This window comes from Megascapheus bottae, chromosome Y, assembly GCF_031878675.1.
Source record: "Megascapheus bottae isolate mThoBot1 chromosome Y, mThoBot2.hap1, whole genome shotgun sequence".
Lineage (NCBI taxonomy): Eukaryota > Metazoa > Chordata > Mammalia > Rodentia > Geomyidae > Megascapheus > Megascapheus bottae.
In genome coordinates, this window is record NC_143548.1 from 6,217,912 (window position 1) to 6,362,090 (window position 144,179).

Genomic DNA, 144,179 nt, shown 5'->3' on the forward strand with positions numbered 1-144,179 from the left:
TATTATGTCCTCCTTTATGGCTTCTTCTTTTTCACTTATCACCTGGTTTATGGTTTCCTTTTGTTCAGCTATGGCTTCCTCCCTTATCTCTTTCTTTATATTTTCACATTTTTCATTCATGATGTTTATAAATTGCATTTGTACAGCACTTGGAAGACTCTCCTCTAGGTTTGCCAGTGACTGTTCCATTGGCTGTTTACATTGGGGGGTGGGGGAGGTTGTTTCTTGACTTGACATTTTTCTTGAGTTTCTTTTCTGCCCATTTGAAAATGGGAGCAAGATTAATACTAAACACGATTATAGTTTTTCAGATATAACCAACCTAGACCTCTGTAGCTGGCAGACTCTAGATGTTCACAAGTTTTGATTGGTGTTATCACTCTTTCTTTTTGTGCAGTAACCGACCAGTCTAATAATCCACTGATAAGCGATTTATACCCAAAACAATAAGCCTCTCAATCCAATCTCTGTTGTCTTTAAGTCCCTCTGAGCCTAGAGAATAATTAAACACCTAGATATACAGTGTTGCTCAACAGCCATCAAGTGTAGATCCATGCAGTATAAGGGTTGAAAGACGAGCAGAGGTCCAGAGATAGAAAAATAGAATGAGAGAGGTCAGGGGTAAGTAGGTAGCGTATTTGAGTACAAAGTTTGGAAAGTATTAGAATAAAACTTATGTGTTGCTGCGCGACTAGCTCTTAGCCCAACCAGTGGCCTCCCATTGGACCATGGGATGGATCTGCGAGCTTCCGTCTGAGCGTGGTTGGGGGACGTTTTCCTGTGCTGCTTCCAGGGTCAGCCCCAAGCCAAGGGTCTGGGGATTGAGAGTTTCAGGGGCTCTCAGCAGGACCAGCAGGAGACCCCTCTGTTCCCAGGGGCGGGGCCCAGCTGGGGATGTGGGCTCCAAGGCTGGAGCCGCACCTTTTTGGTTCCCAGAAGGGGAGCTTGGCTGCTGGTTGGCCCTTCAGATCCCTGCTATGTTTCCACTGCTTTGTCAGAGTCTGTGACTGTGGGGTGGGGGGGCCCTTGGTGGTGTCTTGCTCAGGATTCCCAGCTGGAGGATGCCCCGCTCAAGAATTGAGGGGGGGACAGATGCAGGCTCCTATTTACCCGCACCCCCCTACCCACTGTTGTAAGGCAGGGTCCCAACGCCCTCCACTCTCCAGATCCAGTGTCCTGGGAGAGGAGCCTGGTGGGCGGGTGGGAGCTGGGACAGCTCCGCCTCCCCTGGTGGGGTGCTGAGTCTTAGGGTCTGCCTGCTTGTCAGTCTCCGGTCAGAGGGCTGGGGGTTGAGCCCATTGGGCAGGTGGGAATTGGGACAGCCCACCTCCCTTGGTGGGGTGCTGGGTCTTATGGGTGGCCCGCCTGTCAATCTCCAGTCAATGGCCTGAGGGAGGGGGCTGTTGAGGGAAGGGACAGGATTCTAAATTCCTTGCCCCCCTGCTCCCGCCAGTCTTTCTCGGGCGGGGTGTTGGGGGTCTGAGTTAAGTTCTATTGCTTGGGACCCGCTCGGCTTTCCTAATGTGTTTGGGGATGCGCTGTATTACTCACACCTCTGGTTCCGTCTGCGGGTGCTCCACGGTGGTGTGGAGTCTTTCACTCCCCTCGGGTCTCTGCCGCCGCCTGTGTTCTGTGTCTGGATTCCGCTTCTTGCTGTTCTGGTTCCGTGTCTGGGTTCCGCTGCTTCCGCCGTTCGCTGGCCTGGTTCTGTGCTGGTTTCTGCAGCCGTTGGGTTCCCAGCCTGGCGCCCTCCACTGCCGCCACTTTCCATGGATTAGAGCCAGTGCCGCTTTCCCAGCGTGGAGCCGGCACCCGCTCAAGCCGCTTTTCGCAGCTTGGTCCAGGGCCAGCTGCCACTTTCCGCGGATTTCCGCCGCTTTCCTTGGCTTTCTGCGGGTTTCAGGGCTTGGACCCAGCGGGGATAGGTGGGGGAGGGGTCCTCGCCTTCCGAATTCTTTGAGAAAGTTGGATGTGACCTTTATCTGGATTTCTTTTCTGGTTTGAGTCCTTTTCCGTTGCTTTTTGAGTTTGTTGTTGTGGATTGCTTTAGGTAGTTGGCTCGTGGGACCCCCTGGTTCTCTCTTTTTCTCAGAGATAGCTAGGCAGCGTCCCTATTGTCTTGGCGCCATCTTCCTTCCCCAGCATTCTACTTCTTGAGCCCCAAAAAACAATCATCTTTTGAAAGTGAGAGTTGGAATAAACTCTATCAAGCTAATGGCCCCCATAAACAGGCTGGAGTTGCCATCCTCATATCAGATAAAATAGACTTCAAGCCAAAATTAGTAAGAAAAGCCAAAGAAGGTTACTACATACTACTAAAGGGATCTTTCCTCCAGGAAGACATTACGATCCTAAATATTTATACACCCAATCCCGGAGCTCCAAACTTCATCAAGCAAACTTTACTGACACTGAAACCATACATAGATCGAAATACAGTGATTGTCGGTGACTTTAACGCACCACTCTCACCTAAGGACAGATCAACAAGGCAAAAACTCAACAGATAAACCTTAGAACTGAACAACTATATAGACCAAATAGATCTAACAGACATCTGCAGAATTTTCTACCCAGCAACAACACAATATACGTTTTTCTCAGCAGCACATGGAACATTTTCCAAAATAGATCACATCTTAGCCCATAAAACAACACTGGACAGATTCAGAAACACTGAAATTATTCCATGCACACTCTCAGACCACCAAGGCATCAAACTGGAACTGAACACACATCTCCACCAACGAAAACCCTGTAACTCATGGAGACTGAACAACACATTGTTGAATCACCAATGGGTCATCGAAGAGATCAGAACAGAAATCCAACAGTTGATGAAATTTAACAGTAAGGAGCACACAAAATACCAACTCCTTTGGGACATAGCAAAGGCAGTACTCAGAGGAAAATTTATAGCGCTGAGTGCCTACAACAACAAGTTGGAAAAATTGCAAACCAACAAGTTAATGACTCACCTTAAGCTCCTGGAAAAAGAGCAACAAACCAACCCTAATCCAAGTAGAAGAAAGCAAATTATTAAAAGCAAAGCAGAATTAAATGATTTGGAATCCAAAAAAAACTATAGAAAGAATCAACAAAACAAGGAGTTGGTTCTTTGAAAGAATTAACAAAGTTGACAAGCCCTTAGCAAATCTTACCAAAAAAAGAAGAGAGCATATCGAAATAAACAAAATCGCAGATGAAAATGGTAATATCACGACAGAAATTACCAAAATCCAGAATATCATGAGGGAATACTTCTGAAACCTTTATGCCAACAAATTTGAGAATCTAGATGAAATGGATAAATTCCTAGCCAATATTAACATAGCCACCCTGAACCAAGAAGAACTAAGCCCACTCAACAGGCCTACTTCAAGCTCTGAAATAGAAATGGCAATTAGAGAACTTCCACCTAAGAAAAGCCCAGGGCCAGATGGATTCACAGCTGAATTTTATCAGGTCTTCAAAGCAGAGCTCACACCAATACTCCTCAAGCTCTTCAACGAAATTGAAAATGAAGGTTCCTTACCAAACTCATTCTATGAAATCAGTGTAACCCTCATCCCCAAACCAGACAGAGATTCATCAAAGAAAGAGAACTATAGACCAATATCATTGATGAACATCGATGCAAAACTTCTCAACAAAATACTGGCCAACCGTCTACAACAACTCATCAAAAAATTATACACTATGATCAAACTGGATTCATCACAGGGAGACAAAGCTGGTTCAACATACGCAAATCAGTTAATATAATTCAACACATCAACTGGAGCAAGGACAAAAATCACATGATTGTCTCAATAGACGCGGAAAAGGCATTTGACAAGATCCAACACCCCTTTATGTTAAAAGCTCTGGAGAAACTAGGAATCCATGGAACATTCCTCAATGTAACAAAGGTTGTGTATGAGAAACCTACTGCTAGTATTACACTTAATGGTGAAAATCTAAAGCCATTCCCTCTAAAATCAGGAACGAGACAAGGATGCCCACTCTCTCCACTCCTCGTTAACATAGTACTAGAATTCCTAGCCAATGCAATAAGGCAAGAAGCAAGCATAAAGGGGATGCAAGTAGGGAAAGAGTAAATAAAACTATTCCTCTTTGCAGATGACATGATTCTGTATTTAAAGAATCCTATAGACTCTACTCCCAAGCTCCTTTAGTTGATTCAAAGCTTTGGAAATGTAGCAGGCTATAAAATCAACCCTCAAAAATCAACTGCCTTCCTTTACGCCAACAGTGAGAGGAACAAGGCAATAATCAGGAAAGAAACTCCTTTCACAATAGCCTCAAAGAAAATAAAGTACCTAGGAATTACTTTAACTAAGAATGTAAAGGACCTTTTTGATGAAAACTTTAAAACCCTAAAAAAAGGAAATTAAAGCAGAACTAAGGAAATGGAAAAACCTCCCATGCTCCTGGATTGGAAGAATCAACATTGTGAAAATGACAATTTTGCCAAGAGCTATCTACAAATTCAATGCAATACCCATCAACATCCCAATGTCATTCTTTAAAGAAATAGAAGAGGCAATCCAAAATTTCATATGGAATAATAAAAGACCCCGTATAGCAAAAACATTTATTAGCAGAAAGAATAGAGCTGGAGGAATTTCAATTCCTAACGTTAGACTCTATTACAGAGCTATAATTCTCAACAGCTGGGTACTGGCACAGGAAAAGGCCTGAAGACCAATGAAATAGAACTGAGGACCCAGATATTAAACCACAGACATATGGCCACCTAATCTTTGACAAGGGAGCCAAAAATAGAATGGAAGAAAGAGAGCCTCTTCAACATGTTGTGCTGGCAAAACTGGTTAAGCACTTGCAGAAAACTAAAGTTGGATCCTTCTTTGTCACCTTGCACTAGAATTAACTCCAAATGGATCAAAGACCTGAAGGTAAAAGCTGACACACTGAAAACTTTACAGGAAGGAATAGGAGATACACTAGGCCTCCTTGGCACAGGTTGAAACTTTCTTAGTAAGGACCAAGAATCACAACAAATCAGAGAAAGGCTGGATAAGTGGGACTGCATTAAACTGCAGAGCTTTTGTATGGCAAAGGACATAGCTAGTAAACTAATCAGGAAGCCTATAGAGTGGGAGAAGATCTTCGCCAACCAAACAACGGACAAAGGCCTCATATGTAAAATATATCAACAACTCAAAAAATTGAATCACTCTAAAACTAATCTCCAAAGTAACAACCATCCCATTAAAAAAATGGGCCAAAGACTTAAAGAGAGTCTTCTCTGAAGAAGAAACAAAAATGGCCTATAGACACATGAAGAAATGCTCAACATCTCTGGTCATAAAAGAAATGCAAATCAAAACAACTCTAAGCTTCCACCTCACTCCAGTTAGAATGGCCAGGATCAGGAAAACGAATAACAAGAGGTGCTGGAAGGGATGTGGCCAGGAGGGATCACTACTACACTGTTGGTGGGAGTGCAAACTCGTTCAACCACTATGGAAAGCAGTGTGGCAGTGCCTCAAAAGGCTAAACATAGAACTCCCCTATGACCCAGCAATTCCACTACTTGGCATTTACCCAACCATCCAGAAACAAGGACATACTAAACCAACTAGCACAACAATGTTCATTGCAGCACTATTCACCATAGCAAAGATAGGGAACCAACCCAGATGTCCCTCAGTTGATGAGTGGATCAACAAGTTGTGGTATTTGTACACAATGGAATTCTATGCTGCTGTCAGAAAGAATGACATCGCCCCATTTGTTAGGAAATGGAAAGACTTAGAAAAAATCATATTAAATGAAGTAAGCCAGACTCAAAGGAACTTAGGCTCAATGGTTTCCCTCATTAGTCATAATCAGTAGAAACCTTGGGCTCTACTAGCAGATATCTGCAATAGAACAAAATCTTGATACATAAGGCCATATAGTATGAAGCTAATTGAAAGGACCTCCAGGATATTGAAACAAAAGCCATATAATGAATTATTGTTGTCCTTAATGTACTATGTTATCTCTCATCTCCTTTGCTGTCCTTTGGTTATCTCATATTGTTATAGTATCTCACTTTGTTATCTGATATATTGGATTTATTTGTATTTGGTTATTTGAAATTTGATAGGGAAGGGGGAAAACGGGTAGGGGGTGTGGGGGGGAGGGTAATGGGTACCAAGACATGTGAAAGGGTATCAATGTATGTGAATGAATGCACCTTCTATCTGGCAAATATCATGTAACACTTTTACTAATTACAATAAAAAAAGAAAAAAAAGAAAAAAAAGAAAAACACAGGACCTGATGGACCTGAATTCTATAAGGACTTCAAAGCAGAGCTCACACCAAAACTCTTCCAACTCTTCAATGAAATTGAAAGTGAAGGTTCTTTGCCCAACTCATTCTACAAAGCCAGTGTTAGACTCCCACTGCCCAAAACCAGACAGGGACTCATCAAAGAAAGAGAACTGTAGACCCATTTGTTTGATGAACATTGATGTAAAACTTTTCAACAAAATACTGGCCAACCGTCTTCAGCAACTCATCCAAAAAAATTATACACTATGATCAAACAAGATTGATGACAGCATGCAAAGCTAGTTCAATATATGCAACTTAATTACAATAATTCATCGGCAGAAGCAAGGACAAGAATTACATGATTATCTCAATAGATGCAGAAAAAAACATTTGACAAGCTCCAACAGAACTTCAGGCTCTGTAGAAACTAGGGATCCATGGAACATTTCTCAGTATAATAAAGGCTGTGTATGAAAAATCACTTAATCGCCAAAACTAAAGTCATTTCCTCTAAAATCAGGCACATGACAGGAATGCCTACTCACTGCACTCCTCTTTAATGTAGTGAGTAATAAGGCTAGAAGGAAACATAAAGGGGATCCAAACAGGGAAACTTTTTCTCTTTGCAAATGACATGACTGTATATTTAAAGAACCTTACAGAGCCCACACTCCCAAGTAGCTTGAGCTGATTCAAAACTTTGGCGAAGTAGCAGGGTAAAAACTTAACCCTCAAAAATGAACTGCTTTCCAGTATGCCAACAATGAGAAGAGTGAGGAGGAAATGAGGAAAGCAACTGCCTTTTCAGTAGCCTCAAAGAAAATAAAATACTTATGAATTAACTAAGGAGTATAAATGACCTTTATGATGAAAACTTAAAACCTGAAAAAGGAATCAAGGCATATGGAATAATAAAAGAACCTGTATAGCAAAAACAATCCTTAGCCGAAAGAACAGTGCTGGAGAAATATCAATACCAAACTTTAGACAGAGCTATAGTAACCAAAACAGCTTGGCATGCAAACAGGCCTGAGGAACAATGGAGTAGAAATGAAGACCCAGAAATCCACCCACAGCCCTATGGCCACCTAATCTTTGACAACAGAGCAAAAAGAACAGGATGGAAGAAAGACAGCCTCTTCAACAAATGGTGCTGGCAGAATTGGTTACGGCACGGGTAGAAAACTAACGGTGGATCCTTCTATGTCAACCAGTACCAGAATTAATTCCAAATGGGTCAAAGACTCTTGAAGCAAAAGCAGATACTATAAAAAACAAACAAAAAAAATTCAGGGATCCCGGTTCGCTGCTGGCTGCCCTCGGCAAGTGGCGATGGAACAGAGACCTGACAACCTAGGACGACGGTAGAGGACCCCACTGTGGTGAGGTCTAAAGAGAGTGAGAGAGTGGGAGAAAGTATATTCGGGAGTAAAAATAATGGGACAAGATAATGGCCACAGGCCCTTAGAAGGACACTCCAAGCCCGTGGATTGCGGGAAGGGCAGGGGCAGCTTGAATGCGTCCTACAGTTTATTGAGGAAGTGTGCCCGTGGTTTCCAGAGGAGGGAACCCTAAATTTGGAAACCTTGCTAAAGGTAGAGAAAAAGCTTGAACAATTTTTTGAAACTGTTCTGTCCATCTGCCCATGGATTCTTGCAGGATGGGATAAGTCCACTTGGGAGAGGGTAGCCTGGCAGCATCATAAAGGCAAGCATACTAGGAGCCCCCTGGGAGAGTTCTCTGCTGCCACTGTAGATAAAGTCATAAGTAAGCAAATTCATCCATCACTGATTGATCTCAAACTCCAGAATGAAAGCTGACCTCCCCCTCATCCTGGTGGCTTCTCTAAGGTGTTTCCCTTGTGCCCCTCAGGAATCTCATGGGATGGGAAGTCCATCCCTCAGTAATTCCCCCCTTTTTTGTACAACAAATGTTTAGAACAATGCTTACCACCTTGAAGACCCCCCTTAAACTGGAAATAAATCATGTGGGCAATACTTTCGGGAGACAGTTTTTTACAGTGCAAAGTGGGCAGTTATAATGAAGCTGAGGCCAGGGGCAACAACAATGCCTAGCCTGGAATTTTGATCTCCTCCCAGGCCTAAGTTCCCACCTCCTAGAAACTCTGCAGCAGGTCCCCTCTCCAAGGCTTAGGCAGCCTAGCAGCTCATACCCGCTGCCCTGGTGAGAGCTGTTCAGCCTCTGTTCTTAAAGAGAACCTGCCCAATGATCTCTAGGGAGAGACAAGATATGGTTGTTGTGTCATTCTATGATGACTGCATTATTTATGAGAAAATTGGCATAAAACTGCTCCCCCAATTTTAGGGACCACAGTTAACTTGGAAATCACATGACCCTGTATGGATGGATCAGTGGCCTATTGGCAGAAAAAAACAATTGGAGCCACTAAAATTAATACAGGAATAACTTCAGAATTCCCCATTTTTTTATCAAAAAGGGTCAGGCAAATACAGGTTTATGCAGCGCATCGGGGCCACCCAACCAGGGCTCAGAAGTCTTGCATCAATTCCTAATAATTTATAATGCTACTGAGATAAAGGATTGTTTTGTTTTGTTTTTCTATTCTGCTTCATCCATTGGATAAGCAGTAGTTTACCTTTACTCCCCTCCTATTAACAACCTTTTTTGGGAAATACGTCCAGGTGAAAAGCAAAGGCCTCAGGACGTAAGTAGAAGTCAGCCAACCCCCTGTATGTCTGCATGGTTTTTTTCTTTTTCTTTTTTTCCTTTTTTTAAGGAAGTGCACTGTGGGCCTAAAACAGAGAAGAAAAAGCTAGACACAGCAAGCTCTCTTAGGCCTGGGTGTCAAAGGCCAACCTTGATCTCCTTCTGGGTTTCTTGTTGATAACAGGGCATGCCTGGGAGTCCCACCAGCAAGCCATGTGTAAATCGAAATGAGCTGTTTGGTGAAAATATTCATCTGAGTTCTAATTTTTGTGTTAAATGTATCTGATTGAGTCCAATTTTCTTGTTATGAGTTAATGTCTGGTTTTGTTTGACAGCCTTTTGTAGGTAGGTTAGGATGGCCTCCACCTGCTGGCTATCAGGGAATGGAAATCTCCATAGGGGAGGTGCCCCCTGAGTTCAGGGCCCCATGGTTTTTCCATTACTCTGATAGTTTAAGGCCAGGCATGCCATCAGAAGCTTAGGAGTTATTTAAAAGTCTTTGCTTCTATGTCTTGTTCTTGTTAAGTTTTTCCTTGGGTGTCCTTGTGGTGTGTGTGTGTGTGTGTGTGTGTGTGTGTGTGTGCTTGCACGCACATCTTCGTTGTCTATTTAAATATATCTGGGAAGTAAAAGTTTTGGTCACCCCTGGGGAAGGTATTGAGCCTGGTATGTCCCCCTCCCACTCAGATGCAGTTCAGGCAAGCTGATATCAGACAGAGCAGCTGCAGGCTTAGTCTAGTTTTCCTTTTCCTAACAACCTGCTCAAGTGAGAGTCTGGAGACAATTGGTGGCAGGACACAGACTACAGTCTTAGTTCCCCTACGTTTAAGACTCCCACTCAGCTTTCATCTGCAAAAGAAAAAAAAGTGTGACATCAGGAACAAGCTCTGGAAAAATAAATTTCAGCTATGTTGCCTTGTTAGAAAGTTTGGTTTTAAGAGACCTATGGCCACCTAATCTTTGACAAGGGAGCCAAAAATAGAATGGAAACAAGACAGCCTCTTCAACAAGTTGTGCTGGCAGAACTGGTTAAGCACCTGCAGAAAACTAAAGTTGGATCCTTCTTTGTCACATTGCACTACAATTAACTCCAAATAGATCAAAGACCTGGAGGTAAAAGCTGACACACTGAAAACTTTACAGGAAGGAATAGGAGATACACTAGGCCTCCTTGGTGCAGGTCGAAACTTTCTTAGTAAGGACCAAGAATCACAACAAATCAGAGAAAGGCTGGATAAGTGGGACTGCATTAAACTGCAGAGCTTTTGTATGGCAAAGGACATAGCTAGTAAACTAATCAGGAAGCCTACAGAGTGGGAGAAGATTTTCACCAACCAAACAACGGACAAAGGCCTCATATCTAAAATATATCAACAACTCAAAAAATTGAATCACTCCAAAACTAACCTCCAAAGTAACAACCATCCCATTAAAAAATGGGCCAAAGACTTAAAGAGAGTCTTCTCTGAAGAAGAAACAAAAATGGCCTATAGACACATGAAGAAATGGTCAACATTTCTGGTCATAAAAGAAATACAAATCAAAACAACTCTAAGATTCCACCTCACTCCAGTTAGAATGGCCAGGATCAGAAAAACGAATAACAAGAGGTGCTGGAAGGGATGTGGCCAGGAGGGATCACTACTACACTGTTGGTGGGAGTGCAAACTCGTTCAACCACTATGGAAAGCAGTGTGGCAGTGCCTCAAAAGGCTAAACATAGAACTCCCCTATGACCCAGCAATTCCACTACTTGGCATTTACCCAACCATCCAGAAACAAGGACATACTAAATCCGCTAGCACAACAATGTTCATTGCAGCACTATTCACCATAGCAAAGATAGGGAACCAACCCAGATGTCCCTCAGTTGATGAGTGGATCAACAAGTTGTGGTATTTGTACACAATGGAATTCTATGCTGCTGTCAGAAAGAGTGACATCGCCCCATGTGTTAGGAAATGGAAAGACTTAGAAAAAAATCATATTAAGTGAAGTAAGCCAGACTCAAAGGAACTTAGGCTCAATGGTTTCCCTCATTAGTCATAATCAGTAGAAACCTTGGGCTCTACTTGCAGAGATCTGCAATAGAGCAAAATCTTGATACATAAGGCCAGATAATGTGAAGCTAATTGAAAGGACCTCCAGGATATTGAAACAAAAGCCATATAATGAATGATCGTTGTCCTTAATGTACTATGTTGTCTCCCATCCCCTTTGCTGTCCCTTTGGTTATCTCATATTGGTATAGTATCTCACTTTGTTATCTGATATATTGAATTTATTTGTATTTGGATATTTGAAATTTGATAGGGAAGGGGGGAAAACCAAGAAGGGTGGGGGGTGTGGGGGTGGAGGGAAATGGGTACCAAGACATGTGAAAGGGTATCAATGTATGTGAATGAATGCACCTTCTATCTGGCAAATATCATGTAACCTTTACTAATGACAATAAAAAAAATAAAAAAAGAAAGTTTGGTTTTAAAATTGGTTGTCACCTGGAAGAGTAAGATTGGCAAAAAAATTTTCTTGACACTAAAATTTATGGCTGAAATTGATTTTGTGTGCTTTAAGATCTTTAGTATGAATGGGTGTGAGTGGGTGTGAGTGAACATGTTAAATTGTCAGTATGCTGTATAAAACAATGGATGAATTGATACTTGAAACACAAAGGCAATTGGGTAAATCTAAGTTTAAGCTTCAACAAAAGTATTAGTTTTGAATGCTTCTAATGTCTCAAAGGATTATTGCATTACTTTAAAGAGGAACTGGTTAAGAGCATTTTTCTAAAGATCCTGAAATCTGCATTTTAAAAATCTGGTATTGTAATTCATAGAGCTGTTTACATTGTAAACATGGTATCCTGTTTAGCACAGCGGAGTTAAGTTTGGAATTTGGAATTTATTACCTTGAGTTAAAGTTCAGAGACAAGTATCAGAAATTTAAATGTGAATTTGGGTATCAATATCAGAAACTTTGCCTGTCTGTCTTTTAAAATTATTTAGGTAAACAAATCCAAAAGAAAGGACCTGAAATCTTAGGATAGTCCTGTGAGCCTATATTTGGGGGTTAGAGGTGAACTGGCAAAAGTGAAGCTCTGGGTTCCCCATGGTGGGACAGGTCCTAGGGAGGGTCCATGCATGGTGAAAAAGTAAGCTGGCAGAAAGGCTGTTCATCTAAACCTGGTCAGATGGGAACAGTGGACCATTTTCATCCTGTCTCTTTTTCCTTACAGACTGACACTAGAAATCTGATGGTAAATGTGGGTAATGTGATTAACATTTCTTAAACTGCCCCTTAAAGTATATTAAATTGGGAAAAGGGTTTTAAAAGAAATGTATAAACATTTATGTTCTCATGATTGGGTTTTATGCTACTTTACAATTAAATGTATTTTAGAAAAAGAAGAAAACTCAAGTCTGGACTTTTGGTGCACTGATGTTTGTAATTCTTGCATTAGGGACAAACTGTTATTTGAGTTTAAATTGTTATTGGAATTCTAAGCAGTAACTAACCAATACAAAGGGAAAGTAGGACGATCAAAATGATTGCTCCATTGCTATTTCAGTTTGGTCTTTTAAGTTTATAACAATTTCCAGCAGGCCCATGGAGGAGGACAGCTGATCCTTATTCAAATGTAATTTTGGCCCGAGTTCCAAGTAAGATCATGCTTAGAGACTATTTCTGTGTTGACCACCTTGTTGCTTTAATTGGAATAAAGTGGCCTTATAAGGACTCATTGATCTAAAAACTGCAGTTCTGAGTCAGCCTGGACAGAGCAAAGTCCCTGTGAAACTGTGGCGTCTAATCTAGCAGCAGAGTGCTAGTGAGGCAGAGTTACATTGGAGCTTATAGTGGCAGAGTGCTAGCCTTGAGCTGGAGAGCTGAAGGACAGCACCCAGGCTCTGAATTCAAGTCTAGCAACCAACGAAGTGAAAAGCAATTCCTGTTTGACACATTCCTTGGAAAAAAGGAATGAAGCATCCACATGCAGAAAGCCTCTGCTTGGATTTAAGAGATGGTGTCAGATCCTAGAGCCAGTCGTGCTTTGTCACTCAAAATTACTCAGAGCTGGGAGACTTTTTTTCCATCCCAATCAAGCAAACTGATCAGAAAAACTGCAGAGCCAAATTGAAAGAGAAAAGATGTTTTGAAAGGTTTGGATCCCGAATTTAGTGGAGACACAAGATTCCAATCCTTCCCCAACCTCCCCGAGAAAAAAACTAAAAAATACCCCTTTGTACTTTCTTTTCTTCCTTTTTTTTCATTTTCTACCCTTTTTCATTTGCATTTTTTTAATGTTACGATTCTTTCCTTCCCCCGCCCCCATTCCTTCTGTCATTGTGATCCTTCCTAGAAACATAATGACAGCACTGGGTACAGACTGTATACAAAGGCATTTATATTGATAGTCATCTCCTTTTTTTATCTCTTGGTTCCCAACCTTTGTATTTCTTGTCTAAGAACTCATAATTGTGTGGGATCTCCCCCCACCCATTTTTCTTGTTTTTCTTTTTCTTTTTTTTATTTTTACTCTTTAAAATTTTTATTATTGAATTCTCCTATATATACCTTCCTCTTTTCTCTATATATCCTCCTTATAACTTTTCTTATTTTCATAAATTTTATCTTATTTTTTCTAAATTTTTTACTCAACTATTTTACCTTTCACCCTAAATCTGGTTTAGTATTACTCTTGCTCCCATTTTCAAATCGGCAGGACAAGAATCTCAATAAAAATGGCAAACCAAAGAATAGCATCTCCCACCCAATATAAACAGGCAATGGAAAAGTAGAGGAAAGTCCTTTAAATGCTATACAAATGCAATTGATAAACATGATTAATGAAAAGGGTGAAAACATACAGAAAGAGATACAGAAGGAAGCCATACTTAAACAAGATGAAACCATAAACAAGGTGATATGTGAATGAGAGGAAGCCATAAAGGAGGCCATAATAAAGGATTTATAAAGAAAAATGGATGAATTCATAGAATCCACAAACAGAAAGTTGACCAAACGCCAACAAATGTCCAAAGAGAACAATGCTGCTGTGCTAACCACTCAAATGGAAATCAAGGAGTTAAAGAAGTCAGTACATGATCGAAAACAAGAGATGGAAGGCATCAAAAATGAGCAATTAGAAGCAAGGGAGATGAAGAATAAAGTAGAAAGCGTTGATAGCAGGTTAGACAATGTAGAAGACAGAATTTCCAGGGTTGAAAATAACTTAACTATTATAGAGAAAGAACAGAAAATGAGTCAAACAAAATCTAGGAAATATGAGAGAATGCTTCAGGAGGTCCAAGATACAATTAGGAAGCCTAATTTAAGCCTAATTGAGAATGAGGTCAAAGGTACTGGAAATATACTTCAGGGATTCATCTCAGAGAACTTCCCAAATATCCAGAAGGGCAGGCCCATCCAGATACAAGAAGCATTTAGAACCCCAAACACACCCTACCAGAAAAGGACATCCCACGGCCACATTATAATCCAACCTGGATCAATAGAGACCAAACAAAGGATCCTAAAAGGAGCCGGGGAGAAGACAACAATCACTTACAAGGGAAAACCAATCCAAACAATCACAGATTTCTCATCAGAGACGATGCAAGCAAAAAGAGATTGGAAGGATATATGTCATGCCCTTAAGACAAATAACTACCATTCAAGAATACTGTACCCCAGCTAAGCTCCCATTCATAACTGAGGGAACAATAAAAACCTTCCATTCCAAGGAAAAGTTGCAACATTACGTAGCAACCAAACCAGCATTACAGGAAATTCTCAAAGATGTTCTACACACTGAAAACCAACACAAACGTGATACTGACAAAGGAACGGCACCTAAAAATAATACCAGCTAGTAAGTACTGAAAGAACTGTCAAGCCACAGGCCCTAATGAAAGCTTTTAAAAATGGCAGGAACTAGTTAATATTTTTCAATCCTAACCTTCAATATCAATCGACCTAACTCTCCAATTAAATGGCATAGACTGTCTAGTTGCATCAAAAAGCAAGATCCATCATCCTGCTGCCTTCGAGACACATCTTGCCCTCCCCAAAACAAATATTTTTTGAAAGTGAGAGGTTGGAATAAAGTTTATCAAGCTAACAGTCCCCATAATCAGGCTGGCGTTGTCATCTGCATATCAGATAAAATAGACTTCAAACGAAAATTAGTGAGAAAAGACAAAGAAGGTTATTACATACTAAGAGAGGGTTATCTCCTCCAGGAGCACTTAACCATCTTAAATATCTACACACCTAATCCCGGAGCTCGGAACTTCATCAAGCAAACTTTACTTTCACTATCCACACATAGACAGAAACACAGTGATTGCTGGTGACTTTAACATACCACTGTCACCTATGGACAGATCAACCAGGCAAAAACTCAACAGAGAAAGCTCAGAATTGAACAGCTGCATAGACCAACTAGACCTAACGGACATCTACAGGTTATTTCACCCACCATCATCACAATATACCTTTTTTTTTCAGCAGCAGCACATGGAACATTTTCCAAAATAGACCACATTTTAGGGCATAAAACAAACCTGGGCAGGTTCAGAAAGACTGAAATTATTCCCTGCTTTCACTCAGACCGTCAACAAGGGCATCAAATTGGAACTGAATACCAATCTCCACCAAGGAAAGCCTGGTAACTCAAGGAAATTGAACAGCAAATTGTTCAATCACCAATGGGTCATTGAAGAGATCAGAACAGAAATTCAACAGTTTATATTCAAGAGTCATATAATAGAACAAAACCTAAATACTTAAGGCCATATAGAATGACCCTAAATGAAAGGACCTCTAAGATATAGAAACAAAACCCATATAATGCGTGATTGTTGTTTTTAATGTACTATGTTATCTCTCACCTCTTTTGCACTCTTGCTTATCTCATATTGTTACAATATTTCACCTTGTTATCTGATATATTTTTATGTGCTTAATTGGTTATTTGAAATAAGAGAGGGGAGCAAGGAAATCAAGATGAGTGGGAGGAGGGAAATGGGGACCATGACATGAGAAAGGGTATTAATATTTGTGAAGTAGTGTATCTTCTATCTGGCTAATATAATATAACCGTTCTATTAATTACGATAAAATTATATGAGAAAGATATGTGAGTAAAAAAAGAAACAACCATCCCAATAAAACATGGGTCAAAGACTTTTTTCTTTTTACCATTAATATTTTTCATATTTTTATTATTATTAATAGAAGGGTTACATGATATTTGCCAGGTAGGAGGTGCATTAATTCACATACATTGACACCCTTTCACATGTCTTGATCCCCATTTTCCTTCATCAGAAAGAACATTGCCCCATTCGTAAGGAAATGGAAAGACATAGAAAAAAATCATAGTAAGTGAAGTAAGCCAGATCCAAAGACACATAGGCTCCATGGTTTTCCTCCTTTGCAACAATCAGGACACATAAGTATACATCTAGTATACAGGGGATCACAATAGCACAAAAGCTAAGTACACATGGCCACATGGAATGAGGCTAAGTTTAATGTACTCCAGGATAAGGAAACAGGAGGCTTATCTTAGTGACTGTTGTTTTCAATCAGTAAGTAAATTGTTGCATCATGTGAAGTTATTTCTTTTCTCTTTTGTTTCCCCTGATGCTTTATCTCATGTTGTTACTGTATCCAATTTTGGTACTTGCTATCTTGTATATAAGTGTATTTGTTTATTTGAAAAAGGGAAGATAAGAGATGAATGGGAGGGGTTGCAGGGAGGGAAAGCGGGAGAAAAACACGGGAAGGGGTAACAATGTTCAAGAAGTAATGTACCCACTACCTGATGAATATAACTGTAACCCCTCTATATATCACAATAAAATAAAATAAAAACAAAAAATGAACTATTGTCTTAATAGTAAATATTTCACTTTTATTTGTAAATTCCACTTGACCTCAAGACAGTTAACATGTTAATTAAAATAACTCAGCATCTTCCTTCTTCACAGCAACACTGAAACTGGTTTTTGAAAACAGAACAACCAACTCTCTACTCATGCAAATGAAACTGCCCTTTGCAGATGATGGTCAAGATCACAACTGTAGAACAATCCTTGAAGACTGGAATAACGTTTGTTGAGTTCAGCCTAGTTCTGTAAGTAAAAGAAATGACAGATCCAGTGACTAAAGATCACTACAATGTAATACTGTACAGAAGGATCTCTGTAAAGTTATCTGTATAATGCTATACGGTAATATTCATTCATCCAATTTTCCCCTTTTTCTGCCTGTTGCCAATGTGTCTTTCTTTGTTTCTATATAGGCAAATTTAGATTGCAGCATACATACTGATGGTGTGTAAATGGATTTTTACTTGAGTAAAATTTTCACAGACACTTTTCTATTCATCTCATTACTACTTCATATTTTGACTTGTTACCAAACACACTGATGCATCAAATTAATGTAATTACTACCTCCATTTTTGATCAGTATATATGCTTATACAGAATATATATGTAACATATACTATACATAACTATATAGCATATGTTCATAATACATTAATTTGTATTCTGTAAATATTGTATGATGTACAGTCTAGGATAAATGTATAGTATAGGATATATAAAATACTATATATTCTACAGGTATTTTACCTGGCATGAAACATATATAAGAATACATCCTATCCTACATAGGACATGACATGTACTCTATATTTACACAGTGTATTATATACACACGTCACATACACATTTATGTCTAATCACATACTAGCTAACTTTATGTAGACATTCTTGCATTCTTTTAACCGTCTGAAATAGTCCTAGATGGATCTAACAAATTAGCATTTTTGAGATGATATGGATGAATGATTCTCAGAGAAGTCTCAACATCAGGATCATGGTACAGTAATCTAACTTTGTCAAGACTACCCTATACAATTTTTGAAACCTCTGGCAACCATGTTGAACGTAAGAGTTTTTCAAAACTATCAGGCACAGTTTCATCTCAGCAATCAGTCAAACTGTCAATATAAGGGAATTTTGTTCCAGAACTGAGATATCAAAACCTATTACTGGGTCAATTTTCTTCAAAACCATTTACGTAAGTTGATTTCCAATAGAGGTATATTTAAAAAGAGGCTGATAAAATTGCAGAAGCTACACTATAATCCCAATTGCTTCTATGAATTCATATACTGATACATGTAACATATATACTATACGTAGTGTGGTGTTAAGAATAAAAAAGAATTTTGCTTGTAATATTTTACAGCTATGGCCATGAAGGGTAAAGTGTAGTTATGTGCCGAGTGCTGTTTGCTTACCATTATAATGGATTTATTTTCTGAATGGACCTTACATATATGGCTGTATATTGTGTCTCTATCTATATAAACACACCCATATATGTACACAAATGTACATACAAATATCTATGTATACATGCAAATCCAGGATTTATTCTGACCAATGAAATGATGGAATCTCCATGCTTGTCCCTAACAACGCTTTAGAGTACACTGCAATTTCACTAATACCTTTAGTAACTCTAAGTCTAATAGCCCTAAAGGAAGGTATGGTTTCAAAGCTGCTATGCTTTTCTCTCTCTCGCTCCCTTTTTCTCTCCCTCTCTCTCTCTGTCTCGGTCTCTCTGTCTCTCTGCCTTTCTCTCTCTTCATTCCTTTCTTCCTTCCTTTCTAAGCCATCTCTAGGTTCTCTAGGTATTGTTTTGTTTGCATGAGTCAGTTGGGGGGCTTGAACTCAAGATGTAGGCACTTTCCCTGAGATGTTTTGCCCACAGCTCTACTTCTGGCATTTTGGGGGGACAAATGGAAATAAGTTTCTCCATGCCATGACCCTCAGATCTTAGCTCCTGAACAGCTAGCATTACAGATATGTGCCCACCCCTCTAGATGCTCTTACTTAAACAAGTTAAGCTTATAGAAATGCCTTGTACCAAAAGCCATATATGTTGCTACAAAAAGAAAGCATCCAAATGTGTTTCAAACATAAACAAATTGAGTAACTAATTCTGAACAATCCCAAATTTACAATTTATGAACAAGTATCAAAACATGCCCTTAACTTTAAACAGAGGACATTCTTTTGTTAAAAATTGTTGTGTTGGTGGACGCTGGTGGCTCATGCCTGAAATCCTAGGTATTCATGAGGCTGAGACCTGAGATTGGTTCAAAACCAGGCTGGACAGGAATTCAATAAGACTGTTATCTGCTATTAACCACCAGAAATTGGAACTTGAGTTGTGACTCAACATGGCCGAGAACTAGCCTTGATCAAAAGTGCTCCATAATCAAATATACACGTATGTATGTATGTATGTATGTATGTATGAATGTGATCCAGGAAAATGTTTTTCTTATAGATAAAATTGTATAAATGTCTACTTACATCATCTAGGTCTTCATCATCATCACCAATATCATCAAACTGGACTTCATCATCCTCTCCAGGACCAAATGTGTCAGATTCATTGATTTTAGCTAAAAGTAACAATACATTCTTCATATAAGCAAAGTATTTTTAAAACTGCCCACTTTAGAAAATGGATCTGTATGCATATATATACATAATTCTGCGTATATATATATATATATCTGTACACACACACATACACACAAGTGTGTATATATTTATACTGGTTTTCCCTACAGAAATATCCATGAGGGAAGTAAAGTGTTAAATCAGTAGAGGAATACAAAGCAGCTCAAAATTGTTTACCATTCTAGGTGCCATCTCCAGCAGGGCAAAACCCAACAAGTACCTCAAAAACACTCCTATATAGAACAATGTCAAGACCATATGAACTTCATTTCCTACAAAAATAAGCACTCATCTAGGGGATGCTGCCTCATACCTGTAATCCTGGAATACTCAGAAGACTGAGATCTGAGGATCACAGTTCAGTGTCAGCCAGAAAGTCTCTCACTCTCTTATCTTTAGTTAACCACACAAAATAGCAGGCAGTCAAGTGGTAGAGTTCAAGGGGTAGAGTATTAGCCCTGAGCACAACAACCAGCTCTGAGTTCAAGCCCTTAGGTCAGGCAGGAAGAGAGACAGTAAGACACATGACATATACACAGAAATGTACACATGCAAAAATATTAAGATCCTATTTCAAAAGAAAAGTTGGAGTTCTGATACTAGGGGTTCATTCTTGTATTCCTAGGCTGGGAGATTACAGTGGATAGCAGCTCAAGACCAACTCAAGCAAAAGAAGTTCATAACACTACAGTTCCAATGAACTAGTAAAACAAGGCTAGACAGGCAAGACTTAAATAGCAGAGCACCAGCTGTGAGCAAGCAAGCTCATTATGAGGCACCAAAATTTGTGGCTCAACTGCTAGCCACAAGAAACCACCCAGATGCATGGATCACCCCTACAATCTATTTGCTATTTGCGGACAGAAAGTTATTTAGTTATTTAGGCTCATATATATAATCTCAGTTATTTGTTGATAGAAAGAATCATGGTTCAAATCCAACCTAGGGAAATAGTTGGCAAATCTCAATTTAACTAACAAACCGGATGTAGTTGTGCATGCCTTTGGTCTCATCTTACAAGAGAATCAACAGGTAGAAGGATCTCGGTATTAGTTTAGTCTCTTAAAAAATGTTAACAGCTTCCCTGAAAAAAAATACCCACTGGAGATTTCACTCAAGTGGTAGAGTACCTTTCTAGGAACCTAGAGGTACTAGGTAAGCAAATCCCAATAGTACCAACTGGAACAGAAGAGGAAAAGCCTTCTCTCTGCATATTTGCAACACAACACACAGTCAGACAGCCAGACACATATACACATGTACATATTTATATACTATATACCTATTTTATTACAATTATGTATATGTATTACATACATATTATATACACTAATATATTGTCATGTATATATGATTCCCTAGATATTATAATGTATGTATGTTAACATGTATATCATAGAGTATGTATATGTATATTATTCCCTTGATACATAAACATTAGGAGCTTACAAACTCACAAATTCCTCCACAAATATTGTTTCTGAGGGCTGTGGAGTAGTGCCACATGCCTATAAGTCTACTCAGGAGACAAGAGATCTGAGAATCACAGTTTGAAGACAGCCCAGGCAGGGATGTTCATCTGATCCCTGATCCTATAAACTACTCAATAAATGGAAATGAATCTGTGGCTCAATGGGTAGAATGCTAGTCTGGAGAAAAAAAGCTCATTGGCAGAGTCCAAACTTTGAACTCAAAGCCCAGGACTGGCTCGAAACGAACAAAAACGAAAAGCAAAAAAAAAAAAAGTTTGCAGGCAAGCCCTACTATTTCTTTCTAATATACTGGCAATGTAAACAGACATAATTTTATGACAACTTGTTCACCTAAACCCTTACACACAATAACAACACATAACATTGTAAAAGAAGAATGGAAAATTACCATGTTCTGGAAGTTCTCCATATGCCTTCAGATTTCTAGCTTCATCAGCATTATACTTTAAAATCACATCAGCTTTGTTATCCTTAGGAATAAACAAACAGCCTTGAAAGTTCTTATAACAAATATTATCAGTTGTTTCTTCAATGACAGGCCTTAATATAAAGCTCAGCTGGCCAGGCTAGATAGCTAACCAGCCTAATCCTAGCTACTCAGGAAGCTGAGATCTGAGGATTGCCAGCGCAGGCACTGAAGCCCCATAAGACTTATCACCAATTAACCACTGGAAAACTGGAAGTGGCCCTGTGGCTCAAGGGATAGGACCGGAGGCTTGAGCGGAAGAGCGGAAGGACAGTGGCCAGGACCAGAGTTCAAGCCCCATGACTGAAAAAATATTCTCTGGGATTAAATTCTCTGGAAAGAAGTATGTTACATACTTATGGTAAGTCATAACATGCAAAGGATTACTGCACTTTCAATCTTCATAAAAACAAAACAGAAAAAGCTTCACATTTTATTTATTATTTAACGCTGTTTGTTGACCGGAAGACTGCAAAACAGCAGTGTTGTTTTTTGGTCAAACCAACCATTGAAAACTGACTGGAGACAACTCAATCAGTGCACAACACCAAGTTCAAGGGTGTTTTACTGCTTCCTTATTTGCTTTGAAGTCTGAGAGTATAAGTGTGTTTTTGCCCTGACCCCTGCTTTGAATCCAGCAAACAGCTATAGAATGGTCTTAAAATGCATTGGTCTTTTGCCCTATGTTCTGTCATTCTCAGGATATGGAAAGGGTCACAAAAAAGGAAAGTTGTTAGGAAAGTGGAAGAGTCACTTTGGGAATTACGGACAACAACAGGAAAAATTTCAGCCACTAGAAGGAGTAAGACACTGGATCTACCACGTTTTAATAAAGTTAAAATTTTAAAAACTAGGGGCCGGGAGTTTGGCCTAGTGGTACAGTGCTTGCCTAGCATGCACAAGACCTGGGTTCGATTCCGTGGTACCACATACATAGATTAAAAACCCAGACGTGGTGCTGGGTCTGAAGTGGTAGACCTCTAGGCTTGGGAAAGTCCAAGGACAGTGCACAGGCCCTGAGCTTGAGCCCAGGACTGGCAAAAACTTCAGAAAGAATTAGAGTAAATGTATTAAAAAAATGTTAAGAAATGTTAAGATGTTGATGAGACTGCTGTGTCCATAAGTGGAAAGTACCAACGAAATATATTTCTATTGTGTTTTTTTAAACGGGTGGAATTGTAGGGTCAGGAGTTTAGCCTAGTGGTAGAATGCTTGCCTAGCATGCACCAAGACCCAGGATCAATTCCACAGTACACAGAAAAATGCCAGAAATGGTGCTGTGGCTCCAGTGCGCAGGCCCTGAGATTAAGCCAAAAGACTGGCAAAAACAAAACAAACAAACAAAAGAAAACATGGGGGCTGGGGATGAGTTGTACAGTTAAAAAATTCTGGGGGGATACTGATTTGAATATTTTGTTTTCAATGACAATTATAATTGGACAAATGATCAAAAGAAATAAAGGAATTGGGCATTAAAACCAAGAGGAGATAACAAACATCTACAGAGTATTCTACTGAGCAATAGCAAAACAAAACTACTACTTCTAGTAGTGATACTTTCTTACATAGTTGTATTTCTTTTAAACTGGTGAAAATCAAATAATCAAATACACTTTTTTTTGCCAGTCCTGGGCTTGAGCTCAGGGCCTGAGCACTGTCCTTGGACTTTCTCAAGGCTAGCACTCCACCACTTGAGCCTCTGCACCACTTCTGTCCTTTTTCTATGTATGTGATACTGAGGAATCCAACCCGGGTCTTTGCATGCTAGGCAAGCAATCTACCACTAGGCCAAACTCCCAGCCTCAAATATACTTCTTAAGTTTGAAACTTATAGAGGACTCTGCCATTTATTTTAGTAGACATTTTCAATTTATAGCAAACAGTTAATAGTTTGCATGATGTCTCAATGTTCATGAAAACACTGTAACATTTTTATAATTTTACTGCTTTGTGTAGTCATGAACCATGTTCCCAGCCCCAAACTTGTGATTTCCTCAACTGTGTAAAGTTCCCAGATTTGGATTTCTAAGCCCAGTAAATAATGAGCCTGAGCCAGTGAAATGCTCTCTGTGTATAGCAGCAGTTACTCAGGAGATTGAAGCAAGAGGATCAGTATAGTCTACAAGTCAAAGCACACAGGGGGCCAAATCCTGAGATCCCCATTAAACCCAACAGTTTGTTCATATCCTAGGACTGGCACCCAAAGAAAAAAAATGGATAGAACATGACTTGGGCCTCTAGTGAAACAGAGGTTTAAGGTGTGTATGTATTCAAAGATCAATAAAAATTCATTTTTAAAACACTGCAAAGAAAGAAGACAAAAAGCTCATGTAATAAAGAGAAAGTAGGGAGGTGAATATGATCAGCATACATAGTATGTACAAATGGAAATGTCCCAATGAAACCTCCCACATATAATCAATATGCACTAATAACATTGCAAAGCTGTGAGAAAGACCAACTTGTCTGTAAAATTAATCCACTCATTGGAAATATCACCATAAACTGCCAATTTCTATTTAGAGAAGGTAATTTAAACAGCAGTAAAGACAACAGATATGATAACAGCAATGGGAAATTCAGCCAACACCAGTCTTTTATCACTGACTGATGCTTAACACAGAACTTTCAAATAAATGATGATATTTATCTAGACCTACTAGGATTATTAACTGCATGTACTATTTAAAAGAAACAAAAAACATTTTCCCACAAAAACACGCGTGTCTGAATAGCCACTTTGGAAACCCTTGTGGATAAAAATAATCCTGTGTCTTCAAATTCAACTAGCTCTTAATAAATATCAGCATGAGGAGAAGGGACAGGGCCTGGAATTGATCACAGATGCTAATTCTGTTACTAAGTAATAAAGACACAGGAATTTTTACCTGATAGTCTCGCAGACCAACCAGTATAATGTCTGAGGCATTTATCCAAACCTGTAAAAGGCAATTTATTGCATATTAACACAAATAATAAATAGCAGTGTTGGATATACCAGTCATTATTATTCGTCTATTTTGGGCAAAGTACACATCAACAACTGGAAGATGAAAAGGTGCTGCAGAAAGCCAACACAACCAGGACCACAAGTTCAAGTCCACCTTTGGTCATACAGCACTTTCCTGTTACAATGAGACATTGTCTTTCACACAGTATATAACTGCTTTAAAAAAGAATTAACCCACTAAAATTAGAGGTGTAGCTCATTGTGCAAACATAACTTTCCTCCTATGCACAGTCCCTGGGCTCAAACCTCATCGCAGAAAATAAAGGGGGAAGACATAATAAAGCAAAAAATGTAAGATGTCCTGATAGTCATACGTGAAGCCTCGCATGACATATGCCAAATTTACTTCAAATCCTTGGCAGAAAAATTATTCTTTAACAAAAAATGAGACCAAGTACCACAACTGTTAGTGATGATAGTTTGTTATCCAAATAAACAAGAATTACCCATTGAAACCAAACCTCTACCCTCCATCTTACAGAAATGTAGGTCCTGTCATTGGCAGAACAGTGTGTTGCAAAATGCTTACATTAACAATCCTTACCTCGACCTAAGGTCAGTGACTCGTGACTGCAATCCCAGCTACTTAGGAGGACTGAAGTTCAAAGCCAGCATGGGTAGGAAAGTCCATGATGCTTTTAGCTCCAATTTACCACCACAAAGCTAGAAACAGATCTGTCACTCAAGGGGTAGAATGCTAAGCCTTCAGCAAAGCCCTGGGTTCAAGTCCCACTACTGGCACCAAAATTAAATTAAAAATAAATAAATACATAATGGGGAGGAGTTTAATTCTGGTGAATCATGATGAATCAAAATTTGTGCCCATACCAAAAAAAAAAAGGTCCAGAAAACACTTTGGTCATTTCAACATGTCATCACTCAACTAAGATTCAGTTAGCAAGTCTTCACCATACATGCTCCACCACCAATGGTAATAGTCTCATACACTATAATAAATACTGCTTTTCTTTAAAAGCCACCCACACAGGCTTATTCTCCTATAGTACAGCAATTCAAATAAAGTAAGATAGCTCCTACAAATAAGTGCCAGTAAGTTGGAGAAGAAGGAACTCACAGACTCAAGTGTGTGTATCACATATGTATGTCAGATAGATGATTAGACATAAAGCGTCTATCATGTGGCATATATATATATACATGTAGTCCATCCTAGGATATATAGGGCTGATATGTACATATGTTTCACATATATATATGCATCTCCTACACATAATGTAATTTATAAACCAGTCTAATGTTGCAATCTATTTTTTAATATATCTGATTCAGAATTGTCTAATACCACATTCATTTCCAGGAACTGAAAAAATGAACACTGACTTCTTTAGTACACCCTGTAGTCTCTTTCCATCTGAAATAATTCCTACATTTTTTTATTCCTTACTACAACCAACAGTTAATTCAATCGAGACCGCTTGTTTTATAGATTCATTTTATTTGTTTCCTCAGTGTTATATGCATAATGAATCTTTCTAGCCAAATACAATAGAGGTGGGGAAAATGAGAGTGATCAAGGATCTTATTTTACTTTCTATATCATAATGCACATCACTCTTTTTCCAGAGAGTTTTGAGAGTTCCACAAAAAAAATCTCTTCTTACTTTAAAAGAAATTACTTTTGTGTTATTTTGTTGTTAATATGAAGGTGCTATACAGAGAGGTTACCACTGTATAAGTCAGGTATTGAATACATTTCCCTTTTTGGACAATATCACCCCTTACTTAGCTTTTAAAACCAATTATTTTTATAGCAAACCCATATTACAGCACAACAAGGGGATGGGCTAGAGAACCTGAGTTCAAAGGCCAGTACTACCACCACCCTCAACAACAAAACGAATCCATGAAGTAAAGAAAAATCCATACCGTACCTTTTTCCTCAACTTTCCTCTGATATGACATAGCCTCCTTATGCCATCAAAACACATTGCTTCTAATCGTCCGTTTCCCAACATTTTGAGAACTTGTGCATACTCTGAAGTTGGGATAAAATTCAACATTGGTCTGAGTTCAAGACCCAGGACCGGTGTAATACATATATATGTACATACATTTATACATACTAGTATCACTCCCTTGCCTCAGAGAAAGCTAAAACAAACGGCTTCATTATTAGTAAGTCCTACATTTACACTATCAAATAATCTATAAGATAAAAACACTGTTCAGAGGTAAAATGTCAGATGTTGAGTTCAAGTATTCCTCAAACCATCCCAATGTTCTTACGAAGGATACTGTTAAGAACAGAAGCCATGGACATCTTGTGGGAAAAGAATAAAAGTGGGGTAGGAGGGGCTAAGTGTCTGGCCTAGGGGTCGAGTGCTTGCACACTCAAAGACCCGGGTTTGAGTCCTTGGTACCACATACATAGGAAAAACACAGAAGTGGAGCAGTGGCTCAAGTGGTAGAGATTTAGCCTTGAGAAACCCCAAGTGCTCAGGGCTTTAGGTCAAAGCCCTGGACTGGCAAAAAAAAAAAGGAGAGTAGGAAAGGGAAATAAAATGTAAGAGAACCTACACAACACTCCATAGCAGAGTTAATCTAGAGAAAATCTGACACACGAAAAGGCTGTCTACACAGCAGTGAGATTCTTTTCTGATAGCTACTGAATATACATGTGCTCCAAACATTTCCAGCATTTGGCAACAAAAAAGGAAAGTATGAAAGTTTGCTCTTAAGTTCCACATCTTACACAAATAAGAAATTCAAAGGCAAATATAGAAAGGCCTTCGGTGATAGAAAAGCATGTTTCATGTGATTGAAAAACGTGAACATTTCAGAAGATGGTGGTCACAGTGAGAACTTTGCAGGAACAGCTAGAAAAGGCCAAAGAGAGCCTAAACAATGTAGATGAAAACATCCGCAAGCTCACGGGGTGAGATCCAAATGACGTGAGACCCATGCAAGCCGAACAGCTGGCCCTTTCTGGAGGTAGAGGACGTGGTAGTTTATTGCTGAAGCGTGGATTCTCTGATAGTGGAGGAGGACCCCTAGCCAAACAGAGAGACTTGAAGGGGCAGTCGGTAGGCTGGGTGGGGAGCGTTGGACAGGAAGAGAATCATACCAAGAGAGCAACCCAGAGGAGGAGGATGTCAATAAGCTGGCACTACAGTCTTCAGCTGTAGCTACCTCCGAAGAACACACACACAGAGACCTCCTTATCCAGGATCAAAATATGGATGTAAAGGGAAAGCAGAGGTATCGATGAATATTTGGCTTGTTGTTGGGTACTCTTCAGAAATTTAAACAAGAATCTACTGTTACTACTGAAAGGCAAAACAGACGTCAGGAAATTGAACAAAAACTTAAAGTTCAGGCAGAAGAAGAGAGAAAGCACGTTGAAAATGAGAGGAGAGAACTATTTGAAGAGAGATGTGTAAAACAGACAGAACGGTGGCTTTTGGAAGGTTGGGCTTCCGCAGCTGCAAGAAGAATGCAATGAACATAATGCCAAGGTAATTAAGTATGTTCTATATTCCTGGAAGAATGTGTCCAGATACCCCGAATCTAATAGAAGAATCACAGAGACAAATGAATGCGTTATTTGAAGGTAGATGCTCAAATCTGCAGAACAAATAGGCCTAGAAGGCACACCATGAAAGAAAAAGAGCATCAGCTGCTACATAATGAAGAACAGAAGCGGGAACAAGAAGAAGGTAAGGTGGCACAGCCAGAGGAAGAGTTGGAGGAGACAGGTAATCAGCACAATGATGTAGAAATAAAGGAGGCAGAAGAGGCAAAGAAAGTAGGCATAGTGCATAGTGATGCAGAGAAAGAACAGGAGGAGGAGGAGCAAAAACAGGAAATGAAGATTAAGTTGGAGGAGGAAGCAGAGGCAAAGGAAAGTGACAAACAACAGGATAGTCAGCCTGAAGAAGTTATGGATGTGCTAGAGATGGTTGAGAATGTCCAAAGTGTAATTGCTGAGCAGAAAGTGATGGAAACTAATCAAGTTGAAAGCATAGAGCCTTCAGAAAATAAAGCTAGCAAAGAATTGGAGCCAGAGATGGAATCTGAAGTTGAGCCAGATAAAGAATATAAGTGTCTTTCTCCTGCAAAAGACAATGTTAGTGTTATAGAAGTGGAGAAGGAACCTGAGGAAAAAGCATTTGAAAAAGAATCTGAACCCGAGCCTGAGCCTGTGGCTCAGCCTTAGGCCCTCCCTCTAACCCAGGCGCAGTCTCAGCCCCATCAAGTTCATCAACCCCAGCCTCTTTCTCAGCCTGAGACTTTGCCATTAGCTGTTTCAGCTCAGGTTATTCAGGAACAAAAGAATCAACTACCTGAGAGGAAAGAGTTTGCTGTTGAGCCCGTACAGCTCTCTGAAGTGCCAGTAGTGGAACCAGTTTAAGAGCGCACTCCAGAGTACAAGCTGAAGCAACAGCAGTAGTAGCAGTTCTAGTAGCAGTTCAACCAGTAGCAGCAGCGGAAGCAGTTCTAGCAGTGGCAGCGTAGTAGTCGAAGCAGTTCTGGTAGTAGCTCCAGCACAAGTGATAGTAGCCAAGATAGGAGCAGCAGTACTACTAGTAGTAATGAGAATAGAAGTCAAACTAGGGGCCAGGGACACAATAGAGACAGAAAGCATTGTAGGAGCATGGATCCAAAGCGAATGGATACGTCAGGATTAGAGAGAAGTCACAAATCTTCCAAAGGTGGTAGTGGCATAGGCACAAGAAGATTGAAGGATAAGAATTCCAGGTCTGACAGAAAGAGATCTATATCAGAGGGTAGTCGACCGGGCAAAAGATCTTCAAGAAGTGAGAGAGACCGAAAATCAGACGGGAAGGACAAAAGGTGTTAATGGAAGAAGCCAGGCTTTCCTAGCCTATTCTTTGCAGCAGAAGATTTCTTGAGTTAAAGGATTACCTTTCCTTGTAAGGAGGATGCTGCCTTGAGAATTGCAGGTTGTAAAAAATCTTTTTGGAAAACACAGACTGTTTGTTTACCAGACATTCTTGTACTTTTTGCATAATTTTGTAGGAGTTATTTATCAAAATTATGCGATGTTCCGGAATATGTAAAAATAATAATAAAAAGATTAACATCTCTTGTCATCTTTTCTAAATATCCTATAGGCTTCAGTAAGAATCTGTATATCTTAATAGGTAAATCTTTTAAGTCTGTTCCCTTCTAATTCTGTATCATACAATGCTTTTTAGGAATAAATGTTCATTTCATTACTTTTGAGATGCCTTTTTGACCCTTGTATAATCATTTTCAGTTTTTACCTCTAGATACTGAATAGGCTTAGGATGTTTCTGGAGACTTCCTCACTTACTTGGCTTTAGCTCTCAGGTCTTTGCAGCTTTATAATCATTTACTATTTTTCTGATCTCCCTTGTTCATCTAAGCATTTTCCTATTTTGGTTGTCATTTTCCTGATGATGGGAGCATTGTACTTCTGTCTTTGATGTTACCTCTGTGCTAACAGTATATGCAATCTGTCACTTCTTTCTAAGAAATCTTCTAAACTTGGATTTTGAATTTGTGGTCTTGTCTTAACATTTCTGTTGGCTCTAAATGAAACATGCCAATATGTGTTTTAGAGAAGTTTTGTTCAAGGAACCACTGTATGGAAGCCTTGACTATGTAAGTAAGCAAAATAACACGCAAGCGTACCAAGTGATAACTTTGGAGTTTCATAAATCTGTATGGAGTATTTGTTGCCATTACAATACATGTGCAAATAAATGTGGCTTAAGTCTTGTGTGACTGCTTAGGATTAGTACTTGTGTTTTGATACGGGCATACATTGCAAAATGGCCTGTTTTTAGTTCATAAGAACACTATAGCTTTGTATATTCAAGTTAATGGTTTCCAGACTTAGTTTTTTTGTTCTCCGTGCAACTTGTATAAATGTGAGTATGTTAAACCAACTCTTAAAAACATACTTTCAGAAATAGAAGAGGCAATCCAAAATTTCATATGGAATAATAAAAGACCCCGTATAGCAAAAATGCTTCTTAGCAGAAAGAACAGCGCAGGAGGAATTTCCATACCAAACTTTACACTCCGTACCGAAGTTTTATATAAAATTTCTGGATGAATACTGAAAAAATACAAAATGTAAACATGGACAACTGATCAGAAATTGGGATTAATATCTGTTTCGTGCCTGGTGTGGTAAGAATTTCCCCATAAACAAGCCAGCAAAGAGACAGAGATTAGTTGGAGCAGAGAATGGTGAAGTGTCAGCAAGCCTCCCTTCCATCTGAAGAAAAATGGGTACTTCTCCTTACGACCCAGTTTCACAGGAGGCAATAAGAAGAAGGAGGAGCCTTGACAACTATAATAGTAATATAATGACAATGATAGTAATAAGAGAAAAACAACAAATGAGAGAGAAAAAATTACAGAAAGATTCTACCTTACTGAAAGTAAAGGACTAGGGATATGGCTCCCAGTTGTACAGTGCCTCTCATCAAGCACAGTCACTCAATTCAGATCTCATCTACATTCGGTTTGTAAACAGTTTCATACTGGGCTGCGGTAGGAATTTGTCCATAAATCAGCTGCCAAAGAGGTGGATATCAGGAGGATCACCCATGTACAGTTTTGAGACCAGCCTGGACAAAAAAAAGTTAACGAGCCCTTTCCAGCTCAAGACAAACGTGTGCCTCTCCATTACACAGGAGGCAATAAGGAGGAGGAGCACGTGATAATCATGGTGCTGCTGCAGATGATACAAATTAAACAAAAATACAGTAAGATTCCTTCCATCTCAAGAAAAAAACACTGTGTTGCTACTCCTTACTACCCTAGTATCCAGGAAATAGAGGATCACTAATGAAAAGATTCCCACCTGCCTGAACAAAGGACTATCACGCAGTTCGAATGTCACTACTCCAAGTTTGCTATGTTTTAAAGAAGATCCTTTGAGGCTAAACATCTACAAAGGTATCATTAATAAGAGAAGCCTAACTCTAAAAGACTTACTTACCTTGTCCAGCCTCTTTAAAGACCAACTCTCTTTTCTGAGATTCATTCTCATTCTTACCTCTGCGCCTGTTTTTACCTCCTTTACCTGATTAGTAAAAGTAAATGAGAGAATTAACGGTCGCACTTTATCTACTTTTTAAGCATCGTTACAACTACTCCGGATGGCTGTACATACAGAGAGGAAAAGGGAAGGGATGTGGAACGGGTACACAATGGCTCCGGTGTAATTTATCCTTTTCTGTGATTGGGAGTTCCAGGAGTTCCTTTTATTGCATGCATGTTTTTAGTGTACCTTAAATAAAAACCTAATATGTGATCTGCCCACTGGTTTGGAAACAGCAGAGTGGCAATGGCATGCCTTTGGGATACCGCACTGAACCAGGACGCATAGGACTGGGGGCCTTATTTGGAAGTGGTGGAACACGGCACGTCTTAACAGGTCTAGGGAGAAATGAAGTGGCATTTCTGCAGCCAGCTGTCAAACATCAAGAGCGTACAGAGCTCTGGGCTCAAGAGCATGAACATGGAAGACTTGTTCAGGGTTATGAAGGATGGATCTGTCCCGTTAAAAATAAACACACACATAAAAAATCACCCTTTTTGGTATTTAAATGTTCACGAAACGATCGGGATAATTCACAGGACCGCACGCGTTAGGTCTGTCTACAAGAGGAAGTTCAGTCGATGCCCACGTGTTGGCAGTGCTTAAATCGAATCTGTGGGCTTTTCGGTGGAGAAAACAAAGGACCCTGCTGGTCTTAGTCGCACACTATCCAGTGCTGGGAAAGGCAGGAAAAACCTGGCTAAGTATGCCACAGTGCTCCGAATGTGAAAATCTTACTGTACTGTATGAAGGGCTGACCTCAGAAAACTTTGCTAGAGATAAACCCACACAGGATGGGTGTCGGGCGAGGGTGGGTCAAGGCCCCACCCAGGGCTCGGCTGGAAGTTTCCTGCCATATTGCTAACCATCTATGCGTCTGAGGCACAGACGCCAAGCAGGCCTTCAGGTTGAGAACGACTTCCAGAGAGTTCCCGGAAGGCCCGGCGCCCCACGGGCCAGGCCCGGACGGCTCCCAGCGGGCCTGAGGTGCAGTCCGCCCTCAGTCGGAGGCAAAATCCTGCATTCTTGCCCAGGAGACCTACACAGGAGGACGCCGGCTGCACCCAAACGACCACACTCGGAAATGGGCCAATCGTCCCGGGGCCTCCGCCCAAGCCCAGTCAGAAGCAGCAGTCAAGCCGGAAGGAGAACTGGCTGTCTCGGGCCTAAGGAGGTTCAAGGCCCGCACACGAGACGGACGAGCCGGCCCGGAACTAGCCGCATTACCTTTATTTTTCGGCATGGTGGGTGGGGGAGACTGGAAGCGCTCTCGGCAGGTGGCCACGAGCTCCCAACACGAACACCGGTTCCTGGAACTGTGTGGTGGGCGGCAAGCTTAAGAGACACGGGAGCAACAGTGGCAGTTGGCCTGGCTTCCGCTGCCTGGGGGTCATGACCCTGCTCCTGCGCATGCGCAGGTCAGGCCTCAGGTCAGGCCCACAAGGCCCCGCCCCTCCCCAGCCCACCTTTCCCACCCCCCTTGCCCAGGCCCTCCTGTGCCCATCCCCGCCCCGCCCCCTCTCCGGCCTCCACAGCCAGTCCTGCTCCAGGGAAAGTCCCAGACCCGCAGACAAAGGGCCCTCACCACCCGTGCCAAAGAACCGGGCCACACTCCACACATCAGCTCTTCCTCCCGGGACACCTCCACGTTTAACCGCTCCGCACCAGGATTTCCACCTTTGCTGCCTTCTACCAGCCCCACAGGGGAGGGAAGGGCCCCGGGCTCCCCTGTCAGCCCCTCCCTTCCCAAGGTGGCTCCCGGGTTCCTCCTCTCCTCCCCTCCCTTCCCAGGATAACACACAGCCCTCTCCTTCCCCTTCCCCTGCTCACTTACCCATCCAAGCTGGCTCAGAACTTGCACCTCTCCTCCCCTCCCTTCCCACGGTGGTTTCCAGCTTTCTTCTCTTCTCCCGTCGTCCTTCCCCGGGTGGCCCCTAGCCTCCCCTGCCCTCCCCACCCAAGGTGGCTCTGAGCTTCCACTTCCTCTCCCCTCCCTTCCCCCTGTGCCTCCCAGCGCCTCCCCTTCTCCACCCTTCTTCTACCGTCCCAAGATGGGGCCGACTTCCCGCTTCCCCAACCCCCTCTTTCTCCCGCTGCCAACCCTGAAGGCATTCCGCTTGCACGCTGTGCCTGTGGGGCCTACATCCAAGCCTCCCTCCCTTTCAGAGTCCTGTGGTCACTTAGGTCCTCTTCTTCCCTTCCGGCCTGAGCCCTCCATCTCAGGCGAAGCTGAATGATCAGACTTGCAGCAGACAAGACCCTGGGGTGCGAACCCTATAGCCTCATGGGAACTAGGACTGGGTGCAAGAAGGACGAGGGTACACAGACAGCGTTCCTGTGACCATTGAGGTCAGACGGAAACTGATGGTTTTGTTACTGCTTTTCCTCACACGGACTAAACACATGGGATACTGCTTGGCTTTCCGAGTAATTCTGCAGGGTGAAGTAATAGTGCAGGATAAAGGAGGATAGAGGCCTGCTTGTCCAAAGGTGGTCAGGAAAGAACCCTAGAAGGTATTTCTGAAACCCTGCACAGTTCAGCCAACAGAGAAGAAACAGAGCTGTCTGGCAACCTGTTCTAGCCAACCCCAGGAGCCCGTCCTGCAGAAAGCAGGTACTTACACAAACTTCCTGCAAATGACCAGGAATGTTACATTTCAAGGGGTCCCTCAGATTCTGCTGCTATGCCTTGCCCAGCCTGATTTCCTCCTTCCCAGAAGGGAAGGCAATCCTTTGCAAGAGTGGTTTCTAGCTCCACTGTTTCAGATCTTTCTCAAAATTGTCAAAGGAATGCCAGTCTTTCAAATTCTCCTAGCTTTTGGGGCTGCACACTTTGGACCCCTCTCCTTGAGTATTTGCTTTTAAAAACAGTAATGTATCACTCTCTTTAAAGTGTGTTCTTGGTATCAATGACTGCTTTATATTTTAAAGGACCTTACCAAAAATACCTCTGTTCTGTTGTTCATTACTTGCTTTTTTATACATTTAAATTCCTCACCTGGTTTCTCTTACCTTGATTGTTATCTTTTATTTGCAGGAACACAATTCGAACACTGCTTGCCAGCAGAGCCACATCCTCAGCTACAATTTGCTTTAGATAAATCAAGGGACTTCGGTCTGTGGTTTCCTAGGAGATCCTGGAGCTTTGCTGACCTAAAGTTTAATACTGCTTATTCACACTCGATCTTATTTTATGCTATTTATCTCAAATGCTGAAAATGTCTGATTGCCTTTTTCCCATACATTGTCCAACTTCTGGTATAGACATGCAGTCTTGCAACAGACTTGCTTGATTCATTTGTACTGCTAAGCACAGTGTGAGCTCTTTTTCACTTGGGAAGATTAATGTAACTTCTCCCTTGCCATTTGCTTCAAGGGGGCCATGTTTTTTCACAATATTAAGAGCAGGGAAACAATTGATCACACAACAAGTTGACAATAATTAACTGTAAATATCTAATAAAATTAATTACTACCAATAATTAAGGACTATGCTTGCCTTAGGAACAGCCGAACTGTGCAATTTGTCCTCCCCCACACCACTTGACTAAAACCATGAGAAAGGAGGGCTTTCTGTTTCCTTTTATTTTGTTTCTGCAAGGTTGTGGGGTTTATTTCTTCCTGGCTTTGGTTTGTTTTGTTACATGTGCGTGCTGGTTCTCTTAAGAGAAAATTTTCAGCAGAGCTCTTAAGGTTCCTTTCTCTTCTTATTCTCTGGTGATGTGTCCTGGACTCCAGCTGTTACATGCAATGTTTGAATGCTTAGACTCAGGCCTTGTACTCAGCTTTCAAGTCCTTTTTCTTATGCGCCTCAACAATAATCAGAATGTTTTACAGAACTCACTCCAGTTGTTAACCTTCTTTCAGGCCTGCTTGTCACTTGCTTTGTTTAGTGTCTTAGTTTTGCTCAGAAAGAAAGATACATGTGATCAAATGCAGAAGTTCTGAATCAAGCTTCTTCCTGTTTGAAGTAAACTATGAATTTATTTTATTGTCACAATATGTCTTTTTGGTGTTTCGAGTTTTTTTCACAGTCCTGAGACCTATCCTTGAGCTTTCTTCAGGGTAGCACTATACCACTTCAGCCACAGCATCACTTCTGGCTTTTTCTATCTATGTGGTACAGAGGAATCAAACCCAGGGCTTCATTCACCTTAGGCCAGCACCCTACTAGTAGACCAGTCTCCTAGCTCACAGTATGGTCTTATGTGAGTGAGCTTATGTAGGGATTTAAACGTTGGGATTAGGGTTGAGGTTAGACTGGGGATTCTGGGGACTGGACCACACTAGGATAGGGGTTTGAGGGAACAGATGTTGATAAAAGATATGAGTTTATGTCTTTAAAAGCTGGGTTGGAAATGAAACAAGTGATGGGTCTCAGAAATTTGTTGTCCTTGTTACTGCTAGACTTGCGAATGTCTGTGTTTTGCATTGAAATGTGGCATTACTCTGAAGTGTCCATAGTTCATATCTTCCATTTGCTCAGTCTCAGTAGCTGATCCTTGGGAGAAAAATTAGATCCTATTCTTCTGGCCAGAGGAATATACCTTGCTCACAATTCTAGCGGGTTATACAAGTGAGTTAGAAAGGGAAGGTGCTCCATTTAACAGAGTGGGTCCCTATTAAGGTTAAAGTAGGTCCATGCAAAAGAGAGATGGATGGTTTCTTTTTCTTTTCTTGGACATAGGACCTCACTGCATATAGCCAGCTGTGCTTAAACTCCAGAATCCTTATTGACTATAAGTGTGGGAGATGATTTCTCATGTCTGAGCAGAGGTTAGTCCAAAGGGCTGCAGTGTCTGAGCTAGGACCATCTGACTTTTAATTCTCATTTTGAATTTTGGAGGTTAGGAGCGATACTATATGAGTTGACAGGTTCCTCTCCATATTATTTTTATTGATATGTTTGTTTAATTATCTAAGACCCCTGCCATTTTAATATCTGTGGTACCTCCAGCTCACTTCTCTGTGAAGGCATCACCATTCAAGTCAAAGTATCTCAGGAGATAAAGTCTTTTGAGTTTAAGGAACTGGAGATGATGGAACAGGGTGTGAGGACAGGAAATTAGGCTGGTATTTCAGGCATTTCTTTTTTTGTTTACACATAACACTGGTCTGGATACCTCACTTTCCACAGAAATCCATAGAAGCCTCACTGGCAAATCCAGTTTGTGGTAACCAACTTTGCTAAGTATTCTCACCCTGCTCAGCTGCACATTGGCTTCCAGGCTGTCCATCAGTTCTGTGCTCAAAACAGCAGGGCACCTCGGCCCCACAATGAGGTAGGCAGGTGGGTAGGTGAGCCATTCAGGCTCCCTGGCTTGAAGCTCTGTCATGCTTTGCTTCTGTCTGTACTTCCTCACTACTGCGACTGCCATGGTAATATGAGGGGGTCTCTGTTGGTCTTCCTGACCCACCAGGAGGATGCAGCAGAACTGGTGGCCCTAGCACAAGCTGTGAATGTTCAAGCTGCACTGGCAATCCATTAGGGAAATCTGGACAAAATTGCCCTATGTAGCCATTAGGGACTTGGCAGAAATATTTACTGACATATGTAGGACGTAGTTAATCTCTTCTGACCTCTTCTGACCTCTGGCAACCCTTTCTTTCTAGGGTTTGGTCCTGATTCTTGTGTGTTTATTGCACCCTAGTTACATCTCTCTTCCATTTTCTGCACATGGAGGAAAAGACCAATACATCCCCTTAATTTCTCCCTAACGTACCCCTCTCATGGTGACCATGAGTTACCATGATTGGTCTAGACTATAATGAGAATGAACAATTCACAATAAGCATCATTGAGAAGTCCAGATTGAAGCCGGTAGTTTCTCTACCATCCCACGATGTTACAATGAGTGAGTACAGGATGGAGTTCTCACTATTATCATGTCTTTCCCTTGTTTCTGATCATTTTGCCTTTCTTTCTTATTTTGTTTAGTTTTTAGTTTCCGCTCTTACCTCATTTCTTTTTCTCAGCCTTTCAGTTCTTTTATTGAACAGTCTTATTATAATCTTCTATTTTACAATCGTTCCTTTTTTCCCCTTTTATTTCACTTTTTGTGTCTTTCCTTTTTCTTTTTCCTTTACTTTTTGTCTTTACTTGCTTTTTTATACATTTAAATTCCTCACCTAGTTTCTCTTACCTTGATTGTTACCTTTTATTTCCAGGAATGCAATTCGAAGAGTGCTTACCAGCAGAGCCATGTCCTCAGCTACAATTTGCTTTATATAAATCAAGGGACTTCGGTGTGTGGTTTCCTAGGAGATCCTGGAGCTTTGCTGACCTAAAGTTTAATACTGCTTATTCACACTCAGCCTTATTTTATGCTATTTATCAGAAATTCTGAAAATGTCTGATTGCCTTTTTCCCATACATTGTCCAACTTCTGGTATAGACATGCAGTCTTGAACAGCCCTCCAAACGTTGCTTGATTCATTTGTACTGCTAAGCACAGTGTGAGCTCTTTTTCACTTGGGAAGATTAATGGAACTTCTCCCTTGCCATTTGCTACAAGGGGGGGCATGTTTTTTCACAATATTAAGAGCAGGGAAGCAATTGATCACACAACTAGTTGACAATAATTAACTGTAACTATCTAATAAAATTAATTACTAACAATAATTAAGGACTGTGCTTGCCTTTGGAACAGCCGAACTGTGCAATTTGTCCTGCCCCACACCATTGACTAAAACCAAGAGAAAGGAGGGCTTTCTGTATCCTTTTAGTTTGTTTCTGCAGGGTTGTGGGGCTTATTTCTTCCTGGCATTGGATTGTTTTGTTACATGTGTATGCTGGTTCTCTTAAGAGAAAATCTTCAGCAGAGCTCTTAAGGTTCCTTTCTCTTTTTATTCTCTGGTGATGTGTCCTGGACTCCAGCTGTTACATACAATGCCTGAATGCTTAGACTCAGCCTTGTACTCAGCTTTCAAGTCCTTCTTTTTTTTATGCACCTCAACAATAATCAGAATGTATTACAGAACTCATTCCAGTGGTTAATCTTCTTTCAGGCCTGCTTGTCAATTGCTTGGTTTTAAACTAGCATCATTTGTTTAGTGTCTTAGTTTTGCTCAGAAAGAAAGATACATGTGACCAAATACAGAAGTTCTGAATCAAGCTTGGACCTGCTTCTTGTGTTTATTGTACCCTAGTTACATCTCTCTTCCATTTTCTGCACATGGAGGAAAAGACCAATACATCCCCTTAATTTCTCCCTAATGTACCCCTCTCTGGTGACCACGAGTTACCATGATTGGTCTAGACTATAATGAGGATGAACAATTCACTATAAGCAGACATGGCATCATTGAGAAGTCCAGATTGAAGCCGGTAGTTTCTCTACCATCCCACGATGTTACAATGAGTGAGTACAGGATGGAGTTCTCACTATTGTCATGTCTTTCTCTTGTTTCTGATCATTTTGCCTTTATTTTTTAGTTTGTTTAGTTTATAGTTCCCGCTCTTGCCTCATTTCTTTTTCTTAGCCTTTCAGTTCTTTGATTGAACAGTCTTATTATAATCTTCTATTTTACAATCTTTCCTTTTTCCCCTTTTATTTCCCTTTTGTATCTTTTCTTTTTTTTCCTTTACCTTTTGTCTTTTTTGCAGCTATTGGATGTTACTCTCTCATCTAGCTCCACTTTAGCACCTGTATCGTGCCTGAAGGCTTAAGTATGATTTGTCTTAAACCACTGCAAATGTGAGAACATGAGGCAATGTTGCAAGTATGAGAAGTCTTCTCTAAAGATCAGTATTACGTTGTTTGTATAGGAGCTGTCATAATGTTTATGTTTTTTTAAAGTGTAATCTGGAACTGGTGAACCTAGAATTAGGTTCTGGTCTCTTAGAGTATGTAGTGCAATAGCTATTAATATGCTGTAGTGCTAGGCACAGTGGTTCACATCTGGGAAATAGAGCAAGGAAGATTGAGTCAAAAAGTGAGACCCTGGAAGGTACTTGGGACCAGACAGAAGAACTTTCCAAACAAGAGATAAGGCCCACCCATTGCTCACACCCCAGAATGGTGGGCACAGTGCTTGGATTGTACACAAAATACAATTGGTACCAGCCAAAAGACACCCTCTGGGTGACTCAGGAATCCAGTGGAACACCAACTCCAGACTCGTGAGTAACCCAAATTCCCCAGACCAGAGCTCCCACCATGTAGGAGAGGAGTGAAACCAAGGGGAGCGCTGGCCCAGATGCTCTTCCTAGATTTTCGAGGGCCTGGGAAAACACAAGTTCGCAGCTCACCCCTCGCTAAAGTAACTACAGACCTCAACTCCCAAGTTTCCCTTGCCATCAGGCCCAATGGCAGAGTCCAAACTGGGGAATGCAGCCCAGTACACGAGAGTGTGCTTACCCTGCCGAGAATCCACACACTTGCTTAGCAACAGCATGCCACCTGAGCATCACAATGAAATCAGAGGTTCCACTAAGAGATTGGATACTGGACACAGGGGACACTGAAGATCAAGACCCTCCCAATAAACTGAAGAATTCTTTTTTTCTAATTGCAGTTCTCAATTTTTACTATTTTCCCGTTAATTTTATTTCAATTTTTTATCCATTTTTTTCCTTTACTACTACATCCCCATTCAGGTCAATCCTAGAAAAATACCCAAAAGTAACTACTAGATTTTCTCCATTATTGGGTACATAATTAACTCAAGCTATTATTTTGAATCCCTAGTCCCATATATTTTAATCTTTATGTTTTTATTTTTATTTATGTACTTTTTGTCAGTCCTGGGCTTCAGCTCAGGGTCTGAGCACTATCCTTGGACTTTCTCAAGGCTAGAGCTCTACCACTTGAGCCTCAGCACCACTTCCGGCTTTTTCTATATATGTGGTATCAAGGATTCGAACCCAGGTCTTCATGCATGCTAGGCAAGCACTTTATCCACTAGGCCAAACTCCTGGCACCCTCTTTATGTTTTTAATGTCTTTTAATCTTAATGATTTTAAGTTTAAGATTACTTCTTTATTTGCATAATTTTTATGATTTTATTATTGATTTCTGTATATTTTTCTTTTTATTATTGTTCATTTTTTTCCTTTAACTGATTTAAGGTTTGGTTTATCTTCCCTCTACTATTTTCCTTCTATAAGTTCCTCCTCTCTATTCTTCTGTTACTTTTCATTACACTTATTTCTGGCCCTTATTCTAATTCCTTAGCTTGTTGATTTACAGTTATTTGTTGTTGACACAGACTATACCTTTCTGTCTAGATTGACTCAATACCACAAGTATCAGGTTGGTTTTTGTCTTAAAACTGTGGTGGCATTGGATCTGTTTTTGAATTGACCAAAGGAGAGAGAGGGGGGTTGAAAATACAAGTCTAAGATTGCAGCCTTGTAAAGTTTGTGTGACTATACAGCTCTGGATTGGTTCTTATCTTAAAATTATTACCTGGTGTAGTTTTAGCCTTGCTCTCACTTCCAAATGGGAAGAACAAGAAATAGGAACTCAAGAAAAAGGGCAAGTCAAGGAACCTCATCTCCTGCTCAACAGATGATAATCCTAGAGGTTTGAACCCTCAAAATGAATGGAAAGATGGAAAGCATGAAGAAGACCATATGTGAGGAATTCCAAAATGGTATAGAATATGAGAGTGCTCAAACACAAATAAAACAGATAAAGAAGTTCATACAAGGCATAAAGCAAGCCATTAAAAAATGACCAACTACAAGGAAGGGAGATTTAAAACAAAGGAGAAAGTCTTGAAAGCAGAATATGTGATGCAGAAGAGGGACAATCCAGAAAGAAAGATTATGTAAATGGAGATCATGTAAATATATATGTCTAGATTATATAAAGACCAGAAAATTATTCAAAACAAATCCAAGAAATATGACAGAACCCTTTGGTAGCTCCAAGATACAATTGGGAAGCCTAATCAGTATTGAGAAAAGCCTGGAAAAAGGAAGAAAATGTAGTCATATATACATTAAACAGAATCATCACTAACAATTTCCCAAATATCCAAAAGGACAGACCCATCCAGATATAAGAAGCTTTTAGAACCCCAAACATCAGAACCAAGCATCCCTTCACTACATTCTGATCCATATAGAATCAGTAGAGACTAAGGGATCCTGAAAAGCAGCCTATAAAGGCAAACCAATCAATATAACCACAAATTTCCTGTCCTATTTGAAATAAACAAATGAGGGTATATACAATATGCCAGGTAACAAAGTCAGATACTGTAAAAATATGAGGTTAGCCAAAGGGCAACAAAAAAGAAGAGAACACAAGCGGGGCAAACATGTTTGGGAGGGACTTGGGGAGAGAAATGGGGACAAAAACATGAGCGAAGCTATCCATGTGTGAGAAGTAATGCATCTGCTATCTGGTGAATATAGCTGTAACCCTTCTATACATTACAATGAAAAAAATCCCACAGATTCCCCAGCAGGGATCATGCAAACAAAACTAGCCTGAAATGATGAATGTCAGGGCCTAAAGATACATAACTACCAAACAAGAATAGTGTGACCAGTCAGCTTTCTCAGCTATGGGAAAAATAAAAATTTTCCACACCAAAGAAAAATTGAAACACTACATTTTGACCATACCAGCATTATAGAAAATTCTCAAAGATGTTCTACACAATGAAAACCAACAGGAATAAGCAACTTTCAATTCTAACCTTCAACATAGAAACAAATGAAAGGCTATATGAAACATAGCACACAAATGGACCCCCATGACTAGAGTCGCCATGCTGCTATGAAATAAAGACTTCAAACTAATATTAGTGAGAAGAGACAAAGAAGGATATTACATATTAATAAAGGGATCTCCCCTTCAGGAGGATATAACCATTCTAAATGTCTACACACATAATGCGGGAGCACCCAACTTCATCAAACAAACTGTATTCACACTAAAACACACACATAGATCCAAACACAGTGATTGTTGGTGACTACCAGACTGGTGTCACCTCTGGACAAGGCAAACAACTGATCAGAGAAACCTTAGAACTGAACAACTGAATAGACCAACTAGACACAACAGATATATCTGCAGATTATTCCACGCCAAAACACCAGAATATGCCTTCTATGCAGCATCACATACAACATTTTCCAATGTAGATCACATTTTAGGGCATGAAGAAATTTGTGCAAAGTTTAAAAATACTGAAATTATTCCCTGCATTTTCTCAGACCACAATGAAAAAGCCCAGAATCTAATGGATTTACAGCTAAAATCTATAAGAGCTTCAAAACAAATCTCACTCTAATACTCTTCAAACACTTCAATGACATTGAAAATGGAAGTTCTCTACCAGACTCAGAATGCAAGCATAACCCCCATTTAAGAGCCAGACAGGGACTCATCAAAGAAAGAGAACTATAGACCCATTTCTTTGATGAACACTGATGCAAAAATTTTCAACAAAATACTCGACAATTCATTCAAAAAATCATACACCACGATCAAAGCTGTGAGAAACTAGGAATCAACAGGACATCTCTCAACATAAGAATGAATGTGATAAACAGACAGCTAGCGTTATATTTTAACGGGAAAATGTTAAAACCATTTCCTCTTAAATTAGGAATGAGCCAAGGATTCCCACTCTCTCCACTCCTCTTCAATATAGTATTAGAATTCCTAGCTAGGGCAATGAGGCAAGAAGCAAGCATAAATGGGATCCACAGGGAAAGATGAACTAATGTTTTCCCTCTTTGCAGATGACAAGATTATGTATTGAACGAATCTTATAGTCCCCACTCCTAGGTAATGCAATCTGACAAAGTAGCAGGCTATAAAATTAACTCAAAAATCAACTGCTTTTCTGTATGCCAACTATGAGCAGAGTGAGTCTAAAATCAGGAAAGCAACTCCATTGTAATAGCCTCTACGATTTAAATAAAATGAAATAAACACTATTCAGGAGGCTGAGATCTAAATGTTGTGCTTCAAAACCTGTCTACGCATAGAAGACCTATTTCAAGCACTATTTCAAGAAATGGCAATAAGAGATCTCTCATCCAAGAAAAGCCCAGAGCCAGATGGATTCACAGCTGAATTCTATAAGGTCTTCAGAGTTCACATCAATATTCCTCAAGATCTTCAATGAAACTGAAAGTAAAGGCTATTTGCCACTCATCCCAAAACCAGACTCATTAAAAAAAGAGGACTATAGACCCATTTCTTTGGTGAATATTGATGCAAAACTACTCAACAAAATACTAGCCAAACATCTTCAGCAACTCATCAAAAAATTATGCACTATGATCAAACAGGATTCATCACATGGATGCAAAACTGGTTCAATATATGCAAGTCAATTAATACATTTTATCACATCAACAGTAGCAAGAACAAGAACCACGTGATTGTTTCAATAGATGTAGAAAAGTCATTTGACAATATCCAACACCCCTTTATGCTAAAAGCTCCGGAGAAACTGGGAATCCATGGAACATGCCTCAATATAATAAAGGCTGTGTATGACAGAACCCATACCTAGCATTATACTTAATGGCCAAAAGCTAAAGCCACTTCCTCTAAAATCAGGAATGAGACAAGGATGCCCACACTCTCCTCTCTCCACTCCTCTTTAACATAGTACTAGAATTCCTAGGCAGACCAATAAAGCAAGAAGGAAGCATAAAGGGGATCCCAATTGGGAAAGAGGAAGTAAAACTTTCCCTCTGCGCAGATGACATGATTCTGTATTTATAGAACCCTACAGACACCAGTCCTAAATTGCTTGAGCTGATTCGAAACTTTGGCAAGGTAGCAGGGTATAAAATTAGGCTGCAAAAGAAAACCACTTTCCTATATATGCCAACAATGAGAGGAATGAGGCAAAAAATAGGAAAGCAAATCCTTTGGCAAAAGCCTCAAATACAATAAAGTACCTAGGAATTAACTTCACTAAAACTGTTCCTGGTTGGGAGACTTAACATTGTGAAAATGTCGATATTGCCACAGCAACATTCTTTAGTGAAACAGAAAGCAATCCAAAAATTCAAATGGAATAATAAGAGACACCTAATAGTAAGAACAATCCTTAGAAGGAAAATAGCACTGGAGGAATATAAATACCAATCCTCAAACTCTATTACACAGCTATAGACATAAAAACAGCTTAGCAGTGACACAAGAACCAGCCTGAAGACCAATGGAATTGAGCCAGAGACCCAGAAAATAAACAGCAGACCTATGGCCACCAAATGTTTGATAAGGAAGCCAAAAACTAGGATGGAAGAAAGGCAGCCTGTTCAGCTAATGGTGCTGGCAGAATTGGTTACCACCTGTAGGAAACTAAACTTGGATCCTTCTTTGTCTCCCTGCACCAGAATCAACTCTAGATGGATCAAAAACCTCGAGGCAAAAGCAGATGTCCTGAAATGTTTATAGCAAGGGTAAGAGATACAATGGTGATCCTTGGCATGGATCAATTCCAGAAACAACCATCTGATTTGAACGTGGAGTAAAGGCTTAAAGAGAGTTCTCTGAAGAGGAAATCAGACTGACCAATAAACATATAAAAAATGCTCAGCAACGCTTGGCATAAGAGAAATGCAAGTCAAAAAAACTTTAGGATTCCACCTCAATCCAGTTTGAATGGTCATTATCAAGAAATCTAATAGCAACATATGCTGGTGGGGATGTCACTAAAAGATATCCAAATTTCTTCAGTCACTTTGGGAGAGCTCCCCTATGACCCAGCAATTCCACTCCTGGGCATCTACTCAAATATCCAGGAACAAGGGCATACTACACCTACAGTACAGCTATGTTCATTATGGCACAATGCAATTCTATACTGCCATCAGAAAGAACGACATTGCCCCATTCGTAAGAAAATGGAAAGGACTTAGAAAAAAAAATCACAGTAAGTGAAGTAAGCGAGGCCCAAAGATACACTTGCTCCATGGTTTTCTTCATTTTTAATAATTAGCATGTGTCTAGGATTTTCTTAGCAGAGAAATTGTTCAAAAGCTATAGGTATGTATTCAAAAGCTATGGGTATATGACCATATAGGATTAGGCAAACCCAAAAGAACTTCTCAAATAGTTTTGTGGTTTTTAATGTTTTAAATTTGGGTTTTATTGGCTGTCTTGGGACTTGAACTCAGGGCCTGGGCACTGTCCTTGGATACAAGCCTAGTGCCCTGCTACTTGAGCCACAACACCACTTCCGGCTTTTTCTGTGTATGTGGTACTGAGGAATCGAACCCAGTGCATGCTAGGCAACCACTTTAACACAACTTATTTTTCTTTTTTTCCTCCTTATAATTTATCTTCTGTTGTTGCTGCAACTGACTTTGATCCCTGGTGTATTGTACATGTATTCATTTGTTCATTTAAGTCAGGGAATTGAAGGAGAAAAAGAGATGATGAAACAAAGGACAAGGGATGAACTAGTGAAACAGAGATGTTTACAAGATATGATGGAAATGAACTTCACAACTTGGGATGGTTGGGGGAAGGGAAAGTGGAAGAAAAATATGGGAAGGTGTAACAATGTTCACAAAGTAATATACTCACCACCTTATGAACGTACCTCTAACCCCTCTCCACATCATGCTGACAGGAAAAAAAAAATGTAAGATCCTATCTTGATAAAAGCCTAAATATTGTGGGGGTGCAAGCTGGAGGCATAGCTGTGGCATTGTAATATGCCAGCTGGAATGAAAACATAGACCAATTGTTTATTTGTTTATTTGTTTGTTTATTTATTTTGTTGGTCATGAGGCTTGAACTCGGCCTGGGTGCTGTGCCAGCACAAGGCTATTACCCTCCCCCATCTAGGAATTCAACCACTGAATTGATAATAACATTTGTTTATTCTCGAGATTAGAAGAAATGTTTTTATTTCCTTGATTAGCATGATATTGGCTTTGGGTTTGCCATGCATACCTTTTATTATGTTTAAGTGTATTTCCTCTAGCCCTACTTTCCTCCAAACAGTTATTGTGAAGGGATGTTTGAATTTTTTTGCCAGTCTGGGGCCTGAGCACTGTCCTTGGACTTTCTCAAGGCTAGAGCTCTACCACTTGAGCCACAGCACCACTTTTGGCTTTTTTCTATATATGTGACACCAAAGAATTGAATTTCCGGTCTCTGTGCATGCTAGGCAAGCACTTTAACCACAACGCCAAACTCCCGTTCCCGTTGTTTTGTTTTGCAAGCATTCTTTTCGCTTCTTTTTTTTTAAATATTTTTTTATTGTAATTAATAGAAGGGTTACATGGTATTTGCCAGATAAATGGTGCCTTAATTCCCACACACTGATATCCTTTCACATGTCGTGGTCCCCATTTCCCTTCCCCCCTCCTCCACCTCATCTTGTCTTCCCCTCTTTGACACAGCCGTGTCAAAGGAAAGGCTGCTGGGTCCGGTGGGTTGCAGCAGGGGCATGCTGGGCTCCAGGGACCCCTCCGCAGAGGCCTTCAGGCTCTGGTGTCGCTTGCTCACATATAGCCAGTGCCCATCATGGAGAACCTGCCTCGGCTCTTCACACAGATGGGGCACCTCAGGGGCTGCACGGGGCCACTTCGGGGAACAGCAGGTGGGGAACACACCCATTCCTCTTTTGGGAGGCTGCTCTTATCTTCATGAGACCAGGGTGGGATGCTACGGGGTCTGGAGAGGTGACCTACTTCCCGACAAGAGCCCTGGAGTGTCCTGTCGCTGGGATTCCTCACAGGTGTGTTCAGGATCCTGTAGTGTTGGGGAGACAACAGTTCTATGTGGTCGTCGCGATTGACAGCCTCAAAGAAGCGAACCCTGTGGAGTGGGGGTCTACCTCGGGAAGGATGCCAGCCCTGCCGGGCCCTAGCTGCTGGGGCTGTGCTTTCTTCATCTCCTGGGAGGTGAGACGGGGATGAACTCCACGGAAGATGGTGCCACCCAACTAGAATCTCCATTATTGGGTACATAATTAACTCAAGCTATCATTTTGAATCCCCAGTCCCATATATTTTAATCATTATGTTTTAATGTCTTTTAATCTTAGTGATTTTAAGTTTAAGATTAATCATTTTATTTGCATAATTTCTAAGGTTTTATTATTGATTTCTCTATATTTTCTTTTTATTATTGTTCTTTTTTCCCCTTTAACTGATTTAATGTTTTATTTATCTTCCCTCTACTATTTTCCTTCCCTAAGTTCCTCCTATCTCTTCTTCTTACTTTGCATTACACTTATTTCTGGCCCTTATTCTAATTCCTTAGCTTGTTGATTTACAATTATTTGTTGTTGAAACAGACTGTACCTTTCTGTCTAGATTGACTCAATACCACAGAATCAGGATGGTTTTTGTCTTAAAACTGTGGTGGCATTGGATGTGTTTTGAAATTGACCAAAGGAGAGAGGGAGGGGGTAAAAATACAAGTCTAAGATTGCAAAATTGTAAAGTTTGTGTGAGTATAGAGCGTTGGGTTGGTTCTTATCTTAAAATTATTACCTGGTGTAGTTTTAGCCTTGCTCTCACTTCCAAATGGGAAGAACAAGATGTAGGAACTCAAGAAAATGGGCAAGTCAAGGAACCTCATCTCCCACTCAAAATAAATAGGCAACAGATAAAACCATAGAGGTTTGAACCCTCAAAGTGAATGGAAAGATGGAAAGCATGAATAAGACCATGTGTGAGGAATTCCAAAATGGTATAGAATTTGAGAGTGCTCAAACCCAAATAAACCAGATAAAGAATCCATACAAGGCATAAAGCAAAAGATGCAAGCCATCAAAAAATGACTAACTACGAGGAAGGGAGATTTAAAACAAAGGAGAAAGTGTTGAAAGTAGGGTAGGTGATGCAGAAGAGGCACTGTCCAGAAAGGAAGATTATGTAAATGGAGGTTATGTAAATATATATGTTTATATTATATAAAGACCAGAAAATTATTCAAAACAAATCCAAGAAATATGACAGAACCTTTTGGTAGCTCCAAGGTACAATTGGGAAGCCTAATCAGTATTGAGAAAAGCCTGCAAAAGGAACAAAATGGAGTAGTATATACATTCAACAGAATCATCACTAACAGTTTCGCAAATATCCAAAAGAACAGACCCAAACATCAGAACCAAGCATCCCTTCACTACATTCTGATCCGTATAGAATCAATAGAGACTAAGGGATCCTGAAAAGCAGCCCATAAAGGCAAACCAATCAATATAACCACAAATTCATTATCCTGCTCGAAATAAACAAATGAAGGTATATACAATATTCCAGGTAACAAAGTCAGATACTGTAACAATATAAGGTTAGCCAAAGGGCAACAAAAAAGAAGAGAACACAAGTGGGGCAAACATGTTTGCGAGGGACTTGGGGAGAGAAATGGGGACAAAAACATGAGTGAAGCTATCCATGTGTGAGAAGTAATGCATCTGCTATCTGGTGAATATAGCTGTAACCCTTCTATACATTACAATTAAAGAATCCCACAGATTACCCAGCAGGGATCATGCAAGCAAAACTAGCCTGAAATGATGAATGTCAGGGCCTAAAGATACATAACTACCAAAGAAAATTAGTGTGCCCAGTCAGCTTTCTCAGCTATGGGAAAAATAAAAATTTTCCACACCAAGAAAAATTGAAACAGTATATTTTGACCACACCAGCATTATAGAAAATTCTCAAAGATGTTCTACACAATGAAAACCAACAAGAATAAGCAACATCCAATTCTAACCTTAAAACATAGACACAAATGAAAGGCTATAGGAAAACATATCACACAAATGGCCCGCCATGGCTAGAGTTGCCATGCTGCTATGAAATAAAGACTTCAAACTAATTATTAGTGAGAAGAGACAAAGAAGAAAATTACATTTTAATAAAGGGATCTCTCCTTCAGGAGGATATAACCATTCTAAATGTCTACACACATAATGTGAGAGCACCCAAGTTCATCAAAGAAACTGTATTCACACTGAAACACACACGTAGATCCAAACACAGTGATTGTTGGTGACTAACAAACTGGTGTCACCTCTGGACAAGGCAAACACTGATCAGAAAATCTTAGAACTGCACAACTGAATAGACCAACTAGACACAACAGATATATCTGCAGATTATTCCACCCCAAAACACCAGAATATGCCTGATATGCAGCATCACATAGAACATTTTCCAATATAGATCACATTTTAGGGCACGAAGAAATTTGCACAAAGTTTAAAAATACTGAAATTATTCCCTGCATTTTCTCAGACCACAATGAAAAAGCCCAGGAACTGATGGATTTACAGCTGAATTCTATAAGAGTTTCAAAACAGACCTCACTCTAATACTCTTCAAACCCTTCAATGACATTGAAAATGGAAGTTCTCTACTGAGAATGCCAGCATAACCCCCATTCAAAAGCCAGACAGGGATGCATCAAAGAAAGAGAACTATAGACCCATTTCTTTGATGAACATTGATGCAAAAATTTTCAATGCAATACTTAACAATTCATCCAAAAAAATCATACACCACGATCAAACAGGATGCAACGCAGTGACGGCACAGAGCTGGTTCAATATGCACAAGTCAAATAATATAATTCATCACATAAACAGGAGCAAGGACAAGAAAACACACAATCATCTCAACAGATGCAGAAAAAGCATTTGATTAAGATCCAACATCCCCTTATGATAAAATGTGTGGAGAAACTAGGAATCCATGGGACATTTCTCAACACAAGAATGACTGTGATAAACCTACAGCTAGCATTATATTTTAATGGCAAAATGTTAAAACCATTTCCTCTAAAATTAGAAATGAGCCAAGGTTCCCACTCTCTCCACTCCTCTTCAATATAGTATTAGAATTGCTAGCTAGGGCAATAAGGCAAGAAGCAAGCATAAATGGGATCCATAGGGAAAGATGAACTAACGTTTTCCCTCTTTGCAGATGACAAGATTATGTATTTAAAGAACCTTGTAGACCCCACTCCTAAGTAACTCAATCTGATACAAAGCTTTCAAAGTAGCAGGCTATAAAAATAACTCAAAAATCAACTGCTTTTCTGTATGCCAACCATGAGCAGAGTGAGACTAAAATCAAGAAAGCAACTCCATTGTAATAGCCACTAAAAATTAAATAAAATGAAATAAACACTATTCAGGAGGCTAAGATCTAAATGTTGTGCTTCAAAACCTGTCCAGGCATAGAAGTCCATGAGACTCTTCCTTCCAAATAACAACTGGAAATCCAAAAGTGGAGCTGTGGCTCAATGTAGTATAGTGCTAGATCCTTGAGCTGATGAGCCCAGGGACAGCTCCCAGGCCCAGAGTCTAAGCCCCATGATGAAAAAAATAAATAAATAAAATGTAAAAACTTAGGAATTAGCTTAAGAAAAGAAGGCAGAAAGTGGCAGTGGTTCAGGTCTTTCTGAGCTCTTACCAAGAGCATCCTAGCGGAACGTTCATATCTAAAAATCAATTCTAAGAATCCTTTAGCATCACAGAGATCTCAGCCAGAGAGGAAAAAAATCAGGCAGCTAGCTCAACAAGGAAGTTTGGAGTGAATGGCTCCTCTCCCCCAAACAAATAGCCGTGGAAACAAAGCCTCCCACTGGAACCTGAGCGGACAGCACTTCTCGGCAGTGTGGACCTGCCAGCTACAGACAGAGCCTGACTGAGCTGTGAGCCATCACCCATCCACAATGCGCACCTGCCAATTTCATGGACTCAGACAAACAAGGGAGTTTTTATTTTTATTGATACAGTCCCTGCTTTTTAATCTGTCAGTTCTTAACCTTAGTATTTCTTGTTTAAGAACTCACAATTGTGAGATGACACCCCTTTCTTTTCTTTTTTAATTTTTAAAAGTTTTATCATTGATCTCTCACGTATGTACTTTCCTCTTTAATTATATATTCTTTTATCCCTCTTTTTTAGTAGTAAGTTTTATCTTATTTTGTTCTAAATTTTGTATTCAATTATTATACCTTTCTATCTCTTTCGGTCAGTTATTCTCACTCTATTCCTTTCCTTCATACTAAATTATTCTTGCACTTTTACATTACTCTCTACTTATCTCCCCTCCTGTCCTTCTTACTATTTTTCTATCTCTGGTCCTTTGTTACTTCTTCAACTTTTATAATGCATGTATCTACAGTAGAGTGTTTGTTGACCAAAACTGTATATGCATGTATTCAATTACACTGCAGATCCTGAGTCACTTAAATATCAAAGAGATTGGACTGTGGTTTTTTGGTCATAAAACTGTGTTCTGTGGGGGTGTCAGATTTGTGCATCAGGGCACAGAGAAAGACAGAGAGAGAGAGAGAGAGAGAGAGAGAGAGAGAGAGAGAGAGAGAGAGAGAGAGAGAGAGAGAGAGAGAGAGAGAGAGAGAGAGAGAGAGAGAAGAAGAAGAAGAAGAAGAAGAAGAAGAAGAAGAAGAAGAAGAAGAAGAAGAAGAAGAAGAAGAAGAAGAAGAAGAAGAAGAAGAAGAAGAAGAAGAAGAAGAAGAAGAAGAAGAAGAAGAAGAAGACGACCAGCCTAAAATTGTGAACTTTTATTGTCTGGAAGGTAAAGAGCTCTAGGTTGGTTATATCTTAAAACTGTAATTGTGTGTGTGGTCTTAGTCTTGCTCCCATTTTCAAATGGGCAGAACAAGAAACTCAAGAAAAATGGCAAATCAAGGAATAACATCTTCTCACCCAATATAAACAGACAATAGAGCAGTCAATGGCAAACCTAGGGGAGCAGTTGGTAAACATGATGAATGAAAAGTATGAAAACATACAGAAAGATATACATGAACGAGTGGTTTGAATCACCAGTGGTTCACTGAAGACATCAGAACAGAAAATCAACAGTTTATGAAAATTAACAAAAAGAAACACAAAATAACAACTCTTTTGGGACACAGCAAAGGCAGTTCTCAGAGGAAAAATGTAAAGCTCTGAGTGTTTACATTAGCAAAATTAAAAAATTGCAATCCAATAATTTAATGGTGCACCTTAAATTCTTTGGAAAGGGCAACAAACCACCCCCATCCCAGTAGAAGAAGGCACATTATTAAAATTCAAAGCAGAATTAAATGAATTGGGGTCCATAGAAACTATAGAAAAAAGTTAACAACATTGAGAGAACTTTAGCAAATCTTACCCCCCAAAAAAGAAGAGAACACACCCCAATAAACAAAATCACAGAATGGAAATATCAGACAGAAATTAACAAGATACATGGAAGCATAAGGGAATACTTTTCAAACATTTATTCCAATGAATTTGAGAATCTAGAAGAGATGGAGGAATTTCTAGCTAAGATTAATATTCTGACACTGAACCAAGAAGACTTAATCCAACTAAACAGACCTATTTCAAGCACTATTTCAAGAAATGGCAATAAAAGATTGCTCATCCAAGAAAAGCCCAGAGGCAGATGGAGTCACAGCTGAATTCTATAACGTCTTCAGAGTTCACATCAATATTCCTCAAGATCTTCAATGAAACTGAAAGTGAAGGCTATTTGCCAAACTTGATCTTTACATCCACTCATCCCAAAACCAGACTCATTAAAAAAAGAGGACTATAGACTCATTTCTTTGGTGAATATTGATGCAAAACTGCTCAACAAAATACTGGCCAAACATCTTCAGCAATACATCAAAAATTTATGCACTATGATCAAACAGGATCTCATGGATGCAAAACTGGTTCAATATATGCAAGTCAATTAATACACTTTATCACATCAACAGTAGCAAGGACACAAGGACAAGAAACACATGATTGTCTCAATAGATGTAGAAAAGACATTTGACAATATCCAACACCCCTTTAGGCTAAAAGCTCCGGAGAAACTGGGAATCTATGGAACATGCCTCAATATAATAAAGGCTGTGTATGACAAAACACATAGCTAGCATTATACTTAATGGCCAAAAGCTAAAGCCACTTCCTCTAAAATCAGGAACAAGACAAGGATGCCCATTCTCTCCTCTCTCCACTCCTCTTTAATATAGTACTAGAATTCCTAGCCAGAGCAATAAAGCAAGAAGCAGGCATAAAGGGCATCCAAATCGGGAAAGAGGAAGTAAAATTTTCCCTCTGCGCAGATGATCTGATTCTGTATTTAAAGAACCCTACAGACTCCAGTCCCAAATTGCTTGAGCTGATTCGAAACTTTGGCAAGGTAGCAGGGTATAAAATTAGCCTGCAAAAAACAACTGCTTTCCTATATATTCTAACAATGAGAGGAATGAGGCAAAAAATAGGAAAGCAAGTTCTTTTGCAATAGCCTCAAATAAAATAAAGTACCTAAGAATTAACTTAACTAAACCTGTAAAGGATCTTTATGATGAAAAGTTTAAGATCCTGGAAAAAGAAATTAAAGCAGAGCTGAGGAAAGGGAAAAACTCTCATACCCTGGATTGGAAGAATTAACATAAAAATGGCAATTGTGCCAATAGCTATCTACAAATTCAATGCAATACCCATCAATATCCCAATGTTATTCTTGAAAGACATAGAAGAGGCAATCCAAAATTTCATATGGAATAATAAAAGACACTATGTAGCAAAAACAATTCTTAGCAGAAAGAACAATGCAGGGGGAAATTCAATACCAAACATTAGACTCTAGAACAGAGCTATAATAACCAAAACAGTTTGGTAGTGGCACAAGAACAGACTTGAGGACCAATGGAATAGAACTGAAGACCCAGAAAACAACCCACAAACCTACGGCCACCTGACCTTTGAAAATTGAGCCAAAATTAAAAAAAATTGCTGGCAGAACTAGTTAAGCACCTGCAGAAAACTAAAGTTCGATGCCTTTTTGTCACCCTGCACCAGGATTAACTCCACATTTGGAGGTGATCCATTGATCAAAGACCTAGAGATAAAAGCACATACACTGAAAACTTTACAAGAAGGAATAGAAGATACACTAGCTCTCCTTGGCACAGGTCGACATTTTCTTAATAAAGGCCCAGAAACACAAGTGAAAGAAAGGCCATATAAATAGGATTGCATTAAGCTGCAGAGATTCTGTATGTCAAAGAGGATAACTAGCAAGCTAAATAGAAAGCTCAGAGAGGGAAAGATGATCTTCGCTTACCACACAATAGACAAAGGCCTCATATCTAAAATATATCAACAGCTCAAAAAATTGAAACAATCCAAAACTAATCTCCAACAAACAACCATCCCATTAAAAGATGGGCCAAAGATTTAAAGAGAGTCTTCTCTGAAGAAGAAAGAAGAATGGCCTGTAGACACAGACATGAAGAAGTAATAGACATGTCTGGCCATAAAAGAAATGCAAATCTAAACAACTCTGAGATTCCAACTCATTCCAATTAGAATGGCCATGATCAAGAAATCTAATTAAAAAAACGGATTCTGGAGGGATCACTACTACTCTGTGGGTGGGGTTGTAAACATAGTACTCCCCTATGACCCAGCAATTTCACTACTTGGCATTCAACCAATTGTCCGGAAACAAGGACATTAAATCCACCAACACAACGATGTTCATTGCAGCACTATTTATCATAGCAAAGATATGGAAACAACCCAGATGTCCCTAAGTGCATCAACAAGATGTGGTCTTTATACACCATGGAATTCTATGTGGCCATCAGAAAGAACAACATTGCCCATTTGCAAGGAAATGGAAATACTTGGAAAAAACCATACGAAGGGAAGTAAGCCAGAATCAAAAAACATAGATGCAGTGGTTTCCCTCATTTGTAATAGTTAATATAAACCTCAGACTCTCCCAGCAGAGGATTACAATAGGGCAAAATCTGGATTCATAAGGCCATATAGGATTAGACTACATAAAAGGACCTCCAGGATATGGAAATGAGAGCCATATAGTGTACTATGTTATTTCTCCTCTCTTGTGTTGTCCCTTGGTTTTCTCATATTGTTACAGTATCTTACCTTTCATCTGATATACTGTGTATATGTTTATCTATTTATTTGAAATAGGACAGAGAAGGGGGTAAAGAAGATGAGGGGAGTGGTCTGGGGGAGAGAAATAGGACAAAAACATGAGAAAGTGCAACAATGTTTTCAAGTATTGAATATAATATACCCTCTATTAATTGCAATTTCAAAAGAAATGAAGGCCCTTTATGATGAAAACTTTAAAAACCTAAAAAGGGAAATTAAAGTGGAACCAAGGGAGTGGACCAAACCTCCCATATTCCTGGTTAGGAGAATTAACATTGTGAAAATGTCGATATTGCCACAGCAACATTCTTTTGTGAAACAGAAAGCAATCCAAAAATTCAAATGGAATAATAAGAGACACCTAATAGTAAGAACAATCCTTAGAAGGAAAATAGCACTGGAGGAATATGAATACCAATCTTCAAACTCTATTACAGAGCTATGGAAATAAAAACAGCTTAGCAGTGACACAAGAACCAGCCTGACAAGACCAATGGAATTGAGCCAGAGACCCAGAAAATAAGCAGCAGACCTATGGTACCTACTGTTTGATAAGAAGCCAAAAAACTAGGATGGAAGAAAGGCAGCCTGTTCAACTAATGGTGCTGGCAGAATTGGTTAGCACATGTAGGAAACCAGACTTGGATCCTTCTTTGTCTCCCTGCACCAGAATCAACTCTAGATGGATCAAAAACCTCGAGGCAAAAGCAGATGTCCTGAAATGTTTATAGGAAGTAATAAGAGATACAATTGGCATGGATCAATTCCAGAAACAACCATCTGATTTGAACGTGGAGTAAAGGCTTAAAGAGAGTTCTCTGAAGAGGAAATCACACTGACCAATAAACATATAAAGAAATGCTCAGCAACCGTTGGCATAAAAGAAATGCAAGTCAAAAAAACTTTGGGATTCCACCTCAATTCAGTTTGTATGGCCATTATCAAGAAATCTAATAGCAACATATGCTGGTGGGGATGTCACTAAAAGGGATCCAAAGTTCTTCAGCCACTTTAGGAGTGCTCCCCTATGACCCAGCAATTCCACTCCTGGGCATCTACTCAAATATCCAGAAACAAGGGCATACTAAACCTACAGTACAGCTATGTTCATTATGGCACAATGAAATTCTATACTGCCATTAGAAAGAACGACATTGCCCCATTTGTAAGAAAATGGAAAAGACTTAGAAAAAATCACAGTAAGTGAAGTAAGCGAGGCCCAAAGATACACTTGCTCCATGGTTTTCTTCATTTTTAATAATTAGTATGTGTCTAGGATTTTCTTAGCAGAGAAATTGTTCAAAAGCTATAGGTATGTATTCAAAAGCTATGGGTATATGACCATATAGGATTAGGCAAACCCAAAAGAACTTCCCAAATAGTTTTGTGGTTTTTAATGTTTTAAATTTGGGGTTTTTTGGCAGTCTTGGGACTTGAACTCAGAGCCTGGGCACTGTCCTTGGATACAAGCCTAGTGCCCTGCTACTTGAGCCACAACATCACTTCTGGCTTTTTCTGTATATGTTGTACTGAGGAATCGAACCCAGTGCACGCTAGGCAAGCACTCTAACACAAGTTATTTCTCTTTTTTTCCTCCTTATCATTTATCTTCTGTTGTTGCTGCCACTGACTTTATCCCTGGTGTATTGTACATATATTCATTTGTTCATTTAAGTCAGGGAATTGAAGGAGAAAAAGAGATGATGAAACAAAGCACAAGGGATGGATGAACCAGTGAAACAGAGATGGTTACAAGATATGATAGAAATGAACTTCACAACTTGGGAGGGTTGGGGGAAGGGAAAGTGGAAGGAAAATATGGGAAGGTGTAACAATGTTCACAAAGTAATGTACTCACCACCTTACGAACATACCTCTAACCCCTCTACCCATCATGCTGACAGGAAAAAAAATGTAAGATCCTATCTTGATAAAAGCCTAGATATTGTGGGGATGCAAGCTGGAGACATAGCTGTCACATTGTAATGTGCCAGCTGGAATGAAAACATAGACCAATTGTTAGAAGCTATTAGTCCAAGAAAGCTTGAGATCTAAGGCACTCCCCAGTGGAAAGGCAGGAAAGACCCAGTATCAAACAGCACTCAGGTGGTAGAGCTCTTGAAGACACCAATTTCAAACATCAGTACTACCAAGTGGAAAAAAAACTGGCAGTTGATTTTTCAACCTCAAATTCCAAATTTCAGCCCTAGATAATGATGCTTTCTATAATATGAATATAACTTTTGTCGGATGTCAGGGAATGCATATATAAAAATTATATTTTATCTATCCCAGGCAAATTGGTTTATGCTTTTAACTTTAGCACTTAGATCACACATTTGAGGACAGCGTGAGTACTGTCTCACACTTTCTGTCAAAAAAAAATCCTAGAATTAGACATTACCTAAAATTCCATTAAAATACAGTGCAAAGCAGGGAATATTCATAGTCCTAGGGATTCACATCTATCTATCTATCTATTTGTTTGTTTATTTATTTTGTTGGTCATGAGGCTTGAACTCAGCCTGGTTGCTATGCCAATGGAGTAGACATCGAATTGGGGGTCATATTTCTTCCTGGCCAGCAGTTTGGGCGCAGCACAGGCAGGACCCCCACACTGGGTGCTGAAGGGGTCCGAATAATGCAGAATCGCTGCACCGTTGGTCAATCCGACGTCAATGAGCTTGATATTGTCTTCATCCAGTACCAAATTCTGTATTTTCAGGTCTCCGTGCACCACCCCAGCCACGCGCGGACATTCCGCTACGGAGACGAGCTGCCAGATGCATCTTGGGGCTTGCGACTCCTCCAGCCTCTTGTCACAAGTCACTTGTTTGGTGTTAAGTTGCCACCGGACACAGCTCCAACACGAGATAATACCCAGCAGCTGTGTGATGTTGGCGTGGCGGATCATCTGTTAGATCTGCTCCTCTCCCCTCAGATTTTGGATGACATAAGTGTCCTTCTTGGCTCCCTTCTTATTCATGACTTTTATTGTTACCATCTCTTCGGTCAGTCCATGCAGCCCCTTGCTCTCGCCCAGCTTTCTGCTGCCATGAGATAGTTACCCACTTGCTTGTGGTGCTGGACGCTGCAGAGCAGCTCACAGAGCACACCACTACCCAGGCTGGCAAGAAACTTCCCTTGCAAGCCCTTGGAAGGCCACTTCCTGCCGGGCCCGCGTCCTCCGAGCTCAGGCTGCCCCGGGCGCTGCCGACTCGCCCAGGAGCCGGTCCCCAACTTCGCTGTCATGGCACTCGCAGCTCTTAAGCTCCTCGGGGTCCAGTGCCCCAACTGCGGATATTGCTTTTGTGGGTTGATTTTATGACCTGCTACTTTGCCAAACTTCCAAACCAACTCAGGTAGCTAGGATGAAGAAATCTTTGAGTTCTTTAAAAACAGGTTCATGTTGTGTACAAAAAGGAATAGAGTTTCTTCTCTTCCTATTTGGATACCCTTTATATGTTTCTCTTGTCTTACTGCTCTCACTAGGAATTCCAGCACTATGGTTGAAGATGAGTGGGGAGCCAGTAGAAACCATGGGAAACAATAAGAGTTCCTTCGTTAGAAGTAAAAGGTCCTGAGTTCAACCCCAGTACCACCATTGGGGCAGGAGGGTTGGGGTAATACAAACAGTTTTTGTTGTTGTTGGTTTTGTTTGTTTGTTTTTTGCCAGGAGTGGGCCTTGAGCTCAGGGCCTGAGCACTGTCCTTGGACTTTCTCAAAGCTAGAGCTCTACCACTTGAGCCGCAGCAGCCCTTCCACTTTTTCTGTGTATGTCGTACTGGAGAAATGGACCCCGGTCTTTGTGCATCCTAGTCAAGCACTCTACCACTATGCCAAACTGCAGGCCCTGTAAGCTTGTTTTTAAGGACATTTTTTGCCTCTGTGTTCATGGAAGAAATTAATGTATAAAAATTCTGTTTTTCATTGTGCCCTGGACTGCTTTTGGAATTGGGATAACACAGGATTCAGTAGTTGTGGTTTGGTTTCTAGTGTTCCTTCCTTTTCTCAGTTTTGCAAGAAATCATGAAGTGCCAACAAAAAACTCAAAGCAAATTAGATTGCATTACTGGTCAAATTCTTTATTTTTAGTTTTTCAGTTGTTGGATGGGCAAGTAATTAAAGTAGAGCCATGTTATTGCAAACCGTATTATGCCAGTCATGGTAGAGAGAAAGGACCACCTGTTTCAAGAACTAGAGTGACTCAAAGAAGTCTGATCTATGGAAGAGGAGGAAACTGTGGCCATTCTTCGGCTGAAGGCAACTTTGGTAATGTTTTAAAAGAGAAACATACACACATAGGATTGAAAGCCAGGAAGTTTGTAGAGACAGAATTAATTCTCACTCACTTCCTCATGAGCAGAACTTAAATTTACTGCTAATAAGAAAGCTAGTTCTTGGTGTTTAATTGGAGGTAAGAGTTTCACTGACTTTCCTCTCTGGGCTCTCTTTGATCAATAATTTTCAGATCTTAGCCTTCTGAGTAGCTAGGATTACAGGTCTCAGCCATCAGTGCTTGGCTTGCCTGCCTCCCTTGCCTGCCTGACTGCCTCCCACTTTTCCCTTCCTCCCTTCTTTCCCTCTTTCCTTTCCTTTCTCCTTCCTTCCTTCCTTCCTTCTTTGGTTTTCTTTTTCTTTCTTCTTTTTCCTAATCCTATGGCTTCAATTCAGGGCCTGGGCACAGTCCTTGAGCTTCTTTTGCTCAAGGCTACCACTCTACCACTTGAGCTGCAGTGCCACTTCTGGCTTTTTTGTTTTCCATAGTACTAAGGAATCGAACTCAGGATTTCATGCATGTTAGGCAAGCACTCTACCACTAAGGCACATTCCCAGCTCCATGATTGTTCCTTTTTAAAAACATACTGCCCAAGTCTTTAGTGCCGGGATGGCTCTCTAATTAACTACCAGAAAACTGAAGTGGAGCTGTAGCTCAAGGGGTAGGCCAGTAGCCTTGAGCTGAAGAGCTCAGGGACAATGCCGAGGCCCAGAGTTCAAGCCCCATGACTGACAAAAATAAACAAATAACAACAACAACAACACAAAACTGTATTGCAGGACATGGAATACTGTCTCCTTAGGGGCTGGAGGTAGGAGGTTTGAGGCATTCCAGGAAAAGTCAGTGTGAGATCCTATCTGAAAACCAGAATGAAAAGGCTAGGGGAGAGGCTCTAGTATTTACACAGCAAGTCCAAACCCCAGTACTACACAAAGACTAAAGTGCCTGCCTTGTTACTTGTGTTATGATATGCAAACTTAAATTAATGTCATTTGTTATACCTTTAAAATGTACTGAATATTTATGAAAGCACCAAAATCTAAATTATAGAAAATAAGATATTTATTTTGTAATAAAACAAAAAAACATAAAATTAAAAAGAAAAAGAAAACTAGTTCTAAGCATTTTAATAAGTAAGATTGACTTCATAAAATACTTTTAAATTCACTATGGTGTTGCCAGACCATTATAGAAATAGCACAAAAAGTAAAATTTTGCCTTTACTCATTCAACAAGTTTTCTCTCTTAAAAGTCATCATGTGCTGGGAGCTTAGGCTAGTGGTAGAAGTGCTTGCTTAGCATGCACAAAGGCCCTGCTTCCATTCCTGGGTATCTCATACATAGAAAAAAGCTGGAAGTGGAGCTGTGGCTCACGTGGTAGAGCTGTAGCCTTGAGAAAAGTTCAGGGTCATTGATCAGGCTCTGAGTTCAAGTCCCAGGACTGGCAAAAGTAAAAGTCATTTATAATGCCCCCACACTGAAGCAGTGTTGTAGCTTAAGTTATAGAGTTGTAGAGGTCTGGAGCAGCAACTAGGCATAGAGCTTAAGTCCCACAATTCCCCTCTCCCCCGACCCTGAAATGAAGGCATTGGTGGGGAGAGAGGGGGGGGAGGGAGAGAGAGAAAGACAGAGAGGGGTGGGGAGGATCTCTATTCTCTGATGAATATATAAAGTTGAAGGGTTAGTCATAAAATTGGTTTGCATTTGTTAAAAGTCATATAAATGTGCTCTTTTGTGATTCTGTCTACAGCTTGAGCAACAGCCTGAAATTTCAATTTACTTTATGACCTAACTAGAGCCTTCCATTCTCAAATGTGCCTTTGGTTTGTGAAAGACATAGAAAACTCATGTTGTATGTCTTTGTTGTGTTGTATGACCAGAAGAGAATGAGCCATAAAAAAGATGTCACATAAGATTTCCAGGTATTTCTTTTTCTTGTATTTGGAAAAGTGTGTCCTTACTATTTCACTTTTTCTAGTCCTGGCTTTGATCTCAGGGCCTGAGCCCTGTCCTTGGACTTTCTCAAGGATAAGTTTACTATTTGAGCCTCTGAACAACTTTCAACTTTTTTCCCCATGTATGTGGTACCGAGGAACGGAACAGAGACCTTCATGCAGTGTAGACAAGCACAACACCACTAGGTCAAATTCCCAGCCCCACTATTTCACTTTTAAAAGAATAGTTTGGCCTTAAAAAGGAAATTCTGAAGTATGTACTAAACATTTCATTTATTTATTTCATGAAGGTACCAAGAATATAGCTGTTAGTTCTAGTTATTAATTGCAGACACCTCTGTAAAGTATTACAGCATTTGTTGTGAGTTAAGATACATAGATTTAGATTTTTCTTCTCCATTAAATTAATCTTGAGAAGCAAATGTCAAATTTAATTTGAGGATCAGTGTATATACATTTGGTTTTTCTCAAAGAATTTTCCCCAGTCCTTATGTAAGGACACATTATGTCCAGTTACACAGGCAATAGAAGTGATAAAATTATTGTTATACTGTGTAGGATGTTCATTGTTTATACATTTATAATTGCATACTTTATTTTAAAACCTTGCACTTTTGCTTTCTGTGTGTTCTCACGTCTTCATTGAATGGTTTTTTGTGTATGATGACAAAAACCCAGGGTCTTCTCTTATTCAACAACTCAACCTTGAAACCACTGATCCTGAGCACCAGGGGCTTCCTAGACAGGTCATCTGTGAATGGAAACATTTTCATAGGAAGACTAGAGATTCCTGGTATTCTTTATGAACTACCTAGACAGTTGTAGTCTGATGCCAATTGGGTGTATTGTTCTGGTCCTTCAGAATGGGTCCAGGACATCAAGACTTGATGGCCAAATGCCTTCCACTGCCAGGCACAGCCATCAGAGCTCCTACTCTTTGGTAGGAATAGAGGAGGCAGCAGCTTGGTGTCTCACACAGGCTCACAATAGCACAGCAATAATATAGAGAAGCCATAGGTAAGCCATGGGTCTGAAGAGTGTTGAGCAGGGACAAATAGTTCTAGAAAATCTTACCAGATGAGGCCCAGGAGACTTTCATCCCAACAGTGAGAGATAGCAATAGAAACTTGGCCACTTGTGGACTGGGACGTCTCTCCCTCTAAGCCTGGAAAAGGTTTTGGATAGGGAGAGTCCAAACTCCTGAGCAGAGTGAGGCAAAGGGATTCCATCAGCAAGAACAGGTTCTCCTGAAGAATAGAACATGGGCACCCCTGGTTTTAGCTGGATGTTGTGGTTCGCAAATCATCTGTACAACCACCCTGGTTGGCTATGAGAGTGAACAGGATGACATAGCACAGATAGCTTCTGCCTTTTTTTTTGGAGCAGTGGCAAGGTATGTGCTCATGGAGCTTTGTGGGCAAAATTATTTATTTGATAACCATTCTTGTAGGCAATTATTAGTTTTCTGAGAATTATTAGAAATAGTGTGAACTACAGGAATCTGTTTTAATTGAGCATGAGTCCAAGCAAGGGTGGATTCACAGACCAAGATATCCTAGCATATGTTTCAGGCCAGGCTATCATGTGATTTTCCTGCTGGGATACAGAGTATCCCATTTAAGGCCGTCTCTAGGACTCTGGGAGCTGAGTCCAGACAGAAGCCTATGAAACCAGAATGCTGTGCTTGAGAGATCCACAACTCCCTATCTTGGACTCAAGTACCCAATAATGCAGGCCGTGCAGGAGAGAACCAGCCCTCAGGAGTGAGGGCTCTCTCTCAGAAGAGAAGACCAGTGCTCTTCACTCTGATACTCTTAGTCTCTTCCCCTGGCCCAAGTAACACTTGGCTCCAGAAGGCTTCTTTGACTGTCCACTTCAATTTCCGTCCATCCCGTTACTGAACTTTCAGAAATTCTTAGAATGCAGAATAGTATAGACCCTTGGGTCAGACCTGGAGCATTCTGGCTCCTAGAGGGTGTAACAACCATTTCTGGTGTCACGTGGTGCCTAACCTGGTGACCAAAGCTTCCAGGCTCTCAGGCTTTGTGGGTTTGTGTGTCTTTTGTTGTGGCTGCTTTTTGCTAAAGGGAATGTGAGATGCCTGTTATTGTCCATGGCTCTACTTCATTCATGAGCAGTACCATCACTTGGTCTGAATACTGACACAATCCCCTACAGTCCTTCCTCCAATGTCTGCTAGCTCCTGAAGACCCCAACCCACTCCAGGTGAACGTTTGAGAAAAGTGCAATGCTTTGCAGGCTTCTGGAAAGGGCAGGTGATCACTGTTTAATGGCACATTGAAAGCAAGGCTGAGCCATCTCCCATGTCTACCAACAGAACAGGGACAAATTATCAGCAATTTACCCACTTTCCTAATTAAGGAAAACAGAAGTCTCTGCTTTCTGTGGGGAAAAAAAGGAAAAAGATGTAAAAAAAGAAACAAGAGTTATGCTGCCTCAGGGTTTCTTACTATTTGGCGTTTTTGTTCTCAGCATCCTCTGCTATTTTTAACATTCAGAAATCTTTGAGCACATCCACCTGTGACGCTAATGATTTTCTCCAGGAACATTAGATGGGAAACCTGAGATTTCAAATGGAATCAAACCTTCTTGGGCTATCTATCGCTAAAGTAAAAGCTGTCAAAGGCTTCATGTTTTCTGATTTTACACACAACATTCATAAGGATACAGAGGGCAGATAACTGAGATTCAAGGTGGTTTCCACTTGTTTAAGGTCTCTTAGATAATAATTGTGTCTGCATATCCTGAGCATATCTCTGCCATTTGCTTTTAGGTAACTTTGAAGAACTTATACAAACCAAGAGCCTCCTGTCCATCTGTGCAGGTGGGATCTCCTTTGTGGGCTGTTGTAATAGTTCCAAGGATAATGTTGGTGGAGACTGATGCAGCATCAAAGGGGCACATGTTGAAAAGGTGTGTGTTACTATTGGTGAGGGTGTTCTTTCATAGGAAACCTGGTCTCTCCAGCTGCAAAGCTATAACTTCTCCTCCCCAGTCCTTTGGAGCCTAGACATAAAGCATCCACACCTGACTGCCATGCAGGAGTGTTCCCTTACCAACTTGACTTGATGCCTCCATTGATGGGGAGATCCTTCTTTAATTTCAGCTGGGCTGTGCACAGATGGACTATGTCTGATGAACGGATCTTCTGCAGTACCTTCCCTGGTGCCTCAGATTAAGCATTTACTCCCTTCTGAATTTGTCCCAATAACTTCAAAACAGAAGGAATATCTATGTCTGTGCTCATGTGTCAGGCTGTCACAAAGCGAGTGAGGGGAAACTGAGAGTGACAGGACACTATGTTTCTCACTGCCACGTAGAGGGTATGCTGTGAAATCGTCTTTAAGTTCTCTGGACCCAAATTCAAGAAGAACCCAGAGCATAAACAGGATGCAACTCCATCTGGCAGGGAAGATCCTCAAATCTATGATCCTCAGAGACATCTGTGTGTGGAGAGGGGACTTGAGGAAGGGCTGATGTGCTGCTGTGAAAAAGGGAAACAAGTGGCTTCATGATGACACACAAAGCAAATGGGCAGAATATATCAGTCTGACAATACTGAGTGTATATATCCTGTGCAGCTTCTGTGGGTACACCTGGGATTGAGGTAAATTCAGAAGGAAGAAAAACTCACCTACTAGCAAAGAACCCTTTGGCAAACAGCACGTGACACTGACATGGTGGATCCTTGCACTTTCCTTTTGCCTACTTCTTCTGGACTTTTCTTTTCTCTTTCTCCCTTAGAACCAGCACCATATAGTGGTCTGGGGTAAGTAGGAAGAAGAAACAGTAACACAAGAGACCTAGACACTGTGACCAGGCAAGATGGAGGCCTGCTAGTCTCAGGTGCCTCATAAGTAGGATTATGTGTGAGCCACACTTCCTGGCTAAGGCTACTTCTTGGTATGGAGGCTCACATAGTAAGAGAGGATTCCAAAGAAACATCCCCAACCCTAGACATTAGTCTGAGACCTCACATGTGACTACTGGTGTACTTTCATGCACACATCTCCCCTCCGATCACCATCTCAGCTCTGAGGACACTACCAAAAGAAGCACTCCCTTTTCTGAAAGGTTAGGCAGAGAACCATAGAGTCAGACAGACTGTTTTCAGGAACACATGAGTTCTTTATTTCGGCCATATGTGAAAGAAAAGTGCTTAACAGATGGTTCTTAGGATGAGAAGGTTCTTGGAAATGCCTTCCTAGTTGTCAGAGATTTCCCCACTTATTTTTTTATATGATCAACAAATGCAGTCCATAAAGATGCCTGTCTGAGGGCTTTAGCCAGTGTGTGGGTTGCCAAATATGAGTTGGGGTAGCAAGCAATGAGACATGGATTTATTGTCCACTTTCCAAGAGACTGAAGGAGCTAGAAATGTTAGAGAGTGTTGACATGGGCCTATCTAGGGTTGAGTTTATATTCCTCAATTGCAATAAGTCGAGAGGTTCAAAGAATGCCCTGATAATGGCTTTTTACTTTGGTTTCAGCTACTTCTCCAGGAAGCTGTTAGAGTGGTCATGTGTTCAATGATGTCATGTGTGAAATAATACTTTGCAGGAATGTGCAATCAAAACAGGAGTCAGTTAGCTTGTGCTTGAATTTAGAAGGATTGTTTCCATTAAATAAGGTAAGATGAGCTTCTTCCAACAGATGGAGTCCGTTAAAAAATGGCACTGGGCCCCGGGGACACACACTTACAATCCTAGCTATGCATCTAGGACAACACCCATCCCTAGAGTTCAAGCCCCACGGCCAACACCACCACCACCACAGAAAATGGAGTACACTGGATGAATTTCATGTAGGAGTCCTCTAAAGAACGGTTCCTTGGGGGCTAACTTGGTGAGACCACTGCTCTAGGGAAGCTGAAGCAAGAAAGTCTGCATTCTTCTGCTAAGTAGGGCCACAGAGTTGACCTTGAGGGCTTGTGTGAACTGCCAGAGGTGTGTTGGAGTTGTACAGTTTGTAAGGGAAGGTTGGTTTCAGGAGTATGTAGGCATTTCAGTAATTAGGTCATACAGTTTTGAAGACAGTGACAAAGGGTCTTAAAATGGGAAGTCAAAGGATCTAGAAAGCAAGTTTTCCAAGCAAACTGAGACTGCAATTTATGAATCCAATTTTCTTTGAATCCTGGTGTGTTTCAATAGCTCATTTATATTACTGTATATGAGTCTAAGGACAATCAGTTGTAAGTGATAGATTAGTAAAACCAGAAGCTTAATTTTAGCCTTGTACGCATGCCTCCATGTGCAGAAGAGACCAAGAGCTCCCCTGTTGCAGGAGGAACTCTTGCTAGGAGTCTGAGTGCAAACTCCTAGTTTCCTCACTATTTCTTACCATTTGTAACTTCATATATTTAGTAGTCAACAAAGCCTGCTCAATATCAACTCCAATAAGAAGTTGATAAGGATAAGAAGAGAGTCAAGCTGCAGCACCGAGAAGCTCTGGTTTGTTCACGTAGTCAGATCATCTTCAGGGAGAAGAGAATTGAAGTGTGACATGACAGGTATAGTAAAGCACAGGTTGCTTTCCAGTCAGTCCAGTCAGGTGTCATGGAAAGAAAAGCTGATGATGCACAACGATCCTGTCCTTGTATTCCCCCAGGAAGGGAGGAATACAAAAATGCAAAGTAATGTGAAGCAAGAAGAGAGGAGTCATTTGTATGGGTATCAAGGTTAAGATGAAGAGATGCCTACAAGAACTTTAAGGGATGCTATGTGGTTTGAGCAATGGAATGTATGATGAAGAGTTTTTCTCAAGTCAAAAAATGCTGATGTGTGTTAGTCTTTCCCCCACTGAATATGATGGAGTGGATGGAGAAGGCAGATTAAGAAGTGAAAGGGCTGGAGGTGTGGCTCAAGGATTGGGGCACCGAGGGTACCAAGCAATCATGATTGCTAGGCATGGAACCACAAAATTGTGATTTCAGTCCTCATTAGCACAGAACAGAGATTGAAGGGAAGAGAACATGGTGAAGGAGAAGAAGGAATCTATCTATGTATGTGGGAAAGGAATCTGTTGACATGTGGGAATCTTCTGTCACTGGAGAGCTCAAAGTATGATATTTAATTTTATTTCATTTGACAGAAGGGTTTAGGTAGAATTCTGCTACTGTCTCTGTGTGTATGTCAATATTTGGGTTTGAATCCAGAGGTTCTTGATCTTTCATGGATTTTCACTAAAAGACAGGGTTCTACCACTTGAACCACGTCTCTATTTCCAAACTTTGGCTGGCTAATAGGAGACAGTAGTCTCTCAAACTTATCCACTTGTGTTGATTTCAAATGGTGATCCTCAGATTTCAGTAACTAGGCTATCACTTGTGAGACCAAGCACCCAGTTTATTGCCTTTACCACCAAAATACCTTGGTTATGAAATTGTACCAGAAAAGGAGGATGATATAAAATATGCTGCATACTGGGATACCCTTAGTTTTGACATTGCTGGGGCCTGTCTAGATTTCCTGAAAAATGGGTCTCTAAATATACATGGAACCTTTAAGGAGTGAATCGAAAGGTGTTTGTGACACCAACTGGGAAGGCCTTCGGGAAGAATAAAGCATCAGGATTAAGGCCAAGTTTGGGGGAACTAAACCTACAGTACAGCTATGTTCATTATGGCAATAGAGCAGTCAATGGCAAACCTAGGAGAGCAGTTGGTAAACATGATGAATGAAAAGTATGAAAACATAGAGAAAGATATACATGAATGAGTGGTTTGAATCACCAGTGGTTCATTGAAGACATCAGAACAGAAAATCAACAGTTTATGAAAATTAACAAAAAGAAACACAAAATAACAGCTCCTTTGGGAAGCAGCAAAGGCAGTTCTCAGAGGAAAATCTATAGCTCTGAGTGTTTACATTAACAAATTTAAAAATCGCAAACCAACAATTTAATGGTGCACCTTAAATACTTGGGAAAGGGCAAGACATCACCCTCATTCAGTAAAAGAAGGCAAATTATTAAAAGTCAAAGCAGAATTAAATGAGTTGGAGTTCATAGAAACTATAGAAAACAGTTAACAAAATTGACAGAACCTTAACAAATCTTACCCAAAAAAGAAGCGAACACACCCAATAAACAAAAGCACAAATAGAATGGAAATATCAAGACAGAAATTAACAAGATACATGGAAGCACAAGGGAATACTTTTGAAACATTTATTCCAACAAATTTGAGATTCTAGAAGAGATGGATGAATTGCTAGCTAAGATTAACATTCTGACACTGAACCAAGAGGACTTAATCCAACTAAACAGACCTATTTCAAGCACTATTTCAAGAAATGGTAATAAGAGATCTCTCATCCAAGAAAATTCCAGAGCCAGATGGATTCAAAGCTGAATTCTGAGTTCACATCAATATTCCTCAAGAACTTCAATGAAACTGAAAGCAAAGGGTATTTGCCAAACTTGTTCTATACATCCACTCATCCCAAAACAAGACTCATTAAAAAAAGAGGACTATAGACCCATTTTTTGGTGAATATTGATGCAAAACTGCTCAACAAAATACTGGCCAAACATCTTCAGCAACTCATAAAAAATTATATACTATGATCAAACAGGATTCATCACATGGATGCAAAATTGGTTCAATATATGCAAGTCAATTAATACACTTTATCATATCAAAAGTAGCAAGGGCAAGAACCACATGATTTTCTCAATAGATGTAGAAAAGACATTTGACAATATCCAACACCCCTTTAGGCTAAATGCTCCGGAGAAACTGGGAATCTATGGAACATGCCTCAATATAATAAAGGCTGTGTATGAGAAAACACATAGCTAGCATTATACTTAATGGCCAAAAGCTAAAGCCACTTCTCTAAAATCAGGAACGAGACAAGGATGCCCACTCTCTCCTCTCTCCACTCCTCTTTAACATAGTACTAGAGTTCCTAGCCAGAACAATAAAGCAAGAAGCAGGTATAAATGGGATCCAAATCGGAAAAGAGGAAGTGAAACTTTCCCTCTGTGCAGACGACATGATTCTGTATTTAAAGAACCCTATAGACTCCAGTCCCAAATTGCTTGAGCTAATTCAAAATTTTGGCAAATTAGCAGGGTATAAAATTAGCCTGCAAAAAACAACCACTTTCCTCTATATGCCAACAATGAGAGGAATGAGGCAAAAAATAGGAAAGCAACTCCTTTTGCAATAGCCTCAAATAAAATAAAGTACCTAGGAATTAACTTAACTAAACATGTAAAGGATCTTTATGATGAAAACTTTAAAATCCTGGAAAAAGAAATTAAAGCAGAGCTGAGGAAAGGGAAAACCTCCCATACTCCTGGATTGGAATAATTAACATCATAAAAATGGCAATCGTGTTAATGGCTATCTACAAATTCAATACAATACCCATCAATATCCCAATGTTATTCTTGAAAGACATAAAGAGGCAATCCAAAATTTCATATGGAATAATAAAAGACACTATGTACCAAAAACAATTCTTAGCAGAAAGAACAATGCAGGGGAAAATTCAATACCAAACATTAGACTCCAGAACAGAGCTATAATAACCAAAACAGTTTGGTAGTGCCATAAGAGCAGACTTGAGGACCAATGGACCAGAACTGAAGACCCAGAAAACAACCCACAAACCTACGACCACCTGACCTTTGATAATTGTGCCAAAATAAAAAAAAATTGCTGGCAGAACTAGTTAAGCACATACAGAAAACTAAAGTTCGATGCCTCTTTGTCACCCTGCACCAGGATTAACTCCACAGTTAGAGTTGATCCATTGATCAAAGTCCTGGAGATAAAAGCAGATACACTAAAAACTTTACAAGAAGGAATAGAAGATACACTAGCTCTCCTTGGCACAGGTCGACATTTTCTTAATAAAGGCCCAGAAACACAAGTGAAAGAAAGGCCATATAAATGGGACTGCATTAAGCTGCAGAGATTCTGTATGTCAAAGGAGATAACTAGCAAGCTAAATGGAAAGCTCAGAGAGGGAAAGAAGATCTTAACTAACCACACAACAGACAGAGGCCTCATATCTAAAATATATCAACAGCTAAAAAAACTGAATCACTACAAAACTAATCTCCAAAAAACAACCATCCCATTAAAAAATGGGCCAAAGATTTAAAGAATGTCTTCTCTGAAGAAGAAAGAAGAATGGCCTGTAGACACAGACATGAAGAAGTAATAGACATGTCTGGCCATAAAAGAAATGCAAATGTAAACAACTCTGAGATTCCAACTCATTCCAATTAGAATGGCCATGATCAAGAAATCTAATAAAAACGGATTCTGGAGGGATCATGACTACTCTGTGGGTGGGGTTGGAAACATAGAGCTCCCCTATGACCCAGCAATTCGACTACTTGGCATTTACCCATTTGTCCAGAAACAAGAACATACTAAATCCACTAGCACAATGATGTTCATTGCAGCACTGTTTATCATAGCAAAGATGTCCCTAAGTGGATCAACAAGATATGGTCTTTATACACAATAGAATTCTATGCGGCCATTAGAAAGAAAAACATTGCCATTTGCAAGGAAATGGAAAGACTTGGAAAAAATCATACTAAGGGAAGTAAGCCAGAACCAAAAGCACACAGATGCAGTGGTTTCCCTAATTTGTTATAGTTAGTATAACCTTGGACTCTCCCAGCAGAGGATTACAATAGGGCAAAATCTGGATTCATAAGGCCATATAGGATTAGGCTAAATGAAAGGACTTCCAGGATATGGAAAGGAGAGCCATATAGTGTACTATGTTATTTCTCCTCTCTTGTGTTTTTTGTTGGTTACAGTATCTTACCTTTTCGTCTGATATACTGTGTATATGTTTATCTATTTATTTGAAATAGGACAGAAAAAGGGGTAAACAAGATGAGGGGTGTGGTCTGGGGGAGAGAAATAGGACAAAAACATGAGAAAGTGTAACAATGTTTTGAAGTAATGCACCTTATATCTGGTGAACATAATGTACCCTCTATTAATTGCAATTTTAAAAAAATGAAGGCCCTCTAGGATGAAAACTTTAAAAACCTAAAAAGGGAAATTAAAGTGGAACCAAGGGAGTGGACCAAACCTCCCATGTTCCTGGTTGGGAGAATTAACATTGTGAAAATGTCGATATTGCCATAGCAACAATTTTTAGTGAAACAGAAAGCAATCCAAAAATTCAAATGGAATAATAAGAGACACCTAATAGTAAGAACAATCCTTAGAAGGAAAATAGCACTGGAGGAAAATAAATACCAATCTTCAAACTCTATTACAGAGCTATGGAAATAAAAACAGCTTAACAGTGACACAAGAATCAGCCTGGAGACCAATGGAACTGAGCCAGAGTCCCAGGAAATAAGCAGCAGACCTATGGCCACCTACTGTTTGATAAGGAAGCCAAAAAACTAGGATGGAAGAAAGGCAGCCTGTTCAACTAATGGTGCTGGCAGAATTGGTTAGCACATGTAGGAAACCAAACTTGGATCCTTCTTTGTCTCCCTGCACCAGAATCAACTCTAGATGGATCAAAAACCTCGAGACAAAAGCAGATGTCCTGAAATGTTTATAGGAAGCGATAAGAGATAAATGGTGATCCTTGGCATGGATTAATTCCAGAAATAACCATCTGATTTGAACGTGGAGTAAAGGCTTAAAGAGAGTTCTCTGAAGAGGAAATCACACTGACCAATAAACATATAAAGAAATGCTCAGCAACCGTTGGCATAAAAGAAATGAAAGTCAAAAAACTTTGGGATTCCACCTCAATCCAGTTTGAATGGCCATTATCAAGAAATCTAATAACAACCTATGCTGGTGGGGATGTCACTAAAAGGGATCCAAAGTTCTTCGGCCACTTTGGGAGATCTCCCCTATGACCCAGCAATTCCACTCCTGGGCATCTACTCAAATATCCAGAAACAAGGGCATACTAAACCTACAGTACAGCTATGTTCATTATGGCACAATGCAATTCAATACTGCCATCAGAAAGAACAACATTGACCCATTAGTAAGAAAATGGAAAAAACTTAGAAAAAAATCACAGTAAGTGAAGTAAGCGAGGCCCAAAGATACACTGGCTCTATGGTTTTCTTCATTTTTAATAATTAATAGTATGTGTCTAGGATTATCTTAGCAGAGAAATTGTTCAAAAGCTATGGGTATATGACCATATAGGATTAGGCAAACCCAAATGAACTTCCCAAATAGTTTTGTGGTTTTTAATGTTTTAAATTTGGGGTTTTTTGTCAGCCTTGTGACTTGAACTCAGGGCCTGGGCACTGTCCTTGGATACAAGCCTAGTGCCCTGCTACTTGAGCCACAACACCACTTCAGGCTTTTTCTGTGTATGTGGTACTGAGGAATTGATCCCAGTGCACGCTAGGCAAGCACTCTAACAAAAGTTATTTCTCTTTCTTCTCTCCTTATAATGTATCTTCTGTTGTTGCTGCAACTGACTTTATCCCTGGTGTATTGTACATATATTCATTTGTTCATTTAAGGCAGGGAATTGAAGGAGAAAAAGAGATGATGAAACAAAGCACAAGGGATGAACCAGTGAAACAGAGATGGTACTAGATTTGATGGAAATGAACTTCACAACTTGTGAGGGTTGGAGGAAGGGAAAGAGGAAGAAAAATATGGGAAGGTGTAACAATGTTCACAAAGTAATGTACTCACCACCTTACGAACATACCTCTAACCCCTCTACACATCATTCTGACAGGAAAAAAAATGTAAGATCCTATCTTGATAAAAGCCTAGATATTGTGGGGATGTAAGCTGGAAGCATAGCTGTCACATTGTAATGTGCCAGCTGGAATGAAAACATAGACCAATTGTTAGAAAAAAAGCTTATTTGTATTTGGATATTTGAAATTTGATAGGGAAGGGGGGAAAACCAAGATGGGTGGGGGGTGTGGGGGGGGAGGGAAATGGGTACCAAGACATGTGAAAGGGTATCAATGTATGTGAATTAATGCACCTTCTTTCTGGCAAATATCATGTAACCCTTTTACTAATTACAATAAAAATATAGCTTGTGATCTAAGGCAGTCTCCAGTGCAAAGGCAGGAAAGACCCAGTATCAAAGAGCACTCAGGTGGTAGAGCACTTGAAGACACCAATTTCAAACATCACTACTACCAAGTGAAAAAAAAGGCATTTGATTTTTCAACCTCATATTTCAAATTTCAGCCCCAGATAATGATGTCTTCTGTAATATGAATATAACTTTTGTTGGATGTCAGGGAATGCGTATATAAAAATTATATTTTATCTATGCCAGGCAAATTGGTTTATGCTTTTAACTTTAACACTTAGATCACACATTTGAGGACACCTGAGTACTATGTCTCATAATTTGTCTCAAAAAAGAAATCATAGAATTAAACATTACCTAAAATTCCATTAAAATACAGTGCAAAGCAGGGAATATTCACAGTCCCTAGGGATTCACATTTATCTGTCTATCTATCTATCTATCTACCTATCTATTTATTTGTTTATTTGTTTGTTTGTGTATTTTGTTGGTCATGAGGATTGAACTCAGCCTGGGTGCTATGCCAACATAAGGATTTTACCCTCCTCCCATCTAGGAATTCAAGCACTGAATTGATAATAACATTTGTTTATTCTCGAGATTAGAAGAAATGTTTTTATTTCCTTGATTAGCATGATATTGGCTTTGGGTTTGCCATGCATACCTTTTATTATGTGTAAGTATATTTCTTCTAATCCTACGTTCCTCCAAAATGTTATTGTGAAGGGATGTTTGAAATTTTTTTGCTAGTCCTGGGCCTGAGCACTGTCCTTGGACTTTCTCTACCACTTGAGCCAAAGCACCACTTCTGGCTGGTTTCTATATATGTGGCATCAAAGAATTGAACTCAGATCTCCGTGCATGCTAGGCAAGCACTCAACAACTAGGCCAAACTCCTAGACCCAGGGATGTTGAATTACTTGAGATGATTTTGTGCCCTTTTTTGTTTAATCTGCTCATATGTTATAATTAATTTATTGATTTTTATAATCTGGATTATCCCCTGCATCCTGGAATGAAATCCACTTGATCATTACATATGTTCTTTTAGATGTGGTATTGTTTTGTTTTACAAGCGTTCTTTTTGCTTCTTAAAACACAGCCGTGTCAAAGGAAAGGCTGCTGGGTCCGGTGGGTTGCAGCAGGGGCATGCTGGGCTCCAGGGACCCCTCCGCAGAGGCCTTCAGGCTCTGGTGTCGCTTGCTCACATATAGCCAGTGCCCATCATGGAGAACCTGCCTCGGCTCTTCACACAGATGGGGCACCTCAGGGGCTGCACGGGGCCACTTCGGAGAACAGCAGGTGGGGAACACACCCATTCCTCTTTTGGGAGGCTGCTCTTATCTTCATGAGACCAGGGTGGGATGCTACGGGGTCTGGAGAGGTGACCCACTTCCCGACAAGAGCCTGGAGTGTCCTGTCGCTGGGATTCCTCACAGGTGTGTTCAGGAGTGGTGGGGAGACAACAGTTCTATGTGGTCGTCGCTATCGACAGACTCAAAGGAGCGAACCCTGTGGGGTGGGGGTCTACCTCGGGAAGGATGCCAGCCCTGCCGGGCCCTAGCTGCTGGGGCTGTGCTTTCTTCATCTCCTGGGAGGTGAGACGGGGATGAACTCCACGGAAGATGGTGCCACCCAACTAGAATCAGAGGTTTTGTGGAAAGCATTGTGGCAGCGACAGGAATCGTTGTCAGGGATGGCAGACCTCGAGGCCTTCAGGTCCTTCAGCAGGGCTTTGATGTTCTGAATCTGCGAGAGGAGGGACAGCGAGGGTGCTTTGTGTGAGGGCAGGTTCCTGTCCAACTTACTGGGAAATCTGATGAAGAAAATGCCCTCTTTTCTTGTTCTTTGGGCTTCTTATCCTGCACAGCAGCATGGCTTTCCAAGTCTTTTCCGGGTGTCCACTGCCTCTTGGTAGGGCTCCTGTGTCTGGTAGAGCTGGGTCTTGTAAATGGAGCACATGGTGTCCTGGATTTCAGAGTTTCCTGACAAGTAGAGATCGCGTTTCTTGTTTAGGAGGGAGTCGATGGCAAGGACGTGGCAGGCATGGTTGGACAGCATTGTGTTCATGACATCGCTGTTTTTGTAGCCCGGCTTCTCAGACATGTGCAGCACCATGCTGGGGACTCAGGCCTTCCAGAGAAATCCTGCAGAGATAAGGTGACATTATAGGGCACTTTGCCGCTGTAATTCTCATTCAGCCAGCAAGTTGCCAGTGCCTGGTGGATATTGGTCCTCTTCACGGGGTCAGGAGAGAGGGAAGGAAATTGATGGCCCCTGTGAAGAGGTCGATGGGGAGGGGCTTCATTTCTTTGCCCAGCATCTTCTGGTATAAAGCCTTCGGGCTGAAAGGCTCCACAGTGAAAGGGAGGATCCTAGCCAACATGAAGTCCAGGTTCACGCCAATGGAGTAGACATCGAATTGGGGGTCATATTTCTTCCTGGCCAGCAGTTCGGGTGCAGCACAGGCAGGACCCCCACACTGGGTGCTGAAGGGGTCCGAATAATGCAGAATCGCTGCACCGTTGGTCAATCCGACGTCAATGAGCTTGATATTGTCTTCATCCAGTACCAAATTCTGTATTTTCAGGTCTCCGTGCACCACCCCAGCCCCGCGCGGACATTCCGCTACGGAGACGAGCTGCCAGATGCATCTTGGGGCTTGCGACTCCTCCAGCCTCTTGTCACAAGTCACTTGTTTGGTGTTAAGTTGCCACCGGACATAGCTCCAACACGAGATAATACCCAGCAGCTGTGTGATGTTGGCGTGGCGGATCATCTGTTAGATCTGCTCCTCTCCCCTCAGATTTTGGATGACATAAGTGTCCTTCTTGGCTCCCTTCTTATTCATGACTTTTATTGTTACCATCTCTTCGGTCAGTCCATGCAGCCCCTTGCTCTCGCCCAGCTTTCTGCTGCCATGAGATAGTTACCCACTTGCTTGTGGTGCTGGAAGCTGCAGAGCAGCTCACAGAGCACACCACTACCCAGACTGGCAAGAAACTTCCCTTGCAAGCCCTTGGAAGGCCACTTCCTGCCGGGCCCGCGTCCTCCGAGCTCAGGCTGCCCCGGACGCTGCCGACTCGCCCAGGAGCCGGTCCCCAACTTCGCTGTCATGGCACTCGCAGCTCTTAAGCTCCTCGGGGTCCAGTGCCCCAACTGCGGATATTGCTTTTGTGGGTTGATTTTATGACCTGCTACTTTGCCAAACTTCCAAACCAACTCATGTAGCTAGGATGAAGAAATCTTTGAGTTCTTTAAAAACAGGTTCATGTTGTCTACAAAAAGGAATAGATTTTCTTCTCTTCCTATTTGGATACCCTTTATATGTTTCTCTTTTCTTACTCTTCTCACTAGGAATTTCACACTATGGTTGAAGATGAGTGGGGAGCCAGTAGAAACCATGGGATACAATAAGAGTTCCTTCCGTAAAAGTAAAAGGTCCTGAGTTCAACACCAGTACCACCATTGGGGTAGGAGGGTTGGGATAACACAAACAGTTTTTGTTGCTATTGGGTTTTTTTGTTCTTGTTTTTTTTTTTTTGCCATTCGTGGGCCTTGAGCTCAGGGCCTGTGCACTGTCCTTGGACTTTCTCAAGGATAATTTTACCATTCGAGTCCCTGCACAACTTTCAGCTTTTTTTCCCCTATGCATGTGCTATCGAGGAACAGAACCCAGACCTTCATGCAGTGTAGATAAGCATTCCATCACTAGGCCAAATTCCCCGCCCCTCTATTTCACTTGTAAAAGAATAGTTTGGCCTTAAAAAGGAAATTCTGAAGTGTGTACTGAACATTTCATTTATTTATTTCATGAAGGTACCAAAAATATAGCTGTTAGTTCTAGTTATTAAATGCAGACACCTCTGTCAAGTATTACAGCATTTGTTGTGAGTTAAGATACATAGATTTAGATCTTTGCTTGTCCATTAAATTAATCTTGAGAAGCAAATGTCAAATTGAATTTGAGGATCAGTGTGTTTATTTTTTTATTGTAATTAGTAAAAGGGTTACATGATATTTGCCAGATAGAAGGTGCATTAATTCACATACATTGATACCCTTTGAGGATCAGTGTGTTTATATGAGAATACATTTTGTTTTTCTCAAGGAATTTCCCCCGCCCTTATGTATGGATACATTCTATCCAGTTACACCGACAATATTAGTGATAGAATTATTTTTATACTGTGTAGGATGTTCATTGTATATACATTTATAATTGAATACTTTATTTTAAAACATTGCTCTTTTGCTTTCTGTGCGTTTTCATGTCTTCATGGAATGGTTTTTTGAGTGTTATGTCAAGAACCCAGGGTCTTCTCTTACTCAAAACTCAACCTTGAAAACATTGATCCTGAGCACCAGGGGCTTCCTAGACAGGCCATCTGTAACTTGAATCATTTTCATAGGCAGACTAGAGATTCCTGATATTCTTTATGAACTACGTAGAAAGTTGTAGTCTGATACCCATTGGGTGTATTGTTCTGGTCCTTCTGAATGGGTCCAGGACATCAAGACTTGAGGGCCAAATGCCTTCCACTGCCAGGCACAACCATCAGAGCTCCTACTCTGTGTTAGGAATAGAGGAGGCAGCAGCTTGGTGTCTCATGCACGGTCCCAATAGCACAGCAATAATATAGAGAGGCCATAGGTAAGCCATGGGTCTGAAGAGTGTTGAGTAGAGACAAATGGTTCTAGAAAATCTTACCAGATGAGGCCCAGGAGACTTTCATCCCAACAGTGAGAGATAGCAATAGAAATTTGTCCACTCGTGGACTGGGACATCTCTCCCTATTAAGCCTGGAAAAGGTTTTGGATAGGAAGAGTCCAAACTCCTGAGCAGAGTGAGGAAAAGGGATTCCATCAGCAAGAACAGGTTCTCCTGAAGAATAGAAAATGGGCACCCCTGTTTTAGCTGGACATTGTGGTTTGCAAATCATCTGTACAACCACCCTGGTTGGGCTATGAGAGTGCACAGGATGACATAGCACAGATAGCTTCTGCCCTTTTTTTGGAGCAGTGGCAAGGTATGTGCTCATGGAGCTAGTGGCAAAATTATTTATTTAATAACCACTCTTATAGGTAATTTTTAGTTTTCTGAGAATTATTAGAAGTAGCGTGAACTACAGGAATCTGTTTTATTTGAGCATGAGTCCAAGCAAGATGGATTCACAGACTAAGATATCCTAGCATGTATTTCAGGCCAAGCTATCATGTGATTTTCCTGGTGGGATACAGAGGATCCCATGTAAGGCCGTCTCTAGGACTCTGGGAGCTGAGTACAGACAGAAGACTATGAAACCAGAATGCTGTGCTTGAGAGATCCACAACTCCCTATCTTGGACTCAAGTACCCAATAATGCAGGCCGTGCAGGAGAGAACCAGGTGTGAGGGCTCTCTCCCAGCAGAGAAGATCAGTGCTCTTCACTCTGATACTCTTAGTCTCTTCCCCTGGCCCAAGTGACACTTGGCTCCAGAAGGAGCCACTTCAATTTCTGTCCATCCCATTACTGAACTTTCAGAAATTCTAAGAATGCAGAGACCCAGACCTGGAGCATTCTGGCTCCTAGAGGTTGGAACAACCATTTCTGGTGTCACGTGATGCCTAACCTTGTGACCAAAGCTGTGGTGGACATGAGCTAGTGGTCAACCAGAAGCTTCCAGGCTCTCAGGCTTTGTGGGTTTGTGTGTCTTTTGTTGTGGTTGCTTTTTGCTGAACGGAATGTGAGATGTCTCTTATTGTCCATGGCTCTACTTCATTCATGAGCAGTACCATCACTTAGTCTGAAAACTGACACAATCCCCTACAGTCCTTTCTCCAATGTCTGCTAGCTCCTGAAGACCCCAACCCACTCCAGGTGAATGTTTGAGAAAAGTGCAATGCTTTGCAGGCTTCTGGAAATGGCAGGTGATCACTGTTTAATGGCATATTGAAAGTACGGCCGAGCCTTCTCCCATGTCTGCCAACACAATAGGGACAAGTTATCAGCAATTTACCCACTTTCCCAATTAAGAAAAATAAAACTCTCTGCTTTCTGTGGGAAAAAAAGGAAAAAGATGTAAAAAAGGAAGAAGAGTTATGCTGCCTCAGGTTTCCTACTATTTGGCGTTTTTGTTCCCAGCATCCTCAGCTATTTTTAACATTCCAGAAATCTTTGAGCACATCCTCCTGTGGTGCTAATGATTTTCTCCAGGAACATTAGATGGGAAATTTGAGATTTCAAATGGAATCAAACCTTCTTGGGCTATCTATCGCTAATGTAAAAGTTGTCAAAAGGCTTCATGTTTTCTGATTTCACACACAACCTTCGTAAGGATACAGAGGGCAGATAACTGAAATTCAAGGTGGGTTCCACTTGTTTAAGGTCACTTAGATAATAATTGTGTCTTCATATCCTGAGCAAGATTATAATCCTATCTCTGCCATTTGCTTTTAGGTAACTTAGAAGAACTTATCCAAACCAAGAGCCTCCTGTGCAATTGGGATCTCCTTTGTGGGCTGTTATGACAGTCCCAAGGATAATGTTGGTGGAGACTCTGATGCAGCATCAAGGGCCATGTGTTCAAAGGGTGTGTGTTATTATTGATGAGGGTGTTCTTTCATAGGAAACCCGGTCTCTCCAGCTGCAAAGCTATAACTTGTCCTTCCCAATCCTTTGAGACCTAAATATAAAGCTTCCTCACCTGACTGCCCTTCAGGAGTGTTCCCTTACCTGACTGCATTGATGGGGAAGATCCTTCTTCAATTTCATCTGGGCTGTGCACAGATGGACTATGTCTGATGAACAGATCTTCTGCGGTACCTTCCCTGGTGCCTCATATTAAGCATTTACTCCCTTCTGAATTTGTCCCAATAACTTCAAAACAGAAGGAATATCTATGTCTGTGCTCATGTGTCAGGTTGTCACAAAGTGACTGAGGGGAAACTGAGAGTGACAGGACACTATGTTTCTCACAGCCATGTAGTGGTATGCTGTGAAATCGTCTTTCAGTTATCTGGACCCAATTCAAGAAGAACCCAGAGCATATACAGGATGCAACTCCATCTGGCAGGGAAGATTCTCAAATGTATGATCCTAAGAAACATCTGTGTGTGGAGAGGGGACTTGAGGAAGGGCTGATGTGCTGCTGAGAAAAAGGGAAACAAGTGGCTTCATTATGACACACAAAGCAAATGGGCAGAGTATATCAGAACTGACAATATAAGACTGAGCCTATATATCCTGTGCAGCTTCTGTGGGCACACCTGGGACTGAGGTAAATTCAGAAGGAAGAAAAACTCACCTACTAACAAAGAACTCTTTGGCAAACAGCAGCTGAAACTGGTAGGGTGGATCTTTCCACTTTCCTTTTGCCTACTTCTTCTGGACTTTTCTTTTCTCTTTGTGCTTTAGAACTAGCACCATATAGTGGTCTGGGGTAAGTAGGAAGAAGAAACAGTAACATAAGAAACCCAGACACTGTGACCAGGCAAGATGGAGGCCTGCTAGTCTCAGGTGCCTCAGTAAGTAGGATTATGTGTGAGCCACACTTCCTGGCTAAGGCTACTTTTTGGTATGGAGGCTCACATAGTCAGAGAGGATTCCAAAGAATCCTTATATGTGACTACCAGTGTACTTTCATGCACACATCTCCCCTCCAATCACCATCTCAGCTCTGAGGACACTACTGAAAGAAGCACTCCCTTTTCTGAAAGGTTAGGCAGAGCACCATAGAGTCAGACAGACTGTTTTCAGGAACACATGAGACCTTTATTTAGACCATATGGTTGTGAAAGAAAAGTACTTAACAGATGGTTCTTAGGATGACAAGGTGCTAAAAAATGCCTTTGTAGTTTTCAGAGATTTCCCCACTTATTTTTTTTTATGATCAAAAAATGCAGTCCATAAAGATGCCTGTCTGAGGGCTTTAGCCAGTGTGTGGGTTGCCAAATATGAGTTGGGGTAGCAAGGAAAGAGACATGGATTTGTTGCCCACTGTGCAAGAGACTGAAGGAGCTAGACATGTTAGAGAGTGTTGACATGGGCCTATCTAGGGCTGAGTTTATATTCCTCAATTGCAATAAGTCGAGAGGTTCAAAGAATGCCCTGATAATGGCTTTTTACTTTGGTTTCAGCTAGTTCTCCAGAAAGGTGTTAGTGTGGTCATGTGTTCAGTGAAAACATTTTGGCCAAGACTGTTATCTATTTTAGCTTAAAATAATACTTTGCAGGAATATGCAATGAAAACAGGAGTCAGGCGTGTGCTTGAGTTTAGAAGGATTGTTTCCATTAAATAAGGTAAGATGAGCTTCTTACAAGAGATGGAGTCTCTTAAAAAATGGCACTGGTCACCGGGGACTCACACTTATAATCCTAGCTATGCAGCTAGGACAATACTCTTCCCTAGAGTTCAAGCCCCATGGCCAACAACACCATCACCACAAAAATGGAGTATACTGGATGAATTTCATGTCCTCTAAAGAACAGTTCCTTGGGGGCTAACTTGGTGAGACCACTGCTCGAGGGAAGCTGAAGCAGGAAAGTCTGCTTTCTTCTGCTAAGTAGGGCCATAGAGTTGACCTTGAGGGCTGTGTGAACTGCCAGGGGAGGGATGGAGTTGTACAGTTTGTAAGGGAAGGTTGGTTTCAAGAGTATATAGGCATTTCAGTAATTAGGTCATACAGTTTTGAAGACAGTGACAAAGGGTCTTAAAATGAGAAGTCGGTTGGCCAGTATTTTGTTGAGAAGTTTTGCATCGATGTTCATCAAAGAAAGAGGACTATAGAATCTCTGTCTGGTTTGGGGATGATGGTTATACTGGCTTCATGTGGGGAGCAAGAGTGGAATCAAACTGTACTTTGATTTGCATCAGATAATTGCTTGATTGTCTTATTGTTTTTTGGCCTTCTCCTGTTCAATTGATCTGAGATTTACCATATGAATGTAACCCCCAACAGTTCCCTGATTAACCATCTGGATGTAACACCTGGCAGTGCCCTGGTCTCAAGGAGGGATAAAAACTTTGAGTTAAGAATAAACGGGGGAGCAGTTTTTGCTTGGGCTGCAGACCTCCTGGACCCGATGTGTTTGTCTCTCTTCTAATTTTTCCAGTCCCTGCCCCTTATTTCAGGAACCCCAATTTGCTGCCGGGAGGCCCCGGCAGCTTCATAGAATGAGTTTGGTAAAGAACCTTCATTTTCAATTTCGTTGAAGAGCTTGAGGAGTATTGGTGTGAGCTCTGCTTTGAAGAATTTATAGAATTCAGCTATGAATTCATCTGGTCCTGGGCTTTTCTTAGGTGGAAGATCTCTTATTGCCATTTCTATTTCAGAGCTTGAAAGAGGCCTGTTTAGTTGGGTTAGTTCTTCTTGGTTCAGTGTGGGTATGTTAATATTGGCTAGGAATTCATCCATTTCATCTAGATTCTCAAATTTGTTGGCATAAAGGTTTGAGAATCATTCCCTCGTGATATTCTGGATCTTGGAAATTTCTGTTGTGATTTTACCACTTTCATCTGCGATTTTGATATTTCGGTAGGCTCTCTTTTTTTTTTGGTATGATTTGCTAAGGGTTTGTCAATTTTGTTAATTCTTTCGAAGAACCAACTCCTTATTTTGTTGATTTTTTCTATAGTTTTTTAGGATTCCAAATCATTTAATTCTGCTTGGATTTTAATAATTTGCTTTCTTCTACTGGGATTAGGGTTGGTTTGTTGCTGTTTTTCCAGGAGCTTAAGGTGAGACATTAACTTGTTGGTTTGCGATTTTTCCAACTTGTTGTTGTAGGCACTCAGAGCTATAAATTTTCCTCTCAGTACTGCCTTTGGTGTGTCCCAAAGGACTTGGAATTTGTGTGCTCCTTATTGTTAAATTTCATAAACTGTTAGATTTCTGTTCTGATCTCTTCGATGACGCATTGGTGATTCAACAATGTGTTGTTCAGTCACCATGAGTTACAGGGTTTTCGTTGGTGGAGATGTGTGTTCAGTTCCAATTTGATGCCTTTGTGGTCTGAGAGCATGCAGGGAATAATTTCAGTGTTTCTGAATCTGTCCAGGTTTGTTTTATGGCCTACCATGTGGTCTATTTTGGAAAATGTTCCATGTTCTGCTAAAAAAAAATATATTGTGTTGTTGTTGGGTGGAATATTCTGCAGATGTCTGTTAGATCTAGTTGGTCTATATAGTTGTTTAGTTCTAAGGTTTCTCTGTTGAGTTGTTGCCTTGTTGATCTGTCCATAGGTGAAAGCGGTGTGTTAAAGTCACCGACAATCACTGTGTTTTGATCTATGTATGGTTTCAATGAAAGTAAAGTTTGCTTGATGAAGTTCAGAGCTCCGGTATTGTGTGTGTAAATATTTAAGATCGTTATGTCTTCATGGAGGAAAGACCCCTTTAGTAGTATGTAGTAACCTTTTTTGTCTTTTCTTACTAATTTTAGTTTGAAGTCTATTTTATCTGATATGAGGATGGCAACTCCAGCCTGTTTATGGGGGCCGTTAGCTTGATATAGTTTATTACAGCCTCTCACTTTCAAAAGATGTTTGTTTTTTGGGGTAAGATATGTCTCTTGAAGACAGCAGTACGATGGATCTTGCTTTAAGAAGCAAGCATAAATGGGATTCAAGTAGGGAAAGAGGAAGTAAAACTATCCCTCTTTGCAGATGACATGATTTTGTATTTATAGAATCCTATAGACCCTACTCCCAAGGTCCTTGAGCTGATTCAAAACTTTGGAAGAGTAAAAGGCTATAAAATTAACCGTCAAAACTCAACTGCCTTCCTCTACACCAACAATGAGAGGAAGGAGACAATAATCAGGAAAATAACTCCTTTCACAATAGCCTCAAAGAAAATAAAATACCTAGGAATTAGCTTAACTAAGAATATAAAGAACCTTTTGGATAAAAACTTAAAAACCCTAAAAAAGGAAATTAAAGCAGAACTAAGGAAATGGAAAAACCTCCCAAGCTCCTGGATTGGAAGAATCAACACTGTGAAAATGACAATCTTGCCAAGGACTATCTACAAATTCAATGCAATACCCATCAATATCCCAATGGTATTCTTTGAAGAAATAGAAGAGGCAATCCAAAATTTCATATGGAATAATAAAAGACCCCGTATAGCAAAAACACTTCTTAGCAGAAAGCACAGTGCCGGGGGAATTTCAGTTCCAAACTTTAGACTCTGTTACAGAGCTATAATTATCAAAACAGCTTGGTACTGGCACAAGAACAGGTCTGAAGAACAATGGAATAGAACTGAGGACCCAGATATTAAAGCACAGATCTATGGCCACCTAATCTTTGACAAGGGAGCCAAAGAAATAGAATGGAACGTTATGATGGCAGAACTGGTTAAGCACCTGCAGAAAACTAAAGTTGGATCCTTCTTTGTCACCCTGCACTACAACTAAATCCAAATGGATCAAAGACCTGGATGGAGGTAAAAGCTGACACACTGAAACCTTTACAAGAAGGAGTAGGAGATACACTAGGCCTCCTTGGCACAAGTTGAAACTTTCTTAGTAAGGACCAAGAATCACAGCAAATAAGAGAAAGGCTGGATAAGTGGGACTGCATTAAACTGCAGAGCTTTTGTATGGCAAAGGATTTAGCTAGTAAATTTATTAGGAAGCCTACAGAGTGGGAGAAAATCTTCAACAACCAAACAATGGGCAAAGGCCTCATATCTAAAATATATCAACAGTTCAAAAAATTAGTCACTCCCAAACTGATCTCCAAAGTAAATCTGTACCATTAAAAGATGGGCCAAAGACTTAAAGAGAGTCTTCTCTGAGGAAGAAATAAGAATTGCCTATAGACATCTCTGGTCATACAAGAAATGCATATCAAAATAACTCTAAGATTCCACCTCACTCCAGTTAGAATGGCCAGGATCAGGATAATGAATAATAACAGATGCTGGCGGGGATGTGGCTAGGAGGGATCCCTACTACACTATTGATGGGAGTGCAAACTTGTTCAACCACTATGGACAGCAGTATGGAAGTGCCTCAAAAGGTTAAACATAGAGCTCCCCTATGACCCAGCAATTCTACTACTTGACATTTACCTAATTATCCAGAAACAAAGACATAGTAAATCCACTACCACAATAATGTTCATTGCAGCATTATTCACCATAGCAAAAATATGGACCCTACCTAGATGTCCCTCAGTAGTTGAGTGGATCAACAAGTTGTGGTATTTGTACACAATGGAATTCTATGCTGCTGTCAGAAAAAAAGACATCGCCCCATTTGTTAGGAAATGGAAAGTCTTAGAAAAAATCATATTAAGTGAAGTAAGCCAGACTCAAAGGAACTTAGGCTCAATGGTTTCCCTCATTTGTCATAATCAATAGAAACCTTGGGCTCTACTGGCAGAGATCTACAATAGAGCAAAACCTTGATACATAAGGCCATAATGTATGAAGCTAATTGAAAAGACCTCCAAGATACTGAAATAAAAGCCATATAATGAATGATCGTTGTCCTTAATGTACTATGTTATCTCTCATCTCTTTTGCTCTTACTTGGTTATCTCATATTGTTACAGTATCTCACTTTGATATCTGATATATTGAATTTATTTGTATTTGGTTATTTGAAATTGGATAAGGAAGGGGAGAAAACCAAGATGGGGGGGTGGAAGGGAGGGTAATGGGGACCAAGACATGTGAAAGGGTATCAATATATGTGAATTAATGCACCTTCTATGTGGAAAATATCATGTAACACTTTCATTAATTAAAATAAAAATATTTTAAAAAATGAGAAGTGAAAGGTTCTAGAAAGCAAGTTTTCCAAGCAAACTGTGACTGCAATTTTTGAATCCCATTTTCTTTTGAATCCTGGTCTGTTTCAATAACTCACTTATCTTACTTTATATGAGTCTAAGGAAATCAGTTGTAAGTGATACATTAGTAAAACCAGAAGCTTAATTTTAGCCTTGTACGCAAGCCTCCATATGCAGGATAGACCAAGAGCTCCCCTGTTGCAGGAGAAACTGTTGCTAGGAGTCTGAATGTCTTGTGGGTATTGCTGTTGCATTGGTTCACTCCTTGTCCTTTGTGTCACCATTTTATTGTTCCCTTCCCTTCCCTAATTCAGATAAACAGATATACAATACACTGGGCAGCAAAATCAAATACAGGACCCACAGGGGATAAAACACCTGGGAGCGGGGGAGAATGAAAGAGAAAATAAATAAGTTTGCATATTATCTTAGAAACAGCAACCAGAAAGAAAAACCTCTTGTTTCCATACCATGGAGTTCATTTCACTTAAAATAATCTTATATGCCAAATATACACAGCTACTGACAATTGTGAATCTCTGGTAGGACTATCCTAGCCATACAGTAATTGTAATTGTGGGAAAATGTACCCTGATTTGTGTGCCCAAGCTGCTCCAAACTAATCCTTAGATTTCAGTTTTCTGGGTAGCTAGAATTAATAGCATATGGTGTGGGTAGAGCCGGTCAGCTCTGGCTGAGTATGCTAAAGGACAGTAGAAGCACACTTCCTGCTCATAGACATGTAGCCCACATGTCCCATGTATAGAAAAAAGCCAGAAGTGGTGCTGTGGCTCAAGTGGTAGAGACAGTCCAAGACAGTGCTCAGGCCTAGGACAGGCAAAAAAATTCAAACATCCCTTCACAATAACTTTTTGGAGGAAAGTAGGACTAGAGGAAATACACTTAAACATAATAAAAGGTATGCATGGCAAACCCAAAGCCAATATCATGCTAATCAAGGAAATAAAAACATTTCTTCTAATCTCGAGAATAAACAAATGTTATTATCAATTCAGTGGTTGAATTCCTAGATGGGGGAGGGTAATAGCCTTGTGCTGGCACAGCACCCAGGCCGAGTTCAAGCCTCATGACCAACAAAATAAATAAACAAACAAATAAACAAATAAACAATTGGTCTATGTTTTCATTCCAGCTGGCATATTACAATGCCACAGCTATGCCTCCAGCTTGCACCCCCACAATATTTAGGCTTTTATCAAGATAGGATCTTACATTTTTTTTTTCCTGTCAGCATGATGTGGAGAGGGGTTAGAGGTACGTTCATAAGGTGGTGAGTATATTACTTTGTGAACATTGTTACACCTTCCCATATTTTTCTTCCACTTTCCCTTCCCCCAACCATCCCAAGTTGTGAAGTTCATTTCCATCATATCTTGTAAACATCTCTGTTTCACTAGTTCATCCCTTGTCCTTTGTTTCATCATCTCTTTTTCTCCTTCAATTCCCTGACTTAAATGAACAAATGAATACATGTACAATACACCAGGGATCAAAGTCAGTTGCAGCAACAACAGAAGATAAATTATAAGGAGGAAAAAAAGAAAAATAAGTTGTGTTAAAGTGGTTGCCTAGCATGCACTGGGTTCGATTCCTCAGTACCACATACACAGAAAAAGCCGGAAGTGGTGTTGTGGCTCAAGTAGCAGGGCACTAGGCTTGTATCCAAGGACAGTGCCCAGGCCCTGAGTTCAAGTCCCAAGACAGCCAATAAAACCCAAATTTAAAACATTAAAAACCACAAAACTATTTGAGAAGTTCTTTTGGGTTTGCCTAATCCTATATGGTCATATACCCATAGCTTTTGAATACATACCTATAGCTTTTGAACAATTTCTCTGCTAAGAAAATCCTAGACACATGCTAATTATTAAAAATGAAGAAAACCATGGAGCAAGTGTATCTTTGGGCCTCGCTTACTTCACTTACTGTGATTTTTTTTTCTAAGTCCTTTCCATTTTCTTACGAATGGGGCAATGTCGTTCTTTCTGATGGCAGTATAGAATTGCATTGTGCCATAATGAACATAGCTGTACTGTAGGTGTAGTATGCCCTTGTTCCTGGATATTTGAGTAGATGCCCAGGAGTGGAATTGCTGGGTCATAGGGGAGCTCTCCCAAAGTGACTGAAGAAATTTGGATCCCTTTTAGTGACATCCCCACCAGCATATGTTGCTATTAGATTTCTTGATAATGGCCATTCAAACTGGATTGAGGTGGAATCCTAAAGTTTTTTTGACTTGCATTTCTCTTATGCCAAGCGTTGCTGAGCATTTTTTATATGTTTATTGGTCAGTCTGATTTCCTCTTCAGAGAACTCTCTTTAAGCCTTTAGTCCACGTTCAAATGAGATGGTTGTTTCTGGAATTGATCCATGCCAAGGATCACCATTGTATCTCTTACCCTTGCTATAAACATTTCAGGACATCTGCTTTTGCCTCGAGGTTTTTGATCCATCTAGAGTTGATTCTGGTGCAGGGAGACAAAGAAGGATCCAAGTTTAGTTTCCTACAGGTGGTAACCAATTCTGCCAGCACCATTAGCTGAACAGGCTGCCTTTCTTCCATCCTAGTTTTTGGCTTCCTTATCAAACATTTGGTGGCCATAGGTCTGCTGTTTATTTTCTGGGTCTCTGGCTCAATTCCATTGGTCTTCAGGCTGGTTCTTGTGTCACTGCTAAGCTGTTTTTATGTCTATAGCTGTGTAATAGAGTTTGAGGATTGGTATTTATATTCCTCCAGTGCTATTTTCCTTCTAAGGATTGTTCTTACTATTAGGTGTCTCTTATTATTCCATTTGAATTTTTGGATTGCTTTCTGTTTCACTAAAGAATGTTGCTGTGGCAATATCGACATTTTCACAATGTTAAGTCTCCCAACCAGGAACAGTTTTAGTGAAGTTAATTCCTAGGTACTTTATTGTATTTGAGGCTTTTGCCAAAGGATTTGCTTTCCTATTTTTTGCCTCATTCCTCTCATTGTTGGCATATATAGGAAAGCGGTTTTCTTTTGCAGCCTAATTTTATACCCTGCTACCTTGCCAAAGTTTCGAATCAGCTCAAGCAATTTAGGACTGGTGTCTGTAGGGTTCTATAAATACAGAATCATGTCATCTGCGCAAAGGGAAAGTTTTACTTCCTCTTTCCCAATTGGGATCCCCTTTATGCTTCCTTCTTGCTTTATTGGTCTGCCTAGGAATTCTAGTACTATGTTAAAGAGGAGTGGAGAGAGGAGAGTGTGGGCATCCTTGTCTCATTCCTGATTTTAGAGGAAGTGGCTTTAGCTTTTGGCCATTAAGTATAATGCTAGGTATGGGTTCTGTCATACACAGCCTTTATTATATTGAGGCATGTTCCATGGATTCCCAGTTTCTCTGGAGCTTTTAGCATAAAGGGGTGTTGGATATTGTCAAATGACTTTTCTACATCTATTGAAACAATCACGTGGTTCTTGTTCTTGCTACTGTTGATGTGATAAAGTGTATTAATTGACTTGCATATATTGAACCAGTTTTGCATCCATGTGATGAATCCTGTTTGATCATAGTGCATAATTTTTTGATGAGTTGCTGAAGATGTTTGGCTAGTATTTTGTTGAGTAGTTTTGCATCAATATTCACCAAAGAAATGGGTCTATAGTCCTCTTTTTTTAATGAGTCTGGTTTTGGGATGAGTGGCAAATAGCCTTTACTTTCAGTTTCATTGAAGATCTTGAGGAATATTGATGTGAACTCTGAAGACCTTATAGAATTCAGCTGTGAATCCATCTGGCTCTGGGCTTTTCTTGGATGAGAGATCTCTTATTGCCATTTCTTGAAATAGTGCTTGAAATAGGTCTTCTATGCGTGGACAGGTTTTGAAGCACAACATTTAGATCTCAGCCTCCTGAATAGTGTTTATTTCATTTTATTTAAATCGTAGAGGCTATTACAATGGAGTTGCTTTCCTGATTTTAGACTCACTCTGCTCATAGTTGGCATACAGAAAAGCAGTTGATTTTTGAGTTAATTTTATAGCCTGCTACTTTGTCAGATTGCATTACCTAGGAGTGGGGACTATAAGATTCGTTCAATACATAATCTTGTCATCTGCAAAGAGGGAAAACATTAGTTCATCTTTCCCTGTGGATCCCATTTATGCTTGCTTCTTGCCTCATTGCCCTAGCTAGGAATTCTAATACTATATTGAAGAGGAGTGGAGAGAGTGGGAATCCTTGGCTCATTCCTAATTTAAGAGGAAATGGTTTTAACATTTTCCCGTTAAAATATAACGCTAGCTGTCTGTTTATCACATTCATTCTTATGTTGAGAGATGTCCTGTTGATTCCTAGTTTCTCACAGCTTTGATCGTGGTGTATGATTTTTTGGATGAATTGTCGAGTATTTTGTTGAAAATTTTTGCATCAGTGTTCATCAAAGAAATGGGTCTATAGTTCTCTTTCTTTGATGAGTCCCTGTCTGGCTTTTGAATGGGGGTTATGCTTGCATTCTGAGTCTGGTAGAGAACTTCCATTTTCAATGTCATTGAAGTGTTTGAAGAGTATTAGAGTGAGATTTGTTTTGAAGCTCTTACAGATTTTAGCTGTAAATCCATTAGATTCTGGGCTTTTTCATTGTGGTCTGAGAAAATGCAGGGAATAATTTCAGTATTTTTAAACTTTGCACAAATTTCTTCATGCCCTAAAATGTGATCTACATTGGAAAATGTTGTATGTGATGCTGCATAGAAGGCATATTCTGGTGTTTTGGCGTGGAATAATCTGCAGATATATCTGTTGTGTCTAGTTGGTCTATTCAGTTGTTCAGTTCTAAGGTTTCTCTGATCAGTTGTTTGCCTTGTCCAGAGGTGACACCAGTCTGGTAGTCACCAACAATCACTGTGTTTGGATCTATGTGTGTGTTTTAGTGTGAATACAGTTTGTTTGATGAAGTTGGGTGCTCCCGCATTATGTGTGTAGACATTTAGAATGGTTATATCCTCCTGAAGGGGAGATCCCTTTATTAATATGTAATATCCTTCTTTGTCTCTTCTCACTAATATTAGTTTGAAGTCTTTATTTCATAGCAGCATGGCGACTCTAGTCATGGGGGTCCATTTGTGTGCTATGTTTCATATAGCCTTTCATTTGTTTCTATGTTGAAGGTTAGAATTGAAAGTTGCTTATTCCTGTTGGTTTTCATTGTGTAGAACATCTTTGAGAATTTTCTATAATGCTGGTATGGTCAAAATGTAGTGTTTCAATTTTTCTTTGGTGTGGAAAATTTTTATTTTTCCCATAGCTGAGAAAGCTGACTGGTCACACTATTCTTGTTTGGTAGTTATGTATCTTTAGGCCCTGACATTCATCATTTCAGGCTAGTTTTGTTTGCATGATCCCTGCTGGGGAATCTGTGGGATTTTTTTCATTGTAATGTATAGAAGGGTTACAGCTATATTCACCAGATAGCAGATGCATTACTTCTCACACATGGATAGCTTCGCTCATGTTTTTGTCCCCATTTCTCTCCCCAAGTCCCTCCCAAACATGTTTGCCCCGCTTGTGTTCTCTTCTTTTTTGTTGCCCTTTGGCTAACCTCATATTTTTACAGTATCTGACTTTGTTACCTGGCATATTGTATATACCCTCATTTGTTTATTTCAAATAGGACAGGAAATTTGTGGTTATATTGATTGGTTTGCCTTTATAGGCTGCTTTTCAGGATCCCTTAGTCTCTACTGATTCTATATGGATCAGAATGTAGTGAAGGGATGCTTGGTTCTGATGTTTGGGGTTCTAAAAGCTTCTTATATCTGGATGGGTCTGTCCTTTTGGATATTTGGGAAATTGTTAGTGATGATTCTGTTTAATGTATATATGACTACATTTTCTTCCTTTTTCCAGGCTTTTCTCAATACTGATTAGGCTTCCCAATTGTATCTTGGAGCTACCAAAGGGTTCTGTCATATTTCTTGGATTTGTTTTGAATAATTTTCTGGTCTTTATATAATCTAGACATATATATTTACATGATCTCCATTTACATAATCTTTCTTTCTGGATTGTCCCTCTTCTGCATCACATATTCTGCTTTCAAGACTTTCTCCTTTGTTTTAAATCTCCCTTCCTTGTAGTTGGTCATTTTTTAATGGCTTGCTTTATGCCTTGTATGAACTTCTTTATCTGTTTTATTTGTGTTTGAGCACTCTCATATTCTATACCATTTTGGAATTCCTCACATATGGTCTTCTTCATGCTTTCCATCTTTCCATTCATTTTGAGGGTTCAAACCTCTAGGATTATCATCTGTTGAGCAGGAGATGAGGTTCCTTGACTTGCCCTTTTTCTTGAGTTCCTATTTCTTGTTCTTCCCATTTGGAAGTGAGAGCAAGGCTAAAACTACACCAGGTAATAATTTTAAGATAAGAACCAATCCAGAGCTGTATAGTCACACAAACTTTACAAGGCTGCAATCTTAGACTTGTATTTTCAACCCCCCTCTCTCTCCTTTGGTCAATTCAAAAACAGATCCAATGCCACCACAGTTTTAAGACAAAAACCAACCTGATACTTGTGGTATTGAGTCAATCTAGACAGAAAGGTATAGTCTGTGTCAACAACAAATAACTGTAAATCAACAAGCTAAGGAATTAGAATAAGGGCCAGAAATAAGTGTAATGAAAAGTAACAGAAGAATAGAGAGGAGGAACTTATAGAAGGAAAATAGTAGAGGGAAGATAAACCAAACCTTAAATCAGTTAAAGGAAAAAAATGAACAATAATAAAAAGAAAAATATACAGAAATCAATAATAAAATCATAAAAATTATGCAAATAAAGAAGTAATCTTAAACTTAAAATCATTAAGATTAAAAGACATTAAAAACATAAAGAGGGTGCCAGGAGTTTGGCCTAGTGGATAAAGTGCTTGCCTAGCATGCATGAAGACCTGGGTTCGAATCCTTGATACCACATATATAGAAAAAGCCGGAAGTGGTGCTGAGGCTCAAGTGGTAGAGCTCTAGCCTTGAGAAAGTCCAAGGATAGTGCTCAGACCCTGAGCTGAAGCCCAGGACTGACAAAAAGTACATAAATAAAAATAAAAACATAAAGATTAAAATATATGGGACTAGGGATTCAAAATAATAGCTTGAGTTAATTATGTACCCAATAATGGAGAAAATCTAGTAGTTACTTTTGGGTATTTTTCTAGGATTGACCTGAATGGGGATGTAGTAGTAAAGGAAAAAAATGGATAAAAAATTGAAATAAAATTAACGGGAAAATAGTAAAAATTGAGAACTGCAATTAGAAAAAAAGAATTCTTCAGTTTATTGGGAGGGTCTTGATCTTCAGTGTCCCCTGTGTCCAGTATCCAATCTCTTAGTGGAACCTCTGATTTCATTGTGATGCTCAGGTGGCATGCTGTTGCTAAGCAAGTGTGTGGATTCTCGGCAGGGTAAGCACACTCTCGTGTACTGGGCTGCATTCCCCAGTTTGGACTCTGCCATTGGGCCTGATGGCAAGGGAAACTTGGGAGTTGAGGTCTGTAGTTACTTTAGCGAGGGGTGAGCTGCGAACTTGTGTTTTCCCAGGCCCTCGAAAATCTAGGAAGAGCATCTGGGCCAGCGCTCCCCTTGGTTTCACTCCTCTCCTACATGGTGGGAGCTCTGGTCTGGGGAATTTGGGTTACTCACGAGTCTGGAGTTGGTGTTCCACTGGATTCCTGAGTCACCCAGAGGGTGTCTTTTGGCTGGTACCAATTGTATTTTGTGTACAATCCAAGCACTGTGCCCACCATTCTGGGGTGTGAGCAATGGGTGGGCCTTATCTCTTGTTTGGAAAGTTCTTCTGTCTGGTCCCAAGTACCTTCCAGGGTCTCACTTTTTGACTCAATCTTCCTTGCTCTATTTCCCAGATGTGAACCACTGTGCCTAGCACTACAGCATATTAATAGCTATTGCACTACATACTCTAAGAGACCAGAACCTAATTCTAGGTTCACCAGTTCCAGATTACACTTTAAAAAAACATAAACATTATGACAGCTCCTATACAAACAACGTAATACTGATCTTTAGAGAAGACTTCTCATACTTGCAACATTGCCTCATGTTCTCACATTTGCAGTGGTTTAAGACAAACCATACTTAAGCCTTCAGGCACGATACAGGTGCTAAAGTGGAGCTAGATGAGAGAGTAACATCCAATAGCTGCAAAAAAGACAAAAGGTAAAGGAAAAAAAAGAAAAGATACAAAAGGGAAATAAAAGGGGAAAAAGGAAAGATTGTAAAATAGAAGATTATAATAAGACCGTTCAATCAAAGAACTGAAAGGCTAAGAAAAAGAAATGAGGCAAGAGCGGGAACTATAAACTAAACAAACTAAAAAATAAAGGCAAAATGATCAGAAACAAGAGAAAGACATGACAATAGTGAGAACTCCATCCTGTACTCACTCATTGTAACATCGTGGGATGGTAGAGAAACTACCGGCTTCAATCTGGACTTCTCAATGATGCCATGTCTGTTTATAGTGAATTGTTCATCCTCATTATAGTCTAGACCAATCATGGTAACTCGTGGTCACCAGAGAGGGGTACATTAGGGAGAAATTAAGGGGATGTATTGGTCTTTTCCTCCATGTGCAGAAAATGGAAGAGAGATGTAACTAGGGTACAATAAACACAAGAAGCAGGTCCAAGCTTGATTCAGAACTTCTGTATTTGGTCACATGTATCTTTCTTTCTGAGCAAAACTAAGACACTAAACAAATGATGCTAGTTTAAAACCAAGCAATTGACAAGCAGGCCTGAAAGAAGATTAACCACTGGAATGAGTTCTGTAATACATTCTGATTATTGTTGAGGTGCATAAAAAAAAGAAGGACTTGAAAGCTGAGTACAAGGCTGAGTCTAAGCATTCAGGCATTGTATGTAACAGCTGGAGTCCAGGACACATCACCAGAGAATAAAAAGAGAAAGGAACCTTAAGAGCTCTGCTGAAGATTTTCTCTTAAGAGAACCAGCATACACATGTAACAAAACAATCCAATGCCAGGAAGAAATAAGCCCCACAACCCTGCAGAAACAAACTAAAAGGATACAGAAAGCCCTCCTTTCTCTTGGTTTTAGTCAATGGTGTGGGGCAGGACAAATTGCACAGTTCGGCTGTTCCAAAGGCAAGCACAGTCCTTAATTATTGTTAGTAATTAATTTTATTAGATAGTTACAGTTAATTATTGTCAACTAGTTGTGTGATCAATTGCTTCCCTGCTCTTAATATTGTGAAAAAACATGCCCCCCCTTGTAGCAAATGGCAAGGGAGAAGTTCCATTAATCTTCCCAAGTGAAAAAGAGCTCACACTGTGCTTAGCAGTACAAATGAATCAAGCAACGTTTGGAGGGCTGTTCAAGACTGCATGTCTATACCAGAAGTTGGACAATGTATGGGAAAAAGGCAATCAGACATTTTCAGAATTTCTGATAAATAGCATAAAATAAGGCTGAGCGTGAATAAGCAGTATTAAACTTTAGGTCAGCAAAGCTCCAGGATCTCCTAGGAAACCACACACCGAAGTCCCTTGATTTATATAAAGCAAATTGTAGCTGAGGACATGGCTCTGCTGGTAAGCACTCTTCGAATTGCATTCCTGGAAATAAAAGGTAACAATCAAGGTAAGAGAAACTAGGTGAGGAATTTAAATGTATAAAAAAGCAAGTAAAGACAAAAAGTAAAGGAAAAAGAAAAAGGAAAGACACAAAAAGTGAAATAAAAGGGGAAAAAAGGAACGATTGTAAAATAGAAGATTATAATAAGACTGTTCAATAAAAGAACTGAAAGGCTGAGAAAAAGAAATGAGGTAAGAGCGGAAACTAAAAACTAAACAAAATAAGAAAGAAAGGCAAAATGATCAGAAACAAGGGAAAGACATGATAATAGTGAGAACTCCATCCTGTACTCACTCATTGTAACATCGTGGGATGGTAGAGAAACTACCGGCTTCAATCTGGACTTCTCAATGATGCCATGTCTGCTTATTGTGAATTGTTCATTCTCATTATAGTCTAGACCAATCATGGTAACTCATGGTCACCATGAGAGGGGTACGTTAGGGAGAAATTAAGGGGATGTATTGGTCTTTTCCTCCATGTGCAGAAAATGGAAGAGAGATGTAACTAGGGTGCAATAAACACACAAGAATCAGGACCAAACCCTAGAAAGAAAGGGTTGCCAGAGGTCAGAAGAGGTCAGAAGAGATTAACTACGTCCTACATATGTCAGTAAATATTTCTGCCAAGTCCCTAATGGCTACATAGGGCAATTTTGTCCAGATTTCCCTAATGGATTGCCAGTGCAGCTTGAACATTCACAGCTTGTGCTAGGGCCACCAGTTCTGCTGCATCCTCCTGGTGGGTCAGGAAGACCAACAGAGACCCCCTCATATTACCATGGCAGTCGCAGTAGTGAGGAAGTACAGACAGAAGCAAAGCATGACAGAGCTTCAAGCCAGGGAGCCTGAATGGCTCACCTACCCACCTGCCTACCTCATTGTGGGGTCGAGGTGCCCTGCTGTTTTGAGCACAGAACTGATGGACAGCCTGGAAGCCAATGTGCAGCTGAGCAGGGTGAGAATACTTAGCAAAGTTGGTTACCACAAACTGGATTTGCCAGTGAGGCTTCTATGGATTTCTGTGGAAAGTGAGGTATCCAGACCAGTGTTATGTGTAAACAAAAAAAGAAATGCCTGAAATACCAGCCTAATTTCCTGTCCTCACACCCTGTTCCATCATCTCCAGTTCCTTAAACTCAAAAGACTTTATCTCCTGAGATACTTTGACTTGAATGGTGATGCCTTCACAGAGAAGTGAGCTGGAGGTACCACAGATATTAAAATGGCAGGGGTCTTAGATAATTAAACAAACATATCAATAAAAATAATATGGAGAGGAACCTGTCAACTCATATAGTATCGCTCCTAACCTCCAAAATTCAAAATGAGAATTAAAAGCCAGATGGTCCTAGCTCAGACACTGCAGCCCTTTGGACTAACCTCTGCTCAGACATGAGAAATCATCTCCCACACTTATAGTCAATAAGGATTCTGGAGTTTAAGCACAGCTGGCTATATGCAGTGAGGTCCTATGTCCAAGAAAAGAAAAAGAAACCATCCATCTCTCTTTTGCATGGACCTACTTTAACCTTAATAGGGACCCACTCTGTTAAATGGAGCACCTTCCCTTTCTAACTCACTTGTATAACCCGCTAGAATTGTGAGCAAGGTATATTCCTCTGGCCAGAAGAATAGGATCTAATTTTTCTCCCAAGGATCAGCTACTGAGACTGAGCAAATGGAAGATATGAACTATGGACACTTCAGAGTAATGCCACATTTCAATGCAAAACACAGACATTCGCAAGTCTAGCAGTAACAAGGACAACAAATTTCTGAGACCCATCACTTGTTTCATTTCCAACCCAGCTTTTAAAGACATAAACTCATATCTTTTATCAACATCTGTTCCCTCAAACCCCTATCCTAGTGTGGTCCAGTCCCCAGAATCCCCAGTCTAACCTCAACCCTAATCCCAACGTTTAAATCCCTACATAAGCTCACTCACATAAGACCATACTGTGAGCTAGGAGACTGGTCTACTAGTAGGGTGCTGGCCTAAGGTGAATGAAGCCCTGGGTTTGATTCCTCTGTACCACATAGATAGAAAAAGCCAGAAGTGATGCTGTGGCTGAAGTGGTATAGTGCTACCCTGAAGAAAGCTCAAGGATAGGTCTCAGGACTGTGAAAAAAACCCGAAACACCAAAAAGACATATTGTGACAATAAAATAAATTCATAGTTTACTTCAAACAGGAAGAAGCTTGATTCAGAACTTCTGCATTTGATCACATGTATCTTTCTTTCTGAGCAAAACTAAGACACTAAACAAAGCAAGTGACAAGCAGGCCTGAAAGAAGGTTAACAACTGGAGTGAGTTCTGTAAAACATTCTGATTATTGTTGAGGCGCATAAGAAAAAGGACTTGAAAGCTGAGTACAAGGCCTGAGTCTAAGCATTCAAACATTGCATGTAACAGCTGGAGTCCAGGACACATCACCAGAGAATAAGAAGAGAAAGGAACCGTAAGAGCTCTGCTGAAAATTTTCTCTTAAGAGAACCAGCACGCACATGTAACAAAACAAACCAAAGCCAGGAAGAAATAAACCCCACAACCTTGCAGAAACAAAATAAAAGGAAACAGAAAGCCCTCCTTTCTCATGGTTTTAGTCAAGTGGTGTGGGGGAGGACAAATTGCACAGTTCGGCTGTTCCTAAGGCAAGCATAGTCCTTAATTATTGGTAGTAATTAATTTTATTAGATATTTACAGTTAATTATTGTCAACTTGTTGTGTGATCAATTGTTTCCCTGCTCTTAATATTGTGAAAAAACATGGCCCCCTTGAAGCAAATGGCAAGGGAGAAGTTACATTAATCTTCCCAAGTGAAAAAGAGCTCACACTGTGCTTAGCAGTACAAATGAATCAAGCAAGTCTGTTGCAAGACTGCATGTCTATACCAGAAGTTGGACAATGTATGGGAAAAAGGCAATCAGACATTTTCAGCATTTGAGATAAATAGCATAAAATAAGATCGAGTGTGAATAAGCAGTATTAAACTTTAGGTCAGCAAAGCTCCAGGATCTCCTAGGAAACCACAGACCGAAGTCCCTTGATTTATCTAAAGCAAATTGTAGCTGAGGATGTGGCTCTGCTGGCAAGCAGTGTTCGAATTGTGTTCCTGCAAATAAAAGATAACAATCAAGGTAAGAGAAACCAGGTGAGGAATTTAAATGTATAAAAAAGCAAGTAATGAACAACAGAACAGAGGTATTTTTGGTAAGGTCCTTTAAAATATAAAGCAGTCATTGATACCAAGAACACACTTTAAAGAGAGTGATACATTACTGTTTTTAAAAGCAAATACTCAAGGAGAGGGGTCCAAAGTGTGCAGCCCCAAAAGCTAGGAGAATTTGAAAGACTGGCATTCCTTTGACAATTTTGAGAAAGATCTGAAACAGTGGAGCTAGAAACCACTCTTGCAAAGGATTGCCTTCCCTTCTGGGAAGGAGGAAATCAGGCTGGGCAAGGCATAGCAGCAGAATCTGAGGGACCCCTTGAAATGTAACATTCCTGGTCATTTGCAGGAAGTTTGTGTAAGTACCTGCTTTCTGCAGGATGGGCTCCTGGGGTTGGCTAGAACAGGTTGCCAGACAGCTCTGTTTCTTCTCTGTTGGCTGAACTGTGCAGGGTTTCAGAAATACCTTCTAGGGTTCTTTCCTGACCACCTTTGGACAAGCAGGCCTCTCTCCTCCTTTATCCTGCACTATTACTTCACCCTGCAGAATTACTCGGAAAGCCAAGCAGTATCCCATGTGTTTAGTCCGTGTGAGGAAAAGCAGTAACAAAACCATCAGTTTCCGTCTGACCTCAATGGTCACAGGAACGCTGTCTGTGTACCCTCGTCCTTCTTGCACCCAGTCCTAGTTCCCATGAGGCTATAGGGTTCGCACCCCAGGGTCTTGTCTGCTGCAAGTCTGATCATTCAGCTTCGCCTGAGATGGAGGGCTCAGGCCGGAAGGGAAGAAGAGGACCTAAGTGACCACAGGACTCTGAAAGGGAGGGAGGCTTGGATGTAGGCCCCACAGGCACAGCGTGCAAGCGGAATGCCTTCAGGGTTGGCAGCGGGAGAAAGAGGGGGTTGGGGAAGCGGGAAGTCGGCCCCATCTTGGGACGGTAGAAGAAGGGTGGAGAAGGGGAGGCGCTGGGAGGCACAGGGGGAAGGGAGGGGAGAGGAAGTGGAAGCTCAGAGCCACCTTGGGTGGGGAGGGCAGGGGAGGCTAGGGGCCACCCGGGGAAGGACGACGGGAGAAGAGAAGAAAGCTGGAAACCACCGTGGGAAGGGAGGGGAGGAGAGGTGCAAGTTCTGAGCCAGCTTGGATGGGTAAGTGAGCAGGGGAAGGGGAAGGAGAGGGCTGTGTGTTATCCTGGGAAGGGAGGGGAGGAGAGGAGGAACCCGGGAGCCACCTTGGGAAGGGAGGGGCTGACAGGGGAGCCCGGGGCCCTTCCCTCCCCTGTGGGGCTGGTAGAAGGCAGCAAAGGTGGAAATCCTGGTGCGGAGCGGATAAACGTGGAGGTGTCCCAGGAGGAAGAGCTGATGTGTGGAGTGTGGCCCGGTTCTTTGGCACGGGTGGTGAGGGCCCTTTGTCTGCGGGTCTGGGACTTTCCCTGGAGCAGGACTGGCTGTGGAGGCCGGAGAGGGGGCGGGGCGGGGATGGGCACAGGAGGGCCTGGGCAAGGGGGGTGGGAAAGGTGGGCTGGGGAGGGGCGGGGCCTTGTGGGCCTGACCTGAGGCCTGACCTGCGCATGCGCAGAAGCAGGGTCATGCTCCCCGAGGCACAGGAGGGCCTGGGGCAAGGGGGGGTGGGAAAGGTGGGCTGGGGAGGGGCGGGGCCTTGTGGGCCTGGCCTGGCATGAGAACTGAGTTGCGCATGCGCAGGAGCAGGGTCATGACCCCCAGGCAGCGGAAGCCAGGCCAACTGCCACTGTTGCTCCCGTGTCTCTTAAGCTTGCCGCCCACCACACAGTTCCAGGAACCGGTGTTCGTGTTGGGAGCTCGTGGCCACCTGCCGAGAGCGCTTCCAGTCTCCCCCACCCACCATGCCGAAAAATAAAGGTAATGCGGCTAGTTCCGGGCCGGCTCGTCCGTCTCGTGTGCGGGCCTTGAACCTCCTTAGGCCCGAGACAGCCAGTTCTCCTTCCGGCTTGACTGCTGCTTCTGACTGGGCTTGGGCGGAGGCCCCGGGACGATTGGCCCATTTCCGAGTGTGGTCGTTTGGGTGCAGCCGGCGTCCTCCTGTGTAGGTCTCCTGGGCAAGAATGCAGGATTTTGCCTCCGACTGAGGGCGGACTGCACCTCAGGCCCGCTGGGAGCCGCCCGGGCCTGGCCCGTGGGGCGCCGGGCCTTCCGGGAACTCTCTGGAAGTCGTTCTCAACCTGAAGGCCTGCTTGGCGTCTGTGCCTCAGACGCATAGATGGTTAGCAATATGGCAGGAAACTTCCAGCCGAGCCCTGGGTGGGGCCTTGACCCACCCTCGCCCGACACCCATCCTGTGTGGGTTTATCTCTAGCAAAGTTTTCTGAGGTCAGCCCTTCATACAGTACAGTAAGATTTTCACATTCGGAGCACTGTGGCATACTTAGCCAGGTTTTTCCTGCCTTTCCCAGCACTGGATAGTGTGCGACTAAGACCAGCAGGGTCCTTTGTTTTCTCCACCGAAAAGCCCACGGATTCGATTTAAGCACTGCCAACACGTGGGCATCGACTGAACTTCCTCTTGTAGACAGACCTAACGCGTGGGGTCCTGTGAATTATCCCGATCGTTTCGTGAACATTTAAATACCAAAAAGGGTGATTTTTTATGTGTGTTTTTTTCTTAACGGGACAGAGCCTTCCTTCACAACCCGGAACAAGTCTTCCATGTTCATGCTCTTGAGCCCAGAGCTGTGTACGCTCTTGGTGTTTGACAGCTGGCTGCAGAAATGCCACTTCATTTCTCCCTAGACCTGTTAAGACGTGCCGTGTTCCACCACTTCCAAATAAGGCCCCCAGTCCTATGCGTCCTGGTTCAGTGCGGTATCCCAAAGGCATGCCATTGCCACTCTGCTGTTTCCAAACCAGTGGGCAGATCACATATTAGGTTTTTATTTAAGGTACACTAAAAACATGCATGCAATAAAAGGAACTCCTGGAACTCCCAATCACAGAAAAGGATAAATTACACCGGAGCCATTGTGTACCCGTTCCACATCCCTTCCCTTTTCCTCTCTGTATGTACAGCCATCCGGAGTAGTTGTAACGATGCTTAAAAAGTAGATAAAGTGCGACCGTTAATTCTCTCATTTACTTTTACTAATCAGGTAAAGGAGGTAAAAACAGGCGCAGAGGTAAGAATGAGAATGAATCTCAGAAAAGAGAGTTGGTCTTTAAAGAGGCTGGACAAGGTAAGTAAGTCTTTTAGAGTTAGGCTTCTCTTATTAATGATACCTTTGTAGATGTTTAGCCTCAAAGGATCTTCTTTAAAACATAGCAAACTTGGAGTAGTGACATTCGAACTGCGTGATAGTCCTTTGTTCAGGCAGGTGGGAATCTTTTCATTAGTGATCCTCTATTTCCTGGATACTAGGGTAGTAAGGAGTAGCAACACAGTGTTTTTTTCTTGAGATGGAAGGAATCTTACTGTATTTTTGTTTAATTTGTATCATCTGCAGCAGCACCATGATTATCACGTGCTCCTCCTCCTTATTGCCTCCTGTGTAATGGAGAGGCACACGTTTGTCTTGAGCTGGAAAGGGCTCGTTAACTTTTTTTTGTCCAGGCTGGTCTCAAAACTGTACATGGGTGATCCTCCTGATATCCACCTCTTTGGCAGCTGATTTATGGACAAATTCCTACCGCAGCCCAGTATGAAACTGTTTACAAACCGAATGTAGATGAGATCTGAATTGAGTGACTGTGCTTGATGAGAGGCACTGTACAACTGGGAGCCATATCCCTAGTCCTTTACTTTCAGTAAGGTAGAATCTTTCTGTAATTTTTTCTCTCTCATTTGTTGTTTTTCTCTTATTACTATCATTGTCATTATATTACTATTATAGTTGTCAAGGCTCCTCCTTCTTCTTATTGCCTCCTGTGAAACTGGGTCGTAAGGAGAAGTACCCATTTTTCTTCAGATGGAAGGGAGGCTTGCTGACACTTCACCATTCTCTGCTCCAACTAATCTCTGTCTCTTTGCTGGCTTGTTTATGGGGAAATTCTTACCACACCAGGCACGAAACAGATATTAATCCCAATTTCTGATCAGTTGTCCATGTTTACATTTTGTATTTTTTCAGTATTCATCCAGAAATTTTATATAAAACTTCGGTACGGAGTGTAAAGTTTGGTATGGAAATTCCTCCTGCGCTGTTCTTTCTGCTAAGAAGCATTTTTGCTATACGGGGTCTTTTATTATTCCATATGAAATTTTGGATTGCCTCTTCTATTTCTGAAAGTATGTTTTTAAGAGTTGGTTTAACATACTCACATTTATACAAGTTGCACGGAGAACAAAAAAACTAAGTCTGGAAACCATTAACTTGAATATACAAAGCTATAGTGTTCTTATGAACTAAAAACAGGCCATTTTGCAATGTATGCCCGTATCAAAACACAAGTACTAATCCTAAGCAGTCACACAAGACTTAAGCCACATTTATTTGCACATGTATTGTAATGGCAACAAATACTCCATACAGATTTATGAAACTCCAAAGTTATCACTTGGTACGCTTGCGTGTTATTTTGCTTACTTACATAGTCAAGGCTTCCATACAGTGGTTCCTTGAACAAAACTTCTCTAAAACACATATTGGCATGTTTCATTTAGAGCCAACAGAAATGTTAAGACAAGACCACAAATTCAAAATCCAAGTTTAGAAGATTTCTTAGAAAGAAGTGACCGTTAGTTTAACAGATTGCATATACTGTTAGCACAGAGGTAACATCAAAGACAGAAGTACAATGCTCCCATCATCAGGAAAATGACAACCAAAATAGGAAAATGCTTAGATGAACAAGGGAGATCAGAAAAATAGTAAATGATTATAAAGCTGCAAAGACCTGAGAGCTAAAGCCAAGTAAGTGAGGAAGTCTCCAGAAACATCCTAAGCCTATTCAGTATCTAGAGGTAAAAACTGAAAATGATTATACAAGGGTCAAAAAGGCATCTCAAAAGTAATGAAATGAACATTTATTCCTAAAACCATTGTATGATACAGAATTAGAAGGGAACAGACTTAAAAGATTTACCTATTAAGATATACAGATTCTTACTGAAGCCTATAGGATATTTAGAAAAGATGACAAGAGATGTTAATCTTTTTATTATTATTTTTACATATTCCGGAACATCGCATAATTTTGATAAATAACTCCTACAAAATTATGCAAAAAGTACAAGAATGTCTGGTAAACAAACAGTCTGTGTTTTCCAAAAAGATTTTTTACAACCTGCAATTCTCAAGGCAGCATCCTCCTTACAAGGAAAGGTAATCCTTTAACTCAAGAAATCTTCTGCTGCAAAGAATAGGCTAGGAAAGCCTGGCTTCTTCCGTTAACACCTTTTGTCCTTCCCGTCTGATTTTCGGTCTCTCTCACTTCTTGAAGATCTTTTGCCCGGTCGACTACCCTCTGATATAGATCTCTTTCTGTCAGACCTGGAATTCTTATCCTTCAATCTTCTTGTGCCTATGCCACTACCACCTTTGGAAGATTTGTGACTTCTCTCTAATCCTGACGTATCCATTCGCTTTGGATCCATGCTCCTACAATGCTTTCTGTCTCTATTGTGTCCCTGGCCCCTAGTTTGACTTCTATTCTCATTACTACTAGTAGTACTGCTGCTCCTATCTTGGCTACTATCACTTGTGCTGGAGCTACTACCAGAACTGCTTCGACTACTACGCTGCCACTGCTAGAACTGCTTCCGCTGCTGCTACTGGTTGAACTGCTACTAGAACTGCTACTACTGCTGTTGCTTCAGCTTGTACTCTGGAGTGCGCTCTTAAACTGGTTCCACTACTGGCACTTCAGAGAGCTGTACGGGCTCAACAGCAAACTCTTTCCTCTCAGGTAGTTGATTCTTTTGTTCCTGAATAACCTGAGCTGAAACAGCTAATGGCAAAGTCTCAGGCTGAGAAAGAGGCTGGGGTTGATGAACTTGATGGGGCTGAGACTGCGCCTGGGTTAGAGGGAGGGCCTAAGGCTGAGCCACAGGCTCAGGCTCGGGTTCAGATTCTTTTTCAAATGCTTTTTCCTCAGGTTCCTTCTCCACTTCTATAACACTAACATTGTCTTTTGCAGGAGAAAGACACTTATATTCTTTATCTGGCTCAACTTCAGATTCCATCTCTGGCTCCAATTCTTTGCTAGCTTTATTTTCTGAAGGCTCTATGCTTTCAACTTGATTAGTTTCCATCACTTTCTGCTCAGCAATTACACTTTGGACATTCTCAACCATCTCTAGCACATCCATAACTTCTTCAGGCTGACTATCCTGTTGTTTGTCACTTTCCTTTGCCTCTGCTTCCTCCTCCAACTTAATCTTCATTTCCTGTTTTTGCTCCTCCTCCTCCTGTTCTTTCTCTGCATCACTATGCACTATGCCTACTTTCTTTGCCTCTTCTGCCTCCTTTATTTCTACATCATTGTGCTGATTACCTGTCTCCTCCAACTCTTCCTCTGGCTGTGCCACCTTACCTTCTTCTTGTTCCCGCTTCTGTTCTTCATTATGTAGCAGCTGATGCTCTTTTTCTTTCATGGTGTGCCTTCTAGGCCTATTTGTTCTGCAGATTTGAGCATCTACCTTCAAATAACGCATTCATTTGTCTCTGTGATTCTTCTATTAGATTCGGGGTATCTGGACACATTCTTCCAGGAATATAGAACATACTTAATTACCTTGGCATTATGTTCATTGCATTCTTCTTGCAGCTGCGGAAGCCCAACCTTCCAAAAGCCACCGTTCTGTCTGTTTTACACATCTCTCTTCAAATAGTTCTCTCCTCTCATTTTCAACTTGCTTTCTCTCTTCTTCTGCCTGAACTTTAAGTTTTTGTTCAATTTCCTGACGTCTGTTTTGCCTTTCAGTAGTAACAGTAGATTCTTGTTTAAATTTCTGAAGAGTACCCAACAACAAGCCAAATATTCATCGATACCTCTGCTTTCCCTTTACATCCATATTTTGATCCTGGATAAGGAGGTCTCTGTGTGTGTGTTCTTCGGAGGTAGCTACAGCTGAAGACTGTAGTGCCAGCTTATTGACATCCTCCTCCTCTGGGTTGCTCTCTTGGTATGATTCTCTTCCTGTCCAACGCTCCCCACCCAGCCTACCGACTGCCCCTTCAAGTCTCTCTGTTTGGCTAGGGGTCCTCCTCCACTATCAGAGAATCCACGCTTCAGCAATAAACTACCACGTCCTCTACCTCCAGAAAGGGCCAGCTGTTCGGCTTGCATGGGTCTCACGTCATTTGGATCTCACCCCGTGAGCTTGCGGATGTTTTCATCTACATTGTTTAGGCTCTCTTTGGCCTTTTCTAGCTGTTCCTGCAAAGTTCTCACTGTGACCACCATCTTCTGAAATGTTCACGTTTTTCAATCACATGAAACATGCTTTTCTATCACCGAAGGCCTTTCTATATTTGCCTTTGAATTTCTTATTTGTGTAAGATGTGGAACTTAAGAGCAAACTTTCATACTTTCCTTTTTTGTTGCCAAATGCTGGAAATGTTTGGAGCACATGTATATTCAGTAGCTATCAGAAAAGAATCTCACTGCTGTGTAGACAGCCTTTTCGTGTGTCAGATTTTCTCTAGATTAACTCTGCTATGGAGTGTTGTGTAGGTTCTCTTACATTTTATTTCCCTTTCCTACTCTCCTTTTTTTTTTGCCAGTCCAGGGCTTTGACCTAAAGCCCTGAGCACTTGGGGTTTCTCAAGGCTAAATCTCTACCACTTGAGCCACTGCTCCACTTCTGTGTTTTTCCTATGTATGTGGTACCAAGGACTCAAACCCGGGTCTTTGAGTGTGCAAGCACTCGACCCCTAGGCCAGACACTTAGCCCCTCCTACCCCACTTTTATTCTTTTCCCACAAGATGTCCATGGCTTCTGTTCTTAACAGTATCCTTCGTAAGAACATTGGGATGGTTTGAGGAATACTTGAACTCAACATCTGACATTTTACCTCTGAACAGTGTTTTTATCTTATAGATTATTTGATAGTGTAAACGTAGGACTTACTAATAATGAAGCCGTTTGTTTTAGCTTTCTCTGAGGCAAGGGAGTGATACTAGTATGTATAAATGTATGTACATATATATGTATTACACCGGTCCTGGGTCTTGAACTCAGACCAATGTTGAATTTTATCCCAACTTCAGAGTATGCACAAGTTCTCAAAATGTTGGGAAACGGACGATTAGAAGCAATGTGTTTTGATGGCATAAGGAGGCTATGTCATATCAGAGGAAAGTTGAGGAAAAAGGTACGGTATGGATTTTTCTTTACTTCATGGATTCGTTTTGTTGTTGAGGGTGGTGGTAGTACTGGCCTTTGAACTCAGGTTCTCTAGCCCATCCCCTTGTTGTGCTGTAATATGGGTTTGCTATAAAAATAATTGGTTTTAAAAGCTAAGTAAGGGGTGATATTGTCCAAAAAGGGAAATGTATTCAATACCTGACTTATACAGTGGTAACCTCTCTGTATAGCACCTTCATATTAACAACAAAATAACACAAAAGTAATTTCTTTTAAAGTAAGAAGAGATTTTTTTTGTGGAACTCTCAAAACTCTCTGGAAAAAGAGTGATGTGCATTATGATATAGAAAGTAAAATAAGATCCTTGATCACTCTCATTTTCCCCACCTCTATTGTATTTGGCTAGAAAGATTCATTATGCATATAACACTGAGGAAACAAATAAAATGAATCTATAAAACAAGCGGTCTCGATTGAATTAACTGTTGGTTGTAGTAAGGAATAAAAAAATGTAGGAATTATTTCAGATGGAAAGAGACTACAGGGTGTACTAAAGAAGTCAGTGTTCATTTTTTCAGTTCCTGGAAATGAATGTGGTATTAGACAATTCTGAATCAGATATATTAAAAAATAGATTGCAACATTAGACTGGTTTATAAATTACATTATGTGTAGGAGATGCATATATATATGTGAAACATATGTACATATCAGCCCTATATATCCTAGGATGGACTACATGTATATATATATATGCCACATGATAGACGCTTTATGTCTAATCATCTATCTGACATACATATGTGATACACACACTTGAGTCTGTGAGTTCCTTCTTCTCCAACTTACTGGCGCTTATTTGTAGGAGCTATCTTACTTTATTTGAATTGCTGTACTATAGGAGAATAAGCCTGTGTGGGTGGCTTTTAAAGAAAAGCAGTATTTATTATAGTGTATGAGACTATTACCATTGGTGGTGGAGCATGTATGGTGAAGACTTGCTAACTGAATCTTAGTTGAGTGATGACATGTTGAAATGACCAAAGTGTTTTCTGGACCTTTTTTTTTTTGGTATGGGCACAAATTTTGATTCATCATGATTCACCAGAATTAAACTCCTCCCCATTATGTATTTATTTATTTTTAATTTAATTTTGGTGCCAGTAGTGGGACTTGAACCCAGGGCTTTGCTGAAGGCTTAGCATTCTACCCCTTGAGTGACAGATCTGTTTCTAGCTTTGTGGTGGTAAATTGGAGCTAAAAGCATCATGGACTTTCCTACCCATGCTGGCTTTGAACTTCAGTCCTCCTAAGTAGCTGGGATTGCAGTCACGAGTCACTGACCTTAGGTCGAGGTAAGGATTGTTAATGTAAGCATTTTGCAACACACTGTTCTGCCAATGACAGGACCTACATTTCTGTAAGATGGAGGGTAGAGGTTTGGTTTCAATGGGTAATTCTTGTTTATTTGGATAACAAACTATCATCACTAACAGTTGTGGTACTTGGTCTCATTTTTTGTTAAAGAATAATTTTTCTGCCAAGGATTTGAAGTAAATTTGGCATATGTCATGCGAGGCTTCACGTATGACTATCAGGACATCTTACATTTTTTGCTTTATTATGTCTTCCCCCTTTATTTTCTGCGATGAGGTTTGAGCCCAGGGACTGTGCATAGGAGGAAAGTTATGTTTGCACAATGAGCTACACCTCTAATTTTAGTGGGTTAATTCTTTTTTAAAGCAGTTATATACTGTGTGAAAGACAATGTCTCATTGTAACAGGAAAGTGCTGTATGACCAAAGGTGGACTTGAACTTGTGGTCCTGGTTGTGTTGGCTTTCTGCAGCACCTTTTCATCTTCCAGTTGTTGATGTGTACTTTGCCCAAAATAGACGAATAATAATGACTGGTATATCCAACACTGCTATTTATTATTTGTGTTAATATGCAATAAATTGCCTTTTACAGGTTTGGATAAATGCCTCAGACATTATACTGGTTGGTCTGCGAGACTATCAGGTAAAAATTCCTGTGTCTTTATTACTTAGTAACAGAATTAGCATCTGTGATCAATTCCAGGCCCTGTCTCTTCTCCTCATGCTGATATTTATTAAGAGCTAGTTGAATTTGAAGACACAGGATTATTTTTATCCACAAGGGTTTCCAAAGTGGCTATTCAGACACGCGTGTTTTTGTGGGAAAATGTTTTTTGTTTCTTTTAAATAGTACATGCAGTTAATAATCCTAGTAGGTCTAGATAAATATCATCATTTATTTGAAAGTTCTGTGTTAAGCATCAGTCAGTGATAAAAGACTGGTGTTGGCTGAATTTCCCATTGCTGTTATCATATCTGTTGTCTTTACTGCTGTTTAAATTACCTTCTCTAAATAGAAATTGGCAGTTTATGGTGATATTTCCAATGAGTGGATTAATTTTACAGACAAGTTGGTCTTTCTCACAGCTTTGCAATGTTATTAGTGCATATTGATTATATGTGGGAGGTTTCATTGGGACATTTCCATTTGTACATACTATGTATGCTGATCATATTCACCTCCCTACTTTCTCTTTATTACATGAGCTTTTTGTCTTCTTTCTTTGCAGTGTTTTAAAAATGAATTTTTATTGATCTTTGAATACATACACACCTTAAACCTCTGTTTCACTAGAGGCCCAAGTCATGTTCTATCCATTTTTTTTCTTTGGGTGCCAGTCCTAGGATATGAACAAACTGTTGGGTTTAATGGGGATCTCAGGATTTGGCCCCCTGTGTGCTTTGACTTGTAGACTATACTGATCCTCTTGCTTCAATCTCCTGAGTAACTGCTGCTATACACAGAGAGCATTTCACTGGCTCAGGCTCATTATTTACTGGGCTTAGAAATCCAAATCTGGGAACTTTACACAGTTGAGGAAATCACAAGTTTGGGGCTGGGAACATGGTTCATGACTACACAAAGCAGTAAAATTATAAAAATGTTACAGTGTTTTCATGAACATTGAGACATGCATGCAAACTATTAACTGTTTGCTATAAATTGAAAATGTCTACTAAAATAAATGGCAGAGTCCTCTATAAGTTTCAAACTTAAGAAGTATATTTGAGGCTGGGAGTTTGGCCTAGTGGTAGATTGCTTGCCTAGCATGCAAAGACCCGGGTTGGATTCCTCAGTATCACATACATAGAAAAAGGACAGAAGTGGTGCAGAGGCTCAAGTGGTGGAGTGCTAGCCTTGAGAAAGTCCAAGGACAGTGCTCAGGCCCTGAGCTCAAGCCCAGGACTGGCAAAAAAAAGTGTATTTGATTATTTGATTTTCACCAGTTTAAAAGAAATACAACTATGTAAGAAAGTATCACTACTAGAAGTAGTAGTTTTGTTTTGCTATTGCTCAGTAGAATACTCTGTAGATGTTTGTTATCTCCTCTTGGTTTTAATGCCCAATTCCTTTATTTCTTTTGATCATTTGTCCAATTATAATTGTCATTGAAAACAAAATATTCAAATCAGTATCCCCCCAGAATTTTTTAACTGTACAACTCATCCCCAGCCCCCATGTTTTCTTTTGTTTGTTTGTTTTGTTTTTGCCAGTCTTTTGGCTTAATCTCAGGGCCTGCGCACTGGAGCCACAGCACCATTTCTGGCATTTTTCTGTGTACTGTGGAATTGATCCTGGGTCTTGGTGCATGCTAGGCAAGCATTCTACCACTAGGCTAAACTCCTGACCCTACAATTCCACCCGTTTAAAAAAAACACAATAGAAATATATTTCGTTGGTACTTTCCACTTATGGACACAGCAGTCTCATCAACATCTTAACATTTCTTAACATTTTTTTAATACATTTACTCTAATTCTTTCTGAAGTTTTTGCCAGTCCTGGGCTCAAGCTCAGGGCCTGTGCACTGTCCTTGGACTTTCCCAAGCCTAGAGGTCTACCACTTCAGACCCAGCACCACGTCTGGGTTTTTAATCTATGTATGTGGTACCACGGAATCGAACCCAGGTCTTGTGCATGCTAGGCAAGCACTGTACCACTAGGCCAAACTCCCGGCCCCTAGTTTTTAAAATTTTAACTTTATTAAAACGTGGTAGATCCAGTGTCTTACTCCTTCTAGTGGCTGAAATTTTTCCTGTTGTTGTCCGTAATTCCCAAAGTGACTCTTCCACTTTCCTAACAACTTTCCTTTTTTGTGACCCTTTCCATATCCTGAGAATGACAGAACATAGGGCAAAAGACCAATGCATTTTAAGACCATTCTATAGCTGTTTGCTGGATTCAAAGCAGGGGTCAGGGCAAAAACACACTTATACTCTCAGACTTCAAAGCAAATAAGGAAGCAGTAAAACACCCTTGAACTTGGTGTTGTGCACTGATTGAGTTGTCTCCAGTCAGTTTTCAATGGTTGGTTTGACCAAAAAACAACACTGCTGTTTTGCAGTCTTCCGGTCAACAAACAGCGTTAAATAATAAATAAAATGTGAAGCTTTTTCTGTTTTGTTTTTATGAAGATTGAAAGTGCAGTAATCCTTTGCATGTTATGACTTACCATAAGTATGTAACATACTTCTTTCCAGAGAATTTAATCCCAGAGAATATTTTTTCAGTCATGGGGCTTGAACTCTGGTCCTGGCCACTGTCCTTCCGCTCTTCCGCTCAAGCCTCCGGTCCTATCCCTTGAGCCACAGGGCCACTTCCAGTTTTCCAGTGGTTAATTGGTGATAAGTCTTATGGGGCTTCAGTGCCTGCGCTGGCAATCCTCAGATCTCAGCTTCCTGAGTAGCTAGGATTAGGCTGGTTAGCTATCTAGCCTGGCCAGCTGAGCTTTATATTAAGGCCTGTCATTGAAGAAACAACTGATAATATTTGTTATAAGAACTTTCAAGGCTGTTTGTTTATTCCTAAGGATAACAAAGCTGATGTGATTTTAAAGTATAATGCTGATGAAGCTAGAAATCTGAAGGCATATGGAGAACTTCCAGAACATGGTAATTTTCCATTCTTCTTTTACAATGTTATGTGTTGTTATTGTGTGTAAGGGTTTAGGTGAACAAGTTGTCATAAAATTATGTCTGTTTACATTGCCAGTATATTAGAAAGAAATAGTAGGGCTTGCCTGCAAACTTTTTTTTTTTTTTGCTTTTCGTTTTTGTTCGTTTCGAGCCAGTCCTGGGCTTTGAGTTCAAAGTTTGGACTCTGCCAATGAGCTTTTTTTCTCCAGACTAGCATTCTACCCATTGAGCCACAGATTCATTTCCATTTATTGAGTAGTTTATAGGATCAGGGATCAGATGAACATCCCTGCCTGGGCTGTCTTCAAACTGTGATTCTCAGATCTCTTGTCTCCTGAGTAGACTTATAGGCATGTGGCACTACTCCACAGCCCTCAGAAACAATATTTGTGGAGGAATTTGTGAGTTTGTAAGCTCCTAATGTTTATGTATCAAGGGAATAATATACATATACATACTCTATGATATACATGTTAACATACATACATTATAATATCTAGGGAATCATATATACATGACAATATATTAGTGTATATAATATGTATGTAATACATATACATAATTGTAATAAAATAGGTATATAGTATATAAATATGTACATGTGTATATGTGTCTGGCTGTCTGACTGTGTGTTGTGTTGCAAATATGCAGAGAGAAGGCTTTTCCTCTTCTGTTCCAGTTGGTACTATTGGGATTTGCTTACCTAGTACCTCTAGGTTCCTAGAAAGGTACTCTACCACTTGAGTGAAATCTCCAGTGGGTATTTTTTTTCAGGGAAGCTGTTAACATTTTTTAAGAGACTAAACTAATACCGAGATCCTTCTACCTGTTGATTCTCTTGTAAGATGAGACCAAAGGCATGCACAACTACATCCGGTTTGTTAGTTAAATTGAGATTTGCCAACTATTTCCCTAGGTTGGATTTGAACCATGATTCTTTCTATCAACAAATAACTGAGATTATATATATGAGCCTAAATAACTAAATAACTTTCTGTCCGCAAATAGCAAATAGATTGTAGGGGTGATCCATGCATCTGGGTGGTTTCTTGTGGCTAGCAGTTGAGCCACAAATTTTGGTGCCTCATAATGAGCTTGCTTGCTCACAGCTGGTGCTCTGCTATTTAAGTCTTGCCTGTCTAGCCTTGTTTTACTAGTTCATTGGAACTGTAGTGTTATGAACTTCTTTTGCTTGAGTTGGTCTTGAGCTGCTATCCACTGTAATCTCCCAGCCTAGGAATACAAGAATGAACCCCTAGTATCAGAACTCCAACTTTTCTTTTGAAATAGGATCTTAATATTTTTGCATGTGTACATTTCTGTGTATATGTCATGTGTCTTACTGTCTCTCTTCCTGCCTGACCTAAGGGCTTGAACTCAGAGCTGGTTGTTGTGCTCAGGGCTAATACTCTACCCCTTGAACTCTACCACTTGACTGCCTGCTATTTTGTGTGGTTAACTAAAGATAAGAGAGTGAGAGACTTTCTGGCTGACACTGAACTGTGATCCTCAGATCTCAGTCTTCTGAGTATTCCAGGATTACAGGTATGAGGCAGCATCCCCTAGATGAGTGCTTATTTTTGTAGGAAATGAAGTTCATATGGTCTTGACATTGTTCTATATAGGAGTGTTTTTGAGGTACTTGTTGGGTTTTGCCCTGCTGGAGATGGCACCTAGAATGGTAAACAATTTTGAGCTGCTTTGTATTCCTCTACTGATTTAACACTTTACTTCCCTCATGGATATTTCTGTAGGGAAAACCAGTATAAATATATACACACTTGTGTGTATGTGTGTGTGTACAGATATATATATATATATATATATATATACGCAGAATTATGTATATATATGCATACAGATCCATTTTCTAAAGTGGGCAGTTTTAAAAATACTTTGCTTATATGAAGAATGTATTGTTACTTTTAGCTAAAATCAATGAATCTGACACATTTGGTCCTGGAGAGGATGATGAAGTCCAGTTTGATGATATTGGTGATGATGATGAAGACCTAGATGATGTAAGTAGACATTTATACAATTTTATCTATAAGAAAAACATTTTCCTGGATCACATTCATACATACATACATACATACATACATACATACATACATACATACGTGTATATTTGATTATGGAGCACTTTTGATCAAGGCTAGTTCTCGGCCATGTTGAGTCACAACTCAAGTTCCAATTTCTGGTGGTTAATAGCAGATAACAGTCTTATTGAATTCCTGTCCAGCCTGGTTTTGAACCAATCCTCAGGTCTCAGCCTCATGAATACCTAGGATTTCAGGCATGAGCCACCAGCGTCCACCAACACAACAATTTTTAACAAAAGAATGTCCTCTGTTTAAAGTTAAGGGCATGTTTTGATACTTGTTCATAAATTGTAAATTTGGGATTGTTCAGAATTAGTTACTCAATTTGTTTATGTTTGAAACACATTTGGATGCTTTCTTTTTGTAGCAACATATATGGCTTTTGGTACAAGGCATTTCTATAAGCTTAACTTGTTTAAGTAAGAGCATCTAGAGGGGTGGGCACATATCTGTAATGCTAGCTGTTCAGGAGCTAAGATCTGAGGGTCATGGCATGGAGAAACTTATTTCCATTTGTCCCCCCAAAATGCCAGAAGTAGAGCTGTGGGCAAAACATCTCAGGGAAAGTGCCTACATCTTGAGTTCAAGCCCCCCAACTGACTCATGCAAACAAAACAATACCTAGAGAACCTAGAGATGGCTTAGAAAGGAAGGAAGAAAGGAATGAAGAGAGAGAAAGGCAGAGAGACAGAGAGACCGAGACAGAGAGAGAGAGGGAGAGAAAAAGGGAGCGAGAGAGAGAAAAGCATAGCAGCTTTGAAACCATACCTTCCTTTAGGGCTATTAGACTTAGAGTTACTAAAGGTATTAGTGAAATTGCAGTGTACTCTAAAGCGTTGTTAGGGACAAGCATGGAGATTCCATCATTTCATTGGTCAGAATAAATTCTGGATTTGCATGTATACATAGATATTTGTATGTACATTTGTGTACATATATGGGTGTGTTTATATAGATAGAGACACAATATACAGCCATATATGTAAGGTCCATTCAGAAAATAAATCCATTATAATGGTAAGCAAACAGCACTCGGCACATAACTACACTTTACCCTTCATGGCCATAGCTGTAAAATATTACAAGCAAAATTCTTTTTTATTCTTAACACCACACTACGTATAGTATATATGTTACATGTATCAGTATATGAATTCATAGAAGCAATTGGGATTATAGTGTAGCTTCTACAATTTTATCAGCCTCTTTTTAAATATACCTCTATTGGAAATCAACTTACGTAAATGGTTTTGAAGAAAATTGACCCAGTAATAGGTTTTGATATCTCAGTTCTGGAACAAAATTCCCTTATATTGACAGTTTGCTGAGATGAAACTGTGCCTGATAGTTTTGAAAAACTCTTACGTTCAACATGGTTGCCAGAGGTTTCAAAAATTGTATAGGGTAGTCTTGACAAAGTTAGATTACTGTACCATGATCCTGATGTTGAGACTTCTCTGAGAATCATTCATCCATATCATCTCAAAAATGCTAATTTGTTAGATTCATCTAGGACTATTTCAGACGGTTAAAAGAATGCAAGAATGTCTACATAAAGTTAGCTAGTATGTGATTAGACATAAATGTGTATGTGACGTGTGTATATAATACACTGTGTAAATATAGAGTACATGTCATGTCCTATGTAGGATAGGATGTATTCTTATATATGTTTCATGCCAGGTAAAATACCTGTAGAATATATAGTATTTTATATATCCTGTACTATACATTTATCCTAGACTGTACATCATACAATATTTACAGAATACAAATTAATGTATTATGAACATATGCTATATAGTTATGTATAGTATATGTTACATATATATTCTGTATAAGCATATATACTGATCAAAAATGGAGGTAGTAATTACATTAATTTGATGCATCAGTGTGTTTGGTAACAAGTCAAAATATGAAGTAGTAATGAGATGAATAGAAAAGTGTCTGTGAAAATTTTACTCAAGTAAAAATCCATTTACACACCATCAGTATGTATGCTGCAATCTAAATTTGCCTATATAGAAACAAAGAAAGACACATTGGCAACAGGCAGAAAAAGGGGAAAATTGGATGAATGAATATTACCGTATAGCATTATACAGATAACTTTACAGAGATCCTTCTGTACAGTATTACATTGTAGTGATCTTTAGTCACTGGATCTGTCATTTCTTTTACTTACAGAACTAGGCTGAACTCAACAAACGTTATTCCAGTCTTCAAGGATTGTTCTACAGTTGTGATCTTGACCATCATCTGCAAAGGGCAGTTTCATTTGCATGAGTAGAGAGTTGGTTGTTCTGTTTTCAAAAACCAGTTTCAGTGTTGCTGTGAAGAAGGAAGATGCTGAGTTATTTTAATTAACATGTTAACTGTCTTGAGGTCAAGTGGAATTTACAAATAAAAGTGAAATATTTACTATTAAGACAATAGTTCATTTTTTGTTTTTATTTTATTTTATTGTGATATATAGAGGGGTTACAGTTATATTCATCAGGTAGTGGGTACATTACTTCTTGAACATTGTTACCCCTTCCCGTGTTTTTCTCCCGCTTTCCCTCCCTGCAACCCCTCCCATTCATCTCTTATCTTCCCTTTTTCAAATAAACAAATACACTTATATACAAGATAGCAAGTACCAAAATTGGATACAGTAACAACATGAGATAAAGCATCAGGGGAAACAAAAGAGAAAAGAAATAACTTCACATGATGCAACAATTTACTTACTGATTGAAAACAACAGTCACTAAGATAAGCCTCCTGTTTCCTTATCCTGGAGTACATTAAACTTAGCCTCATTCCATGTGGCCATGTGTACTTAGCTTTTGTGCTATTGTGATCCCCTGTATACTAGATGTATACTTATGTGTCCTGATTGTTGCAAAGGAGGAAAACCATGGAGCCTATGTGTCTTTGGATCTGGCTTACTTCACTTACTATGATTTTTTTCTATGTCTTTCCATTTCCTTACGAATGGGGCAATGTCGTTCTTTCTGATGAAGGAAAATGGGGATCAAGACATGTGAAAGGGTGTCAATGTATGTGAATTAATGCACCTCCTACCTGGCAAATATCATGTAACCCTTCTATTAATAATAATAAAAATATGAAAAATATTAATGGTAAAAAGAAAAAAAGTCTTTGACCCATGTTTTATTGGGATGGTTGTTTCTTTTTTTACTCACATATCTTTCTCATATAATTTTATCGTAATTAATAGAACGGTTATATTATATTAGCCAGATAGAAGATACACTACTTCACAAATATTAATACCCTTTCTCATGTCATGGTCCCCATTTCCCTCCTCCCACTCATCTTGATTTCCTTGCTCCCCTCTCTTATTTCAAATAACCAATTAAGCACATAAAAATATATCAGATAACAAGGTGAAATATTGTAACAATATGAGATAAGCAAGAGTGCAAAAGAGGTGAGAGATAACATAGTACATTAAAAACAACAATCACGCATTATATGGGTTTTGTTTCTATATCTTAGAGGTCCTTTCATTTAGGGTCATTCTATATGGCCTTAAGTATTTAGGTTTTGTTCTATTATATGACTCTTGAATATAAACTGTTGAATTTCTGTTCTGATCTCTTCAATGACCCATTGGTGATTGAACAATTTGCTGTTCAATTTCCTTGAGTTACCAGGCTTTCCTTGGTGGAGATTGGTATTCAGTTCCAATTTGATGCCCTTGTTGACGGTCTGAGTGAAAGCAGGGAATAATTTCAGTCTTTCTGAACCTGCCCAGGTTTGTTTTATGCCCTAAAATGTGGTCTATTTTGGAAAATGTTCCATGTGCTGCTGCTGAAAAAAAAAGGTATATTGTGATGATGGTGGGTGAAATAACCTGTAGATGTCCGTTAGGTCTAGTTGGTCTATGCAGCTGTTCAATTCTGAGCTTTCTCTGTTGAGTTTTTGCCTGGTTGATCTGTCCATAGGTGACAGTGGTATGTTAAAGTCACCAGCAATCACTGTGTTTCTGTCTATGTGTGGATAGTGAAAGTAAAGTTTGCTTGATGAAGTTCCGAGCTCCGGGATTAGGTGTGTAGATATTTAAGATGGTTAAGTGCTCCTGGAGGAGATAACCCTCTCTTAGTATGTAATAACCTTCTTTGTCTTTTCTCACTAATTTTCGTTTGAAGTCTATTTTATCTGATATGCGGATGACAACGCCAGCCTGATTATGGGGACTGTTAGCTTGATAAACTTTATTCCAACCTCTCACTTTCAAAAAATATTTGTTTTGGGGAGGGCAAGATGTGTCTCGAAGGCAGCAGGATGATGGATCTTGCTTTTTGATGCAACTAGACAGTCTATGCCATTTAATTGGAGAGTTAGGTCGATTGATATTGAAGGTTAGGATTGAAAAATATTAACTAGTTCCTGCCATTTTTAAAAGCTTTCATTAGGGCCTGTGGCTTGACAGTTCTTTCAGTACTTACTAGCTGGTATTATTTTTAGGTGCCGTTCCTTTGTCAGTATCACGTTTGTGTTGGTTTTCAGTGTGTAGAACATCTTTGAGAATTTCCTGTAATGCTGGTTTGGTTGCTACGTAATGTTGCAACTTTTCCTTGGAATGGAAGGTTTTTATTGTTCCCTCAGTTATGAATGGGAGCTTAGCTGGGGTACAGTATTCTTGAATGGTAGTTATTTGTCTTAAGGGCATGACATATATCCTTCCAATCTTTTTTGCTTGCATCGTCTCTGATGAGAAATCTGTGATTGTTTGGATTGGTTTTCCCTTGTAAGTGATTGTTGTCTTCTCCCCGGCTCCTTTTAGGATCCTTTGTTTGGTCTCTATTGATCCAGGTTGGATTATAATGTGGCCGTGGGATGTCCTTTTCTGGTAGGGTGTGTTTGGGGTTCTAAATGCTTCTTGTATCTGGATGGGCCTGCCCTTCTGGATATTTGGGAAGTTCTCTGAGATGAATCCCTGAAGTATATTTCCAGTACCTTTGACCTCATTCTAAATTAGGCTTAAATTAGGCTTCCTAATTGTATCTTGGACCTCCTGAAGCATTCTCTCATATTTCCTAGATTTTGTTTGACTCATTTTCTGTTCTTTCTCTATAATAGTTAAGTTATTTTCAACCCTGGAAATTCTGTCTTCTACATTGTCTAACCTGCTATCAACGCTTTCTACTTTATTCTTCATCTCCCTTGCTTCTAATTGCTCATTTTTGATGCCTTCCATCTCTTGTTTTCGATCATGTACTGACTTCTTTAACTCCTTGATTTCCATTTGAGTGGTTAGCACAGCAGCATTGTTCTCTTTGGACATTTGTTGGCGTTTGGTCAACTTTCTGTTTGTGGATTCTATGAATTCATCCATTTTTCTTTATAAATCCTTTATTATGGCCTCCTTTATGGCTTCCTCTCATTCACATATCACCTTGTTTATGGTTTCATCTTGTTTAAGTATGGCTTCCTTCTGTATCTCTTTCTGTATGTTTTCACCCTTTTCATTAATCATGTTTATCAATTGCATTTGTATAGCATTTAAAGGACTTTCCTCTACTTTTCCATTGCCTGTTTATATTGGGTGGGAGATGCTATTCTTTGGTTTGCCATTTTTATTGAGATTCTTGTCCTGCCGATTTGAAAATGGGAGCAAGAGTAATACTAAACCAGATTTAGGGTGAAAGGTAAAATAGTTGAGTAAAAAATTTAGAAAAAATAAGATAAAATTTATGAAAATAAGAAAAGTTATAAGGAGGATATATAGAGAAAAGAGGAAGGTATATATAGGAGAATTCAATAATAAAAATTTTAAAGAGTAAAAATAAAAAAAAGAAAAAGAAAAACAAGAAAAATGGGTGGGGGGAGATCCCACACAATTATGAGTTCTTAGACAAGAAATACAAAGGTTGGGAACCAAGAGATAAAAAAAGGAGATGACTATCAATATAAATGCCTTTGTATACAGTCTGTACCCAGTGCTGTCATTATGTTTCTAGGAAGGATCACAATGACAGAAGGAATGGGGGCGGGGGAAGGAAAGAATCGTAACATTAAAAAAATGCAAATGAAAAAGGGTAGAAAATGAAAAAAAAGGAAGAAAAGAAAGTACAAAGGGGTATTTTTTAGTTTTTTTTCTCGGGGAGGTTGGGGAAGGATTGGAATCTTGTGTCTCCACTAAATTCGGGATCCAAACCTTTCAAAACATCTTTTCTCTTTCAATTTGGCTCTGCAGTTTTTCTGATCAGTTTGCTTGATTGGGATGGAAAAAAAGTCTCCCAGCTCTGAGTAATTTTGAGTGACAAAGCACGACTGGCTCTAGGATCTGACACCATCTCTTAAATCCAAGCAGAGGCTTTCTGCATGTGGATGCTTCATTCCTTTTTTCCAAGGAATGTGTCAAACAGGAATTGCTTTTCACTTCGTTGGTTGCTAGACTTGAATTCAGAGCCTGGGTGCTGTCCTTCAGCTCTCCAGCTCAAGGCTAGCACTCTGCCACTATAAGCTCCAATGTAACTCTGCCTCACTAGCACTCTGCTGCTAGATTAGACGCCACAGTTTCACAGGGACTTTGCTCTGTCCAGGCTGACTCAGAACTGCAGTTTTTAGATCAATGAGTCCTTATAAGGCCACTTTATTCCAATTAAAGCAACAAGGTGGTCAACACAGAAATAGTCTCTAAGCATGATCTTACTTGGAACTCGGGCCAAAATTACATTTGAATAAGGATCAGCTGTCCTCCTCCATGGGCCTGCTGGAAATTGTTATAAACTTAAAAGACCAAACTGAAATAGCAATGGAGCAATCATTTTGATCGTCCTACTTTCCCTTTGTATTGGTTAGTTACTGCTTAGAATTCCAATAACAATTTAAACTCAAATAACAGTTTGTCCCTAATGCAAGAATTACAAACATCAGTGCACCAAAAGTCCAGACTTGAGTTTTCTTCTTTTTCTAAAATACATTTAATTGTAAAGTAGCATAAAACCCAATCATGAGAACATAAATGTTTATACATTTCTTTTAAAACCCTTTTCCCAATTTAATATACTTTAAGGGGCAGTTTAAGAAATGTTAATCACATTACCCACATTTACCATCAGATTTCTAGTGTCAGTCTGTAAGGAAAAAGAGACAGGATGAAAATGGTCCACTGTTCCCATTTGACCAGGTTTAGATGAACAGCCTTTCTGCCAGCTTACTTTTTCACCATGCATGGACCCTCCCTAGGACCTGTCCCACCATGGGGAACCCAGAGCTTCACTTTTGCCAGTTCACCTCTAACCCCCAAATATAGGCTCACAGGACTATCCTAAGATTTCAGGTCCTTTCTTTTGGATTTGTTTACCTAAATAATTTTAAAAGACAGACAGGCAAAGTTTCTGATATTGATACCCAAATTCACATTTAAATTTCTGATACTTGTCTCTGAACTTTAACTCAAGGTAATAAATTCCAAATTCCAAACTTAACTCCGCTGTGCTAAACAGGATACCATGTTTACAATGTAAACAGCTCTATGAATTACAATACCAGATTTTTAAAATGCAGATTTCAGGATCTTTAGAAAAATGCTCTTAACCAGTTCCTCTTTAAAGTAATGCAATAATCCTTTGAGACATTAGAAGCATTCAAAACTAATACTTTTGTTGAAGCTTAAACTTAGATTTACCCAATTGCCTTTGTGTTTCAAGTATCAATTCATCCATTGTTTTATACAGCATACTGACAATTTAACATGTTCACTCACACCCACTCACACCCATTCATACTAAAGATCTTAAAGCACACAAAATCAATTTCAGCCATAAATTTTAGTGTCAAGAAAATTTTTTTGCCAATCTTACTCTTCCAGGTGACAACCAATTTTAAAACCAAACTTTCTTTTTTTATTTTTTTTATTGTCATTAGTAAAGGTTACATGATATTTGCCAGATAGAAGGTGCATTCATTCACATACATTGATACCCTTTCACATGTCTTGGTACCCATTTCCCTCCACCCCCACACCCCCCACCCTTCTTGGTTTTCCCCCCTTCCCTATCAAATTTCAAATATCCAAATACAAATAAATTCAATATATCAGATAACAAAGTGAGATACTATACCAATATGAGATAACCAAAGGGACAGCAAAGGGGATGGGAGACAACATAGTACATTAAGGACAACGATCATTCATTATATGGCTTTTGTTTCAATATCCTGGAGGTCCTTTCAATTAGCTTCACATTATCTGGCCTTATGTATCAAGATTTTGCTCTATTGCAGATCTCTGCAAGTAGAGCCCAAGGTTTCTACTGATTATGACTAATGAGGGAAACCATTGAGCCTAAGTTCCTTTGAGTCTGGCTTACTTCACTTAATATGATTTTTTTCTAAGTCTTTCCATTTCCTAACACATGGGGCGATGTCACTCTTTCTGACAGCAGCATAGAATTCCATTGTGTACAAATACCACAACTTGTTGATCCACTCATCAACTGAGGGACATCTGGGTTGGTTCCCTATCTTTGCTATGGTGAATAGTGCTGCAATGAACATTGTTGTGCTAGCGGATTTAGTATGTCCTTGTTTCTGGATGGTTGGGTAAATGCCAAGTAGTGGAATTGCTGGGTCATAGGGGAGTTCTATGTTTAGCCTTTTGAGGCACTGCCACACTGCTTTCCATAGTGGTTGAACGAGTTTGCACTCCCACCAACAGTGTAGTAGTGATCCCTCCTGGCCACATCCCTTCCAGCACCTCTTGTTATTCGTTTTTCTGATCCTGGCCATTCTAACTGGAGTGAGGTGGAATCTTAGAGTTGTTTTGATTTGTATTTCTTTTATGACCAGAAATGTTGACCATTTCTTCATGTGTCTATAGGCCATTTTTGTTTCTTCTTCAGAGAAGACTCTCTTTAAGTCTTTGGCCCATTTTTTAATGGGATGGTTGTTACTTTGGAGGTTAGTTTTGGAGTGATTCAATTTTTTGAGTTGTTGATATATTTTAGATATGAGGCCTTTGTCCGTTGTTTGGTTGGTGAAAATCTTCTCCCACTCTGTAGGCTTCCTGATTAGTTTACTAGCTATGTCCTTTGCCATACAAAAGCTCTGCAGTTTAATGCAGTCCCACTTATCCAGCCTTTCTCTGATTTGTTGTGATTCTTGGTCCTTACTAAGAAAGTTTCGACCTGCACCAAGGAGGCCTAGTGTATCTCCTATTCCTTCCTGTAAAGTTTTCAGTGTGTCAGCTTTTACCTCCAGGTCTTTGATCTATTTGGAGTTAATTGTAGTGCAATGTGACAAAGAAGGATCCAACTTTAGTTTTCTGCAGGTGCTTAACCAGTTCTGCCAGCACAACTTGTTGAAGAGGCTGTCTTGTTTCCATTCTATTTTTGGCTCCCTTGTCAAAGATTAGGTGGCCATAGGTCTCTTAAAACCAAACTTTCTAACAAGGCAACATAGCTGAAATTTATTTTTCCAGAGCTTGTTCCTTATGTCACACTTTTTTTTCTTTTGCAGATGAAAGCTGAGTGGGAGTCTTAAACGTAGGGGAACTAAGACTGTAGTCTGTGTCCTGCCACCAATTGTCTCCAGACTCTCACTTGAGCAGGTTGTTAGGAAAAGGAAAACTAGACTAAGCCTGCAGCTGCTCTGTCTGATATCAGCTTGCCTGAACTGCATCTGAGTGGGAGGGGGACATACCAGGCTCAATACCTTCCCCAGGGGTGACCAAAACTTTTACTTCCCAGATATATTTAAATAGACAACGAAGATGTGCGTGCAAGCACACACACACACACACACACACACACACACACACACACACCACAAGGACACCCAAGGAAAAACTTAACAAGAACAAGACATAGAAGCAAAGACTTTTAAATAACTCCTAAGCTTCTGATGGCATGCCTGGCCTTAAACTATCAGAGTAATGGAAAAACCATGGGGCCCTGAACTCAGGGGGCACCTCCCCTATGGAGATTTCCATTCCCTGATAGCCAGCAGGTGGAGGCCATCCTAACCTACCTACAAAAGGCTGTCAAACAAAACCAGACATTAACTCATAACAAGAAAATTGGACTCAATCAGATACATTTAACACAAAAATTAGAACTCAGATGAATATTTTCACCAAACAGCTCATTTCGATTTACACATGGCTTGCTGGTGGGACTCCCAGGCATGCCCTGTTATCAACAAGAAACCCAGAAGGAGATCAAGGTTGGCCTTTGACACCCAGGCCTAAGAGAGCTTGCTGTGTCTAGCTTTTTCTTCTCTGTTTTAGGCCCACAGTGCACTTCCTTAAAAAAAGGAAAAAAAGAAAAAGAAAAAAACCATGCAGACATACAGGGGGTTGGCTGACTTCTACTTACGTCCTGAGGCCTTTGCTTTTCACCTGGACGTATTTCCCAAAAAAGGTTGTTAATAGGAGGGGAGTAAAGGTAAACTACTGCTTATCCAATGGATGAAGCAGAATAGAAAAACAAAACAAAACAATCCTTTATCTCAGTAGCATTATAAATTATTAGGAATTGATGCAAGACTTCTGAGCCCTGGTTGGGTGGCCCCGATGCGCTGCATAAACCTGTATTTGCCTGACCCTTTTTGATAAAAAAATGGGGAATTCTGAAGTTATTCCTGTATTAATTTTAGTGGCTCCAATTGTTTTTTTCTGCCAATAGGCCACTGATCCATCCATACAGGGTCATGTGATTTCCAAGTTAACTGTGGTCCCTAAAATTGGGGGAGCAGTTTTATGCCAATTTTCTCATAAATAATGCAGTCATCATAGAATGACACAACAACCATATCTTGTCTCTCCCTAGAGATCATTGGGCAGGTTCTCTTTAAGAACAGAGGCTGAACAGCTCTCACCAGGGCAGCGGGTATGAGCTGCTAGGCTGCCTAAGCCTTGGAGAGGGGACCTGCTGCAGAGTTTCTAGGAGGTGGGAACTTAGGCCTGGGAGGAGATCAAAATTCCAGGCTAGGCATTGTTGTTGCCCCTGGCCTCAGCTTCATTATAACTGCCCACTTTGCACTGTAAAAAACTGTCTCCCGAAAGTATTGCCCACATGATTTATTTCCAGTTTAAGGGGGGTCTTCAAGGTGGTAAGCATTGTTCTAAACATTTGTTGTACAAAAAAGGGGGGAATTACTGAGGGATGGACTTCCCATCCCATGAGATTCCTGAGGGGCACAAGGGAAACACCTTAGAGAAGCCACCAGGATGAGGGGGAGGTCAGCTTTCATTCTGGAGTTTGAGATCAATCAGTGATGGATGAATTTGCTTACTTATGACTTTATCTACAGTGGCAGCAGAGAACTCTCCCAGGGGGCTCCTAGTATGCTTGCCTTTATGATGCTGCCAGGCTACCCTCTCCCAAGTGGACTTATCCCATCCTGCAAGAATCCATGGGCAGATGGACAGAACAGTTTCAAAAAATTGTTCAAGCTTTTTCTCTACCTTTAGCAAGGTTTCCAAATTTAGGGTTCCCTCCTCTGGAAACCACGGGCACACTTCCTCAATAAACTGTAGGACGCATTCAAGCTGCCCCTGCCCTTCCCGCAATCCACGGGCTTGGAGTGTCCTTCTAAGGGCCTGTGGCCATTATCTTGTCCCATTATTTTTACTCCCGAATATACTTTCTCCCACTCTCTCACTCTCTTTAGACCTCACCACAGTGGGGTCCTCTACCGTCGTCCTAGGTTGTCAGGTCTCTGTTCCATCGCCACTTGCCGAGGGCAGCCAGCAGCGAACCGGGATCCCTGAATTTTTTTTGTTTGTTTTTTATAGTATCTGCTTTTGCTTCAAGAGTCTTTGACCCATTTGGAATTAATTCTGGTACTGGTTGACATAGAAGGATCCACCGTTAGTTTTCTACCCGTGCCGTAACCAATTCTGCCAGCACCATTTGTTGAAGAGGCTGTCTTTCTTCCATCCTGTTCTTTTTGCTCTGTTGTCAAAGATTAGGTGGCCATAGGGCTGTGGGTGGATTTCTGGGTCTTCATTTCTACTCCATTGTTCCTCAGGCCTGTTTGCATGCCAAGCTGTTTTGGTTACTATAGCTCTGTCTAAAGTTTGGTATTGATATTTCTCCAGCACTGTTCTTTCGGCTAAGGATTGTTTTTGCTATACAGGTTCTTTTATTATTCCATATGCCTTGATTCCTTTTTCAGGTTTTAAGTTTTCATCATAAAGGTCATTTATACTCCTTAGTTAATTCATAAGTATTTTATTTTCTTTGAGGCTACTGAAAAGGCAGTTGCTTTCCTCATTTCCTCCTCACTCTTCTCATTGTTGGCATACTGGAAAGCAGTTCATTTTTGAGGGTTAAGTTTTTACCCTGCTACTTCGCCAAAGTTTTGAATCAGCTCAAGCTACGTGGGAGTGTGGGCTCTGTAAGGTTCTTTAAATATACAGTCATGTCATTTGCAAAGAGAAAAAGTTTCCCTGTTTGGATCCCCTTTATGTTTCCTTCTAGCCTTATTACTCACTACATTAAAGAGGAGTGCAGTGAGTAGGCATTCCTGTCATATGCCTGATTTTAGAGGAAATGACTTTAGTTTTGGCGATTAAGTGATTTTTCATACACAGCCTTTATTATACTGAGAAATGTTCCATGGATCCCTAGTTTCTACAGAGCCTGAAGTTCTGTTGGAGCTTGTCAAATGTTTTTTTCTGCATCTATTGAGATAATCATGTAATTCTTGTCCTTGCTTCTGCCGATGAATTATTGTAATTAAGTTGCATATATTGAACTAGCTTTGCATGCTGTCATCAATCTTGTTTGATCATAGTGTATAATTTTTTTGGATGAGTTGCTGAAGACGGTTGGCCAGTATTTTGTTGAAAAGTTTTACATCAATGTTCATCAAACAAATGGGTCTACAGTTCTCTTTCTTTGATGAGTCCCTGTCTGGTTTTGGGCAGTGGGAGTCTAACACTGGCTTTGTAGAATGAGTTGGGCAAAGAACCTTCACTTTCAATTTCATTGAAGAGTTGGAAGAGTTTTGGTGTGAGCTCTGCTTTGAAGTCCTTATAGAATTCAGGTCCATCAGGTCCTGTGTTTTTCTTTTTTTTCTTTTTTTTCTTTTTTTATTGTAATTAGTAAAAGTGTTACATGATATTTGCCAGATAGAAGGTGCATTCATTCACATACATTGATACCCTTTCACATGTCTTGGTACCCATTACCCTCCCCCCCACACCCCCTACCCGTTTTCCCCCTTCCCTATCAAATTTCAAATAACCAAATACAAATAAATCCAATATATCAGATAACAAAGTGAGATACTATAACAATATGAGATAACCAAAGGACAGCAAAGGAGATGAGAGATAACATAGTACATTAAGGACAACAATAATTCATTATATGGCTTTTGTTTCAATATCCTGGAGGTCCTTTCAATTAGCTTCATACTATATGGCCTTATGTATCAAGATTTTGTTCTATTGCAGATATCTGCTAGTAGAGCCCAAGGTTTCTACTGATTATGACTAATGAGGGAAACCATTGAGCCTAAGTTCCTTTGAGTCTGGCTTACTTCACTTAATATGATTTTTTCTAAGTCTTTCCATTTCCTAACAAATGGGGCGATGTCATTCTTTCTGACAGCAGCATAGAATTCCATTGTGTACAAATACCACAACTTGTTGATCCACTCATCAACTGAGGGACATCTGGGTTGGTTCCCTATCTTTGCTATGGTGAATAGTGCTGCAATGAACATTGTTGTGCTAGTTGGTTTAGTATGTCCTTGTTTCTGGATGGTTGGGTAAATGCCAAGTAGTGGAATTGCTGGGTCATAGGGGAGTTCTATGTTTAGCCTTTTGAGGCACTGCCACACTGCTTTCCATAGTGGTTGAACGAGTTTGCACTCCCACCAACAGTGTAGTAGTGATCCCTCCTGGCCACATCCCTTCCAGCACCTCTTGTTATTCGTTTTCCTGATCCTGGCCATTCTAACTGGAGTGAGGTGGAAGCTTAGAGTTGTTTTGATTTGCATTTCTTTTATGACCAGAGATGTTGAGCATTTCTTCATGTGTCTATAGGCCATTTTTGTTTCTTCTTCAGAGAAGACTCTCTTTAAGTCTTTGGCCCATTTTTTTAATGGGATGGTTGTTACTTTGGAGATTAGTTTTAGAGTGATTCAATTTTTTGAGTTGTTGATATATTTTACATATGAGGCCTTTGTCCGTTGTTTGGTTGGCGAAGATCTTCTCCCACTCTATAGGCTTCCTGATTAGTTTACTAGCTATGTCCTTTGCCATACAAAAGCTCTGCAGTTTAATGCAGTCCCACTTATCCAGCCTTTCTCTGATTTGTTGTGATTCTTGGTCCTTACTAAGAAAGTTTCAACCTGTGCCAAGGAGGCCTAGTGTATCTCCTATTCCTTCCTGTAAAGTTTTCAGTGTGTCAGCTTTTACCTCCAGGTCTTTGATCCATTTGGAGTTAATTCTAGTGCAAGGTGACAAAGAAGGATCCAACTTTAGTTTTCTGCAAGTGCTTAACCAGTTTTGCCAGCACAACATGTTGAAGAGGCTCTCTTTCTTCCATTCTATTTTTGGCTCCCTTGTCAAAGATTAGGTGGCCATATGTCTGTGGTTTAATATCTGGGTCCTCAGTTCTATTTCATTGGTCTTCAGGCCTTTTCCTGTGCCAGTACCCAGCTGTTGAGAATTATAGCTCTGTAATAGAGTCTAACGTTAGGAATTGAAATTCCTCCAGCTCTATTCTTTCTGCTAATAAATGTTTTTGCTATACGGGGTCTTTTATTATTCCATATGAAATTTTGGATTGCCTCTTCTATTTCTTTAAAGAATGACATTGGGATGTTGATGGTTATTGCATTGAATTTGTAGATAGCTCTTGGCAAAATTGTCATTTTCACAATGTTGATTCTTCCAATCCAGGAGCATGGGAGGTTTTTCCATTTCCTTAGTTCTGCTTTAATTTCCTTTTTTTAGGGTTTTAAAGTTTTCATCAAAAAGGTCCTTTACATTCTTAGTTAAAGTAATTCCTAGGTACTTTATTTTCTTTGAGGCTATTGTGAAAGGAGTTTCTTTCCTGATTATTGCCTTGTTCCTCTCACTGTTGGCGTAAAGGAAGGCAGTTGATTTTTGAGGGTTGATTTTATAGCCTGCTACATTTCCAAAGCTTTGAATCAACTAAAGGAGCTTGGGAGTAGAGTCTATAGGATTCTTTAAATACAGAATCATGTCATCTGCAAAGAGGAATAGTTTTATTTACTCTTTCCCTACTTGCATCCCCTTTATGCTTGCTTCTTGCCTTATTGCATTGGCTAGGAATTCTAGTACTATGTTAACGAGGAGTGGAGAGAGTGGGCATCCTTGTCTCGTTCCTGATTTTAGAGGGAATGGCTTTAGATTTTCACCATTAAGTGTAATACTAGCAGTAGGTTTCTCATACACAACCTTTGTTACATTGAGGAATGTTCCATGGATTCCTAGTTTCTCCAGAGCTTTTAACATAAAGGGGTGTTGGATCTTGTCAAATGCCTTTTCCGCGTCTATTGAGACAATCATGTGATTTTTGTCCTTGCTCCAGTTGATGTGTTGAATTATATTAACTGATTTGCGTATGTTGAACCAGCTTTGTCTCCCTGTGATGAATCCAGTTTGATCATAGTGTATAATTTTTTGATGAGTTGTTGTAGACGGTTGGCCAGTATTTTGTTGAGAAGTTTTGCATCGATGTTCATCAATGATATTGGTCTATAGTTCTCTTTCTTTGATGAATCTCTGTCTGGTTTGGGGATGAGGGTTACACTGATTTCATAGAATGAGTTTGGTAAGGAACCTTCATTTTCAATTTCGTTGAAGAGCTTGAGGAGTATTGGTGTGAGCTCTGCTTTGAAGACCTGATAAAATTCAGCTGTGAATCCATCTGGCCCTGGGCTTTTCTTAGGTGGAAGTTCTCTAATTGCCATTTCTATTTCAGAGCTTGAAGTAGGCCTGTTGAGTGGGCTTAGTTCTTCTTGGTTCAGGGTGGCTATGTTAATATTGGCTAGGAATTCATCCATTTCATCTAGATTCTCAAATTTGTTGGCATAAAGGTTTCAGAAGTATTCCCTCATGATATTCTGGATTTTGGTAATTTCTGTCGTGATATTACCATTTTCATCTGCGATTTTGTTTATTTCGATATGCTCTCTTCTTTTTTTGGTAAGATTTGCTAAGGGCTTGTCAACTTTGTTAATTCTTTCAAAGAACCAACTCCTTGTTTTGTTGATTCTTTCTATAGTTTTTTTTGGATTCCAAATCATTTAATTCTGCTTTGCTTTTAATAATTTGCTTTCTTCTACTTGGATTAGGGTTGGTTTGTTGCTCTTTTTCCAGGAGCTTAAGGTGAGTCATTAACTTGTTGGTTTGCAATTTTTCCAACTTGTTGTTGTAGGCACTCAGCACTATAAATTTTCCTCTGAGTACTGCCTTTGCTATGTCCCAAAGGAGTTGGTATTTTGTGTGCTCCTTACTGTTAAATTTCATCAACTGTTGGATTTCTGTTCTGATCTCTTCGATGACCCATTGGTGATTCAACAATGTGTTGTTCAGTCTCCATGAGTTACAGGGTTTTCGTTGGTGGAGATGTGTGTTCAGTTCCAGTTTGATGCCTTTGTGGTCTGAGAGTGTGCATGGAATAATTTCAGTGTTTCTGAATCTGTCCAGTGTTGTTTTATGGGCTAAGATGTGATCTATTTTGGAAAATGTTCCATGTGCTGCTGAGAAAAACGTATATTGTGTTGTTGCTGGGTAGAAAATTCTGCAGATGTCTGTTAGATCTATTTGGTCTATATAGTTGTTCAGTTCTAAGGTTTATCTGTTGAGTTTTTGCCTTGTTGATCTGTCCTTAGGTGAGAGTGGTGCGTTAAAGTCACCGACAATCACTGTATTTCGATCTATGTATGGTTTCAGTGTCAGTAAAGTTTGCTTGATGAAGTTTGGAGCTCCGGGATTGGGTGTATAAATATTTAGGATCGTAATGTCTTCCTGGAGGAAAGATCCCTTTAGTAGTATGTAGTAACCTTCTTTGTCTTTTCTTACTAATTTTGGCTTGAAGTCTATTTTATCTGATATGAGGATGGCAACTCCAGCCTGTTTATGGGGGCCATTAGCTTGATAGAGTTTATTCCAACTCTCACTTTCAAAAGATGATTGTTTTTTTGGGCTCAAGAAGTAGAATGCTGGGGAAGGAAGATGGCGCCAAGACAATAGGGACGCTGCCTAGCTATCTCTGAGAAAAAGAGAGAACCAGGGGGTCCCACGAGCCAACTACCTAAAGCAATCCACAACAACAAACTCAAAAAGCAACGGAAAAGGACTCAAACCAGAAAAGAAATCCAGATAAAGGTCACATCCAACTTTCTCAAAGAATTCGGAAGGCGAGGACCCCTCCCCCACCTATCCCCGCTGGGTCCAAGCCCTGAAACCCGCAGAAAGCCAAGGAAAGCGGCGGAAATCCGCGGAAAGTGGCAGCTGGCCCTGGACCAAGCTGCGAAAAGCGGCTTGAGCGGGTGCCGGCTCCACGCTGGGAAAGCGGCACTGGCTCTAATCCATGGAAAGTGGCGGCAGTGGAGGGCGCCAGGCTGGGAACCCAACGGCTGCAGAAACCAGCACAGAACCAGGCCAGCGAACGGCGGAAGCAGCGGAACCCAGACACGGAACCAGAACAGCAAGAAGCGGAATCCAGACACAGAACACAGGCGGCGGCAGAGACCCGAGGGGAGTGAAAGACTCCACACCACCGTGGAGCACCCGCAGACGGAACCAGAGGTGTGAGTAATACAGCGCATCCCCAAACACATTAGGAAAGCCGAGCGGGTCCCAAGCAATAGAACTTAACTCAGACCCCCAACACCCCGCCCGAGAAAGACTGGCGGGAGCAGGGGGGCAAGGAATTTAGAATCCTGTCCCTTCCCTCAACAGCCCCCTCCCTCAGGCCATTGACTGGAGATTGACAGGCGGGCCACCCATAAGACCCAGCACCCCACCAAGGGAGGTGGGCTGTCCCAATTCCCACCTGCCCAATGGGCTCAACCCCCAGCCCTCTGACCGGAGACTGACAAGCAGGCAGACCCTAAGACTCAGCACCCCACCAGGGGAGGCGGAGCTGTCCCAGCTCCCACCCGCCCACCAGGCTCCTCTCCCAGGACACTGGATCTGGAGAGTGGAGGGCGTTGGGACCCTGCCTTACAACAGTGGGTAGGGGGTGCGGGTAAATAGGAGCCTGCATCTGTCCCCCCCTCAATTCTTGAGCGGGGCATCCTCCAGCTGGGAATCCTGAGCAAGACACCACCAAGGGCCCCCCCACCCCACAGTCACAGACTCTGACAAAGCAGTGGAAACATAGCAGGGATCTGAAGGGCCAACCAGCAGCCAAGCTCCCCTTCTGGGAACCAAAAAGGTGCGGCTCCAGCCTTGGAGCCCACATCCCCAGCTGGGCCCCGCCCCTGGGAACAGAGGGGTCTCCTGCTGGTCCTGCTGAGAGCCCCTGAAACTCTCAATCCCCAGACCCTTGGCTTGGGGCTGACCCTGGAAGCAGCACAGGAAAACGTCCCCCAACCACGCTCAGACGGAAGCTCGCAGATCCATCCCATGGTCCAATGGGAGGCCACTGGTTGGGCTAAGAGCTAGTCGCGCAGCAACACATAAGTTTTAGTCTAATACTTTCCAAACTTTGTACTCAAATACGCTACCTACTTACCCCTGACCTCTCTCATTCTATTTTTCTATCTCTGGACCTCTGCTCGTCTTTCAACCCTTATACTGCATGGATCTACACTTGATGGCTGTTGAGCAACACTGTATATCTAGGTGTTTAATTATTCTCTAGGCTCAGAGGGACTTAAAGACAACAGAGATTGGATTGAGAGGCTTATTGTTTTGGGTATAAATCGCTTATCAGTGGATTATTAGACTGGTCGGTTACTGCACAAAAAGAAAGAGTGATAACACCAATCAAAACTTGTGAACATCTAGAGTCTGCCAGCTACAGAGGTCTAGGTTGGTTATATCTGAAAAACTATAATCGTGTTTAGTATTAATCTTGCTCCCATTTTCAAATGGGCAGAAAAGAAACTCAAGAAAAATGTCAAGTCAAGAAACAACCTCCCCCACCCCCCAATGTAAACAGCCAATGGAACAGTCACTGGCAAACCTAGAGGAGAGTCTTCCAAGTGCTGTACAAATGCAATTTATAAACATCATGAATGAAAAATGTGAAAATATAAAGAAAGAGATAAGGGAGGAAGCCATAGCTGAACAAAAGGAAACCATAAACCAGGTGATAAGTGAAAAAGAAGAAGCCATAAAGGAGGACATAATAAAGGTTTTTCAAAGAAAGATGGATGAATTCATAGAATCCACAAATAAAAAGGTGACTGAACTCCAGCAAATGTTCAAAGAAAATAAAGCTACTGAGCTAACCACTCAAATGGAAATCAAGGAGCTAAAGAAATCCATACATGATCTAAAAGAAGAGATGCAAGGCATCAAAAATGAACAATTAGTAGCAAGGGAGATGAAAAATAAAGTAGATAGCTTTGATAGCAGGTTAGACAATGCAGAGGAGAGAATTTAGATATTATAGAGAAAGAACAGAAAATGAGTCAATCCAAATCTAGGAAAACGGAGAGAGTGCTCCAGGAGATCCAAGATACAATTAGCAAGCCTAATTTAAGGCTAATTGGTATTGAGGAGGGCGTGAAGAAAGAGGTCAATGGTATTGGAATTATACTTCAGGGAATCATCTCAGAGAATTTCCCAAATATCCAGAAGGGCAGACCCATCTAGATACAAGAAGCTTTTAGAACCCCAAACAGACCTGACCAGTAAAGAACATCCCACCGCCACATCGTAATCCAAACTGGATCAATAGAAACCAAAAAAAGGATCCTAAAGGCAGCCAGGGAAAAGGGTTCAGTAACCCATAAAGGAAAACCAATCAGAATAACCCCAGATTACTCAGCAGAGACCATGCAAGCAAGAAGTGACTGGAAGCATATATGTCATGCCCTTAAGTCAAATAACTACCAACCAAGAATACTGTACCCAGCTAAGCTCTCATTCATAACTGAGGGAACAATAAAAACATTCCATTCCAGGGAAAAGCTGCAACAATATGTCGCAACAAAACCAACACTACAGAGAATTCTGAAATATGTTCTATACATAGAAAACCAAAATAAATGTAATATAGCGAAAGTAATGACACCTAAACAGCATACCATCTAAGGACCACAAGAACTGTCAAGACACAGGCCCAAATAAAAGCTTTTAAAAATGGTAGGACCTAATAAATATCTCTCAATCCTAATTCTCAATATCAATGGACTTAACTCTCCAATTAAACGGCATAGGCTGTCTAGTTGGATCAAAAAGCAAGAGCCATCGTTCTTCTGTCTTCAAGAGACACATCTTACCCAAAAAACAAACATCTTTTGAAAGGTCCTGTGCTTTTCTTGGACGGGAGGTCTCTTATTATGATTTCTATTTCAATACTTGAAATAGGTCTGTTTAGTAGGGCTAAGTTTTCTTGGTTCAATTTCAGTATGTTAATATTGGCTAGAAATTCATCCATCTCTTCTATATTCCCAAATTTGTTGGCATAAAGGTTTGGAAAGAATCCCCTTATGATGCTCTGGATCTTGGTAATTTTCATTCTCATCTATGATTTTGTTTATGTGGGTGTGCTCCCTTGTTTTTTTCGGTAATATTTGCTAAGCGTCCGTCAGTTTTGTTTAAGTTTTGTTTTGTTGATTCTTTCATGGTTTTAATTTATTTTTTTGACTCTAAGTCATTTAATTCTGCTCTAATTTTAATAACATATTTCCTACTACTGGTGTGTTGCTCTGTTTCCAAGAGCTTAAGGTGAGCCATGAAATTGTTGGTTTGAGATTTTACCAATTTGTTAATGTAGGCACTCAGAGGTATAAATCTTCCTCAGAGTATAGTGCCTTTGCTGTGTCCCAAAGGAGCTGGTAGTTTGTGTGCTCCTTTTTGATTGATACCATAAACTGTTGAATTTTGATCTCCACAATGACCCACTGGTGATTCAACAATGTGTTGTTCAGTCTCCATGAGTTACCAGGATTTTCTTGGTAGAGATTACAGCCTTTGAGTCTCAGAATATGTTTATGGGGCAAAATATGTCTCTTGTAGACAGCAGAAAGAAGGATCTTTCTTTGTGATCCACCTAGACAGTATAGTTAAGTCCATTGATATGGAGGATTAGGATCAAAAAATATTTAATAATTGCTGCCATTTTTTATTTTGTCAGGGCCTATGACTTGTCCATTCTACCTGCTATTAGCTGCTATGTTTTCTGGGTTTTTTTGTCAGTCTTGGGCTTGAGCTAAGGGCCTGAGTGCTGTCCTTGGACTTTTTCAAGTCTAGAAGCTCTACCACTTGAGCCACAGCACCTCTTCCCACCTTTGTCTATGCATGTGGTACCCACTGAGGAATTGAAGCCAGATCTTCGTCCATGCTTGGCAAGCACTCTACCACTAGGCCAAACTCTCTGCCCCTAGCTGGTATGCTTTTTAGGTGCCACTTCTCTGTTAATAACATGTTAACAACATGTTATTGTTGATTGTCAATGTGTAGAACGTCTTTGAGACTTTCTTGTAATGCTGGTTCTCTGGGTACATATTGTTTCAACATTTCCTTGCTTTGGAAGGTTTTTATTGTTCCCTCACCTATGAATGAGGGCTTATCTGGGTACAATATTCTTGAATGGTGTTTTTTTGTATTTAGGGCATGGCATACACCATTCCTAGCTCTTCTTGCTTGCATCGTCTCTGCTAAGAAATCTGTGGTTATTCTGATTGGTTTTCCTTTTAGGTGATTTTTCTCTTATTCCTAGCTGCTTTAAGGATCCTTTCCTTGGTCTCTGTTGTAAGGACTATAATGTGGCTGTGGGATGTCCTTTTCTGGTCAGGTCTGTTTGGGGGTCTAAAAGCTTCTTGTATTTTGATAGATCTATCCTTCTGGATGTTTGGGAAGTTCTCTGATATGATTTTCTGAAGTACATTTGCAATTCCATTAACCTCTTTCTTCAAACAGCTTATACTTCTTACCTTGACACGCAGTCTCATAAACATCTTAACATTTTTAGAAACTTTTTCTATAATTCTTTTTTTGACAGTCCTGGGTTTGAGCTCAGGGCCTGAGCACTGCCCTTGGACTTTCCCAAGGCTAGAGGTCTACCACTTCAGACCCAACATCACTTCTGGGTTTTTAATCTATGTATGTGGTGCCACGGAATCGAACCCAGGTCTTGTGCGTGCTAGGCAAGCACTCTTCCACTAGGCCAAGCACCCTGCTCCTAATTGTTTAAAATATAATTTTATTAAAATGTGGTAGATCCAGTTTGTAACTCCTTGTAGATAACATTCTAGTGGCTGAAATTTTTCCTGTTGTTGGTTGTAATTCCCAGAGTGACTCCTTTACTTTCCTGACAATTTTCCTTTACTTGTGGCCCTTTCCATATTCTGAAAATGACAGAACATAGGACAAAGGACCAGTGCATTTTAAGACCATTCTATAGCTGTTTGCTGGATTCAAAGCAGGGGGCAGGGCAAACACACACGTGTACTCACAGACTTAAAAGCAAATAAAGAAGAAGGAAAAATAGTCCTGAATTTGGTGTTTTGTACTGATTCAGTTCTTTCCAGTCAATTTTCAAAGTTTGGTTTGACCAAAAATATTACACTGCTGTTTTGCAGCCTTCCAGTCAACAAACAGTGGTAAATAAAATAAAATGTAAAGCTTTTTTCTGTGTTGTTTTTATGGAGATTAAACCTGCAAAAATCCTTTCCATGATATGGCTTATAATTCAGGTACCTGTAACAAACTTCTTTCCATTCTCAACCCAGAGTATTTATGGTTACTGTGTGGATGGCAGATAAGCATTCTGTGCAGTTGTCCAGGTCTGAAAGTCAGCTGCCCCAGAAAAGGACTGTCTCAAGGTGAAGGGGTGGATGCTGGCTACTCTCTTCTGTAATAAAAAAGTTTAGTGTTGCTTGTGCAGAGTGCCTTGTGGTCTAGTGTTTGTGGTAGAGGAGACCCCTAGGCCTACACTATCACCATCATTTTGCACTCTTCCATTTTATAAATTGAAGGGGGGCACAAAATCCAGAGTATGGGAGAAGTTCATCTTTTCAGCAGCTGCTTCATTCTGAGAAGGGAGCAAAGTAGTCAGGGGTTGATATTTGACTAGGTGCCCTTTTAGGAGAATTTGGTTGACAGACTGGTGAATGGAAAGGCTGAATGCACCTGTTGCAAGCTTGTACCTCAGAGGCAGGCAGGCTCTAACATATGTCTTAACTCCAGTTCCGGCTTCAGATAAAAGTTAGAGATATAAGTTTGTTGCGCCCAGATGAAGCCAGGTGTTACATTACAAGCAGTCCTGAAAGGACTCTGAGGATCCTCAGGAGGAGGAGGATCGTCTATACTATGTAGTGCAGCTGTTTAGGGAAAGCAGGCAGAAAAAAATAGCTTGGGGTGGTAGGATTTTTGCAGCCATTGTGAGGACTTGCCTTGTTGGAAATGCTTGAAGTAAAAGGAGTTGTTAAGGGTATGGTAATTTTATGTTACCCATATCTAATGAGGTAGGAGTTAGTCTGGTGGGGCTGCTGTCCCCATGCTCATCCCAAGGAGGAATGAGTTAGGTGTTACTCGATTGAGGTAGATGGGCTGGCTGGTGGGATGATAGGGTCCAAGATGGAGAAGGTGGGGATATAGTGTGGTTGATATTAGAGGGGTGAGAATGTTGGCTAGGTCAGCAATGACCAACATTCAGGGATAAATCCAGGAGGAGTGTTTTCGGACCTCTTCAGCCATAGGAGTAGAGAAAGTGAGGGTCTTCAGGAGAACTGAGTAGCCGGTTAAATGATAGGCCTTGGTTTTGGAGGGAGATTTAGAAGACAGAGAGAGATATAGGTATTGAAGATGGAAGGGCAGTATCAGTGGAGAAGTCTGGGACTTGAAATGAGGGCAGTATACGTGGAATGAGAATTAAGTAAAAAGGAAGTATGTGAAAGGGATAAAAGGTGAGTGAAGAAGTGAATTTTAGAGGTATCCAGCAAGGCTCCTGTAACAGGTTTAAAAGATAAGCTGGATAAGTATGATTTTGAAAGGAGAACAGTTTTCCCTGTGAGGTTTATAGGAAGAGATAAAAGCCAGCCAGGGAAGGATCTGTCAGATCATGATGTGTGAGGTCAGCTAATAGGGATGGGGAGGACATTATTGGTGTAGAGGAGAGGTTACTCATTGGTTGGTGGATGGTTGTCCTCTGGGGTAGGAGCGAGAGCAGATGTGCTATCATCCTCCTGAGGAGATGTGTCTGCAGTCCCTTTCAGGAGAACTGTGACAGGTCCTGTGGTAATTGCCTGCTTTGTAAGAAGGGGCTTTGTAGGCCCAAATTTGGATAATGTGAACCAGGCTGTTGCATCCTTTAATTTGACTGCTGTGGAGTGGTTAGAAAGATCTCATGAGGTTTTCTTCACTTAAGCTGTAGTCCTCCTGAAGAGGAGCCATGGCAGTCTTTTCTGGGAAGGGATTCTAGAACTCACATATTCCCAGAGAGCTGCCAGGAGATGGCTGAGGACAGGTGGGAGGTGGGGTGAGGGGATAAGTTGAGAGGTTTTTTTCAAAGTGCTTGGAGGTGTATGAGGGCAAGGGGACATAATGTTACCCAGTCCCGGTAGAGTTTTAGTCCCAGTGGATAGGGAGATTATAGTGGCCTGGCTAGGAGCAACCAGTCAGAGGATAGGGCTGGACGGGATTAGTTAGCAACTATTTCTGGTCTCCCAGCTCTGATGAGAGGGCAGGTGTAAAGTGACTCCATTTAGAATGTGACATTACTTCCTTACTCTACTCCACGGTTCATCATCGTCAGGGCTGGTCTGGGGAGTTCAGGAGGTCACTGCTGGAAAAACTCGTCCCAGTTGGCACTTATAGGGGTTAGAGCTCAAGGCCTGAGCAGTAATCACAAGCACTTCTGCTACTGGCTAGCACTCTACCACTCTGACTCACAGTGCCACTTTCAGTCTTTGGCTGGTGGGAGATCTTGAGAATTGCTTCCACCCCAGCTCTTTGCTGGATAGTTGGGAGATGGAGTTTGGACAGATTTTCCTCTGCCCAGGCTGGCTTTGAACTGGAGTAACAAGGGGGAATAGAACTCACTGGGAATAGAGCTCACCTAGGCAACTGATTTAGGGTTTTAGGATTTTTGTTTTTTAGTCTGGGTTAACTCTTAGACAAGATTAGACTTAGAATGACCGTTTTTACTGCTAGAGTTATGAATACCAGCACTGTGCCACAAGTCCAAACTTGGCACGGTTTGCTACTTGGCATATTTGGTACACTTTGATATTTACCAAAGTGTATCTGTTCATACACCTGTCTTGATCTAACTTGTGTGTATTAACATACCAACAGGTGAAAGAGAATATAAATGAATAGAGGTTAAGAGGGTAAGTGTCTAGATGATGTAAAGGTCCTGGCTTTAGTGGATCTGAGGTGACTTGTGTCTTTTATCAGCAGGCTTTAGTTGTGTGTGATGGGGGCAGACAGGGATTTATTTTTACCACAGTGGAGAAAGTCACAGTGGTCCAGGCAGAAGATATGGCCTGGATCTGGGTGAGGCTGAAGTAGCATCTTCCAGCATCCATTGGATGGATTGCCATACTTCTTGTTGGGTTGCCTGCAAATTTCTACAGAATCTAGTTAAGGACATTTGAAATTACCCAGGATTTTCCAGGTTGCGTACTTTGAGTACACTGGCCTTTGCAGGTCCGTTGGTCGGTCGGTTGGTATTTTGCTGGCAAGTCAGGTATATGTTAGATGGACATAAAGAATGACATGTGGGTTTACATCAGTGCTTGTTGGTATTAACAAGGCATCTTTGCATATCAACTACTTTTAATTGGAGAAGGGTGTTTTTAGCTTTGAGAAAAACATAAAACAGGACAGAGAGACAGGGACTTGCTTCTGGAGGAATTTTGAGTGACTCCAAAAAGATTTTGGATGGCATCGGCAAGCTGGATGTGAGCGTGACAGAAAGGTTACAGGGCCGTGGAAATTCACAGGGGGACATAACCTTCCCTGTTGGGGTCTCTGTCCCCCAGCACTGAGACCATCACTATTAGAAGGCTAACAACTGCATGGAGTAAAAAGAGAAATAGGTCTGGTAGAAGAGTAGTGCTGTTGCAGAAAATCCCCTGGCAGGTATGCTTTATCTCCTTTTCTGTGTTAATCCCAAAGCCTGTAGAAAGAACTGGGAGAGAAGGAGTTAGGAAAGTGGATGTGGTACTTAAAGTGAATGTTTGAGCCGTTGGATAAAGCTATCCAATAAGGAGGAGTTTAGTGGGGGAGCAGGGGTGGGAGAGGTTGGCAGGAATGTGAGGCAGTGGGGCAGTGTTTGCCCAAATATCTGGGCACAGTGGGAGCGGGAATCCTGAATTGTCTTAAGTGTTTCACATGGAGTGACCTGAGGAGCAGGAGGAGCTGGAGGGAGGTGATGTTGGGAGTGGAGGGGGAGTAAGGTAGGGTACTTGGAGAGAGGCAAGGCGAGCTTTGTACTGGGGGGAGGAGCCACCATAGTGGCCCTGACTGGGAAGCCCAGGTGAGGTTGAGGGTGGAAGCAATCCCTGAGCTGGGAGTGACTGGAGCAATAGGGGAAGAGAAGGGAGGAGGGAGAGTTTGCAACTACTCTGCCTCTTCTGAGAAGTTTGTTGGGAGAGGGCTGAAAAGTTAGTGGAGAGGAACGGGCTTTGCAGGCAGCTGCTGTGGCTGAGGCCTGGGGGAGGAGATCATAGGTTTAAGGCAGAGGTTTTGAGTTCTGTTGCTTGATCTGCTGCTCAGTCGGAGAGAGAGATTTCGAGAGATAAGAGTTCCGGATAGGCCTGGAAGGAGTAGAAAGCTACTGTACCTGATCCCACTATCTCAATCACTCATGATATAAGTAAATACCAGAGAATTATGGGATCAAAGGTGCTGTCATTCAGCCATTTAGAGGTTTTTTGTAGATCATAGCTTGGCCATGCTTCCTTAAGTGGAGAGAGCATATGCACCACCAATGCACCAGCATATGCCAGCAATGCACCCGAGATGAATCAGGTGGGATTTTAGGCTAAGGTCTACTAGTTCGGCTATCACCGAATATACTTGGCCTTAGGGAGGAATGGTGAGAAAAAGCAGTGAGCTCATCAACTGACCCTTGTGTCTCAGACCCCAAACCTGGTTCTTAGGTCTGAGGCCTTAAGGCTTAGCAGTGGCCTGGTACCAGGTCTATGAGCAGGAATAAGTAAAGACAGCACTGCAAATAGGGATATATCACAATGGGGATTCCCAGTCCACTTACCTTGTGATGATGGAGACCAGTGAAGTGGATGTCAATAAGCACTTGGCGGAAGGCAGTTGTTGGTCTGGCAGAAAGAAGTGCAAGGGTTCAGGAGCTAGGTTCCCTGGACAGCTGAGGTTCCATGGAGGGAAGAGCAAATTCCCGAGAGGACATGTTGGTGACCATGTTGGGCACCAAATATTAAACAATATGAGGACTTTGCCAGGAATCATGCAGACGTCCAGGTACAGGGAATGAAGGAAAAAGTTTTAGGGGGTGGGGCTAGGCGGGGTGGAGGATAAGGGACCCCTTCTCACATATGCCACATGAAAGAAGTGCCAGCCATTGACTTCTATAACCTGTGTGGTTTAGGGGAAGGAGAAGAGGTGGGGACCCGGGGTGGACCTGAAGACTAGGATTTACAGATACTGTCCAAATGGCAGATAAGGATTGTGTGCAGTTGTCCAGGTCTGAAAGTCAGCTGCCCCAGAAAAGGACTGTCTCAAGGTGAAGGGGTGGATGCTGGCTACTATCTTCTGTAATAAAAGGATTTAGTGTTGCAGGGAGCCGACCAAACCGTGGTAGAGGAGACCCATGAAACTACACCAGACAGAGCCATACTTCACAACCTGGAACAAGTCTTCCATGTTCATGCTCTTGTGGTCAGAGCTCTGTACCCTCTTGATGTTTGATACCTGGCTGCAGAAATGCCACTTCATTTCTCCCTAGACCTGTTAAGACATGCAGTGTTCCACCTCTTCCAAATAAGGCCCCCAGTCCTACGTCCTGGTTCAGTGCAGTATCCCAAAGGCATGCCATTGCCACTCTGCTGTTTCCAAACCAGTTGGAAGATCACAAATTATGTTTTTATTTAAGGTACACTAAAAACATGCATGCAATAAAAGGAACTCCTGGAACTCTGAATCACAGAAAAGGATAAATTACACAGTAGCCATTGTGTACCCGTTCCACATCTCTTCCCTTTTCCTCTCTGTATATACAGCCGTCAAGAGTAGTTTTAACGACGCTTTTAAAGTAGAGAGTGACCGTTAATTCTCTCATTTACTTTTACTAATCAGGTTAAGGAGGTAAAAGCAGGTGCAGAGATAAGAATGAGAATGAATCTCAGAAAAGAGAGTTTGTCTTTAAAGAGGCTGGACAAGGTAAATAAGGCTTTTAGAGTTAGGCTTCTCTTATTTATGATACCTTTGTTGATGTTTAGCCTCAAAGGATCTACTTTAAAACATTGCAAACTTGGAGTAGTGAGATTTGAAATGGGTTATCTGTGGTTGATCCATACAACCTGAACCACATCCATAGCCATTTGTTCAGGCAGCTAGGGTCTTCTTTTTTCTTTTAGTTTTCTTTCTTCCTTTTTGTTTTTTTTTTTTTTTGGTAGTGAACCTTGAAGCCTCCTATGTAACAGGGCCATAAGAACAGGGACCTGTTTCTCTTGAGCTAGAAGTCTCCCTAAGGTTATTTTCATGCTGTCTCAAAAGCTGCAATTCTTTTGTCTTCACTTCTTGGATAGCTGACTTTTTTGGGGTGAAGGCAGTGGATCATGGCCTTGAACACTGGACCTGGGTACTGTTCCTGAACTCTATAGCTCTAGAATACCACCCTACCCTTTGAGCCTCAGCCCCACTTCCCATTTCTAGTGGTTCATCGTAGATAAGGGTCTTATGGTCCTTAGTGCTTGAGCTGGCTGTGAACTGGGATCCTCAGATCTCAGCTTCCTGAGTAGCCAGGATTACAGGAGATAGCCACTGGAGAGCTGATTTATGTGCAAATTCCAACTATACCCAGGCATGAAATGGATCTTACTGCTAATGCTGAGCTGTGCCCTATTTTTTTCTCCACATTTCTCAGTTTTTCCTCATCTACAGTTCTGCAGATATTCTATCTGTAAGGATCATTTCTCTCTGTGTCTGTCATCCTCTGCATCATTCTCTCTCCCTCTATCTCTTCCTCTCCCTTCTCTTACCCTCTTGCTATGTTTTTTCAGGTCCTGGAGCATGAACTCATGTTCTAGGTGCTGTCCCTGTACACTTCCTCAAGGCTGGCATTATACCATTTGAACTACAGCT

The 144,179-nt window shown here is 40.6% G+C and overlaps 2 protein-coding genes and 4 pseudogenes across 2 annotated transcripts; 2 read left to right on the forward strand and 4 right to left on the reverse strand.

The window, feature by feature from the left end:
• Positions 1 to 16,919: 16,919 nt before the first annotated feature.
• On the reverse strand, positions 16,920 to 32,818 carry LOC150040242 (eukaryotic translation initiation factor 1A-like). The gene is made up of 7 exons (XM_090327369.1): positions 32,795 to 32,818; positions 31,466 to 31,549; positions 26,397 to 26,500; positions 24,383 to 24,433; positions 21,417 to 21,498; positions 19,383 to 19,474; positions 16,920 to 17,117 (listed from the first exon to the last, which is right to left on the reverse strand). Exons 1-7 carry the CDS (start codon positions 32,808 to 32,810, stop codon positions 17,112 to 17,114), a joined length of 435 nt encoding a protein of 144 aa, XP_090183495.1. The 5' UTR covers positions 32,811 to 32,818; the 3' UTR covers positions 16,920 to 17,111.
• On the forward strand, positions 27,309 to 29,326 carry LOC150040243 (pinin pseudogene; annotated as a pseudogene).
• Positions 32,819 to 33,858: 1,040 nt separating the features above from the next.
• LOC150040244 (hormonally up-regulated neu tumor-associated kinase-like) lies at positions 33,859 to 64,612 on the reverse strand (annotated as a pseudogene).
• A 10,216-nt stretch (positions 64,613 to 74,828) lies between these two features.
• Positions 74,829 to 96,592, reverse strand: LOC150040245 (hormonally up-regulated neu tumor-associated kinase pseudogene; annotated as a pseudogene).
• A 4,623-nt stretch (positions 96,593 to 101,215) lies between these two features.
• Positions 101,216 to 117,145, forward strand: LOC150040246 (eukaryotic translation initiation factor 1A-like). The gene is made up of 7 exons (XM_090327367.1): positions 101,216 to 101,239; positions 102,484 to 102,567; positions 107,543 to 107,646; positions 109,610 to 109,660; positions 112,547 to 112,628; positions 114,582 to 114,673; positions 116,948 to 117,145. The coding sequence occupies exons 1-7, from the start codon at positions 101,224 to 101,226 to the stop codon at positions 116,951 to 116,953; spliced, it is 435 nt and encodes a 144-aa protein (XP_090183493.1). The 5' UTR covers positions 101,216 to 101,223; the 3' UTR covers positions 116,954 to 117,145.
• On the reverse strand, positions 104,718 to 106,735 carry LOC150040247 (pinin pseudogene; annotated as a pseudogene).
• Positions 117,146 to 144,179: the final 27,034 nt, after the last annotated feature.

Excerpts from the sequence above, each read along its gene's own strand:
- LOC150040242 (XM_090327369.1), bottom strand. Across the intron at positions 24,434-26,396 it reads GAGGAAAGTTGAGGAAAAAG|GTTTGGATAAATGCCTCAGA; the intron begins GTACGGTATGGA and ends TGCCTTTTACAG. Across the intron at positions 21,499-24,382 it reads TTGGTCTGCGAGACTATCAG|GATAACAAAGCTGATGTGAT; the intron begins GTAAAAATTCCT and ends TTTATTCCTAAG.
- LOC150040246 (XM_090327367.1), top strand. Across the intron at positions 102,568-107,542 it reads CTTTAAAGAGGCTGGACAAG|AGTATGCACAAGTTCTCAAA; the intron begins GTAAGTAAGTCT and ends TCCCAACTTCAG. Across the intron at positions 107,647-109,609 it reads GAGGAAAGTTGAGGAAAAAG|GTTTGGATAAATGCCTCAGA; the intron begins GTACGGTATGGA and ends TGCCTTTTACAG.